This window comes from Barbus barbus (assembly GCF_936440315.1).
Source record: "Barbus barbus genome assembly, chromosome: 8".
NCBI lineage: Eukaryota > Metazoa > Chordata > Actinopteri > Cypriniformes > Cyprinidae > Barbus > Barbus barbus.
In genome coordinates this window covers 1,656,692-1,768,949 of record NC_136736.1, presented here as the reverse complement: position 1 = coordinate 1,768,949, position 112,258 = coordinate 1,656,692, and the positions used below count along the sequence as shown (strand labels likewise).

The window sequence follows — 112,258 nt, the reverse complement described above, 5'->3', positions numbered from 1 at the left end:
AAGGTTAATCTTACGTTCCGGAAACATTATTTCAGTCCTTCAAACACCTGCTGTGAACGAGCACTGAAAGAAAGAGACATAAGAACACAAACTACCAGAGGTGGTAGTAACAATGAATTCTTAGGGTGCTTTCACTAGTGATGGTGAAATGAAGCTTCATGAAGCATTAAGCTTTTCAGCCAAGTGGTTCACAAAAGGGTTAGTTTCTGGAGGCTTCATTTGCTCATAATACCACCTGGTGGCCAAAGAGTGTAAAACAAGCAGATCTATTACAGACAGAGGTGGATAGTCCAGGGGTCAGAAAGTAAAAGACATGCCATATTTTTGTTCCACCCATGAACTCAGCAGCTGATTTCACCAGAGGAGGAACCAAGGCAATAGGCTTGTTCGAGATGAACTATACTAGCCTACCACCGGCTGGAGAGAGTAGCCGCTTGCAGTCAGGGTGGAATTAAAAGTGGAGACGTCAAGTCGGACACTCTCTGCTCCATGCTCTTATCACAAATACAGTGTATTAAATACAATATATGTGAAATACACAGAAACGTTTGAGCAACAGAAACACTTTTTATATACTGCTTAATACAGCGCAATCTGTTGAAGAATAAAGTTCAGCATAAACATAAACATCGTCATCAAGGCTTTCGCAGCCGATTTTGAGCAACTGCAGCACCTGACCGAGGCGGCTGGTCTCGTTTTGCTCTCGCGGTACTTTGATGGTACATGTGATCGTAAGGCGGCTGCAGCGCCGAGCAAAGTCGGACAAATGTTTTAACCAGAATGCATTGCTGCCAATTGTTGCGGCGCCCCATGAAGTCGAACGAACCTATTCCTTTCAAGTCACAAGCAAGTCTCAAGTCAAATCCCAAGTCCTCAAAGAGTTAAAGTTAATGAGATAATTAAGTGACTAATTGAATGATGATGGTGCATTAGTGATGAACACCTGTTGTTATTGAGAATTACAGAGGATCAGATGTTGATGTTTTATTGGTTAAAATTATGCCACCATCATGGAGATCAGTGTTTGCTTTAGTTGTGCTCTTGACCCTTTTAATAACTCGGAGTAATATGCTTTTAAGCAATTACAATAGTGTGTCACAGAAAACATTTGTGTATTATTGAATTAAAAGCTTGAGGAAGCAGATGAGTTTATACTGTCTGCTTTTAGCTCACTTGAATGAACATCATGAAGGTGTCTCTCTGTGATTTGTTGACTGACATTCAGCTATTACTGAACTGTGAAAAAAGTCATGTTAAAAATGCCACCTTATTGCTTAAATATTGGAAAAAAGAACTGCATCAGCTTATGCTTTTAGACATGAACACTTATATGATCCTCAAGAGTGGTGACAATTATTCATGCTGCAGTGCATGGTGAGAGTATGCAGCATGAAGCATTTTGTGGCTGAAGACAGTTGTAGTTCTTGTGTTTCTCTTTTCTTCAGTGATGTTGATTGTTAACAGCAGGTGTTCATCACTAATGCTCAATCATCATTTAATTAGTCACTTAATTAGCTCATAAACTTTAACTCTTTGAGGACTTGGGATATGACTTGCTTGTGACTTGAAAGTTCCACCTCTGGTAATAACTAAAGCTGGTAATGCTGTTTGTGGAGTTGCTTAATCAGGGGCCTGTTCCATAAAAGACGCTAAGAAAAGCGGGGATTAAAGTCCAAAACCTGACTTGAAATAACCTAACAAATCAATTGGGACTAAAGCGGTTCCATAAACGACAATTCAAGTTCACGCAATCTGACTAATGCTATCCAGGTTCAGTGAGTCAGGATAATGTGACGTACACGCTTATTCTGAAGCAGCCCTTAATGTCGATCATGGATCAAATCGATCCACCATAGCAAACAGCGAATATTTGTGCTGTTTAACGCATTTGAAACATTGTGTTTTCCTCAGTGCATAACTGATACGTCACAGGTATATTTTTTACATCTGTAAATGTCAGAAAGCCATGCAAATATATCCATTTAGCTGTCAGGAGTGGGCGGGGCTTATGCGAGAGAACGAGCGCTGCGGCGCGCATGCGCGCTACACAGACAGAGCAGAATAGAATACTAGCGCAAGAATTCTGAATAAAATATACATTCTGCTAAAATATTTGTTGTTGGACATTAAATGTGACACATCGAATTTTAATTTCCTACATATAAGTGTATTTTTATGATAGCAGCAACTGTTAATCACTAGCTCAAATGAGTTAAATGTGTGTTCCTCTTATCAGTTAAAATGTACTCTGATTTCTCTTATAAATTTACATTTTTAATTCAGTGATTTTAACTTTTGATTGTGTTTTTATGCTTTAATGCTTTAAAGAGCCATTTTATATTGTAATGTTTTAATGTTCTAATAACCATAAAAGGTACAGCTGTCATAAATTCAGAGAGAAAGGCTGCATGGCTAGAAACTTCTGATCAACTGCATGCACAAGTAGCAACTATGTTAAAATGTCATTCGCCTACATTTTGGGCACAATACATTAAATACAGTTGGTTGTAGCCTATTTGTTTATTTATTTGATTATTTAAGGTGTATTTTCTGTATACTTTTATTTTTGGACAGATAATAAATTCAACTGACTGTATGTGAGAGAGTCAGTGGTAATATCGGTGTGTTCCTATTGGTCAGAGTTAGAGGAGCTCAGCTTAGCCGGACAGTTAGCCTGCTCCGGACCAGGTTAGTTTGCCAGCATAAGTTGCCACAGTGACTGAGCTTGAGCTATTTATTTAAGTTACACCGAACCCCCAACGGCGCCCGGGGAGCAGTTGGGGGTTCGGTGTCTTGCTCAAGGGCACCTCAGTCGTGGTATTGAGGGTGGAGAGAGCGCTGGACATTCACTCCCCCCACCTACAATCCCTGCCGGCCGGGGACTCGAACCCGCAACCTTTCGATTACGAGTCCGACTCTCTAACCATTAGGCCACGACTTCCCCCCGGGCCACGACTTCCCCCCGGGCCACGACTTCCCCCTGGCTTATTTGGTTAGCCTGGCTTATTTGGTAAGCTTGATAAGCCTGGAAAGCCTGGCTTATTTGGTAAGCTTGTTTTATGGAACAGGCCCCAGATCTTGATAGATTTAATGTCTTTTATTTTCAGTTCATCTAAGGCTGTGGCTGAAGAAAGTTGTAGTTTGTGCTGCTATTTATCTTTCTTTCAGTGCTCGTTCACAGCAGGTGTCTGAATGATTGAAAGAATGTTTCAGGAACATCATCCTAACCTTTAAATAACATTCTACTAACATTAAGGAAACTGAATATTTTTATGTTCCTGTAATCTTACAAATCAGCGTTCCTAGAATGTTGAATTTTAAATCAAAATTAAGTTGAAAGAACGTTTGAGGAACATCATAACTTTTAAAAATGTTCCTCTAACGTCAAGAAAACTGGACATTTTTTATGTTCCCAGAATCAACACTGAATATTTGGAGAACGTTCTTATAACAAAATATTGTTAGCTGGGGAACTCACCTGTTTCTCTTCAGTGTTGATAATGACCAGATCACCACCATGTTCCCTGCAGTACTGTCTGCTGTCAGACCAGCTCTTCTCTTCAGTGGACATAAAAAGTATGCTGTTTCCTTTCAATAAACAAACGCAACAAACTTTTTTTGATTATTTGTGTTGTAAAGTGTTTAACTATACATACGAATCGATTTGTACAAACCTCGGGCAGATAACTTCCTTAGTTCAGTCTCTAATTCCAGTTTCTCCTGACTCAAAGATTCAACGTTTCCCTGTAACTGGCTTTTCTCAGCTGTCAGATCTCTGACTCTGGTCTCCAGCTCCAGTTTCTTCTGAGTCAAAGCGTTAAAGTTGCCCTGTAACTGGCTTTTCTCAGCTGTCAGATCTCTGACTCTGGTCTCCAGCTCCAGTTCCTTCTGAGTCAAAGCGTTAAAGTTGCCCTGTAACTGGCTTTTCTCAGCTGTCAGATCTCTGACTCTGGTCTCCAGCTTCAGTTCCTTCTGAGTCAAAGCGTTAAAGTTGCCCTGTAACTGGCTTTTCTCAGCTGTCAGATCTCTGACTCTGGTCTCCAGCTTCAGTTCCTTCTGAGTCAAAGCGTTAAAGTTGCCCTGTAACTGGCTTTTCTCAGCTGTCAGATCTCTGACTCTGGTCTCCAGCTCCAGTTCCTTCTGAGTCAAAGCGTTAAAGTTGCCCTGTAACTGGCTTTTCTCAGCTGTCAGATCTCTGACTCTGGTCTCCAGCTTCAGTTCCTTCTGACTCAAAGCGTTAAAGTTGCCCTGTAACTGGCTTTTCTCAGCTGTCAGATCTCTGACTCTGGTCTCCAGCTCCAGTTCCTTCTGAGTCAAAGCGTTAAAGTTGCCCTGTAACTGGCTTTTCTCAGCTGTCAGATCTCTGACTCTGGTCTCCAGCTCCAGTTCCTTCTGAGTCAAAGCGTTAAAGTTGCCCTGTAACTGGCTTTTCTCAGCTGTTAGATCTCTGACTCTGGTCTCCAGCTCCAGTTCCTTCTGAGTCAAAGCGTTAAAGTTGCCCTGTAACTGGCTTTTCTCAGCTGTGAGATCTCTGACTCTGGTCTCCAGCTCCAGTTTCTCCTGACTCAAAGCGTTAAAGTTGCCCTGTAACTGGCTTTTCTCAGCTGTCAGATCTCTGACTCTGGTCTCCAGCTCCAGTTCCTTCTGAGTCAAAGCGTTAAAGTTGCCCTGTAACTGGCTTTTCTCAGCTGTCAGATCTCTGACTCTGGTCTCCAGCTCCAGTTCCTTCTGAGTCAAAGCGTTAAAGTTGCCCTGTAACTGGCTTTTCTCAGCTGTCAGATCTCTGACTCTGGTCTCCAGCTCCAGTTCCTTCTGAGTCAAAGCGTTAAAGTTGCCCTGTAACTGGCTTTTCTCAGCTGTCAGATCTCTGACTCTGGTCTCCAGCTCCAGTTGCTTCTGAGTCAAAGCGTTAAAGTTGTCCTGTAACTGGTCTTTCTCCATTTGATCTCCTGAACTGGACTGTAACATGTGTGTACCTTGCACCTCTCTCTCTGCCATGAGCTTGATATGCAGTACTACAATGGCAGCCGCAAGGAAAATGCACACGAGGCCAAAGCACACAGTGCTCAACACAACATACTTATTTCCTACTGACAGACCTCCTGTCAAACAAGAAAACATCAACATTCAAATGAAAATTGCAATAAATTTTCTTGTTGAAATATAAAGTCTTTAAGGAATATGTTCACTATTAAAAGTGCACTTGTAAAAATCATAAATCCATATGACATATGCATATGACTTCTGCATCACACTACATGTCTTACTGTGGTTTCGAGCTCTTGATTCAGTGAAGCTGAGCTTTTGGTCCTTGTTTGCATAAGTATCTCTGTCCAGTCCCCTCTCACTGTACTTGCTGCTGGTCTCGAGGTCATCATTTTTATAAGCACTCACTAGTTCCATGATCACTTCTCTTCAGCTGTGGACTTTGGGAGGATGAGTGCAGTGTTTAATATAGAGAATATCCCCTAGAATTTACATATTGCTGACTGTCAAGAATGCAAACTCTTTTTTTTTCTTGCATAGTGACAAACAGCAAAGCTCATTATGCCACTTTCTTTACATACTGGTCAATATTAGTAAAAATATTATTGTCTTTATTGTGGATTTTTGTGAATTTGTGTTCAAATCTTCCAAAACAATTATATAATTCTTTAATATAATACAACATATTTTTTTAAACAGCATAGAGAAGAATTAAAAATGAACTTTCCATTCTGACCTTTCAATGCGAGTATTATCTGCGCTCATTGTCACTATGAGGTGATGAACTATAGACTGATGTGCTGTGCTATATTCAAATGCACATTTCTCACCAAAAAGGCGGATGCTATTTTGCTTACATTTATTTGATTTTAATTTTACATTCTGCTGAGCTTGAATTATTGGAAAACTGAACTTGCCCAACATAAGGTTCATCACAAAACATAAGGTTACTCTGAAGTAAACATTATAATCAAGCATCTGAGTTAAAAACTGCATATCATCATCAATAATGTTACGACCCTGGTCTAGGGTCAGGGAAGACAACATAAATAAAGAAATCGGAAACATGCGGTTACATTGTACTGGTGAATTTATTTTTCTTTTTCTTTTCGTTCCCGTTTCTTTTTAAAGTCTCAGTGGTGGTAACACAGTGAAAAGGGCCATCTCTTCGGGACGGGGCAAAGCCAAAACAACAAACATCCTTTTGGGATGCGAAATGCATCCACTTTTCAGCGGCTGATGCATAAGGTTTTGTCCGGTGTGACAAATTGTGAAGCCTACCTAGATGACGTGGTGGTTTATACCAGCACTTGGATGGAGCACTTGCGAGTGTTGTGCAAGGTTTTCACACGCTTACAGGAGGCTTCTTTAACTATTAATTTGGCCAAATGTGAGTTTGGTAAGACCATGGTTACGTACTTGGGTAAGCAGGTGGGACAGGGCTGTGTGCGTCCTGTGGATGCTAAGGTTGCTGCAATTTCTGAATTTCCACCCCCTAAGACTAAAAGGGAGCTGCGCCGTTTTCTAGGGATGGTAGGCTATTATAGGGGTTTTTGCAAGAATTTTGCTATGGTTGTGTCTCCTCTTACTGATTTGTTAAGTTCGTCAAGAACTTTTTGTTGGGATGCGGAGTGTGAGATTGCATTCCATGCTGCGAAGGATCTGATGTGTAATGCCCCTGTACTCTCCGCCCCTGACTTCTCTCGTCCCTTCAAAATGGAGGTGGATGCAAGTGCTGTTGGGGCAGGGGCTGTTTTGCTGCAGGAAAGTGATAAGGGAATTGATCATCCTGTGGCTTATTTCTCCAGAAAATTCCTCCGGGCACAGCGCAACTACAGCACTATTGAAAAAGAAGCTTTAGCCTTACTTCTCGCACTTCAGCACTTCGAGGTTTATGTTGGAGGTAGTACTTTGCCTGTAGTGGTTTATACAGACCACAATCCGCTGACTTTTCTCTCACGTATGGCGAATGCAAATCAAAGGTTGATGAGGTGGTCCTTAATGGTCCAGGGGTTCAACCTTGATATAAGATATAAGAAGGGTAGCGAAAATATACTTGCGGATTCTCTCTCTCGTGTTTATTGTGGAAATGTTGAAGATTAAGAGTCAAACTGTGTTGACTTTTATGGGTGGGGGTGTTACGTCTGGGGACGTAGTTCTCTTTCTCTCTTTTTAAAAGGTGTGTTTCGGAAACTCTGGTGGTTCACCTAAATGAACGGAAGGTGACGTCTCTTTCTTCTGCCGCTGTTTTGGCTGATGAATTTGTCTTAACTCATCGTACTGTTTTCTCTCCTATGGTGAAGTCTGATAGGTTCGCTGTCCAGGGTGCTGAAGTGCAGCTAAAAGGTAGAGAGTGGGGTTCTAAGTTCAATCGGGGTGGGACCTATGGGGGAGGGAGAGCAGCGAAAATGCGAGCAGGTGAAGGACGGGTATGTTTTTACTGTCTAAGTCCTGGTCACTTGATTGCCGACTGTGAAGCCTGGAAAAAAAAAATGTGGCAGCCAAGGCTAAGAGTGTGGGATTTGTGCATTCTTTTCCTTCTGTCTCTCCTCCGGCGGGTTATGAACCATTTTTGTTTAATGGTTATATCGCAATTAATGCTGATAATGAAACTAAGCAAGTTACTTTGCTTCGTGACACTGGTGCTGCCCAATCCATAGTATTGGATACTATGTTAGATTTATCGTCTGACACATATACCAATACAGATGTGTTGTTGCGTGGGGTGGGCTCTGACTGTATAAAGGTTCCGTTACACCGAATGTATCTGAAGTCAGATTTAGTGATGGGTTATGTCACTGTAGCAGTGTGTCCGAAGCTCCCAGTGGAAGGTGTTGAGTTTATTCTTGGGAATGATTTGGCCGGGGGGAAAGTGTTTCCACCTCCCGTGGTAGTGGATACACCTGAAGTGTGTACTGTTGAAATCAATGAACCACTATTAAAAATGTTCCCTGCATGTGTGGTGACGCGTGCGCAAACTCGTAAATTTGATGACGCTGTCAGTTTGTCTGGTTCATTCATGTGTGGCCCTGGGGATAGTGATCTTTCTCCACATCAAAGGAAAAAAGCGAATGATGTGCCAGATATTTCTCTGTATGAAATTCCGTTGCAGGTGGGGCGTAAACAGCTAGCGGCTGCACAACGAGAGGATCTCACGCTGTCTGATTGCATCGCTGCTGCAGATAACACCTGATCTAATGACTCTAAAGTAATGTTTTTTTGGGAGGGTGAGGTTCTGATGAGGAAGTGGGAGTCTACAGACCAGGTATGCCAGATCGTGGTTCCTAAGGGTTTTCGTGATCAGATTTTGAACTTGGCACATGATCATGTTTTGTCTGGTCATTTAGGTATCCGAAAGACTTACCAGCGTATTCTAAAATACTATTTTTGGCCGGGGATGAAAGCCGATGTAGTCGCTTATTGTCGTTCATGTCACGTCTGTCAGATGGTAGGGAAACCGAACCAGAAAATACCACCTGCTCCACTGCATCCGATTCCGGTAATGGGAGAACCGTTTGAGCGTATCTTAATAGATTGTGTGGGTCCCCTGCCTAAATCTAAATCTGGCCATCAGTATATTCTGACTATGATGTGTAGCGCTACCCGTTTTCCAGAGGCCATTACCCTACGTAGTATTAGGGCAAAAGTGGTGGTGAAGGAGATAATTAACTTCTGTTCAACATTTGGTTTACCTAAAGTGTTACAGACAGATCAAGGATCTAACTTTACCTCGTCTCTCTTCACACAGGTTCTTCGCGAGCTCGGAGTAAAACATCAGCTATCGAGCGCCTACCATCCTGAGTCTCAAGGCGCGCTGGAACGTTTCCACCAGACCCTCAAAACAATGTTGCGGGCATTTTGTGTGGAAACGGGCCGAGACTGGGATGAGGGGTTGCCGATGCTGTTGTTTGCGATACGTGAAACGGTACAAGAATCGTTGGGCTTCAGCCCCGCTGATCTCATTTTCGGACATACCGTGCGAGGTCCGTTGAAGGTATTAAGGGAAAGGATGTTAGAGGAAAATTCTCCACCCGTATCTGTACTTGACTATGTGAGTCGAGTTCGAGAACGTTTGTGCCATGCCTGTGAGGTGGCTAAGAAAAATCTTTCCAGCACTCAGACTAAGATGAAAAGAATTTACGATCAAAAAGGGGTGTATCGTAGTTTTGAGGCAAATGATTTGGTTCTCATCTTGTTACCAATTATTGGTTCTCCATTGCAGGCTAGATTTTCCGGTCCTTACACCATCGCTGAAAAGCTGAGTGAAACGAATTATGTAGTCCGTACCCCTGACCGTAGGAAGAAGAGTCGCGTCTGCCACGTGAATATGATAAAGCCGTATGTAGGCAGAGAGAGGAAGGGCGGAGAAGCCGTGCCTGTCTCTACTATCGTCATGACACTTGAGGAAGATCATGAGGAAGATGATTTGAGCGCTCAAGTTGAAACGAGGTTGTGTGCTAGACTATCGAATTCTGAAATTCTTAAGAACATCGACACACAGTTAAACTATTTGCCTATAAATCTTCGTAATGATATGGTGGAGTTGATAAGAGAATTCCCTTCCATATTTTCAGATGATTTGTCACCAACTACTGTACTTTTTCATGATATCGATGTAACTAATGCCACTCCTATCAAACAGCACCCCTATCGCGTGAATCCTTTTAAGAGAGACGCGATGAGAGGAGAAGTGGATTATTTGTTGAAGCACGGTCTTGCAGTTCCCAGTTCTAGCCCGTGGAGTTCGCCCTGCTTGTTAGTGCCGAAATCGGACGGCACTTTCAGGTTTTGTACCGACTACAGGAAAGTGAATGATGTCACAAAACCTGACTCGTTTCCCCTCCCTAGAATGGAGGACTGCGTTGATCGTGTTGGCTCAGCGAATTTTGTGAGTAAGCTAGATCTGTTAAAGGGGTATTGGCAGGTTCCTTTAACAGCCAGAGCTTCCGAAATTTCTGCTTTTGTTGATGAATATTGAAGGAAATTGTCCGGTGTAACAAAAGCAGAAATTTCGGAAGCTCTGGCTGTTAAAGGAACCTGCCAATACCCCTTTAACAGATCTAGCTTACTCACAAAAGAAAGTAAGATTAACTAAAAAGTTGAAACCACAGGACAGTAATATAACAAAGGTCTAAACAGATCAAGGTACACACTACTCACTTATCAACGCGCTCGTGAAACTTCGTCAGCGCGGATTTAGAACGGCGTTGCCTAGCATCCATCTGGCGAATCTCCGCTCTCTACCCAACAAAACGGACGAACTCCTTCTGCTCTCCCGGACAAACAAGGACTTTTCTAACTCTGCTGCTCTATGTTTCACGGAAACCTGGTTGAATGGCGACATACCGGACAGCGCGATCCATCTGCCTAATTACCAGCTGATAAGAGCAGATCGGGACACAGAATCAACGGGGAAATCGCGCGGCGGCGGGACATGCTTTTACATCAATGAGAGGTGGTGTACAGATGTAACTGTTTTAAAGAAGATGTGCTGCTCAGATCTAGAAACGCTCTTCATTAACTGCAAGCCGTTCTATTCGCCGCGGGAGTTCTGCTCGTTCATTCTCGTGAGTGTTTACATTCCACCGCAAGCGCACGTGAGCACAGCTCTACAGAAACTCGCTGATCTGATCACAGAGAGTGAACAACAACACCCGGACTCTGTTTTAATCATTCTCGGGGACTTTAATAAAGCAAATCTCTCCCGTGAACTGCCAAAATACAGACAGCATGTTACATGTCCCACCAGAGACAGTAATATATTGGATCACTGTTACACAACAATAAAGGACGCATATCACTCGGTTCCACGAGCAGCTTTAGGACTGTCTGATCACTGTTTGGTTCATCTTATTCCATCCTACAGGCAGAAACTTAAGTCTGCGAAGCCTGTATTAAGATCTGTTAAAAGATGGACTAACGAAACAGAGCGGGATCTACAAGCCTGTTTCGACCTGACTGATTGGTCTGTTTTTGAAGCTGCAGCAAATGACCTGGACGAGCTCACAGAGACTGTAACATCATATATCAGTTTCTGTGAGGACATGTGCATTCCTACCAGGACTCATCTATTCTACAACAATGACAAACCATGGTTCACTGCCAAACTCAGACAGCTCCGTCAGGCCAAAGAAGATGCTCACAGAAAGGGGGATAAAGTCTTGTACAAACAGGCCAAATACACACTGGAAAAGGAGATCAGAGTGGCAAAGAGGAATTATTCTGACAAGCTCAGGAACAAATTCTCTTCCAGCGATCCGGCTTCAGTGTGGCTTGGATTAAAGGACATCACCAGCTACAAAACACCACCCCCCAGCACTCTGGAGAATCAACACCTGGCAGACGACTTAAACGAGTTCTTTTGTCGTTTTGAACGACCACCCCACACCCGCCCAGAACACCCCTCCACACAACCATTCACACCTCCAGCAACCCCTCTCTCCCCCACACCTACAATTCAAATCAGCGAAGACGATGTGTGCCAGGTCTTCAGGAAAAACAAAAGAAGGAAAGCACCTGGTCCAGATGGTGTGTCACCAGCCTGCCTAAAAATCTGTGCTGAGCAGCTGGCCCCCATCTTCACACAGATCTTCAATAGATCACTGGAGCTGTGTGAAGTCCCCTCATGCTTCAAACGCTCCACCATCATCCCCGTCCCAAAGAAACACAAAATTACTGGACTTAATGACTACAGACCTGTGGCACTAACGTCTGTAGCCATGAAATCATTCGAAAGACTGGTTCTGGCTCATCTGAAGGACATCACTGGACCCTTACTGGACCCCCTGCAGTTTGCCTACAGAGCAAACAGGTCTGTGGATGATGCAGTCAACATGGGACTGCACTTCATCCTGCAGCATCTGGACAGACCAGGGACTTATGTGAGGATCCTGTTTGTGGACTTCAGCTCTGCTTTTAACACCATTATCCCGGAAACCCTTCAAAATAAACTAACCCAGCTCTCCGTCCCCACCTCCGTCTGCCAGTGGATCAACAGCTTCCTGACAGACAGACAGCAGTTAGTAAAGCTTGGCAAATTCTCATCCAGCACTCGAACCATCAGCACTGGAGCTCCTCAGGGCTGCGTACTCTCCCCACTGCTCTTCTCCCTCTACACCAACGACTGCACATCTAAAGACCCCTCTGTCAAGCTCCTGAAGTTTGCAGACGACACCACACTGATCGGCCTCATCCAGGACGGTGACGAGTCTGCTTACAGACAGGAGGTTAAGGAGCTGGCTGTCTGGTGCAGTCTCAACAACCTGGAGCTTAACACGCTCAAAACTGTGGAGATGATCGTGGACTTCAGGAGAAACCCCCCTGCTCTCCCCCCACTTACCATCATGAACAGCACCGTGACTGCAGTGGAGTCATTCAGATTCCTGGGCACCACCATCTCTCAGGACCTAAAGTGGGATATTCACATTGACTCCATTGTCAGGAAGGCCCAGCAGAGGCTGTACTTTCTTCGCCAGCTGAGGAAGTTCAACCTGCCACAGGACTTACTGAAACAGTTCTACTCTGCCATCATTGAATCCATCCTCTGCACCTCAATAACTGTCTGGTTCAGCTCAGCTACCAAATCTGACCTCAGAAGACTACGGAGGGTAGTCCGGTCTGCTGAGCGAATCATTGGTACAACCCTCCCCACTCTCCAAGAACTGTACTTATCCAGAGTGAGCAAAAGGGCTGGTAAAATCACTCTGGACCCCTCACATCCAGCACACAACCTCTTTGAACTGTTACCATCTGGTCGACGCTACAGAGCTCTGAGCACCAGAACGACCAGACACAGGAACAGTTTCTTCCCTCAGTCAATACATCTCATGAACACTCAATAAATAAACGTAGAACACACAACTAATACATTATCCATTCACCACACTCACTTATTTTATTTTCTCATTTCTAATTTGCACATACTTCACCTGTACATACATAGTCGCCTATATTATATATTATATATTGTGTATTTTTTATTTTTTTTGCTGCTTTGTACATTGGTTATTGGCTATTTCCTGTTATTTTGTTTCATTACCTGTGTCCTGTCCTGTTACTGTCTTTCTGTTGCACTGTGGAGCTTCTGTCACTACAACAAATTCCTTGTATGTGTAAACATACTTGGCCAATAAAGCTCATTCTGATTCTGATTCTGATTCTGAAAAAAAAAAGAAAGATCAATACTATGTCACCACGAAGATCAATTCACAACACACAACAATGCCAACAATTGTCTCTCGCTCTGTCTTCAACTTCCAACGTCCCACTATTTCAAAAGACGCTGGATTTCCCAGGGACGAATCAGCAGGTGCGTCTTTCACGTCCAATTAGGGCGGAGCCACCTAAGAGCGACAGAAAGAGAAAAAGAGAGAAAGAGAACTACGTCCCCAGACGTAACAATAATAAATCATTACTTTCTAAAATTTGTTGTTTTGGAATAGTGAATAAGGGGATGATCGAAACAGATGATATTGCTTGACCATATTTATTATGGAAATGTTCTTAGACATGCATGTGCCACAACACCTTAAGAATGGTGGTGTAAGCAAGTCATGCTTAGGTATACATTAATTCATCACTGAGTAACATTAAAACACAATACCCTCGATATTTACTATGAGTTTACCTCAGTAACCATAGTTTTACTGTGGTGTTTGTAGTTAAAACACAATAACCTCAATATTTACTATGAGTTTACCTCAGTAACCGTAGTTTTACTGTGGTATTTGTAGTTAAAACACAATAACCTCAATATTTACTATGAGTTTACCTCAGTAACCTTAGTTTTACTGTGGTATTTGTAGTTAAAACACAATAACCTCAATATTTACTATGAGTTTACCTCAGTAACCGTAGGTTTACTGTGGTATTTGTAGTTAAAACACAATAACCTCGATATTTACTATGAGTTTACCTCAGTAACCTTAGTTTTACTGTGGTATTTGTAGTTAAAACACAATAACCTCAATATTTACTATGAATTTACCTCAGTAACCGTAGTTTTACTGTGGTGTTTGTAGTTAAAACACAATAACCTCAATATTTACTATGAGTTTACCTCAGTAACCGTAGTTTTACTGTGGTATTTGTAGTTAAAACACAATAACCTCAATATTTACTATGAATTTACCTCAGTAACCGTAGTTTTACTGTGGTATTTGTAGTTAAAACACAATAACCTCGATATTTACTATGAATTTACCTCAGTAACTGTAGTTTTACTGTGGTATTTGTAGTTAAAACACAATAACCTCAATATTTACTATGAGTTTACCACAGTAACCATATGTTTACTGTGGTATTTGTAGTTAAAACACAATAACCTTGATATTTACTATGGGTTTACCTCAGTAACCGTAGTTTTACTGTGGTATTTGTAGTTAAAACACAATAACCTTGTTATTTACTATGAATTTACCTCAGTAACCGTAGTTTTACTGTGGTATTTGTAGTTAAAACACAATAACCTCAATATTTACTATGAGTTTACCTCATTGACTGTAGTTTTACTGTGGTATTTGTAGTTAAAACACAATAACCTCAATATTTACTATGAATTTACCTCAGTAACCGTAGTTTTACTGTGGTGTTTGTAGTTAAAACACAATAACCTCAATATTTACTATGAGTTTACCTCAGTAACCGTAGGTTTATTGTGGTATTTGTAGTTAAAACACAATAACCTCAATATTTACTATGAGTTTACCTCAGTAACCGTAGTTTTACTGTGGTATTTGTAGTTAAAACACAATAACCTTGATATTTACTATGAGCTTACCACAGTAACCATAGGTTTACTGTGGTATTTGTAGTTAAAACACAATAACCTTGATATTTACTATGGGTTTACCTCAGTAACCATAGTTTTACTGTGGTGTTTGTAGTTAAAACACAATAACCTCGATATTTACTATGAATTTACCTCAGTAACCGTAGTTTTACTGTGGTATTTGTAGTTAAAACACAATAACCTCAATATTTACTATGAGTTTACCACAGTAACCATAGGTTTACTGTGGTATTTGTAGTTAAAACACAATAACCTTGATATTTACTATGGGTTTACCTCAGTAACCGTAGTTTTACTGTGGTATTTGTAGTTAAAACACAATAACCTCAATATTTACTATGAGTTTACCTCAGTAACCGTAGGTTTACTGTGGTATTTGTAGTTAAAACACAATAACCTCAATATTTACTATGAATTTACCTCAGTAACCGTAGTTTTACTGTGGTGTTTGTAGTTAAAACACAATAACCTCAATATTTACTATGAGTTTACCTCAGTAACCGTAGGTTTATTGTGGTATTTGTAGTTAAAACACAATAACCTCAATATTTACTATGAGTTTACCTCAGTAACCGTAGTTTTACTGTGGTATTTGTAGTTAAAACACAATAACCTTGATATTTACTATGAGCTTACCACAGTAACCATAGGTTTACTGTGGTATTTGTAGTTAAAACACAATAACCTTGATATTTACTATGGGTTTACCTCAGTAACCATAGTTTTACTGTGGTGTTTGTAGTTAAAACACAATAACCTCGATATTTACTATGAATTTACCTCAGTAACCGTAGTTTTACTGTGGTATTTGTAGTTAAAACACAATAACCTCAATATTTACTATGAGTTTACCACAGTAACCATAGGTTTACTGTGGTATTTGTAGTTAAAACACAATAACCTTGATATTTACTATGGGTTTACCTCAGTAACCGTAGTTTTACTGTGGTATTTGTAGTTAAAACACAATAACCTCAATATTTACTATGAGTTTACCTCAGTAACCGTAGGTTTACTGTGGTATTTGTAGTTAAAACACAATAACCTCAATATTTACTATGAGTTTACCTCAGTAACCTTAGTTTTACTGTGGTATTTGTAGTTAAAACACAATAACCTCAATATTTACTATGAATTTACTTCAGTAACCGTAGTTTTACTGTGGTGTTTGTAGTTAAAACACAATAACCTCAATATTTACTATGAGTTTACCTCAGTAACCGTAGTTTTACTGTGGTATTTGTAGTTAGAACACAATAACCTCAATATTTACTATGAATTTACCTCAGTAACCGTAGTTTTACTGTGGTATTTGTAGTTAAAACACAATAACCTCGATATTTACTATGAATTTACCTCAGTAACTGTAGTTTTACTGTGGTATTTGTAGTTAAAACACAATAACCTCAATATTTACTATGAGTTTACCACAGTAACCATATGTTTACTGTGGTATTTGTAGTTAAAACACAATAACCTTGATATTTACTATGGGTTTACCTCAGTAACCGTAGTTTTACTGTGGTATTTGTAGTTAAAACACAATAACCTTGTTATTTACTATGAATTTACCTCAGTAACCGTAGTTTTACTGTGGTATTTGTAGTTAAAACACAATAACCTCAATATTTACTATGAGTTTACCTCATTGACTGTAGTTTTACTGTGGTATTTGTAGTTAAAACACAATAACCTCAATATTTACTATGAATTTACCTCAGTAACCGTAGTTTTACTGTGGTATTTGTAGTTAAAACACAATAACCTCAATATTTACTATGAGTTTACCTCAGTAACCGTAGGTTTATTGTGGTATTTGTAGTTAAAACACAATAACCTCAATATTTACTATGAGTTTACCTCAGTAACCGTAGTTTTACTGTGGTATTTGTAGTTAAAACACAATAACCTTGATATTTACTATGAGTTTACCACAGTAACCATAGGTTTACTGTGGTATTTGTAGTTAAAACACAATAACCTTGATATTTACTATGGGTTTACCTCAGTAACTGTAGTTTTACTGTGGTATTTGTAGTTAAAACACAATAACCTCGATATTTACTATGAATTTACCTCAGTAACCGTAGTTTTACTGTGGTATTTGTAGTTAAAACACAATAACCTTGTTATTTACTATGAATTTACCTCAGTAACCGTAGTTTTACTGTGGTGTTTGTAGTTAAAGCACACAAACAACAATACTTACTATGTTTTTACCACGGTAACTGTTTTTACTGTATACTATTTTTAAAGCACAGTAACCACAACGCTTTCTACGCCTTTAATATGTTTTTGTGAATTAATTGTAATTCAATATTTTTTTTCTGTCTTGTAGTTAAATCAGATCACATACTCCAGCAGCTGTTTTAAGAAGCCATCTCTTGTAAAGGTTCTCTCTTTCTCTCTCTCTCTCAGCTTTTTCTTTCTTATTTTTCCAAACTGTAATCCGTAATTCCTTTACACATATTTTGCTCTCTTTCTGTGGTTCATCATGGCATATTTTTAAAACTCAGAATCCAATTGTGACCAGTTCTTTCAGAAAGCTGCAGGAATTAACAGAGAACTTGAACTCGAAGCTCCCAATGCTGATTTTGAAGTCCTTCAAAGGTTCAACTCTTCACAGGTTTTGTTGAACACTTTTAGTAATAATTGATTTGCTTTAATGAACACATCCTTATATTATGTGTTGATCATATCTTTCCTTATAGTCCTTCTTCTCAAATATTTGTGTTCAAATCTTCCAAAACAACTATATAATTCTTTAATATAATACAACATAATTTTTTTAAAACAGCATAGAGAAGAATTAAAAATGAACTTTCCATTCTGACCTTTCAATGCGAGTATTATCTGCGCTCATTGTCACTATGAGGTGATGAACTATAGACTGATGTGCTGTGCTATATTCAAATGCACATTTCTCACCAAAAAGGCGGATGCTATTTTGCTTACATTTATTTGATTTTAATTTTACATCCTGCTGAGCTTGAATTATTGGAAAACTGAACTTGCACAACATAAGGTTCATCACAAAACATAAGGTTACTCTGAAGTAAACATTATAATCAAGCATCTGAGTTAAAAACTGCATATCACCATCAATAATAAATCATTACTTTCTAAAATTTGTTGTTTTGGAATAGTGAATAAGGGGATGATCGAAACAGATGATATTGCTTGACCATATTTATTATGGAAATGTTCTTAGACATGCATGTGCCACAACACCTTAAGAATGGTGGTGTAAGCAAGTCATGCTTAGGTATACATTAATTCATCACTGAGTAACATTAAAACACAATAACCTTGTTATTTACTATGAATTTACCTCAGTAACCGTAGTTTTACTGTGGTGTTTGTAGTTAAAGCACACAAACAACAATACTTACTATGTTTTTACCACGCTAACTGTTTTTACTGTATACTATTTTTAAAGCACAGTAACCACAACGCTTTCTACGCCTTTGATATGTTTTTGTGAAGTAATTGTAATTCAATATTCGTAGTTAAAGCACAATAACCTCAATATTTACTATGAGTTTACCTCAGTAACCGTAGTTTTACTGCGGTATTTGTAGTTAAAACACAATAACCTTGATATTTACTATGAGTTTACCTCAGTAACCGTAGTTTTACTGTGGTATTTGTAGTTAAAACACAATAACCTCAATATTTACTATGAGTTTACCTCAGTAACCGTAGTTTTACTGTGGTATTTGTAGTTAAAACACAATAACCTCAATATTTACTATGAGTTTACCTTATTGACTGTAGTTTTACTGTGGTATTTGTAGTTAAAACACAATAACCTCAATATTTACTATGAGTTTACCTCAGTAACCGTAGTTTTACTGTGGTATTTGTAGTTAAAACACAATAACCTCAATATTTACTATGAGTTTACCTTATTGACTGTAGTTTTACTGTGGTGTTTTTAGTTAAAGCGCACAAACAACAATACTTACTATGTTTTTACCACGGTAACTCTTTTTACTGTATACTATTTTTAAAGCACAGTAACCACAACGCTTTCTACGCCTTTAATATGTTTTGTGAATTAATTGTAATTCAATATATTTTTTTTCTGTCTTGTAGTTAAATCAGATCACATACTCCAGCAGCTGTTTTAAGAAGCCATCTCTTGTAAAGGTTCTCTCTCTCTCTCTCTCTCTCTCTCTCTCTCTCTCTCAGCTTTTCCTTTCCTATTTTTCCAAACTGTAATCCGTAATTCCTTTACACGCTCTCTTTCTGTGGTTCATCATGGCATATTTTTAAAACTCAGAATCAAATTTTGACCAGTTCTTTCAGAAAGCTGCAGGAATTAACAGAGTACTTGAACTCGAAGCTCCCAATGCTGATTTTGAAGTCCTTCAAAGGTTCAACTCTTCACAGGTTTTGTTGAACACTTCTAGTAATAACTGATTTGCTTTAATGAACACATCCTTATATTATGTGTTGATCATATCTTTCCTTATAGTCCTTCTTCTCAAATATTTTGTTCACTTTGGTAATTTTTATCACACTGTCTCAATATTTCTCTTCGTTTCATTTGAAAGGGAAGACCAAAGGAAGGCCTGTCATGGGATTTGAATTTGGCCATACTGTGCGTTTACGGAGAAGGCCAAAAGCTGCAAAGGAAAACACTTCCAATTGTACGTCTGTGTTGGTCTGAGCACCTTGACTATTTGCACACCATTTGATGTTACTTTAACTTTGGTTTACATACCCCACGGCCCCGTCATGAAAAACCCTCAACAAAGTGTCATGTTGAAGTAGTAATAATTCATACAATTGATCAAATCAGCAAATTCATATGATATTGTACAAGCATACTCATACAAATTCTACGACTTTTACTCCTCCTGCTGTCATTGGCCTTTGCCTTAACTCTCATGCAGATTGTGCCCATTTTAAGTAGTCAGAGTGTTTATATCATAAAGTTTATTAAGTCCATTGTATTCTTTATTAATCTTTACAAATTGGTACTGTCTCTTCACGTTCTAACAGTACATGATATCTGTCCACACCTCACAGTCTGCCTTTCTTTCCGTGTTGGTTGATTTTTATTGAAAAAAAAGCCTACTCCGAAAGCCTACTCCATCACCGACCCCCACTACTGCATCTCGCCCACAGCGGAGGCGCTACAAGCGGCGTGAGAGGAAGCAGAAGAGGGGTAAGCGCGGAGGTATCCGAGCTAGGCTAGCGGCCAACCCACACAAGCCAGCTATTCCCACCATCGTACTGGCGAACGTACGCTCTTTGGACAATAAACTGGACTACATCCGACTTACTTCGCTCTACTCAGAGGACTGTAAGAGACTCTTGTGTTTTTGTGTTTACGGAAACATGGCTTAACAACAGCGTACCGGACTGCGCCATACAGCTCGACCAGCTAACATGCTATCGAGCTGACAGAGCTCTCGTCGAGGGAGGTAAGATCCGCAGCGGCGGGCTTTGTGTTTACATCAATGATGCATGGTGCCGCGATGCTGTTGTGGTCTGCAAACACTGCTCACCCTTGGTGGAGTTTATGATTATTAAGTGCCGGCCGTTCTATCTACCGAGGGAATATACAGCTATACTGCTCGTTGCTGTATACATCCCTCCTAGCTCCAACAACAACAACAGGAGTGAGGCACTAAATGATCTGTACCAGCACACCAGTGAGCAGCAGACAGCCCACCCAGATGCCTTTCTCATCTTGGCTGGGGATTTCAACCACGTAGACTTAAAGAGTGTATTCCCAAAAATACATCAGCACATAGACTTTCCAACAAGGGGAAAAAATACACTGGACTTTGTTTATACCACCCAGAGAGGAGCTTACAAGGCCCTCCCCCACCTCGGAGCCTCAGACCACATCCCTGTCATGCTAATGCCTGCATACAGACCGCTCATTGGATTGGATTGGATTGGATTCAATTTATTGTCATTGCACATGTAGGTACAAGGCAACGAAATGCAATAGAGAAGAAGAAATACAGCATAACATGAGGAAAGAGAGGAGAAAAAAAAGTGTCCTCGCACTGCGTTCTTGGAAGAGAACGCAGCGCGAGAACAGACAAAAAACCTCAGCATAAAGCACAGTCAACACAGGAACATAACTTGCATAGTAATCCTAGTTCAGACGAAACAGCCATCCGGCCAGCCGCCATTACAGCGCAAACCCACGGACCCGTTAACGCCTGACAGGATGAAGCGACGAAGGCGTGGGATGGGGTTAGGGAGGTGTATGAGTGTGTGTGTAAGTTCGTGTGAGTTCGTATGCCTTGAAATCCGTTTCGCCAGCACTCCAAACCAGTCGACTCAGTTCGCAGGTTGTGATGCGACATAGCAATTGCCATGGAAACGTCCTTGGACAGAGCACAAGCGCCCGACAATAACAAGGTGTTTTTGGGAGGAGGGAATGGAAGAAAGAGCGTCTCCCTGCAGTATTCACCGGAGAGTTGATACCAGAGCGGCCTTGCCAAGCCGTTCTGTTGTGGGAAGCCGGAAAGAGATAAGATTGTTTTGTCTTAGTGCGAACAGCTGTCTTCCAGTTTCACAGCTATTCTCATTGTCCATTCTGATCTCCATGTCCGTCGATTTTTCTTTCCAAAGCCGAGAGCTTAGCCGTGATTGAATCCATATTGCGGTTAATCGCCTCAGTCTCCGAGGCGACCGCTCTGCCCACAGACTCCATCATGACGGGCAGCCGTGAGAGGTTTTGGACAGCCAGTCCCGTCTCCTTAATTTTCTGATAATTTAGGGCAACGCCTAATCCAAATAGCAGAAACCCAGTTATCATTGTTCCGAATAAGAAGATGTCTTCAATGTCCTCCACGGAGAGAGCCGCCAGACACACGATCCGCCATCTCTCCCATGCGTCCATCGTGTAGCCAGCAGCAAACGTCCCAGCGGGACATTCCGGTTCTCCAGATCCCGCTTTCCTAGTCGAGAAGATGGTGTCAATTGCATTTAGAGACCAGTTGATCAGATCCATAATTTCGGTTTTGCAAATAGTGCAGCGAGAGTCTCTTAAGAGGACAGGACAATACAAGAGAGCAAGCAGGGAAGTTCAGGAGGGAGGGAGGGAAGAAAAATGCGACCGCCTTCGAACAGAGCCAAACGAGAAAGCCATCAAACCAATACACATACAGATACAAGTGTGGCACGGAAGGGTCGTCAGAGGCACTTCAAGACTGTTTTGACACCACTGACTGGAATATGTTTAAACAGGGTGCCACATACAACAACACTACAGACCTCCAAGAGTACTCAGAGACTGTCAGTGCCTACATCACCAAGTGCATTGATGATTTAACGGTCACAAAGTCTATCACTGTCAGGGCCAACCAGAAGCCGTGGATGACAGGGGAGGTCTACAGACTTCTGAAGACTTGGAACGCTGCCTTTCGAGCTGGAGATGAGGAGCGCCTGAAGACAGCTAAGGCTAACCTTTCCCGCGGCATCAGAGAGGCCAAGAGACAGTACTCCAGGAGGATAGCCCATCGTTTCAGCGACAGCAGAGACACTCGGAGCCTGTGGCAGGGGATACACACCGTTACGGACTACAAGCCATCACCACAGACCTGTGACAGCACCATCCCCCTGCTGAACGAGCTGAATGCCTTCTTTGCTCGCTTTGAGGCACAAAACAGCACCACTGCACAGAAGACTCCACCTCCTCCCGGCAATCAGGGGATGACGCTGTCCCCGGACAGTGTGAGGAGATCCCTCAGCAGGATCAAAGCACGCAATGCTCCGGGTCCTGACAACATTCCTGGGCGTGTACTGAGAGACTGTGCAGTGGAACTCACTGATGTCTTCACAGACATTTTCAACATCTCATTAAATCAGGCTGTTGTCCCCACATGCTTCAAAGCTCCATCATTCCAGTCCCGAAGAAGTCATCTCCATCCTGCTTCAATGACTACCGTCCAATAGCACTCACTCCTATTCTCATGAAGTGCTTTGAACGGCTAGTCATGCACCACATCAAGTCTGCCCCCCCCCCCCCTCCCTGGACCCCTTCCAGTTTGCATATAGGTCCAACCGCTCGACCGATGATGCCATCGCCACTGCCCTCCACCCAGCCCTCACACATCTGGACAAAAAAGACTCATATGTCAGGATGCTGTTCATAGACTTCAGTTCAGCATTCAACACAATCATCCCTCAACAGCTCACTCACAAACTGGTCCAGCTGGGGCTCAACACCTCTCTGTGCAACTGGCTATTGGACTTCCTGACCGGGAGACCTCAGGCAGTACGGGTCGGCACTAACACATCCAGCACCACTGAACACTGGGGCCCCCCAAGGATGTGTGCTGAGCCCCCTCCTCTTCACTCTGCTGACCCACGACTGCACACCGTCACACAACTCCAACCTTTTCATTAAGTTTGCGGATGACACGACTGTGGTGGGTCTCATTAGCAACAGAGATGAGACAAACCACAGGAGAGAGGTGAGCCGCCTGGCCGGGTGGTGCAGTGACAACAATCTCTCTCTGAATGTGGAGAAGACGAAGGAGATTGTTGTTGACTTCAGGAGAGTGCTCACTCAGCATGCCGCTCTGACCATCAACGGTGCGACTGTGGAGAGAGTGAGCAGCACCAAGTTCCTGGGTGTGCACATCACAGAGGACCTCTCCTGGACTAAAAACACTGTAGCACTGGCCAAGAAAGCACAGCAGCGTCTCTACTTCCTCCGCAAACTTAGAAGAGCCAGAGCCCCGACCCCCATCATGTGCACCGTCTACAGAGGCACCATCGAGAGCATCCTGACTAGCTGCATCACTGTGTGGTATGGCGCTTGCAACGCATACTGCCGCAAGTCACTTCAACGTATAGTGCGAGCAGCTGAGAAGATCGTTGGTGTCTCTCTCCCCTCCCTCCAGGATATTTACAGCACCCGACTCACCCGCAAGGCCCTCCGCATGGCAGGTGATCCCACCCACCCGACACACAGCTTCTTCAGTCTGCTGCCATCAGGGAGGAGACTGCGGAGTCTCCAGGCGAGGACCAGCAGACTGAAGGACAGCTTGATACATCAGGCTGTCAGGAAGCTGAACTCCCTCCCGTCCTTGCCCCCCCTCCCCTCTTTTACCCCATGCAACACTAAACACTGACACTACACCCAACCCCCCCCCCCCCCCCCCCCCACTTAAAAACTGTGACCAGCACCTGTCACTTGTGCAGCATTGGACTGATCACTACCTCATCCAGCATTGACTGCAAACTACCTCTTTGGATAGTCTGATAAAAAGACTGTTCTCCTGTCACTTTAACAGACTGATAAGCTCTTCTTGCACTACACATATATCTGCACAGTTTTTGTTTTATTTAACTGGTTTGCACTCTATCTATTCTGCCTTGTGCCTTATGCCACTTTATTTATCTCTTTTTTTATTTTCCACAATGTCCTCAGACTGATAAGCTCCTCTTGCACTATATATATACAATATATACATATACACATATATCTGCACAGTTTTGTTTTATTTAACTGGTTTGCACTCTGTCTGCCTTGTGCCACTTTATTTATCTCTTTTTTTATTTTTCCACAATGTCCTCAGACTGATAAGCTCCTCTTGCACTATATATATACACTCTATACATATACACATATATCTGCACAGTTTTGTTTTATTTAACTGGTTTGCACTCTATCTGCCAAGTGCCTTATGCCACTTGATCTCTTTCTTTATTTTTTAATTTTTTTTATTATTATAAATTTTTTTTCTACAATGTCCTCATTTGTATATTTGTATAGTTGTATGTACATATGTTTAAACTGTACTTATCTGTATTGAACATCTACTGTCAGTGTTTAATGTTAACTGTATGCACCAAGGGTCTGAGAGTAACGCAATTTCAATTCTCTGTATGTATGTGCTGTACATGTGGAAGAATTGACAATAAAGCCGACTTGACTTGACTGAACCCATCTGTCTAAGAAGCAAGTGTCTGGAAATGCTAGTTTAACTTCTCATGTGACAAATCAGATCTTCAATTAATTTGGCCAAATTAGATCACTTAAAGCTGTTCACAGCAAGAACAAGAAATATAATGGTAAATATTTTAGCATCCACACCAACAGACAATACTATTAATTGACAGCTGGAACTACGAATCACTACAGGTTTAGCGTCATCTGTAAGCAGTTCCGCTAGAAAGAAAAAGACGTGTGTTGCATTAGAAAGTTTAGTGCGTAGCTAATGAGTGTTCTCCACAAGTTTATTTTCAGTTTGTGCATGCTGTTAGAAGTAAGTTTAAATGTTCTTATCTTTATTGTTAATACCTTTGGGTATTGTTGCAGTTTAAGTTAATCGCGGACTTCAGATATTAATGGCAATACCGCATGCTTTCCTGTAGCTCAAATAGTAGAGCATGGCGCTAGCAACGCCAAGATCATGGGTTCGATTCCCAGTGAAAGCAAGAGCTGATAAAATAAATGTAAAAACTGTAACTTGAATGCAATGTAAGTCGCTTTGGATAAAAGCGTCTGCTAAATTCATAAATGTAAATGTAATACTGTATGCTTGTGTACAATGATCGCAATTGAGCAATTGCTGCTGCTTGTGTGAACTAATGTGATTATGATTGTTTTCGCCAGCTGTTTACAAAACCGTTATGTGGATTATATGTTTATTTGCACTCGTACCTATAAATGCCTCAAGATTAACGTTCATGTTTACATAAGAGGAGATATAAACGGAGGTCAGAGCTAGCTCCAAATGGGTTGGTCCTTGTTAATAATATGCCCTACACCAAACATAACCCTAAACCTACACTCCCTCTTGGAGCTGCCCAACCTACTTTTGGCATAAGTCCCTCCCACTTGTAGCGATATATACTTGCATTGTCACGGAACGCCTCGGGAATGGAGTGAAAAGATGGGATCAGGGTCCAAGTGCAGGTAAGGCTCTTTTAATTCAAAACAAAAAGGCCAACATGGCACAAAACAAAACAGAAAAGGACTGGGATACGAGACAGCACCACAATGCATGTATCCCAGCCCAGAGAAAACACTAGAAAAACACCAAGCATATACATGAAAAAACAATCAACGAACCCAGGCAGAGTGGTGAGAGAGGGGAGACTATATAGTCCGTCAAATGGAGAACAGCTGGGAGTGTGATGAGTGTGACAGGTGTGTGTAATGGTGCGTGTGATGTGGCAGGTGTTCGTGATTACGTGAGGTGAGTCCGGGAAGAAGGGAGATGGTGACCTCTGGTGGCGACAGGGAGAAGCGCAGGGCCCGGACTCGTGACATGACCCCTCCTTTAAGGAACGGCTTCCAGACGTTCCACAAAACCCCCCCAAAAGTCCAGAGGGAGGTGGAACAGGGGGAGGGATGGTCGAAGCTCGCCATTCGATGAACTCAACAGAACTTAACTGATCGTAACAGGCTGATCTAATACTAAAGAACTATGTTAGCGATAGCTGTTCAGATTAAAACCTCTAGCGATGCCAGAGTAAGGATGTTCTAGAATGGTGTCATTTAACTTTTAAAAATGATACAGATGTGAGGCATCACTTCATTAGTTTACATCACAATACCTGTTCCAAATCTCTGCTATCCACAGAAAATCTGGTTGTTATGCCAATATCCAGAATAGTCATGGTGGCATCAGCTTTATCACTTTTGTAGCTGTGAAAATGGAGATCAAGAGCACATTTTATTAACAGGTTTTGAAGTTTTGCTCCATCTTCTCTGTCTCTGTTAAGGCTGTTTTCAAAGTAAAGCTTTTGGTGTGAACCTGAGTCTGTTTGACCTCAGAATTATTATATTGTATTAACATAGTGCTGTTTGTCTCTGTATAAACTGTCTTTGTAATGCGAGTTGCATTTGTGTCAGAATACTGTGAAACTGGAGTCTCTGTCAAAGTCATTATGTAGTTATGCTGGTAAACAGGTAACTTGGGCTCTGACCAATTAATCAAACCAAGTGAGAAAACAGCCAAAATAAGCACATGCTGATCAATTACAAATAAAATGGTTTCTTGCCATAAAAATAAACTTATTAGAATATGTGTTCACATACTAGAAATCCATAGTGAGCTTGTAACTTTCAATGGCTTCTTCTTAAAACCAACAACCAACACAAAATTAAGTGTTTGGGTGGTTTTATTTGTTCTCGATATGTATGGAAAGAGCCACAGAAACGGCAGAGACTTAATCTTATAATTTCAAAGTCTTTTTTCCATTTTAACAGTCAGATCAAAGAATGTACAGTCTGACTTCTCAGCAGGTCTGGCGTAGTACAGCGTCAGAACCTGAAAACAGCAGCACGTCTCAGATTAGATGTTCACACACTTTAATCTTGCTGTTGACTGTATAAATGCTCATGAACACTCACTGAGAGACGTGTATATTATTGCTTTTTTTCTCAACATTAACATGTGAAACATAAACACGATAAACACAGATGTTTCTTATTTCACACACGTAAAAAAAAAAAAAAAACGTGAGATATAACATAACTTTGTAGAACATGGTTGTGTATAATGCCTATTAAAAGCTTGTTCAGAAATCGTGAATCGTGAAAATAACAAATTTCTCATTAAACCTCATTTAAATAAATGAATAGTCAAATATTTGTTTTTTTATGAGCCCAAATATTCAAATACAATATTTTTGAAAAATGCCCATCCCTAGAATGTAATAGTTTTGTGAGAGAACACAAAGTTTCTCAGGGGAGTGCATATGAGAGCAAATACTGATTGATTGAAATGAAAATACCATGTGCTACTTGCCCTGTGTATCCATGCAGCATAGGAACCATCTGATTTATGGAAGCCCAGCTGCCTTTGATAACCTTTATACAAAAAAAAAAATAATAATAATAATATTTATTTATTTATATCTGTTTTTGATCTAAAGTTTTCAAGAGAGCATCTAAATCACCTGTTTTGATATGTTTGATGGCTTCATTATGGCACTCAGTGCCAACAGTCTCCCACTGATTGGTGCTGTCCAGATAATGAGGAGCAATGAGAAGAAGAGTCATATAGATCATATTCTGCTCTCCACATCCACTGGGTTGGACAATAAGGCGACCCATGAAGTCTCCACTGATGACCTGCTCGACTGTCTGACTGATCTCCTCACCTGGAGAGATAAAAGAGGAAACGCAGGCTGAGTATTCAGTTTTTAAATTATCTTTGTTAAAATGAGGTGCCATTTCTGCAACACTTTTATAATGTGATTGGTAGGTTTTTAACTGACGGCTCAATTCAGACTGTAAATAGCCTAGTGGATCTGGATATTCTGTAGGTGTAATGCATTTCTAGTGTGATCCATAATAAAATCCATAACCAGATTTTATTTCAGTAGTGGACACACCCACGCTGTAGTTTGAGCTGGTTTGACTCCACACCAGAGTGCGGGAATCAGAATAGTCAGGTCGCCCTGAAAAAATATCAGACTCCGTGTTCTTTTGTCTGAGCTATGAATAATAATAATAATTCATTATTTTTATATGGGAGTTGGCTGGAGATGGTTTCAGTTGCTAGTTGAAGTTTGAAGCGGGTGCAGTCGAACTGAACTTTGCGGCAAACTTAACTTTTGAACACGAAACTCAACAGAAAGAAAATAAACTAAAGTAAAAGAATAAAATGAGGTAATGAGACTAGGTGGTTTTCCTTCTCATTGTGGTAGCAGCTGGCGTGCAGGCCGAAGCACGCTGGAATGGCGTGAAAGTAATGACAAAAAGCATGGCTAAAAGTTAGAAGAGCAGAGAGGGAAAGGGAAGAAGTTGTCCTGAGTTTTTAAACTCTGCTTTTTGACACCTTCCAATGGTTGTCTTGACAAATTTCTATAACAAAACTATGATACATTTGACAAAGAATTGATTGGAAGAAACGTTTAAAGCAAGATTTTTCAAACTTATACATACCAAATATGAATATAAATCCTTAAAGTAGTTCAATAGTTATTAAAAAGACATAAATAATATGTTATTAAAACATGATAGTCTAATGTGTGGGTTACATACATAATATGGAGTTATGCATAGAAATGATTAGTTGCTCATAAGTCTTTTAAGATGATTTTAGGTGCATATGGAAAAGTCTCTGTGTAGGACATAAGGACATGTTCTGTGAACAAAGGAATTTCAGTCTGGTCTGTGTCTTCTATGTGGGGGAAAAGTCAATCTAAGGAAGCTCGTGATTTCTATCGTGGAACACATGTGATGGCCATCTCTTTGAAAATATGTCTTGATTACTTGCCCCTAAATTTGGCAGTCTCCTTCCTGAGTTGGAATTATCAATAAGTATTATTTTGTCTTAATGTTGCAAGCTGTTCTGTGAAAGAGGCTTGCTGGTTAGGCTTTCTTCAGACGGGCTGAAGCTAGGAATCTGATTTATGACGTCCTGTTGGGCCTCTCTGGAATTTCGGCTCCTCATGTTTCGATGTTCTGATCGAATCTTAAATTTGTCTGATTCGGTCTCTGATATCCTACAAGGTGGTGGATACTAGACAGATACTGTGATTAGAGCATGTCACCAGAGTGACGTCTACCATGACAATGCCACAGAGTGTGGGTACTATACTATCATGATCTACTGTAGCATGTGTATTGTCTTTTTCTGGTTCAAAGGATGCATTACAATAAAACAATGCAATTGTCCTTGCCTGTACCTGATTGGTCATCACATTACTGTTTATTAAGCTACAGAATTTTAATATTTTTCAAGAGCAAATGTAATTACCCCATATCATCACAATATTAATACATACAGACAGAAAAATAGACAAGTAGCTTTAAGCCCAATACATACGTGGTGGACACTGATGAGATCTTCCTGTCTCTCCCCATGTACTCAATCAGGCATCTCAGGACCACTTCTCTCCTTTTCTCCACAGAGGCAGATGGATCCTGTCAAAAAGTAAAATCTGATCAAAATTCACAGCCTGATGACAGTAGCACAAACCACAGAACCTCTGTATTTCAACCATTCAATTGCTGTAAAATATCCTACTATACATACACCACTGTACTACAAGATCTCACACTATCACCAGCATCTCAGAAAAAAAAAAAACATATGTGCATGTTGTTTACTCAAGGGGGACAGTTCACAAAATTGAGATTTAACTGTCCAAGTAGGCTGTGTTCATCAATACGAATCAAGCTTCTATTAGTACATTGTCTATTTCTCACCTCAAATGCTTTCTTAAACATGTTTTAGTGGACCTTTTATGTGTAAAGAGACTGCTTAGGAGCAAGGCACACTCTTGGAAAATGGTGACAAGGGAATTGCATCACTTATGCACTTATATACATATGCAGCCAGCATGTCTATTAGCAAAAAGATCAGTCCTGGAATACACAGAGGAAGTGTAACTTCACTGAATGTTCGGGCAAATATTTTCACACTAGATCATAAAAATAGCAAGGTCATGTTAACTCACTGTTACTAACTTTGGGGCTAACTATCCCTTTAAACTACGCTACTCTTAGAACAGTGCCTTACATGTAGTTGTCCTTTAAAGAATGGGGGGGTGGGGGTTCTGACAATGTAGGGTGTTATGATCAGTCTCTGAGTAGTATGAATGTGCTCACCATGTGTCATAACAACTGGTTCCGTAGATTTCAACATATGCTGCAGATACACAGACAGCACCATCCTTCCCATTAGGAACACAGTGAAATATTGATGACTAAGAACATGATAGAGAATACATTTTGGATTGAAAATGTTTTACATAAGACCATTTTTTCCTCTTACATGGATGAGTGTCATCATTTGGGACTTGATTCTTTGACCAAAGGCTCCTCCTTTTGCGTTGAAAAGTGACAACAGCTTTGAAGTTTGCCTGTCCAACTGTGACATGTAGACTCAAGTGATATGCCACTGATTCTGAGGAACTCTTCACAGATCTGTAAAGAGAAGTATACCATCTTAGTTACATACCAAAAGTGATATGTTTTTTTCTCTGATTTAAACAACATGAGAGTTTTGGATACAAATATTTTTTCAATCAAATGAAAATCATGGACAGTGTCAAGCAGTAAAGGATCATATTCAATATATTTTCACGTGAAAATTTTTCATACTTATTATTTTTAAGTGTGAAAAATGCAAGAATGAAATTTAATCTTTAGTCAAGTTTGTTGCCTTATGTGCCCTGTCTTCACAACTATGGGCCATTTACCATAATTTAGCAATGCGAAATTCAACTGAATGTGGCACAGCATAAACGAAAACAGAGTCTGATGGTGATGAAAGTTTTGTGAATTATAATTTGAAAAAGATACTTTTGACTTTATCTATTTTTTTAGCCATACCAGTAGATGACAAAGAATTGGATTTTAGCTAGTCAACTTTGCTGAGTTTACCTTACCTGTGATGGTTCAAAGAGGGCAGGCCATCTCTCTAGAAGATCTGCAACACTTGGGGCTTGACCTACTATCTCCTGTCTTCTCAAACTGAAGGTTCTTGACATCATCTCATTTATAACTCTGCCGTTATTCTTTTCTTTGTCTCAGAAATCAACTCCAGCCTCAAGGGAATCTTCTGTTTTCCCAGCTGGATGAGGGGGGCAGGTAGTTAACCTCAGCTTTCCGTGTTTTTTTTAATATTCTTTGCTGGTTGCTTGTCTTCAGAAGAATTGCGCTTTAAAGAGTTCACCAAGATTTCTGGAATCCCATGCATCCAAAGTTTGCTTCGGTAGTTTTCTACTTTATACTTCAGGCTCTGCTGCCATCCATAGAGACCACTGAAGGAGCCTGGCTCCTTGAAATATGGGTTCTTTTTTATGAGAGCCTCTACGACTGCACATCGATGTGCATCACTTGGGTAGGGAGTGTAAGAAAAGATGAGCTCATCTAAACACTCCAGAATGTTGGACTTAACACCAGGGTAAAACTTCTCTTTGCACAAAAGGGAACCATCTCTGAGGTAGTTTTCATTGCCTTTTTGAAGCACTAGTTCAGTGTCAAACTTTGGAATAGGAAACTCAGTTGACCATGGCTTGTGCATTCCAGGGCTACAGGAACTGAGTATTATAGTGTCATCAGATTTCGCAGAGATGGAACCACTTGATGTTGATGGTTGAGACACAGAGTCATTTTCTGACACTGATCCAGAGACAGAGCAATCTTCTGTTGGGAGCTCAGGAATGTCAACATTTGTGAACAAAATGACAGGTGGAACATACACTACCTTCAGCTTGACTTGAAGAGAACTGTGAAAAATGCATACATCAGTACCACTTGAATTATACCAAATGGTATATGAAACGTGTATCTATTCCAGACAAATATGGCGCTTCAGCGTCACCATACGCCTTCCTGCAACCTTGCAGTCTGAGAGCGGACATACATCAGTGAGATCCTTCTGTTCCACAAAAACTACAAGCTCTGTGCTCTCCAGCGCAAACGCTTGAATGTGCTCATCATACCAGGAAATGAATACTTTAGCAATGAAATGGACCTCGTCTTACTATCTGAAGAACTTCAATAAAGTCTGGGAGTCCTGCAGTAGACCCATAGGCCAAAATCATGCCTTTAGAGTGTGTAGTTCCATAAACCGACACAGTGTTGGAAAGATGTACAGTAGTCTGACCTGGAGACACTCTTCTTATTGCATTTTGTACATTTGTATGCAAAACAGCTACGGGCACTTGGGATACTCTGGCAGTACTGAACATGGGAACTGTTGTAGTTGCATGCAGATGGTGTGCAATCATCAACTGATGCTTAGTTTTAAGGGAAAATAGTTTATTAACAGGTCAATAATTTTTGAAATTCCATGTATGTCTTATAATTAGTTAGAAATAACGATGTTTTCCCTCAAATCACATCATCCAAAGAGCAGATGACAGGTCCAAACACTTTAATGAGCATTGGATAGTGCTCCAGGAAGTGAAGTGAAGTGAAGTGACATACTGCCAAGTATGGTGACCCCTACTCGGAATTCGTGCTCTGCATTTAACCCATCCAACGTGCACACACACAGCAGTGAACACACACACACACACAGCAGTGAACACACACACACCGTGAACACACACCCGGAGCAGTGGGCAGCCATTTATGCTGCGGCGCCCGGGGAGCAGTTGTGGGTTCGGTGCCTTGCTCAAGGGCACCTCAGTCGTGGTATTGAGGGTGGAGAGAGCGCTGGACATTCACTCCCCCCCACCTACAATCCCCGTGACTCGAACTCGCAACCTTTGGAGTACGAGTCCGACTCTCTAACCATTAGGCCACGACTTCCCCCTTTTGTGAAGTGGTGTTTGGGGATCAACTTAATCTGAGGAAACGCAGCAAGTAACCTAAGTCGATGCTCAGAAATCTTTGCGTCAAGATATGACAAACTTGCTTCAGTTTGGGTTGGTGCTACCACAAGTTCAACTATGTCTTTAAGACACATGATTACATTCCATGTAGGATCATTCAGTGGTATCTTGTGTCCTATCATTAGTGGGAGCAGTCTGATAAGGGTCAGATTTTCGTGGGTATTTCCTCCGATACATTTCCTCCGATGGGCTGTGGACTGTCTGTCTTACCTCCCCACTTGTAAGGAAATTATTTGATTGTGTTGTTTAGCTCGTCAAGTGTGATGTACTTTTTGGCTATGAAATCACTAAAGCACAGTGCTAATTCCATGGGAATAATCCCCTCAAAAAGGTTGTGCAAAATACCAGGCAGATAGCCCTAAATCATGTGGAAATGGCTTAGTTTCTCTGTTAGTGGGCAAGGCCTTTTCACAGCAAAGCAGTGGGGTAGTGCAGGGTTGGCTTGTAGAGTCTTAACATGAATGGAATAATCCTCCTTTTTTGATGTGAAAAGCACCTGATCTCACTTCCTTTTCTTGAAAGTCAACATGCTCTCCTAGACAGAACCTGTAAATATATGGTCCTGAGAAACTTTCAACAAGGCCAGCAACTGAATGTGTGCCAAGATTGTAAGCAACTACACAGTAAACAGTCCCTTTGACAGTTTTCCCAAGGACAGGAACCAAAATACCATCTTGTTCCAGTATAGCTATGTCATCCAAGAGTGGCTTGAGAACCTCTGCATAGCCAAATCTTTTAATATCATTAGCTTTGCACAAAAGTACAAGATACACTGAAGTTAGTGTGGACCGAAAACAGGATTGGATATTTCCCAATCTCCAGTACACGGCTGTTATCTTATGTTTCCTTTGAGATGTTCCTAAGGGATTACATACCTCAAAATAATTTACATAAAGGAATATACATATTCTCTGCTCTGCAGAATAAAAATCACTCTCTCTATAAATTGCACCATCACAGAATGATCTGTACTGTGCAGAAATACTTGTGTGTCCATCGTCTGTGAGAAACTTCTCTCTGATATCTTCATTGTTTAAAATTTGTTTCAATGATGCAAGGATCGGAACATACAGAAAACTCTTATTTTCATTCGGATCAAGAATATATTCAACTGGCTCTACAACGTTAAACCTTTCAAGAAAGTACAGTCTCATTTTGAAAGCTGACGACAGCGGGCCAACCTTATCAAAAGTCATGCTTATGGGGCTGGATTCATTTAACTCCTCAAATAAAGATGTGACAACTGTGCCATCAATCACACAATTCTTCTTCTTCAAGTGTGATTCAACAAAGTCTCTGATAATTGGTATGGATGCTGATGACACAAACTGAATTTCATCTAGTAATTCATCAATACACCTGTTTGAGACATTATGCACTCTTTCCAGTTTGAGCAGGAAAGAAGCTATACGGTCCACAATTAAGTGCCTGTCATCCTTTTCCATGTGCACCTGAGCTGGTTCCCTCTCCACTACCTTCATCCATATTCTCATCATGGGTGGCTCCAGTGTTATCAGGTTCAAAAGTTGGTTCCTCATTTGGCTTTTCCAAAAGAACAGCCCCTTTAAAATCACTGAGAATATGAGGAGTGTGCTTCCTGTGTTTGTGTGCTGTAAATGCTCCATAAATATTGGTTTGAAAATCACACCCTTCAAACACACACTCAACAGTCTCATTACTTTTAAGGTGATGGCCAACTTGTGCAAAATATTCTCTCTCTGTTGGACACCCTTGTGTCCTACACACCAGGCATGTAAAGAACAGGAGAATCTCAGGTCTTTGTGTCTGACTTTCCACATGGCATCGAGACAAATATGAATGCAAACCACTCCAAGTTTTGAAAGAACATGGTCATTCCAAGTATATGAATGGTAATGAATGACTATGGCTGAAGGTTCCTTGATGGAGTCTACAATGTTTCAAAATGTCACTTCTGGTAGGTAAGTGCACACTGCATCTTTTGCATAGCCAACTCATTTATACCTGTGCCTACATAAATTAGAGAGGAAATGAAAGGCAAAGTAATGACATCTTAGGTAAACTTTGCAGTTACAATAGTGAAAGCACACCATTTGTTTACAAATGTTAAGGATAAGCATGATACAAGGATGAAACCCCTCAGGTTCATTCCAAGACTATTAACCCACAGAAATAATTTAAAGCAATATGTAACTTATTGTATTAAAATGTCTACAAAAAAAAGGTATATACTTTGAGTTGTGTACTTACATTATTCCAAGTGTTTTCAACAAAATGTCTGTCATTTTATTCAATATAATGGTCCATTACATTTTGGTCTCCTGTCAATTATAGCATCCCCTACGTACCGGCGTCAGTGTTGTGGTTGTCTGCTGAAGCCGCATTTAATTGACTTTTTCTCCAATTTAATTTTTATGATACACTTTTTAAAGCCTGGTAGTTTTTAGTTGTACAGTATATTTAACTAGATTAAGGATTTTAGTCATCACATGTCAGGATCTTAAATTATCACAGAAAAAAGTAAATGTTAGTGGCAACTGACAGCTTACCAAAATGCCTCAGAGAAAGACTGACTGATAATAAGAAACTGCTCTATTTGGTGATTTTTACTGTTTGTTGTGTGGAGGAGACAGAAAGGTGATCATATCTGCCTTCTATTGGTGGTTGGTACACAAAAAACGTCTTCAGAAATGTAATTGTATGGAGCACACACTATTGTTTGCAATATGTTTTACTTACCTGGGAATAGTTATAGCTGTAATTGTGTCTATTCTGAAGTTTTTCTTACCTGGATGTGAAGCTTGAAGACCCCAGGTAACAAAAGCGCTTGGGTATCTAAAGACCAGGAAAATGCATGTTAGAATAAGGTTAAAAATCAGTGGTAAATGTAACTTATTTAAGTAATAGGTTAGAAATAGTTTTAGGGTTTTTTCAACCAAAATCTGTCATTAATTGACTATGCAGCATTAAAAAAACGTGGATCAAATCTCTAAAATCAGACAGACTACTATGCATACATCTCTACAGTCAAATCTGTGCATCTGCTTTACTAATGCAAAAGTATACTAACATGATCTCGGATTCCAGAGTCCTGTCAAAGGCACACGGCTAGCTTGTTTTGCCTGCTGTCCATAAAACACCACAGCTTACTTTCCCTTATTTGCCCGCACAACTACAGGTACATCTCAAAAAGTTAGAATATCATGAAAAAGGTCAGTATTTTTTGTCACTCATTTCAGAAAGTGAAACCCATATTTTATATAGATTCATTACACATAGAGTGAAATATTTCAAGCCTTTATTTCTTGAAATTTTGTGTTGGCCCATATCCGGCCCACATCTGGCCCGTGTGAAATCCATGCGGGCCAGATGTGGGCCAGATCTGGGCCGACACTGCTTGCTGTCTGGGTCAGTGTCTCATAAAATTATAATATTACATAAGATCAATAAAAATAGGATATTTTAAACAGAAATGTCAGGCTTCTATGCACTCAATACTTGGTTGGGCCTCCTTTTGCATGAATTACTGCATCAATGCGGCGTGGCATGGAGGCAATCAGCCTGTGGCACTGCTGAGGTGGTATGGAAGCCCAGGTTGCTTTGATAGCGGCCTTCAGGTCATCTGCATTGTTGAGTCTGGTGTCTGTCATCTTCCTCTTGACAATACCCCATAGATTTTGCTGGCCAATCAAACACAGTAACGCTATGGTCATTGAACCAGCTTTTGGTACCTTTGGCAGTGTGGGCAGGTGCCAAGTCCTGCTGGAAAATGAAATCAGCATCTCCATAAAGCTTGTCAGCAGAAGGAAGCATGAAGTGCTCTAACATTTCCTGGTAGATGACTGCGTTGACTGTGAAAACACAGTGGACCAACACCAGCAGATGACATGGAAGCCCAAATCATCACTGACTGTGGACACTTCACACTGGACCTCAAGCAACATGGATTCTGTGCCTCTCCACTCTTCCTCCAGACTCTGGGACCTTGATTTCCAAATAAAATGCAAAATTTACTTTCATCTGAAAAGAGGACTTTGGAGCACTGAGCTACAGTCCACTTCTTTTTCTCCACAGCCCAGGTAAGATGCTTCTGACGTTGTCTCTGGTTCAGAAGTGGCTTGGTAGCCCTTTTCCTGAAGACGTCTGAGCGTGGAGACTCTTGATGCACTGACTCCAGCTTCAGTCCACTCCTTGTGAAGCTCTCCCAAGTGTTTGAATCAGCTTTGTTTGACAGTATTCTCAAGCTTGAGGTCATCCCTGTTGCTTGTGCACCTTTTCCTACCCAATTTCTTCCTTCCAGTCAACTTTGCATTTAATATGCTTTGATACAGCACTCTGTAAACAGCCACAGCTTTCAGTAATGACCCTCTGTGACTTACCCTCTTTGTGGAGGACGTCAATGTTCATCTTCTGGATCATTGCCAAGTCAGCAGTCTTCCCCATTATTGTGGTTTCAAAGAAAAAGAGATACCCGGAGTTTATACTGTAGGGATGGTCATTAATTGAAACTCAAATGTAAATATTCTAATATTTTGAGATACTGATTTTTGACTTTCATGAGCTGTAAGCTCTAATCATCAAAATTAAAACAAAAAAACTTTTGAAATGTTTTACTTTACATGTTATGAATCTAAAAGATATGAAAGTTTCACTTTTTGAAATAAGTTACAAGAAAAAAATGAAAATTTGAAAACTAAGTGAAATGTTTTTCACGATATTCAATTTTTTTTAGATGTACCTGTATTGCCTGAAGGCTCGAAATTGCGACCGTTTCAATCGCATATGATCCCGAAACTTAATCTGTGCAATCTAAAAATATAACTGAGAGCATTTGTGCAACTAATTATTACCTACGTATCTGCGTTTTTAAACACGTCCATCCTAAATGTTGTAACAGTGGCGATGATGTTAGCAGGTGCTGCTAGTAACAGGAGCCAGTGCTATCTAAGGCACTCAGCATCTCTTTTAATCGTTAGTTAGCATTAACTTAAACTAGCGTAGTACTAATGTTAACGTGTTTTGTCTAGGACTTTTACCTTACCGTTTAATGTAAAATATTAGTTTAAGTAACGATTAAAGGTGATATTATTGGTCAAATTAAAGCCAAAGTACCCTTAAAACACATAGTAGGCATGACTACAGCACTTATTTAATTTCATATTAACAATATGGTCTCAACCGCCGTTGTCTGCCGATCATTGCCTACAAGACCAAACTGCTAGCCAACTTAGCTTGCCATGTGTGCAAGATAGCTAGCTATACAGTACAATTTGCAAACCTCAGCTCCCTAGTGGAGTAAGCGATTTCGCATGACTTTACATCACCAATCATTCGGCTAAATTTGTTCATCTTAATGTTAATCAGTCCTGCGAACAAACAGTTGAAGTGAAGAGGAAGATGCTGCATCTGCCCGGGAAAGTCCCCGCCAGTGGAAAAGGGATATGCCAACTTATTTATAAGCTGGCATAACCCTTTTTCACTGGCGGGGACTTTCCTGGGCAGATGCAGCATCTTCCTGTCCACTTCAAACGTAAATATATATATATATGGGGATTGTAGGTGGGGGGAGTGAATGTCCAGCGCTCTCTCCACCCTCAATACCACGACTGAGGTGCCCTTGAGCAAGGCACCGAACCCCCAACTGCTCCCCGGGCGCTGCAGCATAAATGGCTGCCCACTGCTCCGGGTGTATGTTCACGGTGTGTGTGTGTTCACTGCTGTGTGTGTGTACGATGGATGGGTTAAATGCAGAGCACGAATTCCGAGTATGGGTCACCATACTTGGCTGAATGTCACTTCACTTCACTCATATACACGTTTGATGAACACACCTGCCACATTGACAGCTGCTCTAATAAATTGTGTCAACTCACTTTTATAACATTTCTTGAACACAACAACCACATACAAATAACTACCCAAATAAATGGTAATAGTTTTATTTAAAATATATTGTTATATAAAAACTGATATATTTTAAGTAAAGTGGAAGTATATTGATACTTTTTTATTTTTAGTATAAAACAAACTAGATTACAACTATTTAAAGTATATAAAACCTACTTTGTGGGTGTAGCACTTTTTTACAGTGATGTATGAAATTTAGGGATAAGTTAATGTGAACGCGCGCTTTGGGGGTTGAGATTCTTGAGCGCGCGTTTCACCTGAGTTTCGTGAGAGGAACAGGTACAGCGAGATGACGCGCTTCCGGACGCAGGTGCGAGAGTTGCTGTCATGAACGCGCAGATCAAAGGCGTCTGCCTCGCGCTCTTCGTTTGGACGCTGAGGTCTTGATTGTTTGGGATTAAAAATAATAACACCAGCAGTTCCTCCGTGGGTATCACAGCAGTTTCTCAGGTGAGCTCAGTTTTTCTTTCAGTCGGATGCTTGTTCGTCTCGGTGTGTTTTGAAAACAGCTCGTCAAACCGGCTTCGCCACCGGCATTCCGTGACTAACTCATCACGAGCTGATAAACATCACCTCACTCCAACCCAGCCTCTGCTCTCCAGAAAATAGCAAACTTGGAAGTCAAGTAATTTGAGAAGAACTGATCATCAGTAACGAAAGTCCCATATAGCTAAAGCAGGTATCAGATGACAGTATGGTACTTTAATATTGCATACCACTGACGTGCGTGCGCGGTGTGAGATGACTGTGAGGTATGTTTGTGTCTAAACTTAACCTTTGTTTCTTATTATCTTAAATAGTTTATTGCAAATCTCAGGTTAATGTTCGATATAAGTTTTAAAGACGTGTTTGTGTATGAATTCGCCAGGATTCACTTCTGATTCAAGTTGGTTGATTAAGCTCCAAAACACCACTTGTGGTCATTATATAATGTATATACTTCAGTTGTTATTTAATAGCTTTGTTGTCTTGTGGGCTTTGTTTTCACTCCTAAAAATATAAAATAATACATAGTATTATTTATATAGTATATAAAAAATATAAGGGATATGCCAACTTATTATTATTATTATATATATATATATATATGTATGTTTACCCAAAATGTAAATTCTGTCTGTCACTTATTTCGAAGAATTGTACTTGTTAAAATGAATGAGCACTGAATGTTTCATGCTTCAAAAGGACACCGAAACAACATTAGTAAATAACATCATGTGCTGTATTTCCAGTCAAAAATAGTTCAGATTGAGGAAAAGACACCAGTTTAGTTAATTTACTGAAAGCCATACAGCTTTGGAACGACTTCAGTCCATGTTCAGCTGCGTGTTAAGTGTTTTAGTGGATGTCCTTGTAGTTGTAGGTTAGTGTTGTTTTCCCAGACTAATAATTAACCCCATCAGTCCACAGCCGAACAGGACTCTTTTGAAATGATCTTCTCATCTGTGAATGTGTTTGTGAACTATAGGAATTCACATCTTGCTTTTATCTTCCTCCTCCACTAGGTTAAAGTTCCCTTCTAAAATGTAAAAGGATGACCACTGTGTAGTCACAGTTAACCAGGTACTTTGCTCTCTCACACACACGGATACTCACATCTTGCGTCGTCTTGAACGGACACCCCTTGGACCACTGTTACACACCAATTCTCAGTCTGTGTTTATTTTCACATGTGCATGTGTGGAGCATCATGAGTTCGGTGAGCGTGTCGGGCCTGTTCCTGCCGGTGTCGTTCCTACTGGCTCTGGCCTTGGTTCTGTTCTCGTGCGTCCTCCGTAAGAGGCGGAAGATGGAGGGATCGTACCAGCCCAGTGCGGAAGAGTGCAAGAACAACAGAGCCGAGAGACCCGGGCTCTCTCTCCCGCTGCCCAAAGAGGAGAGACTGATCTGAACGATGCTGAAACCACATCACTGTTAAGGTTGATTGGGTAGACCTCAACAGAACTTTCATTAAAACTTAATATCGATATTTATGTAGAGTCCACACACATGTGCAGTCCTGACAAACAAAAGAAGGGTCATGGATGGAGAACGGTTGAAGTAGTGGTGGTGGGTATTTATTTGGCATTTTTGAGTGAGATGTGAGAATGCTTTCACATCGCAATGCACTGTTAATGCTGACGGATCAATTCAAGTACGCCTGAAGAGGTTTTGCTAGCACACTTGAGATATTTGAAGACACTGGGAAGTGCATTTATCAGAAGCCATGGACAGCCAAACCAGTTTGACTTTGTTTACTTCATCTGTATGTTAAGTTTACTCACTTTGAGAGTGAATGAGTCACATGGCAGCTTTACCTCCAAATATAGTTTACCATTGTCATACTGAATACTTTAAATGGCCAAAAGCGAATATGTTGCAGTTTTTTTCAGAGGTGGAGAGAAAAGTATATATTGCACTTTGCCAAATGATGTTTTGTATTAGGCTTGCATTTATGTAATGTCTGTAACGCATCCGTATTAGCAATGCTGTTGATCATAACGTGATGAAGTGGATGATTAATTAAAATGCATCTGTGATTGAATAACCTTTTTCTCAGTTTCGTGCTCCGTTCAGAGCGTGTCATTCGAGAGTTTTTGGTTTTGGCTGTATCAATATTTGTTAGCAGCTGGTGCTTTGCACTCTCTGATAAGGTTTTTATAAATGATTAAATATATTTGGATAAAAAAGCGGTAGACTTTCTTTATTGGTCAAAATTGGTGCATTTATCAGTTTATTTTAATAACATACTGTATTTAGTTACAATGAAAGCTAAACTCTAACTGCTTTGCTTTAAGGCACATTCAGTGTACATTATTCCAAAGGGAAAAATAATCCCTCACCAAATTGGAATGACTTGCATTGCCTTTGAATCGACTTTATTGACTGATGTCAGCGTTAAGTTTTAACCAACAGACAAATAATCTTCCACAATCTCAAAGTTCAGTATGGCACGCCAAACTTTCACAAACCCAATAGATCATTTTATTTTCCTCAGCAATGTTGCCTCAATAAAAAATGGGGTGCAAGTGTTGTTTCATGTAGATTTGTAATTGAAAATATAAAGAAGATAGTTTTGCTTCAGTATGCTTGATTTGTGATGATCTAATGTTCAAATCTCTTCTTCAGCTCTGAGACCTTAATGGGAGCCTGGGTTTGTTCTTCTGGTGTTGATGAAACGGGCAATTTCATACTTTGTTCTTCAGTCTGCAAGCCCGTCATTGGTCCCACATTGATTTTGTGGGTTCTGATGGGAGTTTTTAGAGATTTATCCCACCCGGTGGAACCAGAAGTGTCAGCAGAGGACTTGGACTGGAACAGAACTACAGCAGACAAAATGTTTGGTGATAGAGGTTCAACGCTCTTCTTATCTAGCTCTTCTCTTTTGTCTATCTTTACATTGAGAGAAACAGCAGAGGTGATTCCTTCATTTGTTGGTCCGTTTGGGCCCAAGTCATTTGTCGCCTTATGCTCTTTCTGAAGTTCTTCTTCTTTGTCAGGTTGCATCTCTGTCCTCTCTGTAACTACTGTCTCGGTTTCCAAGCATTCCTCCATTGATCCGTTCATTTGTCCATCATTTTTCGACCAGCTGTCCTTTTGCTCCTCCTGAAAACCCACTTCGGGATCCTGAGAAGCATCTTCTAGTATTTGTAGATCTGAACACAGATTTTCCCCTAACTCGGTCAAGTCCTTCTCTAATTCGTTAAGCTCATTTTCTGGCCTGTCAATCAGGATATCAGGCTCCTCCCCCTCATCACCAGGCCCCTCCTCTAGCTCCTCCTCCCAGCTCATGAGACTTCCGCTGTTTGCAAAAGACGGGCTTAGACTCTCCTGACTTGGGTTGGTCAGACTCTTCTGAAAGAGAAATGAAATGGTGAGTGTGTGGCTTTTTCCACCGATAGGTTCCCGGTGCTGGACTATTTGTCAGGTTTTCAAAAACAGCAGTGAGATAAGACTGACACAACATTAAATCAGTTAATTAGTGAAGCCTTTCTTGTTCATTTTGTTTTCATGCACCAAAGCCATTTTATTTTCTCAGTTCACCTTAAATATGTTTGAAATGATTACTTTGTATTTTAGACATAAGTATTTAACCCTTTGGTATGTTGTAGCTGAATAGCAATGTAATGGTTTCCTTTACTTTTTCACCTTTTAGAGAAAAAACAAACAAAACAAAACGCATTTTGGAAATAAAAGGTTGGACTTTAAAGTAACCAGTAATATGCTGTTTAAAGCCACATTACTTAAAAAGACTCTAACAGGGGTTCTCCATAAATTGTTATAATTAAACACTTTTAGGTCTCTTTTTCTGCATCTTCAGTAAGAAAATTAAATATTGATAACTGATTCAGTCTTATTTTAATATTTATATTTTCCATTGATCTGAATTGTGTTTAAGTAATTTTGTTTTGTAATATATATATATATATATATATATATATATATATAAAGAGGTGATTATTTAATTTGTAATTTACTTTTTGTGCTTCCTGTTTTGGCAACTTTAGCTAAATGTGGAATATTTTTATAGGTACTATTACAATTATTGAAAGCGTTTAACATGGTAATGGTTTCCTCAGTTAGGATTTCAGACTTAAAAATACGTACCTCTGTGCACTTTCTGTGCGTCACCGCTTTACGTACCTTACTGCACATTTCGCCGCAGTTTCAAAGAGAAATGTCCACTGAGTGGCGCTAAAACAGGTTAAATATGTGAACCCTGGCACGTTTTTATTATGTTGTTACAGGTACGTACTGCAGCGGTTCAGAATTCAAATATCCGGGGTCTGATCCTAAAAGTTAATGCTCTATCGTGTTGGAAATATGCCCTACACCGAACCCAACCCTAAACCTACCCGATAGTGTTAACAAATGCAAAACTGGTATAAAAACTTATTTGTTGATGCAACGGTGCCATTTCAACTTCCTTGAAGTTGAATTATGCAGATTTGAACTGTTTTGTCGAACCATAGTTACATGGGATTCGAAACTTCTAAGTACGGCTCCGTACTCCGTGAGCTACCGAACAAACTTTCCATCTATGAAAACCCACAGATACGAGGCTGGATATGTGCGATGCTAACATACAAAAGCATCAGTTTTCAAATCTCCCAGCATATTAATATTGTTTTGAAGTCATAACATGATATTCTTAAAGTAATTGTGCGAAATATACGCTTTATTAATCAAAACTCTGTAAATTTGTGTGAAAAGGAGTAAAAGGTGTCAGAGTTTTACTGCTTCTAGTGTTTGTTTCTTTAGGAAACTGAAACTGCAGTAATATGTAGTTATTGGTATGTATTTCGTGTCTCGGTAAAAAGTGCACCCAGGTACGTAAATGCAATGAGACTAGGTTGGTAAAACTTCATAGATTACTAAACTATTAATATTAAATCAAGCAGAAATGGATCCTTTATAAAAGGGCCCGTTTTCCCATCTCCATAATTTCTTTTAATTATTAGAAGAAATGTTGCTAGTGTATTATTGGAGCTATTATATGTCAAAAATCATGTGTGGAAAATATTCCACTATTGTAATGGACACTATACAAGGCTAAATATCTTCTGATTGTGATGCCAGTGAAGTAAAGACTTGTCATGTGCTCTTAAGGCTGAATGCAGCTTGTTTGTTGCAAGTTATGTCAGACACCCTCTCCAGCACCGTTTAGATGTAATGTGTGAGAGGATCCAGGCCTTACATGTGAGATGAATTCACTGCTGTCGGAGCTGAAGAGGTCGAGGCTGCGTGTGCTGTACAGTAAACCCGGCTCTCTAGAGCTCTGCGCGCTCAGCGTGTCGAAGATCTCACCGAGCAGGTCCATCTCCTCCGGGTCGGCCAAGAGAGAGAGATCATCATCTTCCTGTAAGTCGCTGGTGCCTGAGCACTGGTCAGGACTTTCTGTTACACTGGAAAGGGAAATGCATTGTTAAAAAAAAACATAAAAGGCAAGGTGTCCATGCATCTGTGTCTTCTCATCTCACCTGTCCTCATAGGTGGTGTTGTCATCCTCTGTCTGTTGTTCATTGCCCTGGTGGCTGGGATGCTTGCGTGTCGGTCGGCGTGGTCGAGACTGAGAAACAAAGCAGCATAGAAAGTGTAGAAAAACAAATCATATTTAGAAAGTAAAGTGAATCTGTTATATTGTGGTTGAACACAAGGTGGAGCTAAACTGCATTAATTGTATACATTAGCCCCAGTATACAGTGTTTAAAGAAGATACATTATTCAACAAGGATGCATTAAATTGATCAAAACTGAACACATTTATAATGTTACAAAAGATTTCTATTTCACAAAAATGCTGTTCTTCTGAACATTTTTTATTCATCCAAGAATCCTAAAAAATAAAATACATCAGTGTTTCCACAAAAATATGAAGTACTTTCTGATAATAATAAGTAAATCAGTATATTAGAATGCTTTAGAATGTGACACGGAAAATTCAGCTTAGTTTATAGCAATAAATTACATTTTACAAAGAAAACAGTTCACAAATTCTGTTCTCTTCAGTTCTGAAATTGTAATAATATTATACAATATTGCTGATTTTACTGGATTTTTCAAATCAAATAAATGCACCCTTGGTGAGCGGAAGATACTTCTTTCAAAAACATAACAAAATCAGTGAATAATTTATTTTATAAACAAATAAATTCGGGTGAGTACCGGCACTTCTTTTTTCCACTTCAAGCATTGAACAAAATCGAAATTTCTAACAGATAACATACAGTATGTTTAGCTTTATGGCATCATTTTTGTGCAGCTTAGTTTGAATGCCTTCAGGTGTCACTCACCCTGCCAAAGTGCTGTGTGATTGGTAGACGATTCTGAAGGCAGTCTGATTGGATGAGACGATATGTGTGCGTTCCACACACAGACCCGCCCCTCTGTAGCATATGAGGCTCACTTTGGTCCTGAAAAGGGAAATTCCAACAATTAAACATCACATATTTAGTACACACAGAGCAAACATATGCAATATAAGGAATATAATCTGACCTTTGATGACAGGAGGTTTTTCAGCCCAAATTTGCTGTGATATTTTGTCTGAGATATAAAGAGATATAAACCGTATTCATGTAATATTTAATAATGCACAACAACACATTACAAATTATGTTATACATACGATTTATGTTAAACATAAAAGTTAGATTTTTTTTTTTTTATTCAGCACAGACAAAATGAAAAGTGACATTAAAGACATTTAAAAGATATCCATTTTAAATAAATGTTATTTTCTTTTGAAAGTTCTATTAATCAGAGAATCCTTAAATATATATCACAGTTTCCAAAAAGTTTTCAACATCTGATAATGATCAGAAATCAGTAAATCAGTATATTATAATGATTTCTGAAGATCATGTGACACTGAAGACTGGAGTAATGATGCTGGAAATACAGCTTTGATCACAGAAATAAATTACATTTTACTATATATTCACATAGAAAACAGCAATTTTAAACTAATAATATTTCACATTATTTTACTGTATATAACAGCATACAGTATTTGAAACTGTAATTATATTTCACAATAGTACTGTACGTTATACTGTATTTTTGATCAAATACTGTAAATGCAGCCTTGCTGAGCAGAGCAATCTTCTTTCAAAAGTATTTAGAAAATCATAGCAATCCTAAACTTTTGAACAGTACTACATAAATACTTTTTAAAATACTCACTGCTTTGTTCGCTGTAGTCTTCCATGTCACAATCAGAGCTCCACCCCCTTTCTGTCGAGAGAGAACGTACCTTTTTTTAAAATCCAGTTTTGTGTAAAAACAACTTTTGTAAGTCTTATTAAATTATGAGTTGTGAAGAAAAAAAAACATGTTTGATGTCCATTCTAGTTTATTTGTCTGACTGGAAATGGAGGGTCAGGCATGATCTGCTGTAAACTGAACATTACTGTACTAGAACTTGTACGTAATCTGTTTACACTCTTAAATATAAAGGTGCTTCACGATGTCATAGAATAACCATGTTTTGTCGAAATGGTTCCATAAAGAACTTTTAACATCTGAAGAACCTTTCTGTTTCACAAAAGGTTCTTTGTGGCGAAAGAAGGTTCTTCAGATTATAAAAAGGTAAGAAAGAGATGGTTCTTTAAAGAACCTTTGACTGAATGGTTCTTTGTGGAACCAAAAATGGTTCTTCTATGGCATCGCTGTGAAGAACCTTTTAAGCACCTTTATTTTTTATGAGTGTATACTGAAAATAGTGTGTGCCGTATGCATACAGTGGGGATCGAAAGTTTGGGAACCCCTTGCAGAATCTGTGAAAATGTGGATAATTTTACCAAAATAAGAGAGATCATTGAGGGACTCAAACATAACAATTAAAAAAGGTTCAAACATTCACTGATGCTCCTGAAGGAAACACGATGCATTAAGAGCCGGGGGTGAAAACTTTTTGAATTTGAAGATCAAGGTAAATTGTACTTCATTTGTCTTCCAGGAAACATGCAAGTATCTTCTGTCGCGTCAGAAGGGCAGTACTAAATGGAAAAATATGATATTTCAACAAAATAAGAAAAATTTGGACATCTTCATCCTGTTCAAAAGTTTTCACCCCCGGTTCTTAATGCATCGTGTTTCCTTCAGGAGCATCAGTGAATGTTTGAACCTTTTTTAATTGTTGTGTTTGAGTCCCTCAATCATCCTCAGCGTGAAAAGGTGGATCTCAAAATCATACAGTTACTGCTGGAAAGGGTTCAAATATGCAAAAGATGCTGGAAAACTGGAGATTCTGCAGGACCTGGAGGATTTTTCTGAAGAACAGTGCTCAGTTGAACTGTTCAGAACAAACAAGGGACTTATGAACAACCATCACAAAACAAAAAAACAGTCGTAGATCATCCAGGTAACCACACACAGTATTAAGAACCAAGGGTTCCCAAACTTTTGAATGTGGTTATTTTAATAATTTCAGCTATTTTTTTGTCTTGTGGACTATATGTAAACATCTTTTATGGAAAATATCTTACTCAGGACAGCACTAAATAAAAAATAACATGCATTTTGTATGATCTCTCTTATTTTGGTAAAATTATCCACATTTTCACAGATTCTGCAAGGGGTTCCCAAACTTTCGCATGCCACTGTATTGCAGAAATCATAAGAGTAGTATGGTTATGGTTTAAAGTTCCTGTACGAGTATAACCTACCTTTAAATTTCCCACCCATTGCCGTCGCAGTTTAGAGCCACCTGAGAGGAATCACCAACAGAAGGGGTGTTAAATTGAGCAACCAAACAAGCAAGTCTAATTCTGTGACAAACGTAAACGCGCACCAGATGAAGCACCACACTGAAGCACCTCTTCCTCAAACACGTCATCCGGCTCTTTGCCCTGGTCCAGCATTTTCAGTCGGTCGTCAATAAACTGAGAACAAAATGACATTATAATGGGAGAAACAATACAGCCGTGCAACTTAAATGCCATTTGCTTTTCTGCATATTTCAGACTGGGAAGACACTAAATGCCATTGGTTCACTGCATATTTATAACCAATCATGTGAAGTTGGAATATGTGCATGCTCAAGTTGTCAATGATTTCTTCACACAAGCAACCATATGACTTCAGAAGACTTGAAGCACAATTGGGAACGTTTTAAAGCTTTTATGGTGCTATTTTTGCAGCTTAATGTCCCCAGACCTCATTCAGCGCAAAAAAACAGCATGAACATTTTTCAGAACATCTCCATGAAAACAAACTCAGCAGGAAATAGTAAGTCAGGATTTATGGTTGTACTGTTCCAAAACATAGGTGGAATTAACTAATATATTTCACCATACTTCTCCAGTTAATTAATCTTAGTACATTAAGATGATTGTTTAGTATTAAAAGAGTTCTGAAATGTTTAAATATGCAAATTTTTATTCCACAATGGGGCAGTCGTGGCCTAATGGTTAGAGAGCCGGACTCGTAATCGAAAGGTTGCGGGTTCGAGTCTCGGGCCGGCAGGGTTTGTAGGTTGGTTGGGGGGAAATGTCCAGCGCTCTCTCCACCCTCAATACCACGACTGAGGTGCCCTTGAGCAAGGCACCGAACCCCCAACTGCTCCCCGGGCGCCGCAGCATTGGCTGCCCATTTATGTTCACTACTGAGTGTACACTAGGATGGGTTAAATGCAGAACACTAATTCCGAGTATAGGTCAGCATACTTGGCCACACACCACTTCCCTTTCCCTTATAACAAGCCCCTTTGGTTTAAAAAAAAAATGATGCACTGTCTAATTTAATGTGTTAAGTTGCATACATTTCCAGAACAGAAATATGAGCTTTAAATAAATCCAGGCTCAAACTTCTTGTTTCCTTTAGTATACATATTAAAGGATTTTACAAAGGGGATTTTAAATATCTCTTTTAACCACTTTTTAAAAGCTATATAAATCAGGTGAATGGCATATGAACACATTCCTCTGTTAAAACCTTCAGAATATAGATGAATAAAACTGGACAGCTTGTGTATAAGGGCTACTCAAGTGGACATTTTTATTTTATTTTATTATTATGAGATACTACTTTTATGAATCATAGTCTTAATAATTTGGAATTAATTTTTAATACAATTATTAAACGGTTTTATTCTATTTTTTTTCATGTTAATTCATGTTGAAGTTTTAGAAATGTTGTTGTTTCTGTAATTTTTATTAATTTATACATGCATACATATATGTAGTTCTTTTTTTTTTCAGCTTACACTTTATATGTGTTCTTGTTACGAAACAATTATGTATTTAAGTACCGAGTAATATAAATCAGCTAGGGTTAGTGGTAACACTTTATAATAACGTTCAGTTGTAAATCATTTATAAGTGATTAGATGATGATGAACTAATTATTTACAAAACATGACTGTTTTACAAACCTTCCGGTTACAGGTTGTTTGTGTGTATTTATATATATTTACGCACACAGAAACCATAAAGTTTGTAAAACATTTATAACTGATGAGTAGTTTCCACTTTAGATTAGGGCTTTGTAAATGATTTATAATGTTTATTGAGATAATAGTACAATTAGTATCAAGTAACTAGTAACTATTAACCATTAAGGATCTGTTTGATTATTTCATGATGCTATTTTTTTAAAGATAACTTATGACAGATGTGTAAATCGTTAGCATATTACTTAATCATTTGTGAATGTATAGTCATGTTTTGTAAATTAATGTAATTAGCTAATTACCTGTAAATGACTTTTAAATGAATTAACAAAACATAGACAAATTATTAGCATATCACTTATTAATCGCTTAATCATTAACTAATCACTTATAAACGACTTATAACTGGACGTTATTATAAAGTGTTACCGGGTTTGTTGCATGCAATTATTCATAATTTATTGTTATTATAGTAAGTGCATGCAACATATATAACAAGGACACCATAACATAAAGTGTTACCAATTTTTATTCCAGTTGTAGTTATGTTAGTACTTGAAGTTAAACCAAAATCAGAAAGAATTTTATTCATGGTTTTAGTGACTAATAATATCCCTGTTTCTTCTCGGTTTCATTTTGAGAGAAAAAAGCCTTTAAATATATGTACTTTACTTTAATTCTGCATATACAAATGGAAAAAATAAATGTGTATTTTGGACCCCCCCCCCCCCCCCCCCCACTTGTCTGAAAGCAGATATTGTTATAGAAGCAAAACAGCCCTCAGAATTGACACTGCATTAAATAAAAAAGCTTTTGTCTATAGTGTCATGCCTCATGATAACTGCTGATGTTGCGTTTCTGTGTTTGCAGTTACCTCTTTGAAACACTGCAGGTGAACCGCGCTCTCCAGAAACTCTCGCATGCTTTGAGACTTATGACTGAGAAACAGCTCATTGCAGAACACCACCGGCCCTTCCTTCAGCATACGAGAGAAGAGCACTGAAGTAAGCGTTTATAAAACTCAAGGAGATGTTTTCAGGTGAATGTGCGTCACTCACGGCAGACGGCTGTAAGGCGTCCCTGTATCCTCCGAACAACAGAGCCTGCGCTCTGAGGAAAGCGTGCGCGACCCCTGATCCGGCCGACGCCGCCTGTCTCTTCAGCCTGACCTTCAGTCCCGCCACCTGCAGCAACAAACTTCACCGTAAACCTTCATCCTTCCTGAGTCAGAGACCTGTGAGGAGTCAAAGAGTCTCACCACGTCAGCCGGGATCTTTTTCAGGTCCTCGTGGGGCGACTCCAGGGTGTTGGTGTCCACGTTCAGTATGACCACGTCCTCCAGAGCTCCACTCCTCACTCTCTGCCACACACAAACACACAGAGAGAGCCGCAGGGTGAGTTTGTGTGACTAAGTGCCGGTGTCAAAGAAAACCATGGGACGAGGGAAGTGTCGTACCTCTGCCAGGCTGGAGTGAATTCCAATGAGGTACGGCATCGGTGCGCTAAAAACAGTACATGTGAGATGAAATTAGTTGCCGTTCACACAGGACAGGTTGTATCTGCACTGCTTTAGTCATTGACCTGATGACCTTTTCTAATATTTTACAGCTTTTGACACTCGTTGAGGCTGACACTAGTAAATAGTCTTTTAATTGATTTTATATTTATTAGTGCTGTCAAACGATTAATCGCATCCAAAATAAAAGTTTTTGTTTACAAAATATGTATATATTTAAGAAAAATAAGTTATGTTTATATTTTAAATATATTTATATATAATATATATTATATCAATAAAAATATATTTTAAATATATACTGTATGTGTATGTATTTATATACATAATAAATGTACACAGTACACACACATATAGTATGTAAACAAAAACTTTTATTTTGAATCGTTTGACAGCACTAATATTTATTCATAACTTCATCCTGCAATATGTTATTCAAAAATGCATTTTTTTTCTTGTTAATTTGAAAGATGCTGTTCTAACCTCAGTGGTTCTTAAACTCTTTATATTAACTCTTTAATATTTATTTGTTATTAGTAGCCAAACCAAATGAAGTGTTGTTAGTAATAGTTCACTAAAAACATGTTTTTTAAAATAATATTCAATATTGTTTGTATTATATAAATGGATTGTATTAAATATTTAATTGTGTTTTTGTGTTATTTATCTAAAACATTGTTTTAGCTCAGTGTTTTTTCAGACTGTTTGATTCTAAGACCCCCCAACATTTCAGCACAATAAATTATTTTTTAATATTTTTGTTAAGTTTTAATACATTAATAATGATATTAATATTAATTGTAGATACACCAAAACAGTTTTAGTAGCCAAACCAAACTAAATGTTAACAGTACTGGTTCACAAAGGCTGCTGCTTGTCTTTTCTTTAATACTTTTTATTCTTATGTTAATTTTGTATGCTTTTCTTATTTATCGAAGACATTTTTCTAGCCTTGCTGGTCTTTAACCCCTTTAATTCAAAGGCCCCCACTGTTAAGCACTATAAATGATAATATGTTTAAAAATAAAAGAAGAAATAAAGAAAGAATAAAAAGAAACACAAGTACAGTTGTCTTCTTGATTTTCTGTGTTTCTAGCACTTTTATTAAGTTAGATTATTTTAATGTAATAATATGTCTCACCAGCAGTAGTCCAGCAGATGAGGAGGCAGCACTGGGATGAAGATGTGCTGCCAGTACATGGGGTACAGCATCCCGTTACACGCGTGTATGCAGGCTGTCAGCTGAACACACACACACACACACACACACACACAAAACAATTAATTGGTGTTTTCTGCATGTTTAATGAAGCTGTCTCCTGACTAGATGCAACACAATACATTTTTAGTGTCAAGTGACTTATCTCCCCTTATTTGATGAGCGTGCCACATCAAATGACTAATTCTCAGCCAATCAGTGGACATTTTTTTTAATTTTGGAACAGAAATGTGGTGAAGCTGGTTGGGACAAAAACTGTGATTTGTCATGTGTAGATTCATTATGTCACTCTTGATAAGGTGTTAAGGCGTTTTCACACTAGGGTTTGAGACAAGGAAACAAATCCATTTGACCATTTTTTCAGTTTGTAAGGTTGGTGTGAAAAACCACAGTGTGTTTGTGCACAGTACGCATGCAGTTCCCAAATGGTCATCATGTGCAATGTGCTTGTTAGCGTAAAGCACATTAAATAGTTGCTTTTAAAAGGACACTTTTCAGTGACTGTGAACAGTGATGTGTTTTTATCCAAAGTGAATTACACTATATTCAAGGTATGCATTTCAGTGCATGCATTCCCTTGGGAATCGAACCCATGTCCTTGGTGTTGCAAGTGTTTAGGTTTTCGCCTTGCGAACCAAGCGTTATCAGTTCTGATTCACAAAGGCATGCTTGAACTCACAGTGCTGAGTTTGCTGCAGTAAATGAGGATCCGTCTCTCAAACAACATGCTGGCGTAGAGCTGCAGCAGGTTTCCCACATCCACCGCCACCACCAGCTCCGTCAGGTTCCTCTGATACACACACAGACATACATCACACGTCAAACGTTTGGAAAAATTAGGATGTTTAATGTTTTTGAAAGAAGCCTCTTCTGCTCACCATGGCTGCATTTATTTGATCAAAAATACAGTAAAAAGAGTTATATTGTGAAACATGATTGTAATCATGAAATATTTCTGTGATCTGCAGCTGTATTTTCAGCATCATTACTCCAGTTTTCAGTGTCACATGATCTTCAGAAATCATTCTAATATACTGATTTACTCTCAAGAAACATTCCTGATTATTATCAATGCAAAAAAAAAAAAAAAAAGTTGTGCTGCTTAATATTTTCGTGGAAACCGTGATAGACTAATTTACATTTAGTCATTTAGCAGACGCTTTTATACAAAGCAACTTACAAATGAGGACAATGGAAGCAATCAAAATCAACAAAAGAGCAATGATATGCAAGAGCTATAACAAGTCTCAGTTAGTTTAACACAGAACATGTAGTAAGGTTTTTTTTATTGTTATATAATAAATATAAGCTAGTGTTAGAGGCCTTTTTTTTTTTGCTTTTGTTAATTGTATAATAAATAAAAAGAAAACAAACAGAATACAAAACAAGCTGGCGTTAGTGTTTTTTAAAAAGCAGTTAGTAAACGAATAGTGTGCAAGTCTAAAAGAGGCAAGTTTTTTTTTTTATTTCTAAAGGATCACGTGACACTAAAGTCTGGAGTAAAGATGCAGAAAATTCAGGTATAAACGATGCCTTTAAATATTTTAATAAAAAGTAATTTTATATTGTAATAATGTTTCATAATATTACCATTTTACTGTATTTTCTGATCAAATAAATGCAGCACATTTAAAACTCCTTTTTTTTGGGACCGGTAGTGTATAAGAACCAAGGAATAAAACAGAAACAAATAAAACCTACAAAGATAACCTGAATGGAAACAATGGAAAAACTCACACTCTCTGGAATAGAGGGCAGGGCTTTGGGATCTGGCGCAATGAAGTACGGGATCTGATGAGGAAGAAACATTATTCCACAAAAATAAACCATGAAACCGTGAAAGTAATGCCTTCGAGTTAGTCTGATCTCAAGGTTCGTAGGTTGAATGCTTTGTTATTCATATTTTTAAAGGACCCATTAGTGTTTTAGTTAAGCGTTGTTAGAGATCCAGGGTTAGTTTTGGACACTGGATTAGTTCGATCTCACATTATGGACTGTATTAGGATTTATTAGACGCTGGAGTGAAGGTTTAGTCCGGCCGGCTGGTTTTAATGCGGATCGGGGACTCACCCCGTCTGACTCCTCCCCTTTAGGGGCGTGTCCACAGATGCCAGGCATCTTACGTCCAATCATTAGCTTCCCTCCCTCAGTGAAAAACACACCAACCTGATTGTGATGTCACACGTGATGTCATAAACGGAAATTCCACCAGCCAATGAGCACTTACCATCTGCAGCGTGATGCAGCCATTGGCCGGAGGGACGGGATGCTTGTAGAGGACCGAGAGCAGCTCTTTAATCTCGATTGTCTGGCAGGGCGTTCGAATGAATGAAATGGTGTTAAACAAATGGCTTTTTTAAACATAGATCATCAGGAGACCTTTAAAATCATACCTGTCCTTTCGTTGAGAAGTCAGCTAGATTATTCAGAAGTTTGTAGAAGACCTCAAACCAGGGCAAATAACTGCGTTGAGAGAGAAATCACACTTTAGTCAGTTCAAATAGAGTTTTATGTGTAGTTACAGCTAACTATTCAAACTTAAAACCAGGTTATAAGTATAACATACACCTTATAATGAGACCTGAAAATTGAAAGTGATTGTGCCCTTGAGAAGCAGACTGCGAATGAATAAAAGGGGCTTCATCAATGAGTATCAATCATCAGTCATTTGTTTTTGGGTGTATTTTGCATGTTTGAGACCTGAGGATGCACAAGCAGGTTTGAGAGCTGGACGTGAGTCTGCAGAAACCGAAGCGCTGACATCCTTCCAGATCGGTCAGGACGAATGTGAAGTGCTGCACAGCAACAGTGTCCTTCACCCTGTCCACCAACCAACCAGCCACAGTTAATCAGGCATAACAGCTAAAAAGGCTTGAGCATCCATCTTTAATAATGAATGAATGATTTTCACCTCTCTATGTCATAAGGGAAGCAGAAGCGAGGCAAGGACTGCAGAGACTCCTGTGTGAGAATAGAGGAAACACCATTAAATATAGGTCCCAAAACAAGGCTTTCACAGCGATGCTATTGAAGAACAATTTTTGGTTCCCCAAAGAACCTTCAGTGAACAGTTCTTAAAGGAACTGTTTTTTCTTAGTGCATTTCTAAATAACTTTTTTTTTCCACTATAAAGAACTGTTTGTGGAATGGAACGTTTCCATGTTAAAGGTTCTTCATGAGACCATCAATGTTTATTTTTAAGAGTGCACCTGCTGATAAGTCACCTCAAAATCAATATGTGCCAATATTCCTTTGCATTCATAAGCCATTTTACTTGCATAATGTGAGCTATTTCTGAAGTAAATGGAAATAATCCATCAAGACTTTACTGGATGATGAAAAGTGGGTGTTTGATACCAGAATGTGAGTTTTGGATTGTGGACACCACAGACGAATGTGGAGACTGAAGGTCAGATTCACCCTACAGAGTTTCTCTATTTCAAATCTGTCCTTATTTATTGTCCTAAACCAGTGTTTCTCAATCCTGGTCCTGGGTGTCCCCCAATACTGCACATTTTGTATGTCTCCCTTATCTGACAAACCCATTTCAAGTCCTGGAGTTTCTTCTAACGAGCTAATGAGTTGAATCAGGGTGTTTGATTAGGGAGACACACAAAATGTGCAGTGTTGGGGGACACCAAAGACCAGGATTGAGAAACACTGTCCTAAACTCTATTATATTTACGTTATGATGTGTCTCTCCACCCTCAATACCACGACTGAGGTGAGACCCTTGAGAAAGGCACCGAACCCCCAACTGCTCCCCGGGTGCTGCAGCATTGGCTGTCCACTGCTCCGGGTGTATGTTCACTACTGAGTGTACACTTGGATGGGTTAAATGCAGAACACAAATTCTGAGTATGGGTCACCATACTTGGCCACACACCACTTCCCTTTCCCCTTTTTGTTTTTTTAATTACTGTTATCACTGTTGACAGCAGTTTAGAAAGGCTAAAACAATGCCTGTATACTGTGCCCTGTAATAATATTATTGGACAATTGATTGACATTCATGCCAGGTGACCTCACTGTAAATTAACTGCAATAAAACTAAAGTGTAAATGGTTATTATATTTATTTATACCTGGCTGTATATATAGTAGTCAACATTTGAAGTGGATCAAAACCTTTCATCAAAATTGTCCTAAAACCTGAATTTTTTTGATCCACTTCAAATGTTGACTACCTTGAAAAAAGTGCATTTGCCTTGTCGTTACTCTAAAGAACATTTTATACTTGATTCAACTTAATAATTTTACTTTTTTCTGTCTTGTCATTGAACTTAAGTAAAATATTTAGTTAATTGAAAGTAAAACTACACTGAAAAAATGTGTCATTGGACCAACTTAAACAAATTACTTCAACTTGTTACAAGTAATCCGTTTACTTTTTGTCAAGTGAAGAAATTAATCAAATTTCTATAGTCAGCTGAAACTAAACAATGCACTTTCAACCAAATGTAGCCTTCCTGTAGCTCAAATAGTAGAGCATGGCGCTAGCAACGCCAAGGTCATGAGTTCGATTCCCAGGGAAAGCAAGAGCTGATAAAATGTAAAAACTGTAACTTGAATGCAATGTAAGTCGCTTTGGATTAAAGCGTCTGCTAAATGCATAAATGTAATATGCATTTTTTAAAAGTTTGAAGTCACTGTTGGGTTTAGTTGGGCTCTTGACCCTTGACTCTTTAATATTAGTTTTTCTCTGGTTGCTGTAACTGTGTTTCTAAAGCACATTTGTTATAGCAAATTTTGCAAGAGAAAAATCTGATCAAACGAACTTGGTTACTTACTGATGATGGCTCAATTATCATTTAGTGGTTTGGTTCACTGGTGTCATCAGGAGTCTGTTGTATGTTAGCTGTTAGATTTGCATCAATCTTGTGATGTTATGACTGTTAGATATTCAGAATTATTTCATTCATTATACAGGAAGTGTTTTGAGCTATGTCTGTTTGACTCACACAAACATCAAGCAGCAGCGCATGAATCTCAGCAATGGTGACAATCAACAAAATACTTTTTTGTGACTGTTTTGTGATTTTCAGAGCTGATCTGTTTATCTGAATATTTAGTCGATTGTCATCATTGTTGAGATTCATATGCAGACTCTAGATGTCTGTGAGTCTACATGATCCTGTTCAAATAACTTCTGCATAATGACTGAAAAAAAATTCAAATATCAAAGCAGGACAGGATTTTATGCAATAGTGGTTCAGGCCTATAATAAAGTGAAATTAATTTAAGTAATATATCATATTGTATGCTGGATGTGATCAGCAAACCAGGCCACTATATGATGACTGAATCATCATCAACAAATTACCAAATACATCTAATCAGATCTTCTCTAGCAAATTTAGCTATAACAAATGTGCTTTAGAATCACAGTTACAGCAGCCAGATAAAAACTAATATTAAAAAGTCAAGAGCCCAACAAAAGAGCTAAACACTAATCTCCACAACGGTGACTTCAAACTTAAAACAATTTGGTCAAACTAGAGTAGTTTTCTCAACTACTTAGTTGAGAAAAAGTAAACTGATTGCTTAACAAGTTGAAGTAATTTGTTTAAGTTGGTCCAACGACACATTTTTCTCAGTGAACTGTATACCTGTGTGTATAGTACACACTATAGACTGATATATAACTTAGCTATTACATTATGAATTTGTTTCAAGCTATTTAATTTATTTAGTTGTGCATTTGTTTTTTTTCATGCATTTATTTATGCAATTATTTATTTGTGATTTTTGTATTTATTTATTATAATTTTCCAAAATTCTTAAAACGTAGCTATTATATCATTGTAAGCAGAGGCTTGGTTTATTTATGCATCTATTTGTTCATGCAATTATTTATGCAGTTTTTTTTTCTTTTTTAATAAAATTCATTAGAAATGCATATCAATACATGAAAACAGAAGGAAAGAGCCACAGTGATCCTCGAGTACTAACCTCATCATGAAAGTCTTCAGGGAACTGAAACAGCACATCGGGATCTACTCAAATAGAAAACACACACACACGCAAGTCAGTCACATCAGTTTATTCCTCAAGTAGAGGATGTGGTTAATAGTCAGGTCAAAGTTAGCCCCGCAGGGTAACCAGTCCGGCTCAGCCTGGTTCTATACAGCCAGAACTCATCTAGACCCAGCCCAAAGCTGTCAGTCCCATCTCTCCTCAGACTCTCAGTGTGTTTCCTTTCACCCGTTAGCAGATCACAGCATTCTAACTAGTTCCTCTCACTTTTCTCATTCTGATGAGTGTGTATCTGCCCTGCTGTGTGGTTTTTCTAGTTCAGTCATGTGACAGGAAGAGCCATTCTCAGAAGAGACAGTTTGTGAGTCTGTGTTTATTACATCAGTAAGTCAGTGTGTGTGTGTGTGTGTGTGTGGTACTCACCTTTATCTCTGGCAATTGGACACGAGGCTTGAAAGAACCAGTAGAAAGTTTTTTCAGGGTTTTCTCTGAGAACAACAAAACCATGAGCAAAACAGTCATCATAACAAAACTGCCACTACAATTCCACCAGAAAACCATTACTCTCATCTGATGTGTGAAGCATTAACACTGTATGACCAGCGACTGAATGTGATCGGCTCCGAATCATTATCTGCTGTTCTTCTCACAAGATCTTAATAAGGCGCTTCATCGGTGGAGCAGGATGTGGTTGACTACTACATTAGAAGAAGCGCATAAACAGAGTTTGGCCGTCTGTCTAAAATAGAATTATGCAAATATAATGATCATAACAGAATGTTTGTCAGCTAAAACTTGTTTTAAATGACAAAATATCAAGAATGTTCAAATCGAGATCTTTAATTGCAGGTGTTGGCAAATCTGTTGTTTCTCAGGAGAAAAATCAGACTCCATTTGCAATTGAGTTCATATTCTTTATATTTCACTCCCAAGAGACGAGAAACCAATAGACGTAGTGTTGAATATGTCTACATGCTGATAGTTAATGTGATTCTCGACACCTGTGTGAACTTGAGAACTGACTTCATACATCTACTGATAATGACCAGAACAGCAGCTCATTCAAACACATCGAGACTTAAGAACTGATGAAGAAAAGTGCATCGAGGTACTTGATCTAATGTTTTTCAGTGACATTCAGACTTAAAGCAGTTTTGAGGATGCTATGCATTTTCGCAAGCCAGCTGAAATGAAGCAGGGAGAGATGGCTCTTCTGTGTAAAAAACTCTCCATCTGTTCTCCTGCAGATGTCAACTTAAAACTCTCCAAATGTTGCTGTTTTTGTATCTGAGTTTATTAATTGAATTGTGACATGATAGAAAGACTGGCATCCGAGAACGACAGAGCAAGGAAGAGGAAGTAAGCAGCAGACCACAAAGTGAACAAACAGAGAGAAATCGACAGACAAATGGAGAGATTCTTACTTTATCCTGGAGCCCATGATGCACTTGAATGTTGGGGCCCATTCGGGGGTGTTCAAGGCGTCAGCAGACCATTAGATCATTTATTAACGTGCATTGACACACACACTTCTGCACACACACATCCTCACATCAAACAGCCAGTTCCGCCGACTAGCACACAACATAAGACAGCACTTCCTGATCTCTCTCTGTGTGTGTGTGTGTGTGACCTACATGACGTTTGCCGGCCTATTGACACTATAATATTCACTTTGTAATCCCATATTCTCAATAAGAAGTACAATATTTTGCCCTTTGGTAGATCAAGTCTAATCTTTAGGTTGAATCGTTTCAGAAATGTTAATTATGCTCACTTATTTTTAACATATGCACATTCATATCGTATAGGCTAAACTCACACTTTCACCTAGTGATGGTTGAAAACACATAAACACATGTTAGAGGAAACACTGGAATAGACTTCCTCTATTGTTTCACTGCTTTCTCATCTCTCTGTTTGTATGCTCTCATCATCATTGCTCATATGTTTGCTCTCTCTCTCTTAGTCTGGCACTGAAGGGTGATCAGCATGCATGTGCTGAGCAAACTTTGTCTTATTTACACAGAAACACACCGTGTTCAGACAGCTCTTTGACTAATATTGTCATTGCAATTAATGCACATCAGCATTTTAGTTGTAGAAGATGTCCGGTTTTCTGAATGTGAGTACAGTGTTATTTAACGGTTAGGCCTCGATGATATCCGAGAACAAATTTCCATTTAATTTCTCAACTTTGTGTGGAAGCCTCACAGTAAAAATACTAAGATAATTGGGATTTATATCCAACAATTTCTTACAATTGCGTCTCAGTCATAATTGTGACTCTATTTCTTATTGGGGGAAGTCGTGGCCTAATGGTTAGAGAGTCGGACTCGTAATCGAAAGGTTGCGAGTTCGAGCCCCCGGCCGGCAGGAATTGTAGGTGGGGGGAGGGAACGTCCAGCGCTCTCTCCACCCTCAATACCACGACTGAGGTGCCCTTGAGCAAGGCACCGAACCCCCAATTGCTCCCCGGGCGCCGCAGCATGGCTGCCCACTGCTCCGGGTGTGTGTTCACGGTGTGTGTGTGTGTGTGTGTGTGTGTGTGTGTGTGTGTGTGTGTGTGTGTGTGTGTGTGTGTGTGTGTGTGTGTGTGTGTGTGTGTGTGTGTGTGTGTGTGTGTGTGTGTGTGTGTGTGTGTGTGTGTGTGTGTGTGGATTTGTTCACTACTCACTGCTGTGTGTGTGCACTTGGATGGGTTAAAGGCAGAGCACCAATTTCGAGTATGGGCCACCATACTTGACAATACGTCACGACTTGACTTTTATTTCAAACTAATTTTCACAATAACCTGCCACACAGCAGAATCACTGAAGAAAAGAGAAGCACAAGAACTACATCTAACTTCAGCTACAGATTAAATCAACACAGACAAGGCTTAAGCCTAGTCCTAGACTAAATAGTTTCAACTGAAATAAACGTGCTCTGACTGATCTTAAAATATATCAGTGCCTTTGTTTTGTCTCAAGATGCACACCAGTAATGTTTTTATTTTCTAAGAATGTTTATAAAAATGACTTAAATGTCCTAATTGAACTATGGCCTAATCCTGGTTTAGTCTAAGACCTGTCTGTGAAACCGGGCCTAAATCTCTCAAGATCTCAGCAGAGGAGGATTAAACAACGCCACAAACAGCAGCACCAGCTCCACTCATTATTAACCAGACTAGCTTTATTTCTGTCACACGTCTACAGAAGCTCTTACTGAGAATTACAGAGGATCAGGGCCCGTATTCCTAAGAATCCTTTTAGAGAGCTCCTTATTTACCTTAAAATTTCTAACTAGGAGTTTTAGCTTAAAAGTGATTCAGGACCAATCTGAGAGCAACTCTGAGCGAGGAAAAGACAAAAACTTTGCTTATGTAATTTTGGATGACATTTAATTTAGCATTGTCTTAGAACTGTTTTAATCTCTGTTTTAATAGGACTGAGAAGTCTAAAGAAAGGAGTACTGTTGTACTGTTTGATGGTGTTTGAGTCTTCACCCAGTGAATTTCCTACTGTTGAGATAAATGAAAGAAAGCAATGGCTATATTGTGGACATATCTGCCTTTCCTTGTTTGTTTTCTGCAGTCTTTCTCTCCCTTTAGGATGTTAAATGAGTGGGCCCACTTGCCATTACATGATTCGAACAGTAATATCTTAGTCTGAACCAAAGGCAATCTTGACAAACTATATATCGTTTGAAAGCTTAAAGACTCTAGTTTTCATATTTGGTGACTGATTTTTAAAATATTTTACAGGGCAACTGTAATTTGTTCATTTGTAAGAAGAGTACTCGTCAGTCAGCGAGAGAGAGTTCTGACCTTTACTTTGAAATAGTGATACATATATAAAATCATGAAAAATCATGAAAAATCTCTGTTCATGTCAAGTGTTCAAAAGATAAAATTAATTCTATTTTTTGAGGAAAAAAAGGTCTAAAAGTGTTTCGAATATAAAGAAAAAACAATAGGTTCAATTTTTGGTGCAGCATGAACTATATCGTACGCCCAGGGTTCTCGGTGCATCTCTTTTATGTGTTTTTTAGAGGTTGAATTGAAATGAAATACTGCCATACCACCCTTAATACTTCTGAATGTGATGTCTGCGTCATAAATATTGAGAAAAGAATGGAAAAAACATGTTTCAGATCACTCAAACCATATATAGAAATGGAGACGCCCTTATATGGTTACTAATGGGGTTTGATGGTCATCTAGTGGAAAAGCTTGGTACTACGCCCCAAACAAAATTCACTAAAAGCTCACTTTTTGAGATATCAACCTTGATTTTCTAGCAGTTTTAGAGTAAAACATGTTATGTAAAATATATATTTTACATAAAATATAAATATATTTTTTTACCTTTTATATTTTCATAAACTTAAACTTCCATAACGTTTTTGTAATATAATATTTATAACTTTTGTAATATAATATTTATAACCTCTACAATAATCTGCTAAGTGTCTTCTTTAAAAAGAGACCAACCTTAAGTATCTGCTCCAAACCATTCAAAATTTAGGCCTATACTCAAAAAGTGGAACTGACAGTTAACAGGTTAAGCAGTTTACATTATTTATACTTTGCATAGAAAGAAATGTAATCGCCTTATCCTGTGTGTTACATTGTACTATGTTTGTACTGCTCCATAGTTAAACATCAAAAACCCTTTCATATTATTTCTATTAAACTCCACAGACAAAATGCTACTATCAGTGTATTAAACGAATGAATCAATGGACGTTTTGTGTTAATATTTGCCTGAGAATCTGCAAGTATAGCCGCTGTTGTTGTCTGACCCGATTAATCCCATTCAAACCTATTGTTGTTTGGATCTATTGAGAGCTCCATGAACCACGTGACCGCGCGGCGGCGAGATCAAAGCGTGTCGCATTTCTGTTTCTCAAAGGCTCTGGCTGTGACGCAATCTTTTGAAGACTGTGATTGGTTTGTTGACAGAGAAGGGAAAAAAGAGTGCTTTTAAGAGTAGGGTTTATTATAAGCCTTCACTTGTCATTTTTCCTGTTTTATCGTACTCTCTCTCTCTCTCTCTCTCTCACACACACACACACATTATATATATATATATTCTTTATTTTTTATTTACCATGCTGTCATACTTGACATATTTTATAGGAAATGAACAGCGACATCATAAGTGTTGCAAGAGACCCAAATCATCACTGCTTTGGTGATGATATATAATGTCTTTGTGGTTTTTAACAATCATTACATAATTTACACACACACAAAAAAAAAGATTTTTGGACCAGACTGCAGAAAGCAGTAATTAAAAGAAACAACACTCACCTGTCTGCACAGCACTCTATACACACTCCCACAATATCACAACATCCAGGAAAACTCTCTGTACATATTTGACAGATCTCACACACATCCAGCACGCTGCCTTGGTGATGCTGATGACAGTGACACGTGCATTCAGTGTTGCAGTTGTCCTTGCAGTTCTCACATGATTCTTTGCTGTTTTCACAACCCATAACTTGACCAGCAAAATTAAATCAGTTTGAGTTTATGTGGAAATTAACTCTAATAAAAAAAAATCTAATCATGCAAATCTTTGTGCGATCAGATTTGCATGAAGGAACATCAGCCTGCGAGGAAGCGCAGTCCAGCCAATCCACTGCGCTCACTTGATGAAAATTTGCATAAAATATGCGACCGCCCAAAGTGTATGCAAATGATACATGACTGCGCCCACACACACTTTCAAAAGCCTCTCCTTTGTCATCAACTACCGTGGACTCTTCTCCAAAACAGATTTTTTTTAGACATTTTTTTAATATAATATAATAATAGTTTTGTTTGCTTCAGTGTTATATTAATATTATTTATATAATATCATAGTACTTTTTCATATTTTGAATGAACGTGTATTGCTATTTTTCCGTTTTTATTTTATTTTATTTTAAGTTTAATAATTTTAATGTGCTTTTGTCTTCTTTATTAGTCCTTAGTTGTTGTTCTTTAAAATAATAATAATAATAAACTTTAATTTAGCTTTATTTTATTATTATTATTATTACCATGCTTTCAGATAAATATCCTCTTTCTTCTGATCTGACTCGCGCTAATTGTGCCGTTTTAATCGTGCAGACCCATAAGATGTAAAACCTCTTTGATGTTAAAGTAGATTAGATCCTTTTAAGAGGGTGACATTCATTTTATGATGCTTTCTTAAATAAAAATCTGTTTCTTCAACGGGCAAATTACTTCCCCAGAAGAAACCTGATCACATCTCATATAAAGATGTCCACAAAAGGAGAAAAGTTCACATGAGTCGAGCCAAAACTTCTCTGAGGTCACGGCAAACAAACATAGGGAATAAACCTGAAGGCACTGAAGCTTTAGTGTGGGTCAGATGAAGAAACGCAACATGACTCTCCACACAGATGTGATATAATGACCTAAAGGTAACCTGAGGCTTTTGTTTGATTTTACCTCTGAAGAAATGAAAAGTAGGGTTATTAGATCTGTGTATGCTGATGAACACTATCATGAGATAAACACACTGCAACATGTTCATAATCAGCGTTTTCATCTTGGTTTACAGTAGGCCTGTCACGATTATTAAATAACCGTTTGATCGCGATTAATTGATCCAACCACGATCATTTCAGATAACTGCAATTATTGACCACTATTACAAAACACAAGGGGGTGCTGTAGTATCTGCAGGAAACCCTACTTCCACCAAGTATATATCGCTGCAGCCCGGAGACCTCCAAGTGGGAGAGACTTATGCCGCAAGTAGGTTGGGCAGCTCCAAGAGGGAGGGTAGGTTTAGGGTTGGGTTTGGTGTAGGGTATTTTAACAAGGCCCAACCCATTTGGAGTTGGCTCCGACCTCCGTTTATACCTATCTCACTTCCACCGCTCTGCACACTCTGAGCAATGACACGCGTCAGACTCAAATGATGCTTCTCTGTTGATCTACACTGTAAAAAATGTACATTTTGAAAAATTGTGAGAACTGACAAATAAATATTGATTCAACAAATTGCTTCCCAAGAATTATCCCCAAACAAACAAACAAAAAATGCATTGTAGTAATTTTAGCTGAAGCTAAGTTATACTTAAAAATATACATTCACTGAACATATTAAATTGTGCTCAGCCAATCTATCAAGCAGAAGTGAAAAATCTGTGTTAGCCAAACAAGCTTTGCAGCAAAAAATGCATGTACGCATGCACCTGAGAGAAACCGTTGGTGTAGTAGAGAATTCAAATTCCATTGCGCGGGAGACAGTGTATGGAGCGAATTGTGTGCCAAAATTCATCAAACAAATCCAGTGTTTTGCAAATAAACACAATCTGCTTTATAAAGAAAAACTCGACTTTCAAACAAACGCAAAGTGATTTGCAAATAAAAAAAACTCTATTTGAGAGAAAATGCAGAGGTATGGACAAATATATGTATTGTGTGTTACAACTGTGAGACTCATTTGCCTTTTTATGAGGAAACTTGGCTTGATTTTCTCACAAATGCGTGTTGGCAGATTTTCTCACAAATGCGTGTCACAATATATTGTGAGACGATACATTGTTATACCCCTGCATTGTTTTTTATAGGGAATGCCTGCCTAGTTAAATGTTTAGCCATGTCACTACTGATTTTTGAACTAATCAATCATGTTAACAGCTTAACAGCACTTTGTTACAGCAATTTCACTGACATTGTAGTAGGTTCGCTTTGTGAAAACATCTAAATGGTTAATTATAGTGACAGTAAGACAGAAACTCACCTGTTCCCCACTCATATTGGTCTGAAAAAGTAAAGAGGTGTTTCAGGTCTCGGGAGACTAGCGTAAATTGACCGACAGCGCCATCTGCTGTTTTTGGAAAAGAAAGTTGCTCAACTGCACATGTGAGAAAATCAGCCTGCACGCATTTGTGAGAAAATCAAGCTACACACATTTGTGAGAAAATTAAGCCAAGTTTCCTCATAAAAAGGCAAATGAGTCTCACAGTTGTAACACACAATACATATATTTGTCCATACCTCTGCATTTTATCTCAAATAGAGTTTTGTATTTGAAAATTACTTTGCGTTTGTTTGAAAGTCAAGTTTTTCTTTGTAAAGCAGATTGTGTTTATTTGCAAAACACTGGATTTGTTTGATGAATATTGGCACAAAATTCGCTCCATAGTCTGGGACCTTGTTGTTAACCTGTTCTGGTCAGGGGGTGTAGTACAGGTTAACAAAGAGGATGTGTGCTCAAAAGCATTAACATAACATGTAAACTCATGTTATTGAAGCTACATGGCAATTATTGTTTGCACACAGCCTGTCTTTAAAAAAAGGTATAAGATAGTCTATTCATAAGCTTAATGTAAATAAATGAATGAATGAACGAAAAGAAAAAAGATTATAATAAGTACACGAGTAAATATATAAAAATAAATTACGACCTGCCTTCATGCAGCAGGATATTCGATGCAATGTGAATTGAACAGCTTTATTCTTAACCCTGTAGAAGTCTCCACAGTTTACGGTTTGCATCCATTTTACACACGAATTAAATTTCTGCCTATAAATGTCGACAACGCTGCCATGAGGGCTCCTTGGTGCTTGCTGTTTGGAACATCGAAACATATTCAGTAAAAAAACGACGTGAAGCCGGACGAAATGCATTTTAAGTCGCTGCACTGCGCCTTAATGTGGGAGGCGCGTGCACGAGGTGTACGGGGGTGGGGGGCAGTGCGCATGCGCCTAGCGAACAAACCACGCCCGCGTGATGACCCAGAACACCAGTATATGCCGACGGGAGCGCGCGCTAGTTGCAGCGAGACAGTCTACCGGAGAGGGTTGAAGAACGAGCTGTTGAGACTTTACCGCTTCGCCACCTCGTTTTCCCGCTGCTTTGAAGTCGCTCGACATCTGAAGTCATCATGCGCGAGATAGTGCACCTGCAGGCGGGCCAGTGCGGCAATCAGATCGGATCGAAGGTAATACTAAATAAAGAGCCTGTTTTTTTGTTGTTGGTGGTTTTTTAATTATTTTTTTTTTTAACAAACGTCCATTCGCTTCCGTGTTTTATAATGATATCAGTAAAGTGTTATTTTGCGCTTTACTATCAATCAATTCTTTTAATCAATCAATTCTTTTTTTTTTACCTCTTATCATGACTAAACACATTTTCGCCCTCCCGCCTCTTCCTTTCAAATTCCAAACCTTCATTTCGAGTTAATAACAGAGGCTTGAGCCATAGATATGCAGGTTAATGCAGTTATTAATGCAGTCTGGCGCAGTTATTAAATGATTAGAGAGAGAGATTAAGTGCGTGCGCTGCGTCTGGGCGTCTCTCAGCGGTGTTCAGAGGCTAATAGCCAATCTTTATTTGCATCCATAAATCTAGCTGTCCGAGAAGGGTGTGATTTAACTGCGACATCTGCCATTCTTGTTTCTGAGGTGGGGTGCTCTGTTTCCTTCTATATTAGCCAATTCATGCTTTGTCACGTGACTTTTGTCGCGGCCGCCATCTTGCATAACGTTAGCCTCTCCTTGGTGATCGGAAACCAACATCACTAACAACGAAAAACAACAGTATTTTAAACTAAATAGATGCTTTAGGATTGGATCCTTATTTAGTGTCGAGAACTGCAGACTCCACTAAAGTCTGGTGCAAACTTGTCGTTTGCTGATGGGCTATTTACATCTACCTCACACACAATCCCTCTCCATACACTCGGCCAGTTTCAGTGAAATCTTCACCAGAGACTTGTCCATCGGCCCGGATCCATCTGCCGCACCCGGCTTGGATGCCTGTGTTCTCTCTTTCAGACTCTGGGCCGAATCCACCGGAGCAGATGTGACCGATGTAACTTACCCACGCGGCCGCATCGAAGCCATCCGCATCTACCTATTAGATTGTTTTAATAACGTCGACCCCAGCCCCAAACTTGCCCTTACAGTAATGCAGATACATTAAATATTGTTCAGCACGAGAAAAAGGACGCAATATTGATGTGCGCATGTGCAGTAATGAAATGTCAGGACACTGGACTCGGCCCGTTGCGCAGCACGCCAGACTCGGCTATATTTCACTTAATATTGATGACGTTACCTAGCCAAAACATTTACGTTCATTTTAATTACATAACATGACTTCACGAATCTTTAAACATCTCGTTATTATGAAAGCAATTTTAAAGTCTAGCTTGACCGAGCTGGCATGAGGACATTTTATTTACAAAACCATGCAATTACACTAAAATAATTTACTATTAATTTACTAAAGTTACTATGAATATTTTTGAAAGGTAATCAGTGAATACTGTTCTTGGTTGTTGCTCATTGTGTTGGTCACTGTGCAGCATGTCTGTCCACATCTTTGCTTGGGAGCTTTCATTTCATCACTGGGGAAGTCGTGGCCTAATGGTTAGAGAGTCGGACTTGTAATCCGAAGGTTGCTGGTTCGAGTCTCCGGCCGGCAGGAATTGTAGGTGGGGGGGAGTGAATATCCAGCGCTCTCTCCACCCTCAATACCACGACTGAGGTGCCCTTGAGCAAGGCACCGAACCCCCAACTGCTCCCCGGGCGCCGCAGCATAAATGGCTGCCCACTGCTGTGTGTGTGTGTGTGTGTGTGTGTGTGTTCACTGCTGTGTGTGTGTGTGTGTTCACTGCTGTGTGTGTGCACGTTGGATGGGTTAAATGCAGAGCACGAATTCCGAGTATGGGTCACCATACTTGTGCATTATTTGCTCTTTACAGGTGCAGAATTGAAGTGAAGTGACATACTGCCAAGTATATATTACTAAAGGTCGAACTTAATGCACCAAACTAAATGAAATTAAATATATTGTGCTGAAGCACATGTTGTTTGAAAGACTATACTTATTATTATTTACTAGGGGTGTGACGACGAGACACTTATCCCACGAGACGAGACACGAGATGAGATTTAGACTTTAAAAAAAAAAAATCCTCAATGAAATATATAGAGAAAAATAGTCTTTCATTCAACTGAAAAACACAAAATGCAAAAAATGTAGGTGCATTTTGAAATCAAATTGTACTTTATGAAATAAAACTTCTATTTCAACGAATTATATGCCGTAATAAGCGGCATGTAAACTAGAGCTGCACGATTCTGGATAAATTCTCAATTTGTAAAAAATAAATAAATTGGAGATCATTATTTTCTCACAATTCTGAAAAAGATATAGAAAACTAAACAAAATAACGTAATTTACTAGTAGTTATGATAAAATGTTCATTGCTTAAGTCTTTTAAAAATATATATTCATTTGAACAAAGAAAAAAAAATTCAATGGAGTCAGTGTCTTCATAAAGACTTGTTTCAGAATCTCTGAATGATTTAATGTCATGTGTAAAGTGTTACAATACATACAAGTGATAAGATACTTTCATTTTGATGGCTACTGTAGACGAAGTGTTTAAACCCAAACTATAAACTTATCCCAGTACTTCTGTTATTTAAATGTCTGTAACAGAAATAATGATGTGTGGTTGATAAGACCGTTGCTCTTTCTGGATCAGCAGCAGCATGAATGCAGATTTAATGTCTTTGATTACGATGTGAAACCGGTGTCAGTGGAGCGTGAGCAGCGCATGTTTTGTCGCCGCCCATATCAGTGAATGACAGCGTTCACATCGAAGCGTGATGATGGCCGACCCTCTGATTCATTAACATGGGCAGCAACAAAACGTGCTTCTCCCGCTCCACTGACACTCGTGATGTGAATATAGACATAGCTGAATCATTGTCATTCAGGAATAAGAGCACGTGGGTGTTTGAATCGAGATCGCAAGATGGCAATTATTTAACGATTAATGATGCAGCTCTAATGTAAACACTGCAAAATGTTTTGCGAGGATATCGACATGTTCTCGCGAGACCAGTCGGATCTCGTTCCACGAAATCTCGTCACATCCCTATTATTTACCCATTTAATTCTAGCGCATTAAGTGGCTGTGTCCAGTATGTTTGAAATTTAAAGTGTGTATCATCCTAATTAAAGAGAGAGTTTACCCTTAACAGAAAATAACTTACTCCCCCTTGTGTCGTCTACACGGGACAAACCTGTTGGTTTTGATTACCAGCATTCTTCAAAGTAACTTTGTGTTCTGCAGAAAAAGTCAGGGGTTTGAAAAAAAAAATGAGGGGGAATTGATGTAATGAAGTAAATTAGTAGAAGCACTTTTCACTAGTCATCACTGTGCAGAAAAATAACAGTGAATGCTGCAATAAAATGCTTGACAAATGCACATTCAGTAGATCCATAGAATTTTATACTATGGGGCCGTTGAATGCTTGAATCTGATTGGCTGACGAACGTTCTAAGGTGTGCAATTATTTTCAGGGAAACGCACGGCGAATGTAGTTCCAGGCAGGTCTTGACCGCATTACATGACCATATCACTTTATTTTCAGAGGTCCTTACAGCAAAAGAACCCAAACCCACAAGGACACTGGCCAAATAAATAAATTTAGTAAACAAAAGGATAAAACGACAGATCGTGCCCATGTTTTTGCCACAAAATTACGTTTTATGTACGCAAAGTACATACTTTATCTCTCCCGCTTACATTAACAAAAGCGCTAATGATGTTAGCGCTACTCTGATGATTTTTAACAACTTAAAAACTACATGACTTCTCACAAGCGAGGTAAAAACAACGGCGCTGTTCGTGAAGAAAATTAATTTACTATAACTAGAGACATTGCTGCCAAACACTACTGAGAGACTCACAGAGGTAATGTTAATCTCTCTCTCTCTCTCATATAACTTAATAATTAACCGCGTTAGTCTATCAACGACTCAAGCCTCCATTACTAGTTTTAAAATTACGTTTTGGAATTAGCAACAGAGGCGTTGGATCATATGCGGAAGCGCGGGGCGTGGCGGGTGGTAGGGTCACCGCACGGCTAAAGCTTTCTCTTGTGTTGGGGGTGTTTTGTGCTGTTGGGGCGGTGCTCGCGTTGCGGTCTCAGCGATTCCACGCGGAACATAAATACAAACTGAAAAACCTGTGAAATACAAGTTGAAAGGTTCTGAGAATGTTCAACATCTGTATTTATTATATTGTTTTACAATTGGCCCTGTTACACTCCATCAGACGGTGAGACTATTTTTTTGGTTTCTGTTTCTTGTTCTCTCTCAGTTCTGGGAAGTGATCAGTGATGAACACGGTATTGACCCCACTGGCAGCTACCATGGAGACAATGACCTGCAGTTGGACCGCATCAATGTTTACTACAATGAAGCCTCTGGTAGGCACATCACAATAGTTTAGCACAGGAAACATCAAATGTCTGTTAGTTAAGGGGAAAGTTCAGCCCTGCAAATATACTTACAGATACATATTCTCCAAACACACAAACAAACCCTAATGTAGGTGGTGCTTCTCTGGTTATCTGTTTTAGGGGGAAAGTACGTCCCTCGTGCCATCCTTGTGGATCTAGAGCCAGGAACCATGGACTCTGTCCGCTCCGGTCCTTTTGGGCAGATATTCAGACCTGACAACTTTGTTTTTGGTAAATAATTTTTTTTGCTTGCATCTCATTGCATGCAAATATCTATATTTGATGGAGTATTGTTATGCAATGATTTACTTCTGAATGTTGAAGATACCTCTGATATATAGATGGATGGATAGGACATGTTATACTAGTACCTGATTGTAGAATCTCCCTTGAATTCATCAACATAAGAAAGAACAAGAGTCAAAACATATTTACTTGCGTAATTACCTGTTGTCATTTCGGCAGAGGTTTTGAGCATTTCTCCTGTTCAAGTAGTCAAGGAAACCCAGTGTTTATTAAGGACTCTAACTCTCTGGCCTGTATGGTTTTCAAACACTTTAGCTTAATGCAGTTTTAAAATATGCAGTATTTTAGTGAAGTTTGGGTCATAAAGTATTAACATAGTTTGTGTCATGCTAATAGGTCAGAGTGGAGCTGGTAATAACTGGGCTAAGGGTCACTACACGGAGGGAGCCGAACTGGTGGACTCCGTGATGGACGTGGTCCGTAAGGAAGCCGAGAGCTGTGACTGTCTGCAGGGCTTCCAGCTCGCACATTCGTTGGGAGGAGGAACAGGCTCCGGCATGGGAACTCTCCTGATCAGCAAGATCCGTGAGGAGTATCCCGACCGCATCATGAACACCTTCAGCGTGGTGCCATCTCCCAAAGTGTCGGACACAGTGGTGGAGCCCTACAACGCCACGTTGTCTGTGCATCAGCTGGTGGAGAACACGGATGAGACGTTCTGCATTGACAACGAGGCCCTGTACGACATCTGTTTCCGCACTCTCAAACTCACCACACCCACGTACGGCGACCTCAACCACCTCGTCTCGATCACCATGAGCGGCGTCACCACCTGCCTGAGGTTCCCCGGACAGTTGAACGCCGATCTTCGCAAGCTGGCGGTCAACATGGTGCCATTCCCTCGTCTGCACTTCTTCATGCCTGGGTTCGTTCCTCTCACCAGCAGGGGGAGCCAACAGTACCGCATGCTCTCCGTCCCAGAGCTCACCCAACAGATGTTCGATTCTAAAAACATGATGGCCGCATGCGACCCACGCCACGGCCGCTACCTGACCGTGGCTGCCATTTTCCGTGGCCGTATGTCAATGAAGGAGGTGGACGAGCAGATGCTGAACATCCAGAACAAGAACAGCAGCTACTTCGTGGAGTGGATCCCCAACAACGTCAAGACCGCCGTCTGCGACATTCCACCTCGTGGTCTCAAAATGTGTGCGACATTCATCGGCAACAGCACCGCCATCCAGGAGCTGTTCAAACGCATTTCAGAGCAGTTCACAGCCATGTTCCGCCGTAAGGCCTTCCTGCACTGGTACACCGGTGAGGGTATGGATGAGATGGAGTTCACAGAGGCCGAGAGCAACATGAACGACCTGGTGTCCGAGTACCAGCAGTACCAGGACGCCACCGCAGAGGAGGGAGAATTTGAGGATGAGGGCGAAGAGGAGCTCGCCTAATCGCTGTCTCTTCCACCTTAGCTTCCTCCATTTTTTTGTTTCATATGCCACACCTCAGTCTCCTTTCGTTCCGGTTCTGTTAAACAGAGAAAGTCCATTCAAAGTTTTGTGTGCTTGTAGCGCATTCATCATTTAGTTAAAAGGATACACTGAATAAAAATGACAAAACTGAAAAAAGTTGTTCTGTGTGACTTTAAAGTAGTCATTGAATGTGAATTGCACTTTTACAAGTTGTTTAAACTGAAATGTGTGTTGGCAGTACACAACCAGCTTATAATGATTAAAAAAAACAAAAAAAAAAACACTGGTTGCATTTATCTCCTAAAATCATTACAAGCCATTCTTGGACTCCTGCCAGTGTGATGTCACACAGACACAGGCCCCTCCCACGATTGTTCCCTGAGACTGGTGTTTTACATTAGACCCGCCCTGAGTGAGCTGTCAACAGTACACCATTGTTTCACCGCCGGAGCAGATGTAGACAAGAATGTCTTCTAAGCGATTGAGGTGTTTTGTTGTTGGATATAATAATCAACATAGCAGTCATCATTAGCGCTGTCATGATTATGAAATTTGTCTGACGATTAATTGTCTAATAAATAATCACGATTATAAAGATTAATTGTCTGTTTCTAGGCCAGGTTTTCCGTGGGGTCTTAAATTTAGTTGTATCAAATTTAAGGCCTTAAAGTCTTAAATTGTACAAGAAAGTCTTAATTATGATTTCAAGTGGTCTTAAATTTGGAGGTCTTAAAACACTCTGCCACAGCTCTGGTAGACACTGTCAAAAAGTGAAGGGCAGCTGTTACCATAAGCAGGATTTGTACCTAATATAACACTTATTTTGTAATTTGTGTGATCTTAAACGGTCATGTTTCCTGGCATATATATATATACAGTGCCCTCCAAAAGTATTGGAACAGTAAAGACACAATTTCTCTGTTGGCTGTGGAGCCAAGACATTTACAAATATGATTAAAAGATGAATATGAGAAATTACAGAATGTCACATTTTATTATTGGGTGATTCAACACATACATGTTTTTCCAGCTAAGATGATCAGCACTTTTAGAGTTCATCCCTCTATCTGATGTGAGCATAAGTATTGGAGCAGTTGCCTCACAGGTCTTTCTAAGTGATCAGCTGTGTCCTGTTGCATTAATTCTTCAGATATTAAAAGCAGGGAATGTGTCGTATCGGTTATATCCATTACTTCTGTATTCTGAATCTTGCATTCGATGATGACACACACAAACCAGGATGAAGATGTGGGAGCTGACTTTGAGAGAAAAGCAAGCAATTTAGATGCTAAAAGAAAAGAGGAAGTCAGTTAGAGCTCTAGCAAAAACAAAGGGCATGGAGAAATCAAGAGTTTGGAAACCACCAGCGACACCAACAACTGCCTGATCGGCTGAGAAAACAACAGCTGATGACAGACAAATTCATAAAAGCTGTGAAGATGAATCCTAAAAGACGTGTCTGTAAAATCACCAACAACTTCCAGAAAGCTGGGGTGATGTTCTGACAATCTACTGTTCTCAGGAGACTTTGACACAATTACAGATGCTACACAGCAAGATGCAAACCTCTGACCAGCACCAAAACTTTTGTTTGCAAAAAAGTTTTGAACTGTGTTTATGGACCGATGAGACAAAGATCCTTTATCTAAGTGATGGGAAAGCAAAAATGTGGAGAAAAAAAGGGAACTGCAATGATCCCAAGCATACAGCCTCATCTGTAAAGCATGGTGGAGGTGGTGTCATGGCATGGGCATGCATGGCTGTCTCTGGAACAGGCCCTCTCAACTTTACTGATGACTTAATGTATGATGACAGTAGCAGAATGACTTTGGAAGGGTACAAAACCATCTTGCCTACCAATATTCAAGAAAATGCCACCAGATTCATTAGGAAGTGCTTCATATTTCATCAGAACAATGACCCAAAACACCCTGCCAGTTCAGTCAAGGAATTTATAAGGGCTAAGAAATGGAAAGTGTTAGATTGCCCAAGTCAATCTCCAGATTTAAATCTGATTGAACATGAATTTCAGCAGCTGGAGAGGAGAGTAAAGGCAGAAACTCCCCAAAACAAGCAACAATTGGAACTGGCTGCATTAAAGGCTGGGAAAAGTATTTCAAAGGATGAGAGCAAGAGTCTGGTGATGTCTATGGGTCACAGACTCACTGCTGTGATTGTGCTCAAGGGATCTGCAACTAAATAATAGCTTTTAATCTTTTATATCTGCCTTATGTTCAACTGTCCCAATACTTATGCTCACATCAATGAGTGGGATGAACTCTAAAAGTGCTGCTCTTTTTATTTGGTAAAACATGTATGTGTTGAAACGGCTAATAATAAAATGTGACATTCTGTAGTTTTGTCTCATATTAATCTTTTAATCATATTTGCAAATGTCTTGACTCCACAGCCAACAGAGAAATTTTGTCTTTACTGTTCCAATACTTATGGAGGGGACTGTATATATATATATGGAGTCATGTTAACTGCCGCATATACACACTAAAATAAATTATGTTAAAAAAAATGACAATTTGCTGGCAGAAAATTGCCAGGTCATTTTCTGCTAAAATGATGGACATTTCCTTCAACATTAAAACTGAAAATTCTGTAGATTTACATTATCTTCTGTACCATAAACGGCCAATCCGTTATGCAAACATTTCTCCATAATTATATCATAGGCCTATCTTTAGTAGCAAATAAATCCAGCACAATACATACAAATTGAACATGGTTTATTTTTACCTCATATAAACATTCTTAAAAGTGCGTTCAGTAGCTTTTATTTGCCTTAAAGGTGAAGACAAAAATATTACCTCAATTAATTTAATGTGTAAAGCACCATTGAAAATTCTTGTATTGTGGAACACTTTAGTTTTAAACAGCAACCGGCAGAAAAAAACCATGAGCAGGTACTTGTACAATATTGGTGTTGCACCAAATAGTGGTCACAAAGATAAACTTCACTGTGAAACAGTCAAGATTCAAAACATTTCCAAATACATTGGAAAAAAATAATACAAGACAGGGCTGTCATTAATAACAATTGCTATAAACTTATAGACAATAGTCAAGTGAAATGTTCCAATGTTGACACCATTTTCCAATAGAAGAACACAACAGTATTTAAAAGGACAGTACACTCAAAAATTGTGAATTCTGTCATCAGTTATTCCAAAGCCATAAGATTTTCATTCATCTTCGCAGAAGGTCTTCCAAGTTGATGGTAAGCAAACTACTCTAAGTGATATCCATATACTGACAGTGAGATATAGATATATATACCAAGACTTGATACAAAGTTAATACTTGTCAATAAACTATACTAAATTGACTTTCCAGCAAGTACAATGGTAAAAATGACCTGTTCTTTAATTTCATTTTAAATGGGCCTATTTCTTGCATTGGGCCTGATATTTGTTTAATTATTATTATTATAGATGTTGCTAACAATAATGCTGTTTTAATAGATGGCAAACCTTACCACATGCCAGCCCCTAACTTCCAGAAGCTGAGCGTACTTCGGTGACAGACGCCATCAGCGTAGTCCACAGGATTGGCAAACTTCCAGGACCAGTGATCATCAGGTTTCTTTCTCGGACGACAAGAGGCTTGGTATGGAGAAATGCCAAAACAAATGAATATCTGGAAAGGAAACATCTACGTTTCAAAGAGGATCTGACTACTGCAGATAAAAAAGCACGCACCAAGGCCTCTTGTTGAAAGGGCACGCAGAGGGAAAGCAAGCCTACTTTGTGGGTAACAAAGCATAGATAAGAAAGAGGTTTGAGTTACCTAATGTTACATTAACTGAAATGTAGCTTGCTTGAAGTAAGCAGCCTTCTTTTGAGTAAACAGTATGCTGTATATATATCAAGTCTTTGTTAGAAGTATAAACTGCTATATTTGAAAAAAAAGTGTTATATTAATATTCAGATTCAAGTGATAGCAAAACTGTGTTTACAGGATGTCTTTACATATTTCTTTCACAGCCGCATTGACATCTTCAGATCTCTCAGGTACTCCGTAAAGACGCAGTTTCCATCGCCTGTAGTAGTCTTTCATCTTCTTTTGAGATTTGGTGCTCTGTGTTTTTAGACATGCATTCTCCTTTTTTTTAATCGGCAATGTCTTGATAACAGTTATCGAGCAACTTTTTAAGTCCCTCGATTTGTAGAGTGTTCTGTTTGACTGCCGTGTCAATTTGGTCAGCTCTTTGATCAATGTTTGCCGTCAAAATACGAATGACGTTCTCTTGCATCTCAGTCAAAGACAGCTCACTCCCTCCATCATTCTTAGCTTTCTTTGGTGGGCGTTTAATTGGAGTATTGGGATTGGTGTTACAGGTACCTCCATCACTTTGTAATCTGTAAAAATAATAATTCAAAAAATGTTAGCAACATTGTCAGCAATTGTGCTAGTTTATTCATTAATATTCCACACCAATTTAATAAATAAATAAAAATAAAAGGATACCCAGAGATCATCTGAGACATCAAATGTTTCTGCTTCCCCACAAAAGTCACTTAGGTCATCTATGAGGTGCAGTACAATGGAGGAGGGTATGATTTTTTTAATTTTCAAAACACTAATGAAAGTGATGCACATCAATAATATTCATGGTTAAAAAAAAAAAAACACCAGATTGGTGAAGCAGTGTTGTTGCAATCTCCAGTCTGGAGAAGTCAATGTTGGTGTTTTGCAGAATATGTCCTGCAAACTGAAAAAAAATACTGGTTATAGTTACTGTAACCTATAACAGCTGTGTACCTGTATTTATTTCTTGTGACAATTTTGTAAATTTCTCAAATTCAATATATGCCATTAAGTTATCATTTAGAGGACTGCTAGATTAAATATTATGATGTAATATCTATAGTCTATAATATGAGGCATCAAGTTTAGATGTCTGCACCACAGTTTAGGCTAAATTGTATATGCAAAATTCAACTGAATAAACTCAGACATTAGACAAAAAACAAAGGAACAATTGCAAGAATAATAAAAACCACAGAACATTAACGGAATCATGAGAATAATTTGTAGCAAGATATTTAAAAGTTGCGCCAACGCTTTTGTCTCCTTTTGCTTTCCATGCATCCAGGTGCGCTTCGGTGCCTCTGCGGAAGCTGTCAGCGGACACGCTTCATAGAGGGGGAACAGAATCAACTGCTACACCGTTCACATCGCCATCTTGAGCGCCTCTGTGATGGGTCTCGTGCCGCAAGTTCAATGACGCAGGCAGTGACGATTTTCTCCGGCAGAGTTTTCACGTCACATTTTGGTAATGGTACGGTTCACTTGGAACCTCGGCCGAGGTGGTACTAAAAAAAGTAGCAGGGTTGCGTTCAGCCCCGAAAAAACGGTGCAAAACGGTGTTATGATCTATAAGACCTTATTATTTTTATTGTGAGTATTAGGCTTATCATTATTGCTGATCACTGTTGTTGTGCTATGATATTGTAACATTTACCATTGTATAATCAAAGGAGCATAGAAAAGTTTATGAAAGTGTCATTTCACAATACAATAGCAAATATATAAATATAGTATTTTTTATGTTGCATTAATCAGTGTCTGCACACCTTCCTGAGGAAAGAATATGGACCAGAAGACATTGCAATTACTACATGATATTTAGACAGACTTAAAGAAGTTCCAGATCGATACTTGTGCTCTTATTATTTCACTTATTTTGACTTTAATGTAAATAAACATGTGCAAACAATATACTTGCTCTTGTGAATTTATTTCGATGTTAATTTACTTACAAATTCATATGATATGTTACTATAAAACTCCTACGACAAACATGTCTTCTAATATTGTGTTTTTGCTGATTTGCACATTGCCTGTTTGGTCTTTGTATATTATTCTTTTATTATCTGTGTCCTGTTACTGTCTTTCTGTTGCACTGTGGAGCTACTGTCACTAAAACAAATTCCTCGTATGTGTAAACATACCTGACAATAAATCTCATTCTGATTCTGATATCTTCAGTTGTTGTGTAAACCGAGCTGCAGCAGACACATTTGTAAATGACTTCACTTGGACCCATTGTGATCTTCTCTTTAATACCGTGTGGTTTAGAAACATGTTGCTGCTGACTGGGCTGACATTTTTGACACACCCACCAAACAAGAGAAAACATATCTGAAACCCCCTTGGACACCGTTTCCAGGAAACATGTCGTTCAACCCGGAAACTGGAGCAAAATGTCTGGCACTGGTGAGCCTGAACGTGCCCCAGGCAGCAGGTACTGTACCCAGTGGAAAAACCCCAAATGTTAACAGTTACAGTGGAAAAGTGTCATAAATGCATTTAGTAAAAACAGCATTTAAATAATAATTTTGCTAGTTTTACTTGGACATGTTAAACATATCTAATCAAATTGGGTAATACATTTTTATTTCGTTTTATTTTTGCAACTTATAAAGCGTTAAAATATGTTTTTAATTTGCATATTAAAACTAGTCTAGAAAATGGCAAATGTAAATTATATAACTGAATTTTTATTTTACATTTCAAACTGAATTTTGCTACCCATTAATGTTCAATACTGACAAAAAAATTGTCATCCAGTCATTTATTCAGTTGACTGTTATTGAAGTTGTGTAGGAAAGATTTAATCAATGTCTGGAGTGGTTTTCTGAATTTACAATGTGTTTTTTATCATTTCTTATTTGTTTATTGCTATTGCTGATTCCAGATTGCTGTCATTCGAGAAGTTATAATTTCCTCCTCCATCGTGGTTGAGCTACATTCTCTTCATTTTTATTTGAAACACAAAACATCCAGAGATGGCACCTACGCTGGCATTCATACAAATGTAAGGAACACGTGTAATGAAACTGTATAAAGCATTTTCTTATGTAAATAATCAAAGGGTAATTTTACCCAAAAATGAAAATCCTGTCATTAATTACTCACCGTCATGTCGTTCCAAACCCATAAGACCTTTGTTCATCTTTGCAACACAAATTAAGATATTTTTGATGACATCCGAGAGCTTTCTGCTCCTAATTCAGACTGTATAGTTCTTTTAGTTTCACATTGAAGTGTCCGGCATGAGTGCATTATTCTTTGCTCCATATTTTTAAATGCTGTACAAGGAAGTATTTTTGCAGAACCGTGTCAATTGTAGATGCAGATAATTTAGCATGAATCTGAGGTTAGTAATCTAATTTAAAGGGTTAATTCACCCAAAATATATGAAAAACTTTTGTCAATTCACAATTTTTGAGTGTACTGTCCTTTTAAATACTGTTGTGTTCTTCTATTGGAAATGGTGTCAACATTGGAACATTTCACTTGACTATTGTCTATAAGTTTATAGCAATTGTTATTAATGACAGCCCTGTCTTTGTATTAATTTTTTCCCCATGTATTTGGAAATGTTTTGAATCTTGACTGTTTCACAGTGAAGTTTATCTTTGTGACCACTATTTGGTGCAACACCAATATTGTACAAGTACCTGCTCATGGGTTTTTTCTGCCGGTTGCTGTTTAAAACTAAAGTGTTCCACAATACAAGAATTTTCAATGGTGATTTACACATTAAATTAATTGAGGTAATATTTTTGTCTTCACCTTTAAGGCAAATAAAAGCTACTGAAGGCACTTTTAAGAATGTTTATATGAGGTAAAAATAAACCATGTTCAATTTGTATGTATTATGCTGGATTTATTTGCTACTAAAGATAGGCCTATGATATAATTATTGAGAAATGTCTGCATAACGGCCGTTTATGGTACAGAAGATAATGTAAATCTACAGAATTTTCAGTTTTAATGTTGAAGTGTTTTAAGACCTCCAAATTTAAGACCACTTGAAATCATAATTAAGACTTTCTTGTACAATTTAAGACTTTAAGGCCTTAAATTTGATACAACTAAATTTAAGACCCCGCGGAAAACCTGGCCTAGAAACAGACAACTAATCTTTATAATCGTGATTATTTATTAGACAATTAATCGTCAGACAAATTTCATAATCATGACAGCGCTAATGATGACTGCTATGTTGATTATTATATCCAACAACAAAACACCTCAATCGCTTAGAAGACATTCTTGTCTACATCTGCTCCGGCGGTGAAACAATGGTGTACTGTTGACAGCTCACTCAGGGCGGGTCTAATGTAAAACACCAGTCTCAGGGAACAATCGTGGGAGGGGCCTGTGTCTGTGTGACATCACACTGGCAGGAGTCCAAGAATGGCTTGTAATGATTTTAGGAGATAAATGCAACCAGTGTTTTTTTTTTGTTTTTTTAAATCATAAGTTGGTTGTGTACTGCCAACACACATTTCAGTTTAAACAACTTGTAAAAGTGCAATTCACATTCAATGACTACTTTAAAGTCACACACACAACAACTTTTTTCAGTTTTGTCATATCTTTATTCAGTGTATCCTTGGTAATTTTAACAATGATGAATGCGCTACAAGGGGAAGCACACAAAACTTCGATTGGACTTTTTGTTTAACAGAACCGGAATGAAAGGAGACTGAGGTGTGGCATATGAAACCAAAACAAAATGGAGGAAGCTAAGGTGGAAGAGACAGCGATTAGGCGAGCTCCTCTTCGCCCTCATCCTCAAATTCTCCCTCCTCTGCGGTGGCGTCCTGGTACTGCTGGTACTCGGACACCAGGTCGTTCATGTTGCTCTCGGCCTCTGTGAACTCCATCTCATCCATACCCTCACCGGTGTACCAGTGCAGGAAGGCCTTGCGGCGGAACATGGCTGTGAACTGCTCTGAAATGCGTTTGAACAGCTCCTGGATGGCGGTGCTGTTGCCGATGAATGTCGCACACATTTTGAGACCACGAGGTGGAATATCGCAGACGGCGGTCTTGACGTTGTTGGGGATCCACTCCACGAAGTAGCTGCTGTTCTTGTTCTGGATGTTCAGCATCTGCTCGTCCACCTCCTTCATTGACATACGGCCACGGAAAATGGCAGCCACGGTCAGGTAGCGGCCGTGGCGTGGGTCGCATGCGGCCATCATGTTTTTAGCGTCGAACATCTGTTGGGTGAGCTCTGGGACAGAGAGCATGCGATACTGTTGGCTCCCCCTGCTGGTGAGAGGAACGAACCCAGGCATGAAGAAGTGCAGACGAGGGAATGGCACCATGTTGACCGCCAGCTTGCGAAGATCAGCGTTCAACTGTCCGGGGAACCTCAGGCAGGTGGTGACGCCGCTCATGGTGATCGAGACGAGGTGGTTGAGGTCGCCGTACGTGGGTGTGGTGAGTTTGAGAGTGCGGAAACAGATGTCGTACAGGGCCTCGTTGTCAATGCAGAACGTCTCATCCGTGTTCTCCACCAGCTGATGCACAGACAACGTGGCGTTGTAGGGCTCCACCACTGTGTCCGACACTTTGGGAGACGGCACCACGCTGAAGGTGTTCATGATGCGGTCGGGGTACTCCTCACGGATCTTGCTGATCAGGAGAGTTCCCATGCCGGAGCCTGTTCCTCCTCCCAACGAATGCGTGAGCTGGAAGCCCTGCAGACAGTCACAGCCCTCGGCTTCCTTACGGACCACATCCATCACGGAGTCCACCAGTTCGGCTCCCTCCGTGTAGTGACCCTTAGCCCAGTTATTACCAGCTCCACTCTGACCTATTAGCATGACACAAACTATGTTAATACTTTATGACCCAAACTTCACTAAAATACTGCATATTTTAAAACTGCATTAAGCTAAAGTGTTTGAAAACCATACAGGTTAGAGTCCTTAATAAACACTGGGTTTCCTTGACTACTTGAACAGGAGAAATGTGAAGTGAAGTGACATACTGCCAAGTATGGTGACCCATACTCGGAATTCGTGCTCTGCATTTAACCCATCCAACGTGCACACACACACCGTGAACATACACCCGGAGCAGTGGGCAGCCATTTATGCTGCGGCGCCCGGGGAGCAGTTGGGGGTTCGGTGTCTTGCTCAAGGGCACCTCAGTCGTGGTATTGAGGGTGGAGAGAGCGCTGGACATTCACTCCCCCCACCTACAATTCCTGCCGGCCCGAGACTCAAACCCACAACCTTTGGATTACGAGTCCAACTCTCTAACCATTAGGCCACGACTTCCCCAGAAATGCTCAAAGCCTCTGCCGAAATGACAACAGGTAATTACACAAGTAAATATGTTTTGACTCTTGTTCTTTCTTATGTTGATGAATTCAAGGGAGAGTCTACAATCAGGTACTAGTATAACATGTCCTATCCATCCATCCATCTATATATCAGAGGTATCTTCAACATTCAGAAGTAAATTATTGCATAACAATACTCCATCAAATATAGATATTTGCATGCAATGAGAAGCAAGCAAAAAAAATATTTACCAAAAACAAAGTTGTCAGGTCTGAATATCTGCCCAAAAGGACCGGAGCGGACAGAGTCCATGGTTCCTGGCTCTAGATCCACAAGGATGGCACGAGGGACGTACTTTCCCCCTAAAACAGATAACCAGAGAAGCACCACCTACATTAGGGTTTGTTTATGTTTGGAGAATATGTGTCTGTAAGTATATTTGCAGGGCTGAACGCTCCCCTTAACTAACAGACATTTGATGTTTCCTGTGCTAAACTATTGTGATGTGCCTACCAGAGGCTTCATTGTAGTAAACATTGATGCGGTCCAACTGCAGGTCATTGTCTCCATGGTAGCTGCCAGTGGGGTCAATACCGTGTTCATCACTGATCACTTCCCAGAACTGAGAGAGAACAAGAAACAGAAACCAAAAAATAGTCTCACCGTCTGATGGAGTGTAACACTTTTGTCTCAAATATAATGAATAATCACACAAGGTTTATCGTGCAGATATAGATTTTAAATGCACAGTATATGTTGGTAAAAGAGACCTAGTGTAAACATACCTATTAAGGTCCCCAAAATCTACATTGAGACATTTTTAGTGCACAAGATATTGGTTTCAGTACAAAAAGTTATGTTAAAATAAAATATTAAATCTCACACAAAGATATTTACTTTTATTTTAAATGACAAAAGCATTTCAATTAACATACATTGTTAAATTCAAAAAGTCTCGCTGTGCTTAATAGGTACATTTCTGTACCCTTTAAGCACACCCCTGTTCCCATTAAGCTCATTATGTTTTATTAAAAAATCTTGTTTAATTTAAGGAAAATTTTTAAAAATTGTAAAAATATATTTAAGGTACAAAGTCAATCACAAAAAAACTGAACATTAAAATCAAGCGACAAGGAATTCAACTCGATTATATATTCATAATGAAGTGTCATCTAAGCACAATGCAACATCTAGACTAGTCCACTTTCAGCGAAGTAACGCATTCAAAAATCAAATAAAACATTTAATTCACGGGGATGAACACAGAAACCAGCCTCATTATGAAACCTTTTTAAATGGATGTCAACTTATCTCTAGTCTCTTAAGGCTGGAATATACGAGGGCTGTGTATTGGCAAGAATCTGGCGATACGATACGCATCACGATACAGGGCTTGCGATACGATATATTGCGAAACGGAGCAGTACGAGTAAAGGGGGAAATATTCAAGTGCTTGCATGATTCTTCAGTAAAATGCATGTATAAAATGTATTTTAAAAAATATAAAAATATATATCTACTTCAAAGGTTCAGTTTAAGTTTACAATTGTGACATACAATGTATGACATCTGCTTAATATCAATGAAAAATAAAGTGCTTGCAGGATTCCTTAAGAAAACGAAACAATTGTAAAACAATCAAATAAATACAGATGTTAAACATTCTCAGAACTTGGATTTCACAGGTTTTTGTGTTCCGCGTGGAAACGCCGAGACTGCGACGCGAGCACCGCCCCAACAGCACAAAACACCCCCAACATGAGAGAAAGCTGCAGCTGCACAAAAGCACAAATGGTGCCACACTTCAGCTTTGTCCACCGAAACGAGAGCTGGAACAATTCTTTCATCCTCCATTACTGGCAGCGAACTATATTAACATTAGTGCCCTGATGCTAGTGTTTCCTGTCACGGTTTAAGTTCAGAGATGAAGACTAGCAGTCGGGATATGAACTCAAAACTAAACAACTGCCATGAATCTTGTATGATTTTTTTTAATATCGATATTCCGTTTTGGAGAATCGATACAGTATCGCGATACTCACGTGTATCGATATTTTCTTACACCCCTAGAATACACTACACTATTTTTGCCCCGATTTCCCACAGATTTACAGTCTGGAGAAGTTGATGCTACTTGCCAAAGATCAGAGCCAGTCTGTAGATATGAGTGGACTGAATCCATAGAAAATCAATTAACCTAACTTAGTGACAACTATCAGTTAATATGTAAAGTCTGTTTCTGAAGTATTTACGTAGACGTTCAATGTGGAAGAGTTTAATGAGAGCACACTGAGATTAATTGGAGCAGCAACAATTTTTCATAAATTTCATGTAATATTTATTCAAATGACAGGATTTTGCTAAATAAATAGTCTAGGTCATGTATTAAGTTTATACATTTTAATATGAACAACTATTATTAACAATATCTATGAAATTATACTTTTTCTTATTGAGGTCACACTGAAGTTGTGATTTTTATAGTCGTGCCCCATTAAGCTCACCTTAAAATAATATGAAACCTTTAAATATTACAGCACTGTAAAACCACAGACCAGCCGTAAACTGTTAATTTATAATATTATGGATGTAAAAGTACAAGCCAGTGCAGTAATATGTTAGCGTAGCACACAATCTTCTACAGCTAGTCCGCTAACTGTGTTCTGTAGCATCTGCGCTGAGTTAATAAAAATGTCTTTTGGATCTAATGTAATTATTTCCCACATTCAAGTTCCAGGTTATAATATGCAAAAGCTTGAGCGTTAAGCTCTTAATTTTACAATAAGTAGTGAAACTTACACAAAATAAAGGCTTAAACATCTAAAAAAAAAACATGCACATTTAAAGGGCTTCTCTTTTGGTGAAATTTTTTAGACCGCTTTCCAAATGGCTGCCGGACAGCGTGAACACATGGAGACTCATATCTCAGCCTGCTATGATCTGATTGACTTCAAATTATAGGAGGTATATAGTAACAAACATATCAATTGGTTAGGACATCAAGTTAGATCATAAATTATTTTTTTCTTTTTATAATCTGATCTCAAAAATGGAAGTGTGCTTAAAGGGTACATGAGCTTAATAGGTCCGTTTACCCTGGTTCTGAAAAAAACAAAACCCTTGCATTCCAGTGTCATATTTTTGCAATAGCGGTTCGATAAGTGATCACAGTTAAGCCACTGATGTACATAAAGATGAGGCCCCGTGGGATTGCAAATTTTGAACAAAGCTTGGATGTTCTCAGGACAAGTAATTTAGATGTCAGGTTGTCACACGTTATCTAAACACACACATATATACAGTATATATAATGTATTGTAATATTTGCTCACCAAAACGATGATTTGATTATTTAGGCACATTTATCTTTTACATTTTTGTACATTCATGTTTTGTGAAATAATTGTTCTACTGTTTGCCTGAAAAAGATTAAATCATTCCAAACGGTCAGTTTAAAGTGTCTTGACTGAGGTGTGTCTTGGAGCAAATGTTCGCTGGATACCCTTGTGCGGTCATTGTAGATGATATTTTGATTGGTGGACGCACAGTAAAAGAACACGACGACAACCTAGAAAGAGTGCTTGAGCGGGCGAGAGAAATAAATCACAGGCTAAATCCACTAAAATGCCAATTCAGACTGAACGATGTGAGCTATGTGGGCCATGTCTTCAGCAGTGACGGCCTGCATGCCGATCCATCAAAGATCAAAGCCATCAGTGAAATGCCAGAACCCAGTAACACAACTGCTCTTCAGAGATTTCTTGGCATGGTCAACTACATGGGCAAGTTTATCCCTAACCTCAGTGACACATCTACGCCACTCCGCCAGCTAACACACAAAGACACAGTATGGTGTTGGCTGTAGCAGCACCAGGATGCTTTCAACGCCTTAAAAAAATGCCTTGCATGCCCTCCTGTCCTGTCGTATTACAACGTCGACAAGCCTGTCACTTTAACATTCGACGCCTCACAGTTTGGTTTAGGAGCGGCGTGCTTGCAGGACAATAACCCTATCGCTTACGCCTCACGGGTCCTCACACAAACTGAAATGCGCAAATAGAAAGAGCTTCTCGCTGTAATTTTTGCTTGCACCATGTTCAATGATTACATCTACGGCAAATCAGTGACTACTGAAATTGACCACCAGCTTTTGGTGACAATCACCAAACATCCAATACACAGCACTCCTGCTCGACTCCAACGAATGTTGCTTCAGCTCCAACGATACAACATCACCCTAGTCTACAAAAAAGGAAAGCACATGTACATAGACACCTTGTCACAGGCCCCACAAGCATTTGTACATGAACAGTCCAAGGAAGAACACCTTTGAGGTAATGAATGTTTGCAATATCTCCCCATCACGCATTGATGAACTTAAACGCCACACAGTAGACGGCGTCACTCTACAAATGTTTGTGAACACAATCAGGCAAGGATGTCCAACTAAACTGCACAGTCTTCCCCCAGCAATGCAACCACTTCACCCATACAGACATGAACTGATCACAGATGATGGACTTGTGTGGAAAGGTCACAAAGTGATTATCCCAGAAACAGTTCAGCTGGAATACATGCAAATTGTACATAGGGGTCACCCTGGAGCTGAATCTACCAAACAACGTGCACGTGGCATATTCTTTTGGCCTACCATGACAAAAGACATTGATGCTTACATCACATCTTGTGCCACATGCAACAGCACCAGCAAAAAAAACCTTCAGCTGCCTGCAGTTCCAAGCCTGCCTTGGTCAACAGTAGCAGCTGACATCTTCGAATGGAACAGTCACCAATTCTTGGTGCTTGTCGACTCATATTCAGGCTGGTATGAGATTGAGCAGCTGCAGAATTTGACCTCATCATGTGTCATACAAAAGCTAAAGAGACATTTTTCTGTTCATGGATCACCTCAAACCCTCATCACAGACAATGGGAGACAGTTTGTGAGCAACAAGTTTAAAGATTTCGCCAAGGCCTGGGACTTTGCTCACAAAACTATTAGTCCAAACTATCCTCAATCAAACGGCCTAGCGGAGTGCGCAGACCGCAGCGCTTAACTCATGGAAAAGTCCAAATGAGATGGCACTGACATCTATCTCAACTTGCGGAATCTGCGAAATGCTCCAAGAGATCCCAAGCTTGGCTCTCCAGCTCAGAGACTAATGTCCAGACAAACCCGCACCACCCTGCTACTCCACAGCTCTTTGCTGAAACCTTCTCCTCTGGCTTCCAATGAGATTCATGCATAGCTGACAAAGAAAAGACTTTGTCAAAAGAAGAGTTACGACAAAAGATGTAAACAACGGAGCACACTCTCAAAAGGGCAAGTAGTAGTGAGGATGCAAACCCCTCGTGGTTATGGCAGCAAAGGAGTTGTGACGCAAGTCTGCAGCGAACCAAGATCTTACATTGTCCTGTCTGGAAGAAAAGAATATAGGAGGAACCGCAGACATCTAACTGTGAAAGAGCCTATGCCAAGTCAACATGATGATGATGGTCACCAGGTAATCCATGCTCCAACCAGAGTGAATGATCCAGTTGCAAAAATACCAAATGTACTGGTCAAGTAACCTCTCAGTCAGACACACAATTGAGAGCCAGTCCTTATGTGACACGTACTCTTTGTTCTAGTAAAGGTGTGTATAAAACAAAAGGGTGAACTAATGTTCATTGTGCAGAAGAATTCTGATGTAAATGCACCCAGAGTCTAATTTTGTTTTATGTTTGATACCATGCTTAGGAAAGGGGATGTAGTACATTGATGTGTGACACTAATTGTATGTGATTACATAGTCACTCTATCTAGCCCCTCCCCCTCTCGGTGTGTGGTAGTCCAATGTTAAGTATCGTGGCCGTGTGATGTGTATGTGCGGTCAATAAACCCACACATTACGAAGCAGAACTCTTTGCCAGTTTTATTTATATTATACAAGTCAACGTATGCCTTTTAAATTCGCTTATTGAAAGAACAGCAGCAGTACGGTGTAAGATTTATTTGAAACATGTATTTGGTACCTTATATTTACTCTTTCCTTTCATGGCTTTGGAAAACTTGCATCTAATGTGCATTATTTTTCTAATAATTCAACGGACCGAAGTCAATTATTCCTCTTATACTACAGTTGCCACACCTCAAGACATCGATCAGATGATATATTTCAAGGCATTCGTCCGGGTTTTCTACTTAAATCGCTATTGTGAGTAGGATTATTTCTTCCGTATATGATCCAACGCCTCCGTTGCCAATTCCAAAATGTCATTTTAAACCTAGCAATGGAGGCTTGAGTCGTTGATAGCAGACTAATGCAGTTAATTATTAAGTTATGAGATAGAGAGAGAGATTAACATTACCTCTGTGAGTCTCTCAGGAGTGTTTGGCAGCAATGTCTCTTGTTATAGTGAAGCTTTAAATTCATTTTCTTCACGAACAGCGCCGTTGTTGTTACCTCGCTTGTGAGAAGTCATGTAGTTTTTAAGTTGTTAAAAATCATCAGAGTAGTGCTAACATCATTAGCGCTTATGTTAATGTGAGTGCAAACTGTGAGGGAGAGAGAGCGGGAGAGTACTTTGCGTACATAAAACGTAATTTTGTGGCAAAAACATGGGCACGATCTGTTGTTTTTATCGTTTTGTTTACTAAATTTATTTATTTGGCCAGTGTCCTTGTGGGTTTGGGTTCTTTTGCTGTAAGGACCTCTGAAAATAAAGTGATACGGTCATGTAATGCGGTCAAGACCTGCCTGGAACTACATTCGCCGTGCGTTTGTACCTTTGCGACACAAGGGGGGTAAGTTATTTTCTGTTTTGGGTAAACTCTCTCTTTAATTAGGATGATGCACACTTTAAATTTCAAACATACTGGACACAGCCACTGAATGCGCTAGAATTAAATGGGTAAATAATAGGGATGTGATGAGATTTCGTGGAACGAGATCCGACTGGTCTCGCGAGAACGTGTCGATATCCTCGCAAAACATTTTGCAGTGTTTACATTAGAGCTGCATCATCTTGCGATCTGGATTCAAACACCCACGTGCTCTTATTCCTGAATGACAATGATTCAGCTATGTCTATATTCACATCACGAGTGTCAGCGGAGCGGGAGAAGCACGTTTTGTTGCTGCCCATGTTAATGAATCAGAGGGTCGGCCATCATCACGCTTCGATGTGAACGCTGTCATTCACTGATAAGGGCGGCGACAACGCATGCGCTGCTCACGCTCCACTGACACCGGTTTCACATCGTAATCAAAGACATTCAATCTGCATTCATGCTGCTGCTGATCCAGAAAGAGCAACAGTCTTATCAACCACACATCATTATTTCTGTGTTACAGACATTTAAATAACAGAAGTACTGGGATAAGTTTATAGTTTGGGTTTAAACACTTAGTCTACAGTAGCCATCAAAATGAAAGTATCTTATCACTTGTATGTATTGTAACGCTTATCCTCTTCCGCCAGGAGGCGGCATTAAATCATTCAGAGATTCTGAAACAAGTCTTTATGAAGACACTGACTCCACTGAATTTTTTTTCTTTGTTCAAATTAATATATATTTTTAAAAGACTTAAGCAATGAACATTTTATCAGAACCACTAGTAAATTACGTTATTTTGTTTAGTTTTTTTTTTTTTTTTTTTTTTCAGAATTGTGAGAAAATAATGATCTCCAATTTATTTATTTTTTACAAATTGATAATTTACATGCCGCTTATTACTGCATATAATTCGTTGAAATAGAAGTTTTATTTCAAAGTACAAGTTGATTTCAAAATGCACCTACATTTTTTGCATTTTGTGTTTTTCAGTTGAATGAAAGACTATTTTTCCCTATATATTTCATCATTGAGGATTTATTTTATTTTTTTTTAAAGTCTAAATCTCATCTCGTTCTCGTCTCGTGGGATAAGTGTCTCGTCGTCACACCCCTAGTAAATAATAATAAGTATAATCTTTCAAACAACATGTGCTTCAGCACAATATATTTAATTTCATTCAGTTTGGTGCATTAAGTTAGACCTTTAGTAATATATACTTGTGCATTATTTGCTCTTTACAGGTGCAGAAATGAAAGCTCCCAAGCAAAGATGTGGACAGACATGCTGCACAGTGACCAACACAATGAGCAACAACCAAGAACAGTATTCACTGATTACCTTTCAAAAATATTCATAGTAACTTTAGTAAATTAATAGTAAATTATTTTAGTGTAATTGCATGGTTTTGTAAATAAAATGTCCTCATGCCAGCTCGGTCAAGCTAGACTTTAAAATTGCTTTCATAATAACGAGATGTTTAAAGATTCGTGAAGTCATGTTATGTAATTAAAATGAACGTAAATGTTTTGGCTAGGTAACGTCATCAATATTAAGTGAAATATAGCCGAGTCTGGCGTGCTGCGCAACGGGCCGAGTCCAGTGTCCTGACATTTCATTACTGCGCATGCGCACATCAATATTGCGTCCTTTTTCTCGTGCTGAACAATATTTAATGTATCTGCATTACTGTAAGGGCAGGTTTGGGGTCGACGTTATTAAAACAATCTAATAGGTAGATGCGGATGGCTTCGATGCGGCCGCGTCGGTAAGTTACATCGGTCACATCTGCTCCGGTGGATTCGGCCCAGAGTCTGAAAGAGAGAACACAGGCATCCAAGCCGGGTGCGGCAGATGGATCCGGGCCGATGGACAAGTCTCTGGTGAAGATTTCACTGAAACTGGCCGAGTGTATGGAGAGGGATTGTGTGTGAGGTAGATGTAAATAGCCCATCAGCAAACGACAAGTTTTCACGAGACTTTAGTGGAGTCTGCAGTTCTCGACACTAAATAAGGATCCATTCCTAAAGCATCTATTTTTTTTTTAAAAATACTGTTGTTTTTCGTTGTTAGTGATGTTGGTTTCCGATCACCAAGGAGAGGCTAACGTTATGCAAGATGGCGGCCGCGACAAAAGTCACGTGACAAAGCATGAATTGGCTAATATAGAAGGAAACAGAGCACCCCACCTCAGAAACAAGAATGGCAGATGTCGCAGTTAAATCACACCCTTCTCGGACAGCTAGATTTATGGATGCAAATAAAGATTGGCTATTAGCCTCTGAACACCGCTGAGAGACGCCCAGACGCAGCGCACGCACTTAATCTCTCTCTAATCATTTAATAACTGCGCCAGACTGCATTAATAACTGCATTAACCTGCATATCTATGGCTCAAGCCTCTGTTATTAACTCGAAATGAAGGTTTGGAATTTGAAAGGAAGAGGCGGGAGAGCGAAAATGTGTTTAGTCATGATAAGAGGTAAAAAAAAAAGAATTGATTGCTTAAACACATTGATTGATAGTAAAGCGCAAAATAATATTTTACTGATATCATTATAAAACACCGAAGCGAACGGACGTTTGTTGAAAAAAAAATTTTTTTTTTTAAAAAACCACCAACAACAAAAAAACAGGCTCTTTATTTAGTATTACCTTCGATCCGATCTGATTGCCGCACTGGCCCGCCTGCAGGTGCACTATCTCGCGCATGATGACTTCAGATGTCGAGCGACTTCAAAGCAGCGGGAAAACGAGGTGGCGAAGCGGTAAAGTCTCAACAGCTCGTTCTTCAACCCTCTCCGGTAGACTGTCTCGCTGCAACTAGCGCGCGCTCCCGTCGGTATATACTGGTGTTCTGGGTCATCACGCGGGCGTGGTTTGTTCGCTAGGCGCATGCGCACTGCGCACTGTGAAGCTCGTGTCCGACCTCTGTTTCTCTTTTGGAGGGATGATCATTTTTAAATCATACCCTATTTATTGCATCAAAATGTGTTAATACTGTACTATAGTTAGGGGTGGATAATTTTATCAATTGTTTATTATTCATGCTGCAACAATATGTTATAGTTTTTATTAATAACCATTTCTATATAGCTGATACCTTTGTCTAGTGCTCTTATGAATGTTTAGAACATGATTTCTGAACATTTTAGCTGCTATACTGAATGATATATAGCATAGACGTCTTCATGGCTAGTGTTTGCGTATTTGGTTTCATTCCATTATGTAACCTATTCAGACACGTCATGCCCATTCAGAGTGATTTTTGAGCTTAGTGCATTTTGAATGCCACTAAACATAGCCGATTCATATTTTCTATATTTGATACAATCACACCAGCTTGATTAAATCGTTTCTCGCATCATATCATCATCTGCTGGCTGGATCTGGGCGTTTTTACAGCACTGTGCATTATAACCAATCACACATGATGTTGTTGAGCTTATGAATGCAGTGACCAATCAGAGGCGTTCACATGAGTCATCGCTGAAATACTGCTGTTTCCTCACTCTCTCGCTGACTGAATACTGGAGAATTCTCTGGTTAGAAACAATAAAGTGCAGATCTGTGTATGCTTGTTTTTTTGTCCAGACATAGGACATCGCACACTTTAATCATGCAGCTCTTCAAAAACTCTCCTTCGGTAAATTAGCCATGTCTTCTGCCACTATAACTCGCTTTCATGACAGCTTCACTTTACGATTTTGCTTTAGTAAACATAGTCTGCTGTGACACTAGACTCTTTTTAAGCTTGTCTATACCAGCAGGCCATTAATAATAGACATGAAAGTGTCTCGCAGGCCGAATGTGGCCCACGGGCCTTGAGTTTGACATGTCTGATCTAAACAATTCAAATAAACAAAGTCAAACAATTCGCAAACAAACTTCCCTAACGCATCCATCAGCACCTCTAGTTCCTAGCACCCTCTGAAATCAGGCTTTTAAAGTGCATGTATGCTTTAATCTGTGTCCGGTTGCATAAAGCACCTCAAGTTTTTCCCTTAAGTATGACACTTAAGGCGTGATTTCCCCTTACTTAAGGGAATGACTTAAGGGTGTTGCATACAATCCCTTAAACCATCCTCTTAGTTAAGGGAAACCGTGAAGTATTTCACAGGTTTTGCCATTAAAAAATAATCTACTGTTGCCATGGACATGTTATTTGTTAATGTAAGTTTAACATTTTCAGAGACTAATGTGAATAAATCTATATTTAAATGCAAGTAATAGTAATTTTATTTGTTTCCAAAACGAGGCCATGTGAACAGTGTGAAGCGCTAATCACTCCTATGCAGTATGGTATAGCCTATGTTTCATTCATACTCAAGGCCGGAGGGTGCTGTCGCACTGAAAGTCCAATCCGGACTCATAGAAATATCTTATGATGGAATACAGCAGCCATCGCTGCAGCGAAGCTGAATAAAAAGCACAATAAACAAACGAGTGAGACAATACCCAGCAAACAGGGGACGTTGTTTAGTAGAGTACGTCTGCTTTGTAACGTTCTCTGGCGAACTTTTTGAGGTCCTTCCTCCGAGCCAGTTTGCAACCGTCCCTGTTTCGTCCCTCATCTGCCATTTCCATACTTGAAAAAACACCCATGTGTGAGCTTTTATCATCAGACCAGCCACCTTGCATCTCGGATAAAGAAAAAAATAATTGTGATAATGGAATGAAAAAAAAAATACACTTGTTTTGTTTTGGCAGATTTATATTATTGTTGTTATAATTATTTTATTTTATTTAAATTAAACAATTAGGCCTATGTATTCAGAATCAGAATGAGCTTCTATTCGCCAAGTGTGCACAAACACACAAGGAATATGTTGTGTTGTTTTAAGGAGCTCTTGGTACATACATGCATAGGCCTACATCTGATATGAGAACAGAACGCTTAAATAAGATTTAACAATAAATAATAATAATGTTTATGAATCTGAAACAGAAGATTTATGTACAGATTTGTGCATTATTTACTCTATTTACAGCTAATAATAAAAAAAAAACCATGAATGAAAAAGAACATTCTGAAAATGAATATTTAAAATGAAAATAGCATGAAAATATTACCCGTGCATGAAGAAAATAAGGTTAAATCCCAGGAGCTTTATGTTATAGAGTGATGAATGAAGCCAAGGAAAATAAGTTGAAAATAACAGGTAAGACACATAAATTAATTATACCCATTAAAAAAAAAAAAAAATTAAAAAAAAGTTATTTAGGTAAAAATATTTTAGTTATTGCATTTAAGACTGCTACACCAAAAAAAAAGAAAAGAAAGAAAAAAGGTGTGAATAGCTACATTGGGAGAAAGGCCACAAGCACAAATGAGCACATGATCGAATGACATCACTTTTGTCTCCAGCGCGCGCTCCCGTCGGCATATACTGGTGTTCTGGGTCATCACGCGGGCGTGGTTTGTTCGCTAGGCGCATGCGCACTGCCCCCGCCCCCGTGAAAATCGTGCACGCGCCTCCCACATTAATGCGCAGTGCAGCGACTTTAAATGCATTTCGTCCGGCTTCACTTCGTTTTTTTACTGAATATGTTTCGATGTTCCACACAGCAAGCACCAAGGAGCCCTCGTGGAAGCGTTGTCGACATTTATAGGCAGAAATTTAATTCGTGTGTAAAATGGATGCAAACCGTAAACTGTGGAGACTTCTGCAGGGTTAAGAATAAAGCTGCGAGTTGGCAAAATAAAGCTGTTAAGACTGCTATACCATGTGCAGCTAAAAAAGGTGTAAATAGCTACATTGGGAGACAGGCCACAAGCAAGTGTCGAACAAATGAGCACAACATGATCGAATGACATCACTTTTGGGTACTCTGCATGTCTCCATAGCAACGCTCAGCTGCTTAGTGACAGCCAGAGCCTTTGAGAAACAGAAATGCGACACGCTTTGATCTCGCCGCCGCGCGGTCACGTGGTTCATGGAGCTCTCAATAGATCCAAACAACAATAGGTTTGAATGGGATTAATCGGGTCAGACAACAACAGCGGCTATACTTGCAGATTCTCAGGCAAATATTGACACAAAACGTCCATTGATTCATTCGTTTAATACACTGATAGTAGCATTTTGTCTGTGGAGTTTAATAGAAATAATATGAAAGGGTTTTTCTTGTTTAACTATGGAGCAGTACAAACATAGTACAATGCAACACACAGGATAAGGCGATTACATTTCTTTCTATGCAAAGTATAAATAGTGTAAACTGCTTAATAAAGATTGGAGACTTGAGCCATGAATTTGTGTGTTTTTGTGTTACACTTATTCCTGTGGATGTGCAGACTAATGATGAAATAAATTATGCTTATTTAAAGAGTATAAGAAATCTAAAATGTGTTATTGTATTAATACATATTTCTTCATCTATGGTCAATCTATTATTCACATTTTAATACAATATTATGTTAAAATATAAGATACAATATGCATACACAAGTGAATATCAATGAATGCTAGAAATGGTTTTAGCCATTTAAAAAAAAAAAAACATCTAAAGACATCTTTTTCGCCACCATCTGACCAATTACATTTTTTTTACAATAATTTTTGCACTATTAACAGAACCTTAATGTAATTTTTTAAAACTCTAGACACATAATTCACAACTGATGATCAAAATGCACATTTTTCTAAATATTTAACACTTTAACACAATACACATAAACCAAAAATCTTTTGTTCATTGAGCTAAAACCACCGGTTCAAAATGACACAACTTAATATCACAAGTACTGCTATTTCAAAATGCAACTCGCACATTACATCTGAATTGAGTGTTATATTTCATTACAATGATCTAACTATCAATTGATACAACTGCTCAAAATGCTACTTAACTGTTGAACCATAGTTTTTTTTTTGATGAACAATGATGAACAATATTAAATGTTTAGATTATGAAAGTGAAGCAACAGAGGACTGAGTATGTTCAGGTATGATCAGTTTCAAGATGCCTGTTGTTGGGAGAAAAAAAATCTATATTATAGTTATCAGTAATTGTTTTTTCTACTGTAAACGTCTTTTTTAGAGGGTGATAGAGCTAGAAGCTTATGAAAACCATTCATATTTTTGGATAAGGCAGGCTTTACTGTAACCTGGCCATTACATGGTGGAGAGTTTGAGAGCCCAGCGGTTGAGAGGGGCCCAGAACGATGTTCTCTGTGGGGCCTGACCACCCCACACTGAATGATGAGTGATTTTGAGGGGCCCCAAAGCAAAATCAGTGCAATGGGCCCAGAATAGCGACAGCACTGAGTGCAATCATGGTTTCAGGCCCATCCACAGTTTGTATTTACCCCATACTCCCCTTTTCTTACCGTAACCCGACCAAGGAGTTTTTCTCCACATGGAGGTTTTCAATAGGCTCCTCACAAACTATCACTCTTCTCCAGGCCATAGATGATGTGTGCAATGACATCACAGGAGACCAATGTCAGGCCTGTATTTGCCATCATAGACGATTTTTTCAAGATCTTTACGTAACTAATGAAAACATCCATTATGATGTGGATGAGAACCTGTGGCCAAATCCACAAGACAGGGTTGATAAAAACATTTACCAGTTGACATTTTACTGTAGACCTACTGTAGTTTTTTCTTATTTAAAGTTTTTTGTTGTGTTGATTATGTCATAAATAATTTTCAAATTTAGTTTAATGATTCCAGTGTCTGTACTTTTCTCTCTAGTCTATTACAATGAAGCATGAATGTGTAGAACCATAATGAAAGCTGCATCATGCGTTTTGAACAACTATATTTAATGATTGTACTAAAAACTAAACTATGGGTATCTTGTGTGTGGGTGATCTAAAGTAAAGTTCCTATGATAATTCATAATAAATAATAATTGTATTTTGGACCAATGCTTCTGCAAATGCAAGGCCTCTTTAAAGATATGAACGCAATATGCAAAGTTTTGAACATTGGATAGCCTGTGATACAAATAATGATTGTTTTGAGTTTTGTGTCTAGAGTTTTGAAAAATGACATCAAGATTCCATTATTAGTGCAAAAATGATTGTAAAAAACTGTAATACTAGCACTTACCTATTCTATTTATTTATATTTATATTTAAAAAATCATTGCTATGTGAACTGTGCTAGACTAACTGAGACTTGTATTGTGTTGCTCTTTCGTTGGTCTGTTTGCTTCTACATTGTAAGTCGCTTTGGATAAAAGCATCTGCTAAATGACTAAATGTAAATGGAAAAAAAAAATAATTTAAGTTTTGCAAATACTTCAAAATAAAAAAGGCAACCAACTGTATTCATCAAAATATTTTATTATATAATATATCCAGGGAGAGGGCAAATTGTGTTCCTTGGAAGTCTTCATAGAAACTCATTTAACATCGTAAAGAGAGAGAAAGACTGCAGAAAACAAACAAGGAAAGGCAGATATGTCCACTATAGCCATTGCTTTCTTTCATTTATCTTAACAGTAGGAAATTCACTGGGTGAAGACTCAAACACATCTCCCGGTGATTTCCCCAGACACGGCCTTGAGTTTACTGTCTTTCGTATGTCAAAAAGGTATTTTTATTATTTTTATATTTGTAGACATTAGCAACCGTAACCACTGTGTATCTTACATTTTATGAAAAGTTTACCTTTTAAAACGCTTCCTGAAGTTGTCCGTCCTATGGCTGCTCACAGTAGCCTATTTGAACACTTGTGAAGCTAACGTTAGCATTTAAAGCTTAATTTACTAAATGTATATCATATTGACAGATATTTAACTTTAAATATTGAATTACCATATGGTAAACATCAGAGGTGGGACCAAGTCATTTTTTTGCAAGTCACAAGTAAGTCTGGTCAAGTCCCGAGTCAAAATAGGCAAGTCCAAGTCCTCAACTTTTAGCTTCAAGTCTTAAACAAGTCATTAGTGCTCTTTGCCCAAATTAGTGTCTCAGTATTAATTACCATATCACATTTATAGTCATTTATATCAGGATGTCGGGTAGAATATTAATTTCATGTGAGATGGGTGCCCTTAGTAAAGCTACTCAAGTTCAATTTAGGGATTGTGCCAAAATAGGACAAGCAGTGAAAAAAACTATTTTATTAGTAACAGAATAGCAAAGACAATATAATTTCATAACAGCTGCATGTGTGCATAAGAAGAGTATATGCTTCTAGGTGTTATATCTAAGCCAATGAGCCATTATTTGGAACCTCAGTGAAACACAGAAACTCAGAAAGAACTAGAAGAAATAACTGCTACATACTTTACATGTGAGAGGAAGCCTGCGATATGGATGCAGACAAACTCATGAAGACAGTCATTCAAAAATGCTGTGCAAAGAGTAACAAAGACAAAATGTATGCATAGTTGATCGCTTAATTTTATGTGCTATACAGACTGATTTACAACACGTGAAATCAATTATTTATCCCGAAAAAAATAAAAGTGAAATGAGCGCCTGGTGAAGAGGGAGAAAAATTTAGTATATTTTATAGTTATATATTCACAAATCATTTTGTGAAAGAAACACTTCTTCAAATTATATTTTAAATTATCATTAGGCCAATTGCCGCTTTTTTCCCCTTCAAATTATAGTTACATTTTTTGCAATGATTCTTTTTAAATCTAGCTTAACCCATTTAATCCCACCGGTCACTGAGTGACCGTAACAATCTTTTTAATTTATAAAGCTCTTATAAAGATCTATAAAGCGCTCCCTGAACACAGTCTCGGGCTTATTGCCAGTCAAGTGCAAGCACGCTGCACCCGTCTAGAGTGATAACGACGCTGATCATAAAGTCTTTCCACGTCACAGGGCTCAAGTCCAAGTCAAGTCTCGAGTCATTGCCGTCAAAGTCGAGTCCCAAGTCTTCTTTAATTATGTCGAGTCGAGTCACAAGTCATCAAATTTGGGACTCGAGTCCGAGTCAAGTCTCGAGTCATTGCCGTCAAAGTCCAGTCGCAAGTCTTCTTTGATTATGTCGAGTCAAGTCACAAATCCTCAAATTTGGGACTCGAGTCCGAGTCAAGTCTCGAGTCAAGTTGTGGACTCGAGTCGCATGACTCGAGACTTGACTCGGACTCGAGTCCCAAATTTGAGGACTTGTGACTTGACTCGACATAATCAAAGAAGACTTGCGACTGGACTTAGACTTTGACAACAATGATTCGAGACTTGACTTGGACTTGAGCCCTGTGACTCAGCAAGTCTTTAAACCGTGTCTGCACAGGACGCGAGTGGCGCAGCGTGGCACGACAAAATAAAATAGAATCCATTATAATCAGCGATGCCGTCTACACTGGATGCGGCGCAACGCAACAAATCCCTGACAGTAAACTAATGCTGCGTTCTATTTATGACACAAAGTTCAAATTATTTTTTAATGGTCGCATCCAGTGTAGATGATTTAGCTGTTGCGGCGCGGCGCGTCCAGTGTCGACAGGGTTTTACCTTCTTAAAAAAAAAAGAAAGAAAAGAAAACAGAGTTCTGATCAATATAGACTGGTTAATATTTGTATATATTAGAACTATTGTTATTTACTTTTCTGCTTCATTTCATGTGTTTTTTTTTTTTATATATAATTAACGTTCTGTATCAGTTTAGGACTTGAAGTAGCCTGCCATAAATGTTTTGTAGACTTATGTCAGTAGATGGCGATAAATCAGCGTCTGTATTACATATTAGGAAGTTATTAAATATTTGACTCGATTCATTAAAACCACTGAAGCATTAACATATGAATGAAATTCATGAATTCATATGAACTTAAGCCTATATTTGTTTAACATTGATTCATTACTCAGTGAAACACCACTAATTATTATAGCTTTATAATTATACTTACTAGACTATAGTATTAATAACTTTAAATTTACTGTAATAATTTATACATAGACACTCGTTTGGGCAAATAGCACTAATGACTTGTTTGGGACTTGAAGTTGAGGACTAAAGTTGCCTGCATTAACTCGAGACTTGAATGCAAAGACTTGAGACTTACTTGTGACTAAAACTATGACTTGGTCCCACCTCTGGCAAAAAGTCTTGGGACGGCCTATCATCATATGTGCGCAAATTTGGACCGCTTGGTCTAAATCCAAATTGTCAACAATCTTTACAAATCTTTTTTCAATGGAAAAACGATCATCCAGACATAAATCATAATGAATGTGTTCATTTTGTTTTAGGTTAGAAGTCAACGGGAAGAATGGCATCGGACTAACCCCAAAGCTGACACACACACACACACACACACACACACACACACACACACACACACACACACACACAAACACACACACACACACACACACACACATGGAAAGAGCACCGCAACTTTACAATTGTTCAGTTAAAATAAACATATTTTGCTCCATACAACGTGTCTGTTGTCTTTGATTAGTCTAGAAGTAAAATAAAATGAGGATTTAAAGTGAAAGTCCCCTAAACGTCCCGAATGGCCACTGTACATCCTGTGAACGTCCTAATGAGCGTCTGGAGGGGGGACCCTACACGCTGACGTCCAGGGGACATTCGCAGAGGCCATTTAGGGGACCTTTTTTTGTTAGCTGGGTATAAGGTTTATATGTGTTTTTCCAAGTCATTTCCAGGTAACGTTAATATGTTGGAAAATACAGGATTGTAATATTACAGAATATAAATGTTGTCACGTTTGATCTATTATGTGCCAAGTTAGTAATTCGATCAACGTGAATAAATGCCTAAATTAAAATCTGTTTAACATATAAAGCGGCCGATCGTGTCTTGTAGAAGTCTTTTGCTCGCTGTGTAACACTTAAGGTGACATTTTCCATACCTTATGTTAAACTTAGGAAAATGACAGTTAAGGGGCTTTATGCAACACTTAATGGACTACTTAAGAGAAATTATAAGGGTTTATGACGTTTGACCTAAAGAAACCCTTAAGTGATATTTAAGGGACATTTTATGCAACGCCCTTAAGTGTAAGGGAAACTTAAGGGCGATCTTAAGGGAAAATTACACTTAAGGTGCTTTATGCAACCCGTGAAAATTCATCATCTCCAGATTTCAATCAGTTCAGTGAACAAAAGAAATTGTGAATAACAAATAATACATTCAACCAGTAGCATAGCACAATATTAAAAAAAGTCTTCGTGCTTAACAATCATTACATAATTTACACCAAATGTGTTGTTTTTAAACGTTAGATTGCAGTGTTGTTGGCTTTATGTTGGGTGATGTTCTCCACTCCTGGCTGCTGCATCATCTCCAGAAATCCTTTTCCTTCGGACAGATTAAACACTTGGGACACAAACAGAATCAGTTATTGATATTTTATATTTGTTGTCTTCATTCATTCATACATACATATACAAATAAAAAATAAATGTTTTTTTATTATTAAACAAAATTAAATTGAGCATTAAACTAAATTTAGCAAGCCTTAAGGCCCGTTCACACCAAGCACGATAACTATAAAGATATAGCTCTAACACCGTTGCACACCGTTTCCAGGAAACATGTTGTTCAACCCGGAAACCATAGCAAAACATTGCATGCCGGTTTGAGCTTGAATGTGCCCTAGATGATGAATGATACAAACATTGACAGCCAATCAGAATCCATCATGCTATGACGAGTGGAAGAATTTAAAGCAGCAGACACACGTGCGCTCAAGCCAAGTTCACACTACACCACTTCACATGTCGGCAGATCGCTGTGCTGTTCAGACTACTTGACTTGATTGTCTGGTCTGTCTTTTAGTCGTTGTGGTGTTCACACTACGTGACTCTATGTAAATGATCCGCAACAGGAGTTACACACTACACGAGCTGACAACAACTCTGTCACACAACGACTCGATTCAGCCACGTTTTGTCATGAAAATATGCAAGAATTGACCGTTTGCAAAGAGCTTGATCTGAACGCGTATATTATGTGCCGCCGCTGCTATCTTGCCCGACAGCTACGGCCAGTCTTCATAGAAATACATGTTAAAACGAGGTGAAAAAGATCGACTGAATTTAAACTTTTTCAATATAACTAAATATAAATATGTGCGGAGGGTTAAGCTGTGCTGTTGTTGGCTGAAACAATAAACTGAGGTATTTAAAAGTACTGTTTTGCGTACCAGAATCGGTCATGTCCGGTGCTGTATGCATGGCTTGCAGTGCTTAAATTAAATACTGAGTGTTAAATAATAAAATAATATGTTAAAACATGTGCTCTTATCATTCTGTGGACAAAACCTCGTACACTTCTCCCCGAATGGGAGCTTTAAATGCACGTGTGCTCATCTGTTTTCAATGCAGCTATAATCTGCACACAAAAAAGGTATTTATTGTTTGAATTTCTTTAAAAATGACGCTAAAAGCTGAGAGTTCATAACCTGCTCTGTCTTCTCTGTCAGTGTGTGGTCAGCTTCCTCTTTGCTCTGCGATGTGTTTTTCTGCGTGAGAACATGATGTGTAGTGTGAGTGTTTGTCGGTCATGGCAAGAGTAACTATTGGTGGTTAATAAAAAATGTACAGTAGCAGCCAAAAGCCTGTGAAAGACGCTTATGTGCAAAAATAAAAGCCTAACTTTTCTTTAAGCAAAGTTGCTGCTGTTGTTTTCTTCTGGTGACCTCAATCCATGCCTTGCTCTTTCATTGGCTGTAGCTCGTCACGACACCTGACACCACGTCATGTCGAGTCGGCTGACTGGTCTAGATATTTGGCATGCTAGATTTTTGTTTGGCGTACCCCATACAGCAAAAAAATATATATTTCAAAATATACAAAAAAATGGCCAAAAAAATATATTTACGTACATATATTTTCTACTAATATATTTTTGGCCATTTTTTGAATACACATAAAAAATTATGGTAAAAAATCAAATTAAATAATATGCAAAAACATTCAATGTTTTACAAAACAGATATTGCTTGAGATATTCTGATGAGATGCCTTAACTGTAAAATAAAATGGGGAAAAAGGTCAAATGACAGGCAGAGGATTATTAAACACTACCAGCTTCACACATTACTGACCAGATTAACCTGATTTCTTTCATACAAAAGTTCTTATTGAGAATTAACTGGTTTATTTACTGAAAATAATAAAGTTTGATATTATCATGGAGGTCAGTGTTTGCTTTAGTTGGGCTCTTGACTCTTGAGTTTGTTTGTTGAGTTTTAAGCTCTTTTATCAGCTGTAACTGAAGCACATTTGTTATGGAAAAAGCAGAAGCAGCTCTCACTGGAGGAAGTTGTTGTCTTCATGTAGTGGATGTTTCATAGTGTGGTCTCTGATTATTTAATATTCTGAAAGATTTTGTAAAGCTGTTGTGTAGAAAATATTCTGGCAGGTTATTTCAGGCACACACAGACATCAAGAATCAGTGTATGAATCTCAACAATGGTGATCGAATATTCAGATAAACACATCAGCGCTGAAAATCACACACACAAAAAAAGTTTGTTGAATGTCACCACTGTTGAGATTCATGTGCTGATTCTTAATGTCTCTGTGCATCTAAAACTCATAGCTCAAGATTTTTTTATAAACTGATTTAAACAAATATATATATATTTATAGAAGAATATGTGCAGAATACACACACACACACACACACACACACACACTTCTTTTCCAGAAATGAACAAAGCTAGTCTCTTAATTAACTATTCTTAATGGCTTTTGCTGACGACTACACCACCAGCAATTAACAGCTGACATCATCTAACCTGTTTTCCTTTGCATTTGTTGCTTTAACAAATGTACTTGAGAAACACTTTAATTAAGGGTCAAGAGCCCAACTAAAGCAAACACTGATCTCTATCACGGTGACATCAAACTTTACTATTTTCAATAAAACATCCACATCTGAAACTCTGTTATTTCTTAACATGAACTTTTGTATGAAATAAAGTCAGACTGGTTTGTAATAAATTAAGATGCTTGCTGCTGCAAGTCATTTGAGTTTATTTATTTATTTATTGTTAAAGTTTAAATATAGTTTTTGCACTTTAAGTTAGGATATTTTACTTAAATTTGACAGTTTTCTTTTGTTTTTTTTAAATAGTGTGAGAAATGCTGCCATTTGCACCATCTGGTGATGATTTCATAAATTATAATATTAAATTTAAGAAAAAAGAGAAAGACTCTATGAATAATAGTATTTATCTGTATAAAAATGAGAATTATAATGATATAATACTTAAAATAAGAGCTAAATTGTTAATTTTACAGATGTTAGTAATTTTACAGTGTTTTGCATAACATTTAAAATGACTGTGGAAATGACGGTTTATTTTGAAATATATATATATTTTTTAAAACTATATTTATACTTTCAAAATATATTGTAAAAATAACATGTATACCAAAAATTTGCCAATAAATACATTTGCTAAAATATGTTTCAAAATATATTTCCATAAATGTTTTTGTATATTTTTGAAAATATATTTCTATATTTAAAATATATTTTCAAAAATATACAAAAATTGGCCAAAAATATTTTAAAAAAGCATTTAAAATATATATTTTGACCTCTGTATATTTCAGTCCAAAAAATGCATTTTCTTGCCACAGTAAAATACATTTAGAAATATGGTTGAAACTAAATATATTTATTATTTCAAAAATATATTTCATTGAGCTTCCCTGTTTGCAACATACAGTATATTTAGCAGATATTTCAAATATACTTTGGCCACAAAAATATATATTTCTCTGCCATATGGGGTCGGCGAGGTGTCTGTGACGCGTCTTTGATGCATCGTTGTGTAGTTCACACACAGATTGTGGAGAGCCGATCACCCGCCGATTACAGCCCGACCTGTCGGTGAGCTCATTAACTTGCAAATCGGGCTTAAAGTCCTGTAGTGTTAACGAGCCTTTAGAATAAACAGACAATATCGTTCGCTGATGTGGACGCCAATATCGTTGTCTTTTTAGTTATCGTTCTTGATGTGAACGGAGCTTTATGCTTAAGAGAAAAAGCTGCCATGGGGAAATATAGAAGGAAAACAAACTTCTTCTGAAATATATTCTAATTCTTATCATCTTATACAATTTTGCTTCTCAAATAAATTTTGTGTGATATTTTTAAAGGCAAACTAATCATAATGATTAAGAGGTTAAGAAATGTTGCATATTTTCTTTTTGTATTCATTTTCTTAAAGGGATAGTTCACCCCAAAATGTAACTTTAGTCATTACCCATAAGTGTTCTAAACCTGTTAGACCTTTGTCAACACAAATTAACCTCCTGAGACCCGGACATCTTTTAAAGGAAATAATTTGTATTTTTTCATGTCATTACATTGTTTACATTACAGCTTTGTATAAAGATGATTCTCAACTATGTTGACAGAATGATTTAAAATACCATTTTTCTTTATGCAAAATGTGTGTAAAATGGCTATAAACAGGTTTTCTCATTATATACAATGCATCTATAAATAATCTAATTTGCATATTAATGTGTTTTTGGGGCAACATGCAATGGAAAAAGAAGTATAATAACAGGAGTAATAATTGACAAGATATTCATAATAATACATCATATTTCACAGGAATGTGTAATAAACATGCCCTCATATGAGGACGTGTGTGAAATCAATGTTCTGTTTCGTAACAGAAAGTCACATTTTGACTTGAAACCCCATAACATTTTCCTGAGATGTTGATTTATGACCCACAGTTTAAAAATTAGTCAGATTTCAATGATAATTACAAAATACGATCATATTTCCATAAGAGTGTCACTAAATTAATGTCAGACATTTTTGAAGACCAATGAGAGGGAGTAGTCAAACATGAAAAGCCCCGATTGTGCTCTGTACAGGACATCCAGACTTAAAACTGTGGCATGTATAGTCTCAGAGAAATTCACTCAAATATAATTTCCTCATATGAGGACGCAGGATCTCAGGAGGTTAAGATATTTTTGATTAAATCCGAGAGCTTTCTGACCCTCCATAGACTGCAAGGGTACTACCACGTTCAAGGTCCAGTTACCTTCTGCCATTATCGAGAGTACCACAATGCATGCGTGTGCATCCCACTGCTCCTAAACAAGGCATGTGTCATGTTACTCTCAAGAATGACGGAAGGGAGACTCGGGGGAGAATTGTTGAATAAAGTTCTCATAGCCTCATACAATGACAGTTGAACCACTGATGTCACATGGACTATTTTGTCGATGTTCTTGGTACCTTTCTGGGTCTTGAATGTCTACGGAGGATCAGAAAGCTATCGGATTTCATAAAAAATGTCTTAATTTGTTTTGTGAAGATGAACAAAGGTCTTTGGAATGAAATGAGGGCGAGTAATTGTTGACAGAATTTTCATTTTGGGGTGAACTATCCCTTTGATTTCACTCGGCCAGAAAAGTTACTGAAGGTAAGGACCACTTAGTACAAAAAGTAAGCATGTTTGGACACATTTTGCTAATACTCATAAATAGCCTACACAATCACAATTTAGACCGAAATTATGGACCAGACTGCAGAAAGCAGTAATTAAAAGAAACAACACTCACCTGTCTGCACAGCACTCTATACACACTCCCACAATATCACAACATCCAGGAAAACTCTCTGTACATACTTCACAGATCTCACACACATCCAGCACGCTGCCTTGGTGATGCTGATGACAGTGACACGTGCATTCAGTGTTGCAGTTGTCCTTGCAGTTCTCACATGATTCTTTGCTGTTCTCACAACCCATAACTTGACCAGCAAAATTAAATCAGTTTGAACCGGTGAGTTTATGTGGAAATGTTCACCAATCTCAAGCAATCTACTCTGTGCAATCAGATTTGCATGAAGGAGCATCATCTCGCGAGGCAGCACGGTCCAGCCAATCCACTGCTCTCACTTGATGAAAATTTGCATAAAATATGCGACCGCCCAAAGTGTATGCAAATGATACATGACTGCTCCCACACACACTTTCAAAAGCCTCTCCTTTGTCATCAACTACTGTGGACTCTTCTCCAAAACAGCCTCCTGCTAAAAAATGACTGTCTAAATGTAGTAGCTCGATGAAGCCAAAAGGAGGCAGCAGCGCCATGCAGATCCATTAGACAACGTTTATGGACCCATTCGTAAATTTGAGAGCAATATGTCTTAAAGTTCAATGTTTTCATGCTCTCAGCAGCATGTAATGCTGTGATTGACACAAATTCATTTGTTCATTTTAAGCAGGCTGTCACATGCATGATCTAATTTGAATAGCTTGAACAAAGTGACAGGTGAATTTGCACAGACTTGGGATCATCAACAGAAGATATAGGAAGTGTTTTGCCCTCCCTTTTAAAAGTTCAAGCACATTTGTTTGCAGCACCATCAATGACAAACTAAAGCAGCATGACGGAAACTAAACAATTGAACACACTTAAATAGAAGGCTTCGCTTTGTACTCGAACAATCACAACGTGAAGGATCTTTACGTCACTAGAAGACTTTTTATTCTCATGCTCAGTCTTCTACAGCTCTTTCATCGGAAATCAGCACCAACCTCGAGGCTCGTGCTTACAAACTAATATCTTGACATGTCTTTGCAGTTGACATCCTGTGTTTATTTGGATCCCCATTACTTCCTGGGGTCCAACAAGTAGAAAACAAAATTACATTAATCCATAACAACAGAAACCAATACAATAAAACCCCAAAATTCATACATAACATCAAGATCAACAATCCACTTATTTCTTCAACGATTTTTAAACCTCATTTTACTTATTAAAAAACACGTAATGTCCGATGGCAATTCATTCCATGTTTTCATTCCTCTATACATTACAGTCTGTTGCTTTGCAAGGTTTTTGAAACAGGAAGCAAAAAAATATCCTTTTGATGCATGCCTGGTGTTAAAATTATGACGTGCACTACTATACAAAAATTGACAGTATACACTCTTGATAATGAAATGTTTCTCATAAAACAAAGCAGAGAAACAATTACCCTATCCTTCACCAGTAGCCAACCTAGAATTTAGTGCATTTTCATAATATTAACCTTTCCTATATGATCTTTTATAAATTACTTTTGGTTTTCGTTTAGGGGCCGTTGTTTTTCTAGTAATCACTATTATATTATGATCACTACACCCAATAGGAACAGATACACCCTTAGAACACATCTCCACAGCATTACGAGTAAATGTTCTCTCACCAAGACTATTTACATGCATTCTTGTTGGTTGATTAATAACTTGTATTATCACTCACTTTCATGCCATTGCAAACCTGACATTTCTTCTGTGAAACAAAAGGGGCTGAAAAGCTTGAATAAAATAAATCATAAAAGTACAATTAAATAATACTATTGTTCAATTATTTATTCATTTTGCTACTATTACTTTTTATATATTGTTTCATTTGTACATCATTTCAAAATAATTATGCTTAACATTTAGCTTTATTTAAAAATAATTGTGTACCATTTCTTGCTGTATGCTTGTCATTGTGAGAGGTTTGTCATGTCAATAACACTGTACACATCATACTGAATTGAAAATGGAAAATTATGCTAAAAAACCCCAAAACAAACACTTTCCAGCATCGACAGACATTTAAAAGTGTATGAAAAAGTAGACGCTTATTATTACCCGTCTTTGCTTTCTCATCCATTTCTAGCACTTTCTCTCTGTCGTTGAGTGAGCTGGTGAAGTGTGTGATGGGAGCAGAGATGCAGAGTCTGGATGACTTTAAATCACAGTCGTTACACGACTACAGAGAGTGAGCAAATGAGCGCTAAAGCATCTCTTATCTGAGCACAGGAAGCAGAGAGCGGCTCTCTTCCAAACTGCCTACATAAGCTGCATTTCGAGCTATTTGGAAAGTTTTAATAACCTAAAATCAATTATCATGTAATTTCTGTATTATGATTAGATCGTTCCTGTAACTTAGCTTGCTAATGCGTCTACACCGAGCAGACGAGATAAATGAAGAGGATTCTGTCAATTAAAACCTCCGACTCAATGTCAGTAAACAACTTCTGAATCCCTGTGCTCCTGTTCGTATGATTATATACACACGTACACGCGTTATCACACACGTTTGCTTAATTATGTGGAGCCACAGGCCAAACAAACGCTTTTTTATCAATAAAACGCTGCGAAAACATTGCCAGATCTTTGAGCAAGCATGAGGGAAATGAGAATCAGCTGGAGTTTGTTTATGCAGCTCTGACGGACGATAAGAACCGGACAATAAATCAGTCGGCAAATGGAGTTTAAAACATAACAATCTCAGATATTTCTGTCACATACACACGTACTGAGCTATAAAATCAGGTCATACAATAGACGTTTTAAGCTAATTATTATAAAGTAAACTTTTAGGCGTTTACAATATACGGCGGGGTCTGAGGCTTCACAGAAAAGCAAATGTTTTCTGCAAATGCAGAAATGCTCTTTTCACATTCAGATATGAATAATTAATTCCATGAGTGACGGTGTCTGTCCGATAACTGAGGCATTACTGGGACTAATCCAGCAGTAGGCTAGCTAGTCTATCTAGCTGGTCATGTGGTCAGCAAGGTTACTTTGGGAATGTAATAGGTTACAGATTAGGGAAGTCGTGGCCTAATGGTTAGAGAGTCGGACTCGTAATCCAAAAGTCGCGAGTACTTGCTGCAGCATAAATGGCTGCCCACTGCTCCGGGTGTGTGTTCACAGTGTGTGTGTTCACTGCTGTGTGTGTTCACTGCTGTGTGTGTTCACAGTGTGTGTGTTCACTGCTGTGTGTGTTCACAGTGTGTGTGTTCACTGCTGTGTGTGCACTGCTGTGTGTGTTCACTGCTGTGTGTGTTCACTGCTGTGTTCACTGCTGTGTGTGTTCACTGCTGTGTGTGTTCACAGTGTGTGTGTTCACTGCTGTGTGTGTTCACAGTGTGTGTGTTCACAGTGTGTGTGTTCACTGCTGTGTGTGTTCACAGTGTGTGTGTGCACTGCTGTGTGTGTTCACAGTGTGTGTGTTCACAGTGTGTGTTCACTGCTGTGTGTGTTCACAGTGTGTGTGTTCACTGCTGTGTGTGTTCACAGTGTGTGTGTTCACTGCTGTGTGTGTTCACAGTGTGTGTGTTCACTGCTGTGTGTGTTCACAGTGTGTGTGTTCACTGCTGTGTGTGTTCACAGTGTGTGTGTTCACAGTGTGTGTGTGCACTGCTGTGTGTGTTCACAGTGTGTGTGTGCACTTTGGATGGGTTAATTACAGATTAACTGTTTTAAAAACATCTAATTATACTGAAAAAAGTCTGATCTTATGTTGTTCACAGTGTTGACTAATAAAGAAAATGCAAAATAAACAGGCTTTTAAGTGTTTAAAATGCAGGTGAAATCATTTCTCTGAAATCTTTTGTTGATGTATTTCAGTACTGTATATTGTGGAAAAGATTAATTAACTAAGATTAATAAATGCTGTAGAAGTATTGTTCATTCTTAGCTTGTGTTAACTAATGTTAAATAATGAACCTTATTGTAAAGTGTTATCATATAGTTTAATAGCTATGATACTGTTTTTGAACTCAAATCTTTGCAAAGGAAAAAATGGCATCTAGCAAACTTAAAAAAAGGCTATACATAAAACCAAATAGGAAATAAAACAGTTATTAAATAAGTCCTATTCTTTGTCCTAAAGTCCTGAAACATTGGTGCCTCGTATTTTAGAGCAGCCAATGCAATTTGGAGAAGAAATCAATCAAATCTGTGTGTGTGTGTGTGTGTGTGTGTGTAAATATTCAGATTTAACCCGCTTTGTAATTTTTTTTTTTTATATAATTTTAATCACAAAATAAATGTAATAGTAATCTGTTACAATTACTGAGGA

General features: G+C 38.8%; 3 protein-coding genes and 1 long non-coding RNA gene across 8 annotated transcripts; 2 read left to right on the top strand and 2 right to left on the bottom strand.

The window, feature by feature from the left end:
• Positions 1 to 39,191: 39,191 nt before the first annotated feature.
• Positions 39,192 to 41,619, top strand: LOC306874157. Its single transcript, XR_013784600.1, has 3 exons — positions 39,192 to 39,708; positions 40,462 to 40,519; positions 40,643 to 41,619. It is a non-coding gene; the product is annotated as an uncharacterized lncRNA (long non-coding RNA).
• LOC306874156 (DENN domain-containing protein 1B-like) lies at positions 41,616 to 60,142 on the bottom strand. Of its 4 annotated transcripts, none has more exons than XM_079423975.1 (23): positions 59,964 to 60,118; positions 58,963 to 59,027; positions 58,516 to 58,559; positions 55,476 to 55,525; positions 55,265 to 55,384; positions 54,958 to 55,027; positions 54,792 to 54,872; positions 54,635 to 54,709; positions 54,302 to 54,355; positions 53,244 to 53,354; positions 52,487 to 52,587; positions 51,286 to 51,331; positions 51,088 to 51,189; positions 50,888 to 51,013; positions 50,704 to 50,805; positions 48,231 to 48,321; positions 48,106 to 48,146; positions 46,622 to 46,672; positions 45,935 to 45,982; positions 45,730 to 45,849; positions 44,917 to 45,005; positions 44,634 to 44,841; positions 41,616 to 42,790 (listed from the first exon to the last, which is right to left on the bottom strand). In XM_079423975.1, exons 1-23 carry the CDS (start codon positions 59,978 to 59,980, stop codon positions 42,041 to 42,043), a joined length of 2,562 nt encoding a protein of 853 aa, XP_079280101.1. In that variant the 5' UTR covers positions 59,981 to 60,118; the 3' UTR covers positions 41,616 to 42,040. The 4 variants fall into 4 exon arrangements, with proteins under 4 accessions (XP_079280101.1, XP_079280103.1, XP_079280102.1 ...); XM_079423976.1 differs by having other exon boundaries at positions 41,622 to 42,787; XM_079423977.1 differs by lacking the exon at positions 54,635 to 54,709 and having other exon boundaries at positions 59,964 to 60,142.
• Positions 60,143 to 67,238: 7,096 nt separating this feature from the next.
• On the top strand, positions 67,239 to 75,894 carry LOC306873363 (tubulin beta-1 chain-like). Its single transcript, XM_079422602.1, has 4 exons — positions 67,239 to 67,494; positions 71,677 to 71,785; positions 71,939 to 72,049; positions 72,461 to 75,894. The coding sequence occupies exons 1-4, from the start codon at positions 67,438 to 67,440 to the stop codon at positions 73,516 to 73,518; spliced, it is 1,335 nt and encodes a 444-aa protein (XP_079278728.1). The 5' UTR covers positions 67,239 to 67,437; the 3' UTR covers positions 73,519 to 75,894.
• Positions 75,895 to 81,487: 5,593 nt separating this feature from the next.
• Positions 81,488 to 93,366, bottom strand: LOC306874350 (tubulin beta-1 chain-like). Of its 2 annotated transcripts, none has more exons than XM_079424315.1 (4): positions 93,118 to 93,366; positions 84,159 to 84,267; positions 83,897 to 84,007; positions 81,488 to 83,170 (listed from the first exon to the last, which is right to left on the bottom strand). In XM_079424315.1, the coding sequence occupies exons 1-4, from the start codon at positions 93,172 to 93,174 to the stop codon at positions 82,113 to 82,115; spliced, it is 1,335 nt and encodes a 444-aa protein (XP_079280441.1). In that variant the 5' UTR covers positions 93,175 to 93,366; the 3' UTR covers positions 81,488 to 82,112. The 2 variants fall into 2 exon arrangements, with proteins under 2 accessions (XP_079280441.1, XP_079280442.1); XM_079424316.1 differs by having other exon boundaries at positions 81,817 to 83,346; positions 83,634 to 84,007; positions 93,118 to 93,287.
• Between the last annotated feature and the right edge of the window lie 18,892 nt (positions 93,367 to 112,258).

Excerpts from the sequence above, each read along its gene's own strand:
- LOC306874350 (XM_079424315.1), bottom strand. The coding sequence starts at position 93,174 with ATGCGCGAGATAGTGCACCTGCAGGCGGGCCAGTGCGGCAATCAGATC. Across the intron at positions 84,008-84,158 it reads TTACTACAATGAAGCCTCTG|GGGGAAAGTACGTCCCTCGT; the intron begins GTAGGCACATCA and ends TATCTGTTTTAG. Across the intron at positions 83,171-83,896 it reads ACCTGACAACTTTGTTTTTG|GTCAGAGTGGAGCTGGTAAT; the intron begins GTAAATATTTTT and ends TCATGCTAATAG.
- LOC306873363 (XM_079422602.1), top strand. The coding sequence starts at position 67,438 with ATGCGCGAGATAGTGCACCTGCAGGCGGGCCAGTGCGGCAATCAGATC. Across the intron at positions 67,495-71,676 it reads GCAATCAGATCGGATCGAAG|TTCTGGGAAGTGATCAGTGA; the intron begins GTAATACTAAAT and ends GTTCTCTCTCAG. Across the intron at positions 72,050-72,460 it reads ACCTGACAACTTTGTTTTTG|GTCAGAGTGGAGCTGGTAAT; the intron begins GTAAATAATTTT and ends TCATGCTAATAG.
- LOC306874156 (XM_079423975.1), bottom strand. Across the intron at positions 54,356-54,634 it reads AAGGGGAGGAGTCAGACGGG|ATCCCGTACTTCATTGCGCC; the intron begins GTGAGTCCCCGA and ends CTTCCTCATCAG. Across the intron at positions 50,806-50,887 it reads ACGCCTTACAGCCGTCTGCC|GAAGGGCCGGTGGTGTTCTG; the intron begins GTGAGTGACGCA and ends CGTATGCTGAAG.